Source organism: Hyperoodon ampullatus (assembly GCF_949752795.1).
Source record: "Hyperoodon ampullatus genome assembly, chromosome: 8".
Classification (NCBI taxonomy): domain Eukaryota; kingdom Metazoa; phylum Chordata; class Mammalia; order Artiodactyla; family Ziphiidae; genus Hyperoodon; species Hyperoodon ampullatus.
In genome coordinates, this window is record NC_136921.1 from 4,748,727 (window position 1) to 4,892,500 (window position 143,774).

General features: G+C 48.0%; 3 protein-coding genes across 5 annotated transcripts in view; 2 read left to right on the plus strand and 1 right to left on the minus strand.

The window, feature by feature from the left end:
• Nucleotides 1–9,665: 9,665 nt before the first annotated feature.
• ASB18 (ankyrin repeat and SOCS box containing 18) lies at nt 9,666–74,176 on the plus strand (the record flags this gene model as incomplete). The annotated part of the gene is made up of 6 exons (XM_079710227.1): nt 9,666–9,870; nt 31,791–31,913; nt 35,632–35,899; nt 57,786–58,290; nt 73,130–73,243; nt 73,991–74,176. The coding sequence occupies 6 exons, from the start codon at nt 9,666–9,668 to the stop codon at nt 74,174–74,176; spliced, it is 1,401 nt and encodes a 466-aa protein (XP_079566353.1).
• A 17,849-nt stretch (nt 74,177–92,025) lies between these two features.
• On the plus strand, nt 92,026–94,121 carry GBX2 (gastrulation brain homeobox 2; the record flags this gene model as incomplete). 2 transcript variants are annotated; one of them, XM_079710516.1, is made up of 2 exons in its annotated part: nt 92,026–92,548; nt 93,598–94,121. In XM_079710516.1, the coding sequence occupies 2 exons, from the start codon at nt 92,026–92,028 to the stop codon at nt 94,119–94,121; spliced, it is 1,047 nt and encodes a 348-aa protein (XP_079566642.1). The 2 variants fall into 2 exon arrangements, with proteins under 2 accessions (XP_079566642.1, XP_079566643.1); XM_079710517.1 differs by having other exon boundaries at nt 92,026–92,603; nt 93,598–93,706.
• Nucleotides 94,122–130,383: 36,262 nt separating this feature from the next.
• Nucleotides 130,384–143,774, minus strand: part of AGAP1 (ArfGAP with GTPase domain, ankyrin repeat and PH domain 1) — a gene marked incomplete at both ends in the record, with an annotated part of 558,849 nt that continues 545,458 nt past the window's right edge. For both annotated transcript variants that reach the window (XM_079710781.1, XM_079710780.1), the window contains 2 exons: nt 130,384–130,587; nt 133,073–133,328. In XM_079710781.1, coding sequence (XP_079566907.1) covers nt 130,384–130,587; nt 133,073–133,328 — 460 coding nt within the window. The remainder of the gene's footprint in view (nt 130,588–133,072; nt 133,329–143,774) is intronic.

Sequence of the window (143,774 nt, forward strand, 5' to 3'; positions counted from 1 at the left end):
ATCGGATTGTTTCTCGTTTGAGGCATTAGGAACAATGCTGTTATGAACATTCCTGAACATGACTTTTAGTGGGAATGTGCACACATTTCTGTTGAGCATTTACCTGGGAGGGAGATATCTTTTCTTTTTCTTCTTTTTTTTTTTTTTTTTTTTTTTATGGTACATGGGCCTCTCACTGTTGTGGCCTCTCCCGTTGCGGAGCACAGGCTCCAGATGCGCAGGCTCAGCGGCCATGGCTCACGGGCCCAGCCGCTCTGCGGCATGTGGGATCTTCCCGGACCAGGGCACGAACTCGTGTCCCCTGCATCAGCAGGGGGACTCTCAACCACTGCACCACCAGGGAAGCCCCAGGAGATATTTTTGTAACTAGATGTGTTTGCCTTCAACTTGAGTAAATAATCTCAATTTTCCAAAATGGTTGTACCGGTTTATGCCCTAGTAGGTTTTGGAAATCTGCATTGCCCCAAATCATCAAAATGAAATTGTAGGCATTCTGGTGGCAGTGTAGTTGTATTTTAGTGGGGTTTTAATTTGTATTTTTTTTTTTTTTTTTTTTTTTTTTTGTGGTACGTGGGCCTCTCACTGTTGTGGTCTCTCCCATTGCAGAGCACAGGCTCCGGACGCGCAGGCTCAGTGGCCATGGCTCACGGGCCCAGCTGCTCCGCGGCATGTGGGATCTTCCCGGACCGGGGCACGAACCCGTATCCCCTGCATTGGCAGGCGGACTCTCAACCACTGCGCCACCAGGGAAGCCCTAATTTGTATTTCTTGGTTGGCTAATGAGAATAAGTCCCTTACATTTATGTATTGTTATTTGCATATCCTATTTTGTGAAGTATCCACTCAAGTCTCTTGCCCATTTTTCTACTTGGTAGTCTCCCTTTTTCTAATTGATTGGTAAGAATTCTTTATCTGAAGGTGAATACTTTGTCTGTTTTACATTTTGCAAATATCTTTCCCCATTTTTTCTCAAGAGATGATGTCTGTGAAATATTTTCTAAGTCCTTTCATGACTGAAGCTCTCGTTCTGATTCCCCACACATAAACATTAGATTGGCTGAGAATGGAGTTCTTGGGTTATAGTATATTTCTCCCCCTGCAAAAAACTTTGTGGGCGTTATTCTGTTGCTTTGTGCCACCTTATTATATAAAGAAAAGTGCTATCAATTAGGTAATGTGGCTTTCCTACAGTAAACTTATGAGAGCTGTTCCTTCATCCTTGAAATACCAAAATGTCATCAGAATATGTTCAGGTATGTTTCTATCTTTTCAAAGAATCTCTTGAAGGATATACTTTAAAGACAATTTTTAATTTTTAAGGGTGCTTAAAAGGAGTTTTGATTTGGAGAGAAGACATTCTTCAGCTCAGGAAACTTATCATAGCCCATTTTTATTATGGGCTACCATAATAAAATAGCATAGACAAGTTGGCTTAAAAAAAATTATTTCTCACAGTTTTGGAGGCTGGGAAGGCCAAGATCAAGGTGCTGACAAAGTAGGTTTCATTCTGAGGCTTCTGCTCTTGGCTTGTAGGCGGCCACCACCTCGCCATGTGCTCACATGGCCTTCCCCCTGTGTGCCCAGGGAGAGGAGTCTCTGGTGGTTTTTCTATAAGGACACCAGCTTTATCAGATCAGCCCCCCTCCCCACTTATGACCTCATTTAACCTAAGCCACCTGTTTAAAGGCTCCATCCCCACCAGAGTCACATAGCGGGTGAGGGCTTCAACATATAAATTTAGTGGGGGACACAATTCATTCCACAGAAGAACTTACCTTTATTATTTCCTTGTTTACATGTTATATTCTCTCTGCTCCTTTTTCTCCTAAGATATAAAGAATTTCCTGAATCTGTCCTCAATGTTACTTTTCTTTACGTGCATCTTTTTGTCCCTTTTATAATCTGAGTATGAGAAATTTTCTCTGTCCGGTCTTAAATCACTGATTTGATTTTCCGCAATCTCCAATCACTGTGTCAATTGCATTTTAAAACTTGAAGCAATGGTTCTCATCTCAGAGCAATCTTCCTTGATCTCCTGTCGTTCCTTTTCCATGGACATAATGTTCACCTAGATTCTCAGTGGCAACATAAATCAGAGATCTTCTCAAATTTTCTCTTGTTTCTTGCAGCAACTCTGGTTCATAAAGAGGCATTTGCTCTGATGACTCAAAATAATCCATCCTTCTGTGGTTCTGAATCAGAGTTCGTGTCGGTTTATCCTTGAGTGAGGAAGGAGAGAACGAGAGAGGGAAGAATGAGGTCTATGGCTGTCTTAAAAAGGTAGTTCAGGGCTTCCCTGGTGGTGCAGTGGTTGAGAGTCCGCCTGCCGATGCAGGGGACGCGGGTTCGTGCCCTGGTCCGGGAAGATCCCACATGCCGCGGAGCAGCTAGGCCCGTGAGCCATGGCCGCTGAGCCTGCGCATCCAGAGCCTGTGCTCGGCAACGGGAGAGGCCACAACAGTGAGAGGCCCGCGTACCGCAAAAAAAAAAAAAAAAAAAAAAAAAAAGGTAGTTCAGGTGGTGGATTAATTATGTATTACTTCATAACAAATTACCCCCAAAACCTAATGGCTTAAAGCAACAAGCACTTACAATTGTCCAGTTTCTGTGGATCAGGAATGCAGGCATGGCTCAGGTGGGTGGGTCTAACTCAAAGCCTCTCATGAGGTTGCAGTCATGTCAAGACTCAGCTAGGCTGGCAGTTCCACTGCCAGGCCCCTTCACTGACTGTTGGTAGCCTCAGAATATCCTCTTTCAAGTTCACTCACCTGGGTCCCTCCACGGTGCCGCCTCATCACATGGAAGCTGGCTTCCCCCAGGATGAGCAATTCAAAAGGGAGAGAAAGAGAGCATCCAGAACAGAAGCTGCAGTCTTTTTATAACCTAATCTCCAAAGTGACAATCCATCCCCTCTGCTGTATGATATCCATTAGAAGCAAGTCATCAAGTCCACACTCAAGGGGAGAGGATGACACAGGGTGTGAAGATCAGGGACAGGTCAGTAGGGCCATCTTCGAGGCTGCCCACCACAGTTGGGTAGATCATAGATTGTGTGAGTCTGAGGTCAAACATTTTTAGACCCAGACTAAGAGAAGAGACAGAATTTAACCTTACAGACATGGTACTTTTCTATAACAGGTTTGTGTAGATTTAGAGAGAATTAGCCACAGACATAGCCAGGAGCTTCACCACTGGGCAGAGTGTTTCTTTCCAGGTTTTCATTGGTCTTGTCGTCTTTTAATGTATAAGTCTCTGGAAGGGCTGGTGCGATGCTCCTTTCTGAAACGTGCATGACTGAAACTAGAGGCCATCGGGAGCAGAGTGTGACCTGAGATGCTGATGTTCTGGGAGTACCACGGGGCTCAGGGCTCTTCCCCAATCTGCTGAAGAGGCAAGATCGACCCCACACGCACCACAGGGCTCCTCTCCCACTTACCCACAGTGAACCCCTGGTGAGCTGGTCAGCCCTGACTCAGTCTTGCCTGCCTTACTTCTCCCAGGAATTCCCCAACACTTCTGTCATGGTGCACTCCATCCTTAAGTTCAACCAGACACATAGCTCTCCATTTTTCTCCCTTTCCTATATCTCCAAGATTATCTAAGATGGGAGGAGTTAAAACTTGAAAGCAGATTACAAACTGTGCTTCTGCATCCTTGAAGTTGTCAAGGTCAGACAAGGGGTATACAGTCTGCTTTGCTCTATCAGGTTGATTTTAACTTTTAACTCTCAGAAGGCAAACTTTCCACCTTACAACATTTTGCCTGATGGGTGCTGCACTGTCTCCCCCAGTCAATGGCAGAGATATCCATAATTAGCTGGATTACTCTTAAAAAGTCATGACCCTGGTGGTCTGGGCTCAGCACGGTGTCTTGATTAAGGGAACACCCTCCAGCAACCCCAGATGATTTCAAAGCAGTTGTCTTTCTTTCTTTATCCAATTCCCACATACGTCATAGCTGCTCCCAGGCCTTTTCTCCCAAAGTCCTCCAAATATTCCTGGTCCCTGCCTTAGCCCTTGTACCTTTTTTCTTCCCTCCCATGCCTTTCCCATCTTTTTTCACAAGACTGCTTCTGGAAAAAAGAGCAAAATAGAAAAGAAGGAAGAGGAAGAAACGGATGAAGAGAGTGAAGAATTGGACCCAGTGGGGGTTTGAACGAGAAGCATGGCCACACGGTTCTAATGAGCACAGTTAAACTGCTCGCATTTGCATCTTAGTTCTGCTACTTAGCAGCTGTGTGACCGCCAGGAGATTGCTTCACTAGTCAGTTTCCCCATCTGCCAAATAGTAGTAACGATAGCCCCTGCCTCGCAGGATTGTTGAGAGAAAGAGAGTTTACATGTGCAATATCTTTAAAAGAGGACCTATGTAATAAGTACCCAATATATAGTATATAGTATATATAGTATACAGTATACAGTATGTAGTATACTATATTCTCAGTACATCAAGAGTACCTGGCATATATGAGGGCTCGAAAAGTGTTTATTGGAGGGGAGGAATAAATTAGGAATTTGGGATCAGCAGATGCATTCTACTATATATAAAATAAACAACAGGGACCTACTGTATAGCATAGGGAACTATATGCAATATCTTGTAATAACCTATAATGGAAAAGAATCTGAAAAAGAATAGATATAGATACAGATGCAGATATAGATATGTATAACTGAATCACTGTGCTATACACCTGAAACATTGTAAGTCAACTAGACTTCAATAAAAAAGTAATAAAAATAAATAATTAAATTAAATTCTGCTTCAAAAATGTGTTTATTGAGTGAAACTCATTTGTTTGTTATTTTGTCTTTGATGGTTATACTAATGGAAAATGTCCACATCTCCAGCTGTATAACTTCATCCTTGTGTCATCATAAATCATGCCCCTAACAGGAAGAAAAAAAAAAACAGGCAAGAGTTGTAAAGGGCTTTTATCACATCTAGCTAGTGCCCACATGCCATCATGTTGTTTCGAGCCTTCAAGGACACAAAGGAAATGAAAGTGGCCCCTGTTTTCTGGGTGCATGAATTGCTGCCCATAAAGACCATGTAACAATGCCCCTTCACAAAGCAATTCCCCACAGCCCAGCAGGTTGATGGGTGAACCCTTCCCACCACACATATGTCTTGGTTGAAATTGTCAAGCCTGAAAAGCTATGAGGAACCCCTTAAAAAGGAATTTAGAAAAATCTTCCACCGAGTTGAAAAGCTTCTGACCCCAGGGAGACACATCTGTGTTGCTGAAGCTGGGAACTGGGAGAGCCAGACTGCGGGAACGGGAGAGAGGAGAGAACAGCCAGAGGTGGATGGAAACACCACAGCCAGGAAGGGAGCTCCAGGCCAGCCCCAAGCTGATAGGGTCCACAGCTGGGTTGGATGGTGAGGTTTGAGCCAAGAGCACTTGGGGGCTGACCTACAGGGAACCCGTGTGTTGAAGGAGCAGGTCTCCAGGACCTCAGGATCTAACAGGGGACTTTCAGGCTCCAAGAAGCAGCCAGTCTCAGAAGTGGACCCACTTCACAGCAGAATTATGCCGCAGTCACTTTGAGTTAACCTGGATATGCCCGGTGTTTGTCCCTGACTGAGGTCACAATGGGGTCTGCGTATCTGGGACTGACCATTTCTCCCAGACCATGACCCTCCATTGGCAACGGACTCACTGGTTTTCATCCTAACACGGGGCTGAGACTAAATTAGACCCACACTGTATTCACATATTCATCAGACATTGTTATCTTGCTGCAAAATAGTTCAAGACCAAGAGTATTGACAGAGAAAAAGTTCCAAGGCTGGTGGTCTCTGAAGGCGTGCTACCAGGCTCTGCACAGCTATACCAAACTCATTGGATGCCAACTGCATGATGCAGAAGAATTCTAACTAATGTTTATGCTTTTCTATGAGGATCTGTTACCAGTCCTCATCTAAACACATTTGTAAACATAACTCGATGTAAATCACATATAATATATCACTGAAAATCTGTGAATTATGTTACCCTCTGATGAGCATTTAAACATCCAAGCAGAACAATGAAGCGACCTTTATCTGATTCAGAGAAAGCCAGGATCCCTCTGCTATTGATTGCTTAAATATATTCTGCACCTTCAAGGACAGTCAGTGAAGGAGAAAGTCAAATACAAGATTTCCAAGAAGTTAAGGGGGAAATATTGATACTGTGTCCCTTCCTCCTCAAATGATTGTTCAGCCAGTGGGGGACTGAGGCAGTGTGGGCAGTAGGGGGTCCCATGAACTAATCAAAAAAGGAAAGACAAAGAAATAGAGATCAGAAGATTTCACGTTGAAATAAAGAAATTCGTGTTGCCTTAAATATAATTTGTTAGTTACATTTCAATTCCTAATTTATACATAGCAGGGTTGATAAAGAATTACATTATAACAAAATTAGCCAGAATAATTAGCATAGTATATGTGCTACTGATTAAACACCCAGCAGATAGCTTGGTAATTAAGATCAGTGAGTGCCATATTTTGAGGCTTTGTCATCTTATTATCTGCCTAACAAGTGCTTCATCTTTAGCTCCCTTCTGATTTGAAGTTTGATAGCAATCTCTAATAATTCTCAGTTTATATCTTTAAATTACCTTACCCAAATTCCGATCATTTTCCTGTGGTCACTACCCTCCCTCTCTTTGTATTGACACAAATGTGCTGGTGTCAAATTTCTTTCTAAATGTAAGGCATCTGATGCTACAAAGCATTTGTGCTTGGAAATTCAGGTTCAAAATCTCTTTCAAAACCCATCATTCTTTGGCTGAAAGAAAGAACCAGAGGCCAACCACACGCTCTGCAAGTTAGTCAATCGTCTGAATACAGATCTATAGAGTTCATACCTCCTTTCTAGGCAGAGCCCCATTGCCAGCAGTTCCAAGAATGTCTCCATTAGGGTCCAACAGCAGCCCCTCAAGTGGTCCTGGCTGCTTGCTCACGGATGACCCTAGCCCATGATGCCACTGCTCCATATTCGGGGGGTCTTGGGTCAGCTGCTGTCCTTGCAACACACAGTGAGATTTTGTCATGGAAGGCAAGAGTTCAACTACCAAAGAACAGAAAGCTTGGGGGCTGACTCACATTCTTTTCACAGGCAGAGCTATGTCTGCTGCCATCTTTTTAGACTGAAACCAGAATGTGTCCATGATTTTAAAGGCAGAGTGAACACACCTACATCAACCAGGAATACTTTTAGCTGCAAGTCACAGAAAACACATGAATAGTACTTAAGGAATAAAGACAAGAAGTCTGGCAGTTGGCGGCCTGGAGCTGGGGCAAAGGTTCAGAAATGTCATCAAGGAACCATCCGTCTCATCCCCTCTTTCTGTCCCACTCACCTGAGTATGTTGAGCCTTCATTTCATGTCCATCACCTCATGGCTGTAAGTTGGCTGCCACAGCTCCACACATTATGTCCATGTTCAAGGAAAGAAGAAAGGGAAAGGGAAAAAGTGCCAGCCACTACTTCCCCTTTCAATCAGGAGAGCAAAGAAATTCCAGATGCACCAGAGCAGACCATGCCTGCCCTCACTGGCCAGAACTGGGTTGCAAGGGAGGCTAATTCGTAGAGTAGCTAGCAAGGAGACTAGGGCGGAAGTTACTGACTTAGATAAACATGATTCATCACCAGGGGCCAGGCACATTGTCACAGCAAAGAAAACCCAGGGTCTCTTAGGTAAGAGGAAGGAGAACAAATATTAGGTAGTAACTTCAGGGCTGGCTCCTCAAAAGCAGATGCAGACATGTCGGGAAAAGCATCAGTGTATGGATCAGAAGCTGCAAAATCATGCAGAGGAGCTGAGAGGAGAGGGGTGTATTATTCAGGGTCCTCCAGAGAAACAGAATCAAGAGGATGTGTGTGCATATATATATTCTTAAAATAAAGGTATATATGATTTATTTTAAGAAATCAACTCATGCAGTTGTCACAACCAGCAAGTCCAAAACCTGCAGTGTAGGCCAGCAGGCTGGAGACCCAGGAAGAATTGCAGTTCTAGTTCAAAGGCCGTCTGCTGGCAGTATTCCATCTTGCTTGGGGACATCAGTCTTTGTTCTATGAAGGCCTTCCACTGATTGGATGAGGCCCACCCACATTATGGAGGGTCATCGGCTTTCCTCAAAGTCCACCAAATTAAACATCATCATCTCATTAAAAAAAAAAAAAAAAAAAAAACTTCACAGGAGCATCCAGAATATATTTGACCAAGTATCTGGGCAGTGTGGCCTAGCCAGATTCACACATAAAATTAACCATCACACAGGGAGACAAGACAAAGTAAGAAAGGGAAGAGGTAGCAAGACTGGGACACACGGTGAAGAGGGCTCTATAAAAGCTATGTGATATACATACATATATATGTATAACTGAATCACTTTGCTGTACACCAGAATATAACACAACACTATAAATCAACTATACTTCAATTTAAATTTTATTTTTAATTTTTCAAATTTTAAACTTTAAAAAAATAAAGCTATGTGAGGAAAGAGGAGAGATGTCATTGAAGGACACAAACTTGCAACCATCAGGTAAATAAGTCCTGGAGATCTAATGCACAGTATAGTGTCTACAGACAACAATATTGTATTATGAACATCAAACTTTCTAAGACACGAAGAAAACTTAATTATCCCCACCACAAAAAAAAGAAGTCATAATTCTGCAACATGATAGAGGTGTTAGCTAACAGTACAATGGCAATCATGTTACAATATATAAATGCATCAAATCAACATGATGTACACCTCAAACTTACACAGTGTTATATGTTCAATGTATTTCTATTTTAATATATGCAAAAATTAATGTTTAAGCTAAATGGCATAGCCTGGGCCCCTCAGGTCATTACAGCATACAGGCGCTGCTGGAGCAGCTGTGTTTTGTGCCCAGGTTCAGGTGGGGAGATACAGGACCACTAGAGACAGAGGTTATGGAATAAAAGTCCACTACCCCACAGGAATGCACAGAAACCAACATCAGTGCTTTGCACTTCCACGGGGCATGGAATTGGGTGCTTTAAGCCAAAGTTAGCAGTCTTAAGAAGAACAGAGGCTGCTGCTAATACTTCGGTTACTTTTTGGGTTCACTTATGTGATGCTTTTGTCTTCTCGAGACCAGCCAGTCCGTCCTGAATTTGGAAACCAAAGATTTCCCTGCATTCTCAATTTCAAGGCACGTCTAATTTATAGTCAACCAGACTCTCTTTTTAGATGAAGTGAAGGAGGAATACGTGGTGTAGAATGTTACAGTATGTTCCTTTCAACAGAACAGAGGTTGCAAGCCCAGGCTCCGTAAAAGGATTTTAAAGTTTCAGGACAGAGTCTCACTTTGATAAAAGAAGATGTTCATCAGCAGTATCGACAAGAGATTTTTTTTTAAAAAAACGCTGTCCCCTCGGCTTCTCCCACTCACAAACAGGTCTACTGCCCCCGTCTCTAGAATGATCCTTAAGTGAGGCCTTGGGGAGATTAATTCCCATCTCCCTGTGAGGAAGGGGGTGGGAAGGACAGCTGGCGGGCGGCCGTTCCCAGGGCTGTAAGTGGAGCCACGTTTCTTCTATTTATAGACACGCACACAGCCCTCTCCGCCCAGCTGCTGACTTTGGACTCAGTTAGGAAGAAGAGCAGTTTGGTCAACACACAGACGACATCACAATGTCCATCTCTGATTGCCTTCCCGATTACCCGGTCAACTCGGATTTCGTAAATAGATTGAAGTCAGCCCTGGAAGCCAGGGATGAGGCGAGAATGAGGGATTTGATCTGCACTGAAGTTCGGCACGTGGACGCCCTGATAGAACTGGCCAACGACGACTGGATGAAGGACCCCTCGGCCCAGCTGCCCCCCGGGGTGCTCCTAGGTAACTGCGATGAATCCGCTGCTTCCCCATCGTGTGCACGGGGTCGGGGTGGGGAACATTCGGGGGTGGAAGGGCAAATGGTTGAAAAAGACGAATGATACGTGCCCAGCTGCATGATTCTTATTTATATACATACGCACATGCTACATTTACTGTATATATACATGTACCTAGTATATATCTGTATATGTATACATAGTATATGTCATAGTATATATATATCATAGCATATACATATTTACTGCATTTACTATACAATACATAGTAAATATATATATATACACTATGTAAATATATACACAGTAAATATGTATATATATACTATGATATATAGATCTATACTATGATATATACTATGTGTCTATACACATACACACAGTATGTTACATAGGCAACAATTAAAGTACAATACAAAAAATTTAAAAAGAGAAAAATTAAACCGTGGCACCACCATCCCGACCCAGCACCTCTTTTCATTTCTCCACTTTTCTCCAAGCTAGTCTATTTGCATGTGTAAATTTCCTCTACTTATAACCGTGTGGTAGATAATAAGTTTGCGTTCTGTTCTGTTGAGTTAATACACCTAAAGTACTTTCTACATTGCTACATGTCTTCTTAATTTCAATCACCTATTGAGGTGATTAACGACAAAATACTTAAACCAAATGCTTACAAGAGGGGGCTATGTGTTTACATTTTTACTGCTATCAGTAATGCTATAATTAGTGTCTTTATTAGCATTCATATACTTTTTTCTTATACAGGGCTCTGTCCTTAGGATAAATTCTTAGGAGCTGTATTACTGGGACAAGGATAACAAATTTTCCAAATTGTTTTCTGAAAGGATTTCTATTCCTCCTGTAGTGAGTGTGTGTCACGTCACACCCTGAACATTATGGGTGGTTAATATTCATATTTAAATCTCCAATTTAGTAAGTGCGCCCTGGTCATTCTCCACTTCCTGCTCGCCCATCCTTTTATGTTTGTTTTTTAACATCTTTATTGGAATATAATTGCTTTACAATGGTGTGTTAGTTTCTGCTGTATAACAAAGTGAATCAGTTATGCATATACATATGTCCCCCTATCACCTCCCTCTTGCGTCTCCCTCCCACCCTCCCTAGCCCACCCCTCTAGGTGGTCACAAAGCACAGAGCTGATCTCCCTGTGCTATGCAGCTGCTTCCCACTAACTATCTATTTTACGTTTGGTAGTGTATATATGTCCATGCCACTCTCTCACTTTGTCACAGCTTACCCTTCCCCCCATCGTTTCTTTACTGCTCAGAACCAAGTCTTATCTGTAGGGTTTGGGTTTTCTCTGTAGACCTTTTTACGTGTGGGTCCTTGTCTAGTCAGGTCCTTGGGCAATATCTCCTCATTTCTTTATACCTTTCTGGTCATTTTGTAGGTCTCCTTCACATAACATGTATATAATCCCGTTGTCATATTTGCTGAAAATGATTTCCCTGACCAGAGCTTAACTTTTCATTGCATCGTGCTAATTCTAGTTTGTCAGATGTGCCCTCCACAACATTAGTCTTGACTCCTAAGGAATGTTCAGGGCTCCCCTCCCCCCACTAGACAGACTCCTTCCCAACACATGTGAGTGCATGCACACACGTGTTCCATTGCACACACAAGGCACAAACACACACGTGCACAAACACATGCTCACACATCCAGGAAGGACACCAAAAGGGAATGTGCCTGGGACATTGGTGCTGGCGAGTGGAGCTTTAATGTGATGACGGGACAGTTCAGGGACTGGGACTTCTAAGGGGGTGACCAGCCCTCTAGTCCCCCGTGATGTGGGTGCACGCCCGGCGCTGCCTCTCACTGGTGGTGTAAACAAGCTGCAGAAGGCTTTAGGGAGAAACCAGCTCCTGCTTCTTCTTTTCCTTGGTTTTCCTAATATCTGGGGCCCCCATCAGGGTGACGGCCCAGGAGGCATGAGCCCAGAGAGCACCACACCTCTCTTCAGACCTTAGCCCTGCCTGGATGGGCGGGGGTCCTCACCGAGACAGCACCTGGTACATGCAACAATCCAGGAGCCTGCCTTGGGGTGCAGAGGGGACTTTGAAATCCTAAACTGCGCTTTGGCCAGGAGTGTTGAACTCTACATTTTGCATGTGCACTCCAGACCCACCCTGCCCCCTGCCCCCTGCCCAGTGCCTGCCCATGAGGTGCTCTTACGAACCACGTCATCCTGGCCCATGCTTTCTGACCCCCACTGGGTGTAGCTAACGCAAGGTGCTGCAAGGAGCGGGGAGGGGAGGGTATTTGCTCTGGGGACCCCTTCCTGTCAGATCATCGCTGTGATTTGGCTTCACCATTGGGCTGAAGGCTCAGCTCCTGGGTGGCACCTCCTACCTCCCTCCTTGCCCCTTCAGACACAGGGAGGGGGGCTCCCATGGTGGTCCTGGGGACCCCAGCTGGCTCCCCTAACCCTGCCTGCCTTTGCTACGCCCTGGAGTTGCGCCGTCTGCTTTCTGCTGGGATTCTGACTGGAGCAAGTGCCCACTCATCACAGCCCCTTTTACAAACCCTTCCCAGCAGGTTGGGGATTTGTGTATTTGGAGCCCCTGAGTTAAAATATCATTTCTTGTCCTTTAACAACAGCCCTAATCTGTTCTTTAGATTCATTTATTAAAGAGCATAAGCGTTTTTACAGTAGGACACGTCATCAGTGCTACACATTAATATAAATTACAGGTAACATCTTACTATTTTAAATGAACTACGTGAAAAGCTAATGATGTGATAATATTTTTCTTTCAGTATTAATAACATATTTTTTATTAATCCAAGATAAAAATCTAGTCTTTCCAACAAAAAATAAAATAAAATATCATTTCTTTTCACATTACTAATTGCCCTGCACCATCTTTACTGTCCCCACCACTTTACTAAACACTTGAAACCAGTGAAATCTGTGTTAAGAGTGTCCCGTTCCCTCCCACGAAGAACCTGTATGTTCTAAATCACATCCGTATCTACTTCTCCCTGTCGAACGGCGCAATTCAGAAGGGCAAGAACAGGTCAATGCTGCTGACATCTTGTCAGGACTTGGGCTTGTTCGGGTTGTTTTTGTTTCAGGATGATGGTAACTGAATGATTAAGCCTGTGGCCTTAGGGCACATACTGTTACCAATGATTTTATTGCGGGAGAAGCAGGCTGGGCTTGAAACCGTGGTAGAGATGCAGTGCGCTCACACCTGCATTGGGGGGCCGCCTCTCTGGCTAACGTGAGAGTAGGATTTGAAGGAAACAAGAAAGGTTAGGAAACAAGATCTAGTTAGGAGGTGATTGAAAGCAGTCACCCAAGTGAGAGATGACAGGGTCTAAACCAAGAGAGTGGGGTACACACAGAGATAAAGGCGAGAAATGACAAAGCTGAGAAATGCTGGGAAGGGGTTGGGGGTGAGTGGAGGACGGTGCCACCAATCCAGACAGCAATCAGGGGGCTCTGTGATTGTGACAATGTTTGCGCCTTTGCTGTGAGCCTGGCAGTAACGAGGGGAGAATAGAAACAGGAATAACACACAGGACCGCCTCCCAGGAGTTCAGAGTCCAGCCTGTGTCATCACAGGTAGGCTATCAGGTGCCTCAAGTAGCCTTGGAGTGAGACGCTCCAGAGGGAAGCTTGGACTCCTCTGCCATCAACGAGCTGTGTGACCTCAGGGAAGTCACTTTCCCCTCTCTGAGCCAGTGCCTTTACTTATTAACTAGTTCGTGAGATTCCATTAGTGATTCCCAAGCAGAGGTCCCTGAGCAAAGCTCCACGGGAGAGGTCCCTGGAGAACCACGCTGTCAGAGAATACGCAAGGGCAGGTTAAAGGCTCGCTATGGCTTCACCACCACCAGGGGGTCGGGTGGTTTGCAGATGCGCCTTGGGCAATGCTGGCTCAGATCATTGTTGACGTCCCTTCCATCTCCAGGCTTCTCTGAGGCCATGATCCCAAAGTCTCACTGTCTCAGCCTAAAATGGAGCGAGACCTCCTTTTTCCTGAGTATGGGAGTGAATGGGCTCTTTCTCGGGGGGTAATTGTGAGTCATGGGGGAACAGCCCTGAGAGGAGCAAGAGCTGTTTGCATTCAGACATACACGTGAGGTCTTTCGAATGCGTGCAGAGGGGTCAGAACTTGTAGCAGCCCCTTGAAGGGAAGCCCACATTGGGAATGGATGCTGGAATTTCAGTCCTCCTGAGGAGGAGGGTGAAGATGACAGGATGATGATGACCAAGAAGACCAGGCCGGGCCCGGCGAGGGGCAGGGGCTGCAGGTGCCCACCCTGGCAGGAGGAGGCAGGGCCGAAGGTCAGGCTGGAAAGGCTTTTCGGGGAAAGGGGAGGAAAAGTTGTCCATCCCAAGGACAACGCTTGTTCAAAGAACTCTGAGCATTGTTCACAAGATGACAATTTGCAAAAATAAGAAGAAGAAAAGTAACAATTCTTTCTGCTTGTCAACATAAACATACAAGGACCTTGCTTCTCTCAGCGAGATCCCCGTGCTTGTGTGAGCTTATTACTCCCCCCAAATAGAGCAGAAAAAATAAGTATTATTTATTTCTGTGCAGCCATGTCACATCACAATAAAAGCATAGGGAAAAGAGGTACCAGCCAAGAAAATGGCAGGAATGACTTGCTCTGGAGAGCCCCTCAGGTATACGTGGGTCCCCTTAAGGAGGGCAGAGGGCAAAGGAACTTAAAAGTTCAGCCCCAGCAGACAACGGGTCAAAGTGCAGAATGTACCCTCCCTGCTGGGCCATGAGGCGGAAGAGTGGTCCTCAATCAGGATTCCCCTAAAGACGCAACTCACTTGTGCCTTTGTGAAGCCACCTGCTCTCCTGCAAAGGAGGCCTGGGACTGGGGCACAGCAATCTCTCTCATTCTCTCCCTCTGTGTGTGTGTGTGTATGTGTGTGTGTGTGTGTGTGTGTGTAATGAGGGGAACAGAGCTGAGGCCCCAGCTCATCCACAATCTGCTCCCCCATCTTTCCCACCTACCCACTCCCAACAAGAACCTTCCTGCCAGGAAGGTCATGCCCAAATCCCAGGGCGTGTCAGGACCTCCCCTGCCTCCTCGGTTCACCTAGGCCATGCCCTCCTTCCAGACCCCACACAAGAGGGCCCCCCTGCACACCCGACCCACAGACCCACAACCACTTCCCTCCACAAGAGCACAAAGCCCTCAGTCTCCATCAGTTTCCGAAACACACAGCCTCGCTGGGCTAATTTTTTTGTTTGTTTTTTTGCTTGTTTTTGCGGTACGCGGGCCTCTCACTGTTGTGGACTCTCCCGTTGCGGAGCACAGGCTCTGGACGCACAGGCTCAGTGGCCATGGATCATGGGCCCAGCCGCTCTGCGGCATGTGGGATCTTCCCGGACCGGGGCACGAACCCATGTTCCCCGCATCGGCAGGCGGACTCTCAACCACTGCGCCACCAGGGAAGCCCCCTCGCTGGGCTAATTTTTATACCCATTGAATATTTCATTCTCAAATATGGCCTCGTCGAGATCAAGACCCTTGCCTGGTATCCGGAGCCTGGCTCAGGGTCTTAGCCCTGATAAGGGCTCAAACTCTGGGTGCCCTGGCTGTATGGGTTGGCCAAGCTCTTTTGCTAACATTCCCCCCGGGTGGACACAGACTGCGTTTCCACAGACATGACTGGGATGAGTCTTTCTGAAAAGAAAGATTCGATTCTACTTTCTGCTAAAAGCAAGTCTCTACTGTTGAATATTAGCAAGAGCGGCATTATTCATCCCCTCCTCTTCACAATGCCTGTCAGCCCACTAACCAGTGAGCACCCAGCAAGGGAGAAAGGATGGCGGGGGAAGGGTGGGGGGGTTGGCGAGACCCCGCTTGCCCCCCAAATGCATCAACTGTACAATTTGGTAACTGGCGTAATCAAACTACTTAAGAAACAACTGATTACTAATTGCTATTATTAAGGATGTCAGCATTCCATGATTTGGCTGCTGATATCTTATATACAAGTCAAGATGCTACTTGAATTCTTGATTGAAATAGAAAACCAGAGGCATTGTGGTGTGTTTGGGGTAGTGGTATTTAAGCATCTGGAAGCAAGTTAAAGAAATACTAATTGGGTTTTTATTAAGAGATCTCACCCAGCAGCAAGTATAGGTGGGGAACGAGTGTGGGTGAACGTAGGATGGACATAGATAGACCCAGTGGGTCTGTTGGCAGAATTTAACCGTTCATTCAACCAGCTTGACACTCACTAAGCGTGCTGTGCCGTCCAAGGTGCACCTGTTCCCTTCGTCCCTGTGTGTGGAGGGGAACATCGCCCACGGAAAACCCAACAGCTGAATGTCGGTTAAGTAAGCACAACCCCTGCCTTGGAGCACTCACATTTGAACCAATGACAAGTGTGTGTACATTGATGGTGTAATGGATACAGCAAGAGATTAACGGTGAGGTGACCCTGGCTCTCCCACGGACCGAGTGGTCTTGAATCTTGAACCTGTGTGGTCAGTCCGTCTCTATGAACCCTAATTTCCTCATTTAAAAATATGGGGGCTTCCCAGGTGGCGCAGCGGTTGAGGGTCCGCCTGCCAATGCAGGGGACGCGGGTTCGTGCCCCGGTCCACGAGGATCCCGCGTGCCGCGGAGCAGCTGGGCCCGTGAGCCATGGCTGCTGAGCTTGTGCGTCTGGAGCCTGTGCTCCACAACGGGAGAGGCCACAACAGTGAGAGGCCTGCGTACTGCAAAAAAAAAATAAAATAAAAAAATAAAAATATGGGATCAGTGGGGTCATCTCTCAGCGTGTTTCCAAAAGGGACGAACTAGGGTTGTAAGAACAACGACTTGTGTTTATGGAGATTAACAAAACCCCGTTGCCACAACACCTTCAGGTGTCGTGCACCCTGGCAGAGGCCTGTGTAGACTGGGTCCCAACCTCAAAGGAACGACTGGCTCCAGGCCAGATGGGCAGGGAGGGTATCGCCTGGTGGGAGGCTGGTTTCCGAGCTCGAATCACCAAAGACCAGCCGCCTTGCACAGGGCCAGCCTTGTTCTGATTGTTAGGAGACTAAGTCCACAGACCAGAGCTTGTTAGCACTGGAGCCAACCGCAAGTGGGGGCGAAGATGGAGGAATCACATGCAGTGAGCACTTCTCTTAGGTATGCGTTTCCCAAGGGCTATTGTCTTTCCCACTTTCCCGGCTGAGGAAAATGAGGCTCAGAGAGGGTGAGTTCCACACCTCAGATGCCACAGCCGGAGGAGGTAGAAATCCAGAGCTCTTCCTGGTACTCCTTAATGCCTGTCATTGTCCTATGGCTGCATTTTACAGATGGGGACACCAAGGCTCACATGTGTTCCCTTACTGGGCAACAGCCAGTTAGGAGCAGCACACAAACCGGGTATGTTTTCTGACTTGTAGTCAAGGGTTCTTGACACATACCCACCCAGAGACGTGTGGCAGGAAGAGCCATGAAAAATGTCCCCATTGAGGCTGTGACAACCGTTCGACTTTACATCAGACCCACACACACACACACAGACACACACACACACACAACGTCAATAGCATGGAGTCCATCGCTTCAAATCATTCAAATAAGAGTATTAAGAAAAAACATGGATGAATGAACGGGGCGCTCGGCTGCAGAATAAAAACAAAAGTGGGGAGCAGGCGGTCGGTGATGACAGGGAAGGATGGGGAGGCAAGAGCTCTGCCATCTCGGCTGCAGCCCTGATCAGAGAATGTGGGGGCAGGGAGACCCTGCTCGAAGCAAAATGAAATTAAACCTTTCTAAGTACTTATAAATCAGCACCTAATGACACCATCCCACCACCAGCCGGAGCATTGCTCTTATTACTTTGATTCACAAGCCAGGAAAAGATCCGGAATTATGCACAAATTATTGTCCCATCTTCTTAATTAACGCTGATTGCAAAATTCTTACTAAAGTCCTTGCTAACAGACTCAATTATGCACTGCCTGAATTGATTCACCCAGATCAAGTGGAGTTTATTAGAAATACACTTTCCTACAATAACATCAGATTATCTTTGAATATAGTTAAATTATTTAGGAATAAAATGGCTCCAGCAGCAGCCCTTGTTTTAGCTTCAGAAAAATATCTCCCACCACCTAGAATGAAGATATTCCTTTGCTTCCTGCCAGACACACACCCTAGGCTCTTTTTCCCCAGGAGCAGGTTGAATTGCTGTGGTGAAATGAGATATATGCCTTTGAGCTAATGGTCCAGCTTCAAAGCATATGGACAGGAAGAAAAATCCAACAGGGTCAAGTCTCAGCTCCCCCAGTATGAACCGTCACTGCCTGTGGAACACAGTGAAATTGCAATTAGGCTAAATCAGGATATTTTCAGAATCAAAATTGAGAAACAGGCTAATAAAGACATAATGTATGCTGATGACATACTTCTATTAGCATCACTCCCCAGCACACTGGAGAGTTTCAAAAGAACAAAAAGAAACAAGGATAAGAGGGAAGAGGCTTTTCTACCTTTCCAGGATGACGGTGGTTCCTGCAATGGTGCACTCTGCTGAGGATAAACATTCCAAAGAAATGAATTGGAAATGGCAAATGCACTACCTATAGCCTGGTACCAAATACCAAATTCAACAGCTGGATATTGAACAGGGTCTGGGCTTGTCCTAATCACCACATCCTGGCACATAGTAGGTGTGTAATAAATATTAACAGACCAAATAACATATGGAGGACACAAAATCTCCTGGGTTGGCCCTTGAAAGACGAACATGTTCTTGACAGGCTGGGATGGAAAGGAAGTTATTCCAAACTGAGGGAGCAAAGGGAGCAGACGTGGAGCACACAGTCTGTACTCAGGGAAGTAGGAGCTGGCTGGAAATAGGGTGTGTTAGTCAGGGGAGAGGGAGGAATATCTGGGCAAGCACTTTGAGACTGTATTGTATTGTGTGAGGCCACAAATCCTAGACATAGGCATTTACACTTATATGCAAAGGCAGTGAGAAGCCACTCAGCAATGGAATGAGATCATCTAATTTGGGAAAAAATGAAAAACTCCTACATATGTAGGAAGGATAGAGGTGGAGAGACTGGTGCCGGGAGTCATGGCTAGCTGTACACACCCACTCCCCCTCCTCCTTTACCAATAAAGTCCCTATGACAACACCATGTGCCCAGCTGGAGAAAAAACAACATTTCCCCACCTCCCCTGAAGCCAGGGCTGGCCTTGTTCAAGTCAATAATGGACTGAACAGCAGATCAAAGATGACGGGAGAAAGAGTCAGTGAATTTGAAAACAGATCAATAGAGAGTATCCAGTCTGAAGAACAGAAAGTAAAACGGTTGCAAATAAAATGAACAGGGACTGTGGGACAATATAGAAGGTCTGACACATTCAACCAAAGTCCAAGAAAGAGGAAGGAGCAGAAAAAATATTTAAAGAAATAATTACCAAACATTTCCCAAATTGGATGAAAGATATAAACTTACAGATTCAAGAAGTTTAACAAACCCAAAGCAGGATAGGCGTCACAGGAGACAAATGTGTGCCTGGTATCTGGACGCTCTGTTGGCTGCTGTTCAGTCAAACTTGCCTTGAAAATAAAGAGCATGTTTCATTGCAGTGAACGGGGTGGGGGGAAGGTATGCAGAGAAAAAGACGCAATAACAGTTTCCTATTTGGGGGCGCATGTAACTCTCCTTTTCACAAGCCTGCAGTCATTCCCTACTGCCTACAGCAAAGGTCGGCAAACTATGACCCTAGGGACGGCTACCTGTTTTTATAAATAAAGTTTTACTGGAATGGCCCTGCTCATTCATTTACAGTGTCCATAGCTGCTGTCATGCTACAATGGCAGAGCTGAGTAGTTGCCACAAAGACCATATAACATACAAAACGTAAAATATCTATCTGGCACTTTACAAAAAGGCTTGGCAACCCCTGTCCAACAATGTACAGTTCCAATTTCATAGCAGGTGTCCAAGAGTCCAAAAGATGTGCTGTGAACTAACCCACCCCACCATCTCTCCCACATCCTTCACCCACCCTGTACTCCTGGGACTCTGATCAGTAAAGATGCTACTCATAGCTCAGTGGGGAGTAGGGGTTGCTCTGCAAAGTGTTTGCCATGAAAATTGACAGCAAACATTTAGAAACGTTGACAGAAATTTGACAATTAATATAATACCCATGTGTGTGATTACTGGACTTGTAATTATGCCTTTTTTCCATTTTATTCTTTCTTGTAATTAATTGTATTTTGAAAGAGAATCACTCTGTGACAAATTGGGACCAAAAAAATAACTCCTTGGTCCTTCACCTAACGTGGTTGAGAAACCCTGGTCCGAACCAGGCCTCCATGACACCCCCAAGCCCTCTCTCTCCTCTTGGCCTTGGGGCAGGCCATCTCTGATCTCCTGTCTTCACGTGCCCACCCATCCTTCCAGGTGGCCCAGGAGCCTCGGGGTTCACAGTTGGGTGCCGTTTGCCTTGCAGGGTATTTGCTGGGGATCCACACCTCCGAGGGGGAGGGGAGAAAGAGGGATTGGCTGGTGACCCAGGCCCCGCCATGCCTCAGCCAGACCCAAGGGGAGCTTTGGAGCTGATCCACATATCACGGTTTTCCCACATGGGGTCACAGTGGCAGGACCTGTCTACCGGTACCCATCAGTCACTGGATCTGTCACTTCGAGAAGCGTATTCTGCAGTGAGACGCCTCTCTACCCAGAAGGAGCAGACGGCGGGGGCAACAAGTCCTCCCTAACAGTGGGGTCTGGGCAGCACACCTCTGTGTCCACCAAAGGTCTTGGGCTGCCGTGCACCTTGGCTCTGATCCCTCAGACCTGCTCTCTGCAGCTTGCATCCTCCCCAGATCCCCGCTCTGCCTGCCTGATCGCTGCCTGGTTTCCCGAGCACCCACCTTCCAGACTGCACCCTGGGCCCCACCAACACAGCCCTGAGGCCAGGGACGCCTGCCTGCCTCTTGCTCAGCCCAGAATAATGGGACACTCATCCCCCACCACAGGCCAAGAGGAGGAGACATACACCCTCAGGGGCCAGGAGCCATCTTTTCCTTCAGTCCCCTGTGTGCTTAGCTCAGATGCCCCCTTCGGAGAAAGCCTGTCCTACCCCTACTTCCTGTCACTCTGCTACCTTACCTGATGCGTTCTCACCTTCACACCTGTACCCCTATCGATCAGGGATCTCACGCCACTTGTCAGCTAACAACTGCCTTGTCTGTCTCTCCCACAAAGTGTAACCCTCCTTAAAGGCAAGGATTTCTACTTTGAATCTCCATAGTCCTCTAGTACCTGAAAAATACCCCTTATGTGTACACTCAATACAGAATAATTCCAAATGGTATAGAAATTTACCCTTCCACCTGCAAACTCTGAAAATATCAGTTTCACTAAACACTTCCAAAACTTGATTTTTTAAAAACCTTTCACAATTGGATAGGCAAAAAAGATGTCTTCTTTTAACTTGCATTTCTAATTAGTAAAAATGGATGTTATGTATATGTTTAGTGGTCATTTCTATGGGTTATCATGCCCTTTTCCTATTTTTCTGTTTGAAATTCAAAGTTCTCATTCTTTGCAAACCGAAACATAAGGACAATGAACTTTAAATGCATCAGACATCACTGGGCTCGCTTTGCTCTGTGCAGACTTGCAAAGTAACCAAAGGACTCCACCAGAAGCAACCCCCCTCCTCAACTACAGGACCAGTAAATTTCTCATTTCTAGAAGGGAAGTAAAGGATGATAGGGCATAACTACAGAACCAGTAAACTTCTCATTTCTAGAAGGGAAGTAAAGGGTGATAGGGCCTAACCATCGGACCAAACCAACTTCAGGAGAGAAGCATTTTGCTCCCTGTGTGAGATTCATAAAAAACAATCAGTCTGAACAGGCAATTTGTCTCAAGAGGCAGGAGCTGCAATTTTATCATGTAATTAAATCCCCATGACAGTTGTAAAGAAACTTCGTCACTTTTTCAGGGAAAACTTCAATGAGATGCTTTCCAGCTCCATCACCAGAGTCTATAAGTGTCCTTCCAGGGCTCTTTACTCGTGGTTGTGCCTGCCGAGGTCCGGGCTGCCCCATCTCCCACTCAGCCACAGAGGATGGCAGTGCTCAAGGACACCTTTGCTTATGAGCTCCCGGAAAAGCCCTCCTGGGCCCTGATGAAAGCAGCACTTGACCTTTGGATGAGATGGCATTCGTAATGAGAAGTGACCGTGTTGCTTTGCAGGATCTGCACCAGGCTGGGTAGCGCTGTCAGGAGAATAAGTTAGCGAGGTGTTTTCCCCAAGTATTGTACTCTTCCACATGATAGGAATGAGATTTCTCAATAATGTGAAATGAGTACAGACAATTTAATTCATTATTAATAGATACACTTGATCTGAGGAAGTAAAATGTTTAATGTTTTGTTAAATGAGGTGTGCTGTGCTAACATTGCTATTTGGAGAGAAGGTTAGGATACGTTAATATTTTGGGGTGTTAATGTCTGTGTGACTGACTCTGGTGAATGGGTGGGTGGGTGTGTCCTGGGCTCTTAAAAGCAGAACCTTACATGCCAGTTCAGCTTATTATTTTTAAAAAATGTTTTAATTTTTTTGTGTGAATTGCTTCTTTCACTTATGTAGTATTTTCTTTTTTTTATTGAAGTATAGTTGATTTACGATGTTGTGTTAGTTTCAGGTGTACAGCACAGTGATTCAGTTATACATGTATATATATATTCTTTTTCAGATTCTTTTCCCATATAGGTTATTACAAAATATTGAGTATACATAGTTCCCTGTGCTATACAGTAGGTCCTTAGTGTTCTTCAATTTTGTATATAGTGGTGTGTATATGTTAAGGTTAAATTCCTCATTTATCCCTCACCCCACCTTTCCCCTTTGGTAACCATAAGTTTGAAAAAATGTTGTAATTTTAAAAAGCTACAGGGAGTAGGGATGAAGGAGGAGTGGGCTTTAGAAATTAAATAAGGAGAGTGAGGGTCAAAAAAGGTGTGAAAGTAAATCCACGGTAAGACTTGGGGCCAGTGTCAGGCGGTGGGAACGTTGAATTTAGTCCGTCGGATTTAGTCCATGGCCATTTACAGAAACAATTTGGGTAGGAAGCAGAATATTGATCTGGATAACAGGATGCATTAGTTTGTTTGAGAAAGTAATCAGAATCTCATCATGTCCCCAAGGGGAATGGCTTCCTGCCCTAGTGCGCCCATTTTCTTGGACGCCTGACCCCAGAAGGAAGCTAGACATCTGCCCAATGGCCTAGGAAAGAATCCGCACAGTTGCCCTTTCCCAAAAGCACAAGGAAACTCTACCTCGTGGCCCAAACACATGGGCAGTCACGGCCCTGCATAACCAGTCTGACCCTGTGACAAACACACCAGCCCCACATTTCAGGCCCTGCTGGGTTGTTCCAAAGAACATCACCAGAGCACATCCTCAGACGCTTCTGAGGAAAAGGAAATCATTCAATTCAATGGCAAGATGCAAAGATCCTGATATCCCGTGAAAATAATAATTACCATTTGAACATTGCCATTTGTATATCTCATTATCATTTGAAGGTGGATTTTTTTTTTTTTTGTAAAAATTCCCTCTTGTTAGCTACCAATGCTACAAGACTTGGTATGGAGAACCAGTTTTTGTGTCTCCCATAGGCAAAACCTTATGCTTATAAGTCCCCAAAATATTCTTTACAAAAGTATATTCAGGACTTGAGGACACGGGAAGGGGGAAGGGTAAGCTGGGACGAAGTGAGAGAGTGGCATGGACATATGTACGCTACCAAATGTAAAATAGATAGCTAGTGGGAAGCAGCCGCATAGCACAGGGAGATCAACTCCGTGCTTTGTGACCACCTAGAGGGGTGGGACGGGGGGTGGGTGGGAGGGAGACGCAAGAGGGAGGGGATATGGGGATATATGTATATGTATAACTGATTCACTTTGTTATACAGCAGCAACTAACACACCATTGTAAAGCAATTATACTCCAATAAAGATGTTAAAAAAAAAAAGTATATTCACATCCAGTGGACTACCTAGCAAGCTAGATAGAGAGATTTAGTCTGTTCACTGAATCATCCAGATAAAAGTTGGGTATCCTCTTCTGCTTGCATTTTTGTCTTCTCCGAAGTTCACTCCACATTCTGCAATAAAAGGCCTCAGCAATTAAATTTCTTTATAAATGAGGTTCCTCCATCAAATAGGTACCATCTGAAACTTCATCTGAAACACTAAAAGTATTAAACATATTGATGTGGAGAAAATTTTATTCATCAGAACCCCTCTCTTTCAAGAAGGGCACTGTATTTGTTCAGAAGAATTTCCTTGACCAGCTCCCTGAAGCTGAAGCTGAAACTAGCAAGGTCTGAGAATGTGTGGAGCTGCACTGAAAGGGAGAACAGGGCGGAAGATTTCAGAGTTTGCACCAGAGAGAGGGGAAGCAGAGATGGAGGAGATTCATGGGACAAGCCTGTACAAACTGTGATAGACCCCTTCACATCCTCAGTATACTTACCAAACTCGATAAGTAATATTGTTGGTTGGCTAACTTGAAAGCAAACAAACCAACCAAAAGAAAAAATTAAATGAGCTAACTTTGTGCCACAGGCAGGACAGAACACACACATTCAAGCAGACACAGAAGTGGGGAAACATGAGGAGGCAAAGCAAAGGGGTGTTCAGGGTTCCAGGGAGGACTCGGGGTTACACAAAACCAAGGGTCCCAGTGAGTAAGGGAACTCAAACTGACACAAGTTATTCTATACAGGCATGCTTTGAGGGTTTTAAAATAAAGTCAAATAATTTGCTGCACTTAGGCCACCTAAAGTTAGGTATAAACATCACCACATGCATAGCACAGCTATCTCTGAGCTTAAAAACAAGAAAGAGAAAACTCGGGGCTCCCCTGGTGGCGCAGTGGTTGGGAGTCCACCTGCCAACACAAGGGACACAGGTTCGATCCCTGGTCCGGGAAGATCCCACGTGCCTCAGAGCAACAAAGCCCGTGCACCACAACTACTGAGCCTGCGCTCTAGAGCTCTCGAGCCACAACTACTGAGCCCATGCGCCTAGAGCCCATGCTCTGCAACAAGAGAAGCCACCACAATGAGAAGCCTGTGCACCACAACGAAAAGTAGACCCCTCTCGCTGCAACTAGAGAAAGGCCCGCATGCAGCAACGAAGACCCAGTGCTGCCATAAATAAATAAATAAATAAATAAATTTTTTAAAAAAGAAAGAGAAACCTCTAATGCCAGAAACGAGGGGACCCACGGCAGTGAGTGGCAATTTCAACCAAGTGATTCACGAGGACAACAGGATCCTATGGACCTGGGATGTTGGTTTCACCCACCAATTTGATACCCACTTGTCCACATGTTCACTCAAATCATCAGTAAGCATATTATACAGTATCAGGCTGGAAACAGATTCTGGTCTTCCCTTGTGAGCAATGGTTCTCAACCTTGGCTGTGTGTTAGAAGCACCTGGAAAGTTTCTAACCATCCTGATGCCCACGCTGCCCCCTCCAGCCCATTACATCAGAATCTCTCAGGCTGGGATCCAGGCATCAATGTTTTTAAAGCTCCTCAGTGATTCCACTCTACAGCCACTGCTTTATAGGCACCATGTATATTATTTCTCCAGTTCAAGCTTTTTAGCAATATTTTCCTAAACAAAGACCCATATTTTTCCATCTTCTCTAAAAGGTTTTCAACCTTCGATTACAGGTTGAAATATTCATACCTATGCCTACATCTCCTTGCATATTAATGAGATAACCATCACACAAAAGAAAATTCTTTGAGTCCACCCTCACTTCTTCCTAGTGACCCACAGAGCTCCAAGTGCCCCCACTTCCTTTTCTAAATACTCCCAACCAATCCTTTTCATGATCCATTTAGTCATCTTGCCCAGAACTGACATCAATTTAGACTTGAAGAATCAAGTTCTTTTCCTATTTGAAAATAAAACTAGTCTTCTGGTCCTTCTTCTGTTTTATCTCAGTTTCTCAAAGATTTTGACAATTGCGGAGCAACTTCGTACACAAATTCACCCTTGGAAGAAACTGAGTTTTCATATGAACTGAAGTAGGCAGAGAAGATAAGACTTGAGTTACATCTTGAAGGCTATGCATTGCCTTTTAAACAAGCTGAGAAGGATGAGGATGATAAAAATGAGATACAAATGGCTTGATCCAAGCAAGGTTTTGATGGGCAGAATTGGTGCGCAGCAGGAAAGGAGGAGCCCAACCAAGAGAGCTGGGTGAGGAAACAGTGTTACTCATGTAACTAAAGGACATCGTTCAGATGGTGGGAAGGAAGATAAAGAACTCCTGTGTGTTGGGGTCCTATGGTCACTGCTTTTTTCCGTGTGATCTTTTTTTATTGAGTTATGATTAACACACAATATTACATTAGTTTCAGGTGTATAACATAGTGATTCGGTATCTTTATACATTATGAAATGTTCACCACAATAAGACCAGTTACCATGTGTCACCATAAAAAGTTGTTACAATATTATTGACTATATTCCCTGTGTGTATTATTACATTCCCTTGACGTATTTATCATTTAGCTGGAAGTTTGTACCTCTTAGTCTCCCTTAGCTATTTTACCTGTCCCCTCAACCTCTCTCCCCTTTGGCAACCACCAGCTAATTCTCTGTATCTATGAGGCTGTTTCTGTTTTGTTTTGTTTTGTTTTTGGATTCCACATGTAAGTGAGATATTACAATATGTGTCTTTCTCTGTCTGACTTCTTTCACTTGGCATAATAGCCTCCAGGCCATCCAAGTTGCCACAAATAGCAAGATTTCATTCTTTTTATGGCTGACTAATATTCCATTGTATATACATACCACATCTTCTTTATCCATTCATCTCTGGATGAACACTTAAGTTCCTTCCATATCTTGACTGTTGTAAATAGTGCAGCAACGAACATAGAGGTACATATATCTTTTCTAATTAATGTGGGTTTTTTTCCTTCAGATAAATACCTAGAAGTGGAATTGCTGGATCATATGGTAGTTCTATTTTTAGCTCCATACAGTTTTCCATAGTTGCTGCACCAGTTCACATTCCCACCAACAGTGCATGAGGGTTCCCTTTTCTCCATGTACTCATTAACATTTGTTATTTGTGATCATTTTTGGTGATAGCCATTCTCACAAGTGTGAGGTGGTATCTCATGGTGGTTTTGATTTGAATTTCCCTGATGATTAATGATGTTGAACATCTTTTCATGTGTCTGTTGGCCATCAGTATGTCTTCTTTGGAAAAATACCTGTTCAGGTCCCCTGCCCATATTTTAATTGGATTTTTGTTTTCTTGATATTGAGTTGTATGCATTTTTAATATATTTTGGATGTTAACTTCTTGCCAGACATATCATTGGCAAATATCTTCTTCCATTTAGTAGGTTGCCTTTTTGTTTTGTTGATGGTTTTTTTCACTGTGCAAAAGTTTTGTAGTTTGAATTGGTCCCATTTGTTTGTTTTTGCTTTTGTTACCCTTGCCTTAGGAGACATATCCAAAAAAAATATTGCTAAGACTGATGTCAAAGAGGTTACTGCCTATGTCTTCTTTTAGAAGTTTTATGGCTTCAAGTCATATTTAAGTCTTTAATCAATTTTGAGTTTATTTTTGCATATGGTGTAAGAGAGTGGTCCAGTTTCATTCTTCTCCATGTAGCTGTCCAGTTTTCCCAACATCATATATTGAAGAGATGTTTCTCCATCATATATTCTTGCATCCTTTGTTGTAGATTCATTGACCATATGTGTTTGTTTCTGGGGTCTCTATTCTGTTCCACTGATCTATGTGTCTATTTTTGTGCCAGTACCATACTGTTTTAATTACTATAGTTTTGTAGTATAGTTTCAAGTCTGAGAGTGTGATATCTCCAGCTTTGTTCTCCTTCCTCAAGATTGCTTTGGCAGTTTGAGGTCTTTTGTGGTTCCATACAAACTTTAAGATTATTTTTTCTAGTTCTGTGGAAAATGTCATTGTTATTTTCATGTGGTTTGCATTGAATCTATAGATTGCTTTGGGTAGTAGAACATTTCAATGATATTGATTCTTCTAATCCATGAGCACCAAATGTCTCTCCATTTGTTTGTGTAACCTTCAATTTCTTTCCTCAATGCCTTACAGTTTTCTGAGTACAGGTCTTTTACCTCCTGAGGTAAGTTTATTCTTCCTGATGCAAATGTAAATGGGATTGTTTTCTTCATTTCTCTTTCTGATAGTTCATTATTAGTGAATAGAGATGCAACAGATTTCTATATATTAATTTTGTATCCTGCAACTTTAGTGAATTCTTTTATTAGTTCTAGTATTTTTTTGGAAGAGTCTTTGGGCTTTCCTGTATATAGTATCATGTCATTTGCAAATAGTGACAGTTTTACTTCTTCCTTTCCAGTTTGAATGCCTTTTCTTTCTTTTCCTTGCCTAATTGCTGTGGCCAGAACTCTATGTGTTCCCTGAGAGTAAATGTGTTATATTTTTTGTCTCTGAGTCCCCCAAACCTAATAGCACACCCTAGAACATAATATTACACAAATGATTATTGAATAAATAGGTGAATGAATGGGTTGATTTTCAGCCATTTGTGGGGGTTTTCTTGGTTTTGTTTTTATTTTGCTTGGCTTTTTTTTAATGTAAGAGTCACACATACAGCTCTTCTTGTTCTTTAAAACAACAACTCTGCCATGCTGCCGTGTAGAACTAATCTTCATGTCCTACTCATGAAACCAATTCTGTCTACCATAAGCTATTTTTAAAGCTCTCACAAAGAACCAAGTCTGTTTCTGGACTACTACCCCCTACCCACTGAAATCAAGCTTGAGTATTTAGGGTGCTGTTGACAAATATAACACATGGAAAGCTAAATTTAGCACAGAACACAGGGTGGAATGGCTCTTATCCCTGGACTCACCTCCAGGGTCCCACCCCTTTTAAAAATAGCCCATGACAACATGTATCAGGTACAAAAGAATGCTCCAGTTTAAAGTACAGGCTCCAGTTGGATCCTGGATTATAGTTGCATATGAAAAGTCTTTCAGAAATGTGTCTAATTACAAGCTATCAGTCTGAGAAAATAACAGGGCAGAAAGGCTATGTTTAAAGAAACGAAATACCCAAAGAATTAATATTGGTACTGAAATGAATAGAGCAATGACAAAATATGGAAATGAAGAGGCAAGAGTAGATGACTTTATTCTAGTGGACGTTCCAGAAAGGAAATGGTCTCCGTAGTGTTGCTGTTTGTCATTCTCCGTATGCTCTTGTCTCTTGTGTCTGATAAAGGCTGCATGCTCCTTGCACACGTGGTCTGCATAATCTTTACTACTGCATTTTCCATAGCACTCAGCAGTGTTCTGGGACACCCCCAGCCCTTAGACTGTCTTCACCAACGTGAGCCCTTCAGCCTTTGAGGCACTGTCAACACCACTTATCTGCTTGCACAAAGCATCACAGATGAGCAAAGGCTACACCTCTCCCATCCCCGCACCCTGCAGCTCCCTTCAGTAGAGAAGATGTGGGTTTTACCATTTGGGGGAAGCTCCAGACCTTGGGTCAGCCCGTGTAATACAGTTATGCCTGCAAATCAAGTCTATGATGAGGGTAAAGCATCTTTATTAAATCATAAGTGCATCCAATCTCCCCTCCACTCTTTACTGCAAGCCTTGCTAAGAAAGGTCAAGGGTATTCTGCTGGGTCCCCCATTTGTGGAAAATCTCAATGAAAAGGGCAACCCAGGGGCCAGATTACTCTGAGAGATCCTGCTCAGGATTTAGAGGGACTTAGAGATAGGCACGGGGTGGTCAGGGGTCAGCTTTGGGGAGTGAATGAGAGTGAGAGAGAGGGACATGGGAAAAGAGGGTGCTTTCTAAGTCCAGCTCTGAATAAAGAGGTGCTGCCTCGTGAGCCCTAACCCTTGACATCAGGTCTTTTCTCCTGTTGTCTCTATGCTGTTTGAATGCAACACCACATAGCAATGGATCCCATGATCCCTGGGCTACCCGCTGGCACTGAGAGGATGGTGGCTACTGATATTCACACCTCCCTCCCCCGGAGCCTCTGTGTCTAACTCTCCTGGGCACATGCTCCACTCCCTTTGCTGGTCCAGGCAGTGCCCTCCCAACTCTCCTTCCTCCCTCTAGCCTCTGGTCACATTTTTTATTGTAAGTCACATAGACGTGGCACAGGATCCTGCTGGCCAACTGCACTGGCCCATCCCAGCTTTCTAGCAGGGGAAAAACAAGAATTGGAAAAAATATATGAGAATTGTGTTTTATCTATGTTATAAGAAAAAAGTGAGCTTATTAATTTTTTTAAAAACTTTCCATTGAAGTATAGTTGATTTACAATGATTCAGGTATACAGCAAACTGACTCAGTTTTATATATATATATATATATATATATATATGAATATATATATATTATTTTTCAGATTCTTTTCCATTATAGGTTATTACAAGATATTGAACATAGTTCCCTGTACTATATAGGTCCTTGTTGTTTATCTATTTTATATATAGTCGTGTGTATCTATTAATCCCAAACTCGTAATTTATCCCTCCCTCCCCCGCTTTCCCTTTTGGTAACCATAAGTTTATTTTCTATGTGTGTGAGTCTATTTCTGTTTTGTAAATAAGTTCATCTTTATCATTTTTTTAGATTCTACATATAAGTGATATCATATTTGTCTTTCTCTGTCTGACTTACTTCAGTATGATAATCTCTAGATCCATCTATGTTGCTGCAAATGACATTATTTCATTCTTTTTTATGGCTGAGTGATAGTCCATGAAATATAGATAGGTAGATAGATAGATAGATAGACAGATAGATAGATAGATAGATGACAGCTAGATCACATCTTCTTTATCCATTCATCTGTCGATGGACGTTTAGGTTGTTTCCATGTCTTGGCTATTGTAAATAGTGCTGCTATGAACATAGGGGTGCATGTATCTTTTCGAATTAGAGTTTTCATCTTTTCTGGATATACGCCCAGGAGTGGGATTGCTGGATCATATGGTAACTCTATTTTTAGACTTTATTAATTTTTAGACAATAAAATAAAGCCCTAGACTACAGTGTAGCAAGTAACTAGTAAGTTACTAATAAAGAACTGTTACCATCCATTAAAAAAAAAATTGCGGCATCTCTCATCTTCATCAAGGGATGAGCATTTTTGGGATCATTTCTCAACAACTGGAAGAAACTCACAGGCCACCTGGGGCCCCAGATGATGCCTTTGGGAATCCCTGGTGTGTCCTACTATGGAGCCTCCCACCCGGGGACACCTGTGCAGAGCCTGGTCATTTGCAGTGTCCAGCTGGTCCTCCCTCACACAGCCTCGGGGCTGAAACAGCCCTCAGAACACGCATCCATTCACCACTGGCCACAGCAGCTAAGAAAATGGATGGGATGAAAGCAAGAAGACACACTACAGAGCAGGAAAGAGAAGCCCTGCCTATTTTAGGCTGTCTGCCCTTGTCATGCGGAGAGCTGTTTGGAAGATATACAGATGTGCCTGGCTCTAGAGTTTACATCTATATAATCACAAGGGGGTGGCTGAGCTCTTTGGCATATTAGTGGTCACATGATGCTGGCCATATCAAGTAACCATTATCACATCAGAGCCCACAGGAGTTAAAAATACACCACCACCCGAGCCCCAACTGGATGACAATTGAGTAATAACAATAGAAATAGCTCACACTCCATAAGACCATCTTTCCACTTCCTGGAGAACTTTTCTGAGATCATCGGCATTGCAATGAAGAGACAGCCAGAGCCAGTTAGAGGGAAACTTCAGATCTTTCAGAAGATGGGAAAAGAGCCTCAAGCAAGAGCTGGGTGGCCGGTGCTCGAGTACCATGCTGCCTTGGTCACAGGAGACCTGGACCGTCTTAAGCTCCTCATGGACCAGTTCTTCCAGGATGCCAACGTGGTGTTTGAGATCAAGAAGGATGAGATGGAGTGGCAGGTGAAATCCACGGCCACGTTTGGACCCTCAGGTACCTTTGCTCCTTTAAAGCCCGGTTATTTATTTTTTTAAGGAGCTACTAACACACCTCTGAACGTATAGCTTCAGTGTGTAGACTGCTCACACGGGTGCTGCATTTAACATACTCGAGCAAAAGACATCTAGAAGCCAAACTCTGCGTGCATGATTTTTAAGATGTAGTTTTTGTTTTGTTTTGGTTTGGTTTGGTTTGGTTTTTTGCGGTACGCGGGCCTCTCACTGTTGTGGCCTCTCCCGTTGCGGAGCACAGGCTCCGGACGTGCAGGCTCAGCGGCCATGGCTCACGGGCCCAGCCGCTCTGCGGCATGTGGGATCTTCCCGGACCGGGGCACGAACCCGCATCCCCTGCAACAGCAGGCGGACTCTCAACCACTGCGCCACCAGGGAAGCCCTAAGATGTAGTTTCTAGGTGAGAGATGAGAGAGATCAAATTGGAAAGGCCAAGCTGTTGGTGAGAAGTGCCCTTCCCATGCAGGAGGTGCTTCTTGTCTTTGAAAAGAGCTTTGGTTTGAATGCTGATCTGCCAGAGCCTGGATCTGGCAGCCAGGGAGGCAGGAGATAAAGTATGCCTCTCCTTTGAGTGCGCCCGGAGCGGGCCCCTGGTCAGCAGCACTGGGCAAGTTTCCTCTGTGAATCCGTGAACACCATGGTTCCAGAGGGGAAGCTGGGACACAGCCAGCATCGTGGAGGCAGAGCTCTCGGGAGACGCCCCTCCTGGAACCCAGGGGAGCCTGGGAAGGGGGAGGAGGGGGAGAAACCAGAGGTCCTTAAGTTGTACATGTCTGCATTCTTGTAGCCTGGACACTGTCGCTTTGTGCCGGGCAGGCAAACATACCCCCAGGTAGAGAGAAGCCCTCTCACCCCATCTGGGATGAACAGACTTTCTGACCATCAGGCTGCAGTGTGGCCCCCTTGGCTGGCGCTCTGCATTGGGCACCCTTCCTCCCGTGCATCCCGATGCCACACGTTTACCAAGAGGGTTCATGTGTTGGAATCTGTGAGGATTTCAGACTCTGTGGTCAGTGGGCCAATGGCCAGTGCCCCGTGCCCCTGACTCGTGATCTCTGGCAGGCCAAGAATGAGGAAGGGCGGTTGCCAAAGCACTGACCCAGTCTGTGTACACCTCACACAGGGAGAAGGGAATAAACCCAAACCCTGCCAAAGGGCTAAGCAGCTCAGAGCCACCAGCGAGGCTGTGGGAAAGGCACACGCAGGTCTAGTCTGGGCCAAAACCCCTCCCAGCCAAAGGCATCCCAGAGCCTTTTTGGGTCTCCTCTCCCACACCTGTCCCAGATAGGGCACACATCTTCCTCCAGAGGGCTGTGTGACCATTCAACCAAGAATGCCAACTGCTTGAATGTTCGATTAACGTTTTTTTTAATCACATGCCTCGCAGCCCTGGACACACACACACTCAAATGTTGCATTGATAGATATTAATGTCAGTTCATGGTCTGAATCAAAGCCTCCTTCCTGTTTTCCCCCTCAATCTTTTCACCCCTAAGTTTGCTGTTTTTCTATGGCACATCTGTACGACAGGAGATTAGAGCATTGTGGCAGTGAAGGGACCTGAGATATTATCGAGCAAAAGGGCAGCCCTGGGAGTTAGTGCTGGCCTGAGGCCTCGATGCAGGCTGGGAAGAGAGGATGGACAGTTTTGGACTCTGTGCTCTTTCAGCTCAGCCACCTGAATTCTCCCAGCTGGTCCAGTAGCAGAAATGACCAAACCCGGGCTGAGAACAGTGGCCCCGACACTGCCCTCGCTCATACGAGGACTTCCTGGTGGCCAATTCAGCTCCTCCTGAAGGGAGCCATGGGGAAGGGGATACACAGGTTCATAGTGGCTGGCTCCTGGGTACCACATCCACGATGGAGTGCTGGCCCCATCAAGCTCGCAGTGCCAGGAAAGCATTAGCATGGAAGAGCGGGTGTTTAGAGGGAGGTATCACATGGGGAGAAGCCTGCTTCTGTGTTCTTCCTGGTGGCAGAACCTGGACCAAGGGTGGGATTTACAGGAAGCTGATTGATGATTCAGGTTTACTGAATGAGACAGCTGCCTTAGAACGGGATTCTCTGGAAGGCCTGATAGAAGCTCATCACCATCTCCAGGGACCTGGAGAAGGGGGCTGGCCCTAAGCTATGGCTGAGCTAAATGCCCAGCCAAGGCCCCTTCCCATCAGTCCAGGGGAAGACTTGGGAATCTTGGGTGAGTGAACAGAGCTGCTGATGGTGGGAATTTAGCATGCCCCAGAAAATGGAGTACCCCCTTCCTTGACCCTCAGTAAGTAAACTTCCTATCTCAGGAAAATGAGTAGAATCACCAACCAGGAGCTGCCCCTACAAGAATGTAGGTCACTATTATGGTCAAGGACCATATCCATCATCCCCCTCAAATCAGACCCAGTCTTCACTGGGCAGGGCAGCTCAAACCCATGCAGGCCCATGTCCGCAGGGCCTCCGGCCACCATCACCCACCACCAGGACGACAGGCCCCCTCTTCCCCCACCGAGCGTGCACGACCTCCAGGCTGGGCCTTGGGGACGCGGGGCGGGCTGGAACCGTGCGCTGCATGGAGGTACGTAATTACGAGTGGTCTTTCAAACTGCTCAGCATGGGTCCCGGGAAGGAGGTGGCCTGTGAAAAGGGTCTCCTCCACAGCTCATTACAGCCACAGTATCGATTCTTCCATCATTATCAGAAGGCATCCCTGCCATGTGAAATCCTGTCCCTTGAAGTGTATTCACCAGGGACAGCTTTCCCCCATTTCCAGGAGTGCACATGGCTGCTAACAACCTTCCACAGGCCTTTTGAAAGCCCAAAGTTTTCAGAGAAGTGAAATGTATAGTTCCTGCTCCATTCATCCCTCAAGAAAGAGCAACCCTACACACACACACACACACACACACACACACACACACACACACACACACAAAACCCTAAAGAGCGTAAAGGAACAAACCAGAATTGTGCTCAATGCAGACCACCACATCAAAGGGTGCTTCTGAAACCCGGCCACTTCCAAGACAACTAAACTTTCCGAGTCCTTTTCTCGAGCAACCTTGGTGATGGGGGTCAGTTTGTTTTGTCTGTTGTCTTCTACTCTTAATGATAAAGGGGTAAATTTGGGGCTCGAAAAGAGAGGCCTTGGATTCCAGAAAAATCCACAGCTCACTTTCCTCCCTCAAGCCGCCCCTAATTCAGAGTCTGGAAAACGTGAATTCCTCACGTAAATTCTCCCACTGTCCACCCTGCTTGTTCAGCGTTTAACTCCTCAAATCTTACCCAAGCTACCCTCATATTTGGCAAAACCCTCGTGCTTCTCAATAACCGCCCACCCCAATCTCTCCGCTGTATTTCTTCTCTCCCTGCTTCTCCATCTCTGTCCTTCCATTGTGTCTCTGCCCTGTGTGCTGTTACTCTCTTTCTCCCCTCTTCCTACACTTCTTTCCCTTGCTACCTCTCTGGCCCTCTCTGTCAGGGCCCTTTCACCTCTACCCCCAGGCCTCCCTCCATCCCTCATCTGTGATCCAGTTGCACCTCACTGGGTCTCTCTGTCCCGAACCCTGAGCATCTTTGTGTATCTCCCTACATGCCCACCTGGTACCTACTTCTAAGAGATGGTTTCACCCTATTTCAGTCTTAATGGACGCCGCTCCCCACCAGCGTCCCCCGACTCACCTGACCTCTCCCCACCTCCCCTCCACCCCCAGGCCTCTGGACCTTGGAGTACAAGCGCGAGCTCACCACGCCCCTGTGCATCGCCGCGGCCCGGGGCCACACGGCCTGCGTGCGCCACCTGCTCGGCCGCGGCGCGGACCCCGACGCCAGCCCCGGCGGCCGCGGCGCCCTGCACGAGGCCTGCCTGGGGGGCCACACGGCCTGCGCCCAGCTGCTGCTGCAGCACCGCGCCGACCCCGACCTGCTCAGCGCCGACGGCCTGGCGCCCCTGCACCTCTGCCGCACGGCAGCCTCGCTGGGGTAAGGAGCCGGGGCCCCGGCCACCCAACCGACCCTCGACCCCCGACCCTGCCCCCGAACGCCCTCAACGCCCCGACCCCACTCAGAGCCCGGACAAGGCTGCGTCACCGCTCCAGGCCCCGCCCCCAAGCCCACCCCCCTCAGGCCCCGCCCCCAGACCCACGGCCTCGGCCCAGCCCGCCGCCTGACCCGGACCCGGACCCGGACCCGGACCCGGACCCGGACCCAGACCCAGACCCGGACCCAGACCCGGGAGCTCTCGGCCACGTCCGTCAGAGCCCCTCGGAGGCCGCCGGGCCCCCCGCCCCGGCCTCGGCCCCAGCCCGGGCCCCGCGCCGGTTTAATTAGCGCCTGATTGCGAGCGCGGGGGGGGCAGGCGCCACACGGAGGTAATGAGCCGGTGATCACCGGCCCGCAGACGCCGGCGCTGGAGAATGCTAAAAGGCCACTGGCGGGGTTGGAGGCTGAAAAATTAGGGTTTTTAATGATAATTTTATGCAGAATAATTGTCACAGTGTGACATAAATGGTTAGCTCCTCGGGCGGGGCTTCGGCGTCCCACAAGCCAGCCGAGCTGCGCCCGCATTTTCGGGGCCCACCCCCTCCCAGGTGCCGGGGTTCTGGAAGCTCTGCTGGTGCCGGGTCTAGCCTCGCGGCTGTCCTTGCGGAGGGTCTGTCCCCTCGGGGTCCAGTAGGTCCTGGGAGAGACGGCGGGGGCCCACCGTGTCATTGCATAGGATTTCTGTTCCAGGGGCCCAGCTTGCGTTGTGTCATCTTGACATTTCTTTTAGTCCCTGTCCTTGGGATTAAAATTTCTTGGCCTTCTGTCTCTATGATGACGATTAAATAAAATCACCATGTCAAGCGCAGGCAGGCAGGACTACTGGGCTCTCAGGGACCAAGGCGGAGGGGCACCGCCTACCAATGTCACGTGGAGCAGGGACTCAGAAAGGCACGTGGACCACCAGGAGTCTTGAAGGAAAGTGACTGAAAGCAATATATTTTTCAAAAGCAGCTTTACTGCGTTGTAATTGCATATAGTAAACTGCGCATGCTCAAAGTATACAATCTGATAAATTTGGACACAGGCGTGCACTCATGAAACCACCCCTATAATCAAGAGAGTGAACCCAGCCATCACCAGCAAAAGGTTCCCTTGCCCCATTGTAATCTCTCCCTCGCCCTCCTCCAATTTCCCACTGATCGGCTTTTGGTCACTACAGTTTAGTCTGAATTTACTAGAATTTTATGTGAATGGAATGTAGTCTCTTTTGTCTGGCTTCTTTCATGCAGCAATATTACTTTAAGATTTGCTTTGAAGCATATATTATATTTTTTATTTTCATTTTATATTGGAGCGTAGTCGATTAACTGTGTTGTGTTAGTTTCACGGGTACAGCAAAGTGATTCAGTTCAACATATACACATATCTTTTCTTTTTTCAAATTCTTTTCCCATTTAGGTTATTACAGAATATTGAGCAGAGTTCCCTGTGCTATACAGTAGGTCCTTGTTGGTTATCTATTTTAAATATAACAGTGTGTACATGTCAATCCCAGTACTTTGAGAGCTGTCATACTGTTGTGTGTATCCATAATTCACTCCTCTTCATTGCTGAGTGATATTCCAGGGTAGAGGATAACACAATGTATCTATCCACTCATATGTTGAAAGACACTTGATTGTTTCAGGCTTGGGGCTGTTACAAATAAAGTTGCTGTGAACATTTGTGTACCAGCCTTTTTCTGGGTATATGCTTTCGTTTCTCCTGGATAAATATCTAGGCAGAGCTGTGTCACATGATATGATTAAACGATAATCTTTTAGGAAATGACCTTCCAAATTGGATCTACCATTTTACATTCCCACCAGCAATATATGAATGTTCTAGATGCTTCCCATCCTCACCAATACTTGGTATGGTCACTCTTTAGCTGTAGACATTCTTTAGGTACTTAGGAATATTCCATTGTAGTTATGATTTGCATCTCCCTGATGACGAGTGATGTTGGGCATCTTCTCATGTACTTATTTGCCATCCATTTATCTTCTTTGGTGAAGTGCCTGTTCAAATCTTGTGCCCTTTTAAAATATTGGGTTTTTAAAAGGGCACAAGATATTGTTTTCTTCTTAAATTTTGAGATTTCTTTATATATTCTGGATACAAGTCCCTTGTCAGGCATGTGATTTATAAATATTATCTCTCAGTTTCTGGGTTATATTTTCTTTCCTTAAAAGTGTCTTTTGGAGAACAGAAGTTCTTGCTTTTGGTGGCATCCAGCTGATCATTTTTTTCTTTTAGGGATTGTGTTGGGTTATTTTATCTTTAAAAAAAAAATCTTTGCCCAACCATGGCCACAAACATTTCCTCCTATGTTTTCCTCTAAAATTTTTAAAATAATTTTATATGTTACATTTAAGTCTGTGACCCATTTTGAGTTAATATCTGAATATGGTGTGAGGTATGGATTGAAGCTTTTTTTTCTCTGCATGTGGATATCCAGTTGTTCCAGCACCATTTGTCAAAAAGCCTTTCCTTTCTCCATGGATTTGCCTTTGCACTTTTGTTGAAAATCAACTGACTACATATGTATGGGTTTATTTCTGGCTCTCTTGTCAAGTACACACAAGACAGGGCAAGGCCTGACCGATTCAACTGGTAAAGATCCACAGAGCCACTCCTAGATTCGGACTTTTAACGCTTACATAAACAGTGAAAAGAAGAATAGCCAGAAGTACCAATTCTGCCCGGTCCTTGTCCCACACACCACAAAGGACAACACCCAAACAAAAGGGGCCAGAAAATGGCAATGTGAGTTGCAGGATACCCTGTTACAGAACACCCGAATCTAGACTTCAGGTGAGCGGTTTTACAGTCTGCAGCTCTATTCTGAGGGGGGCAAGACAGGAAGTCCCAAACCTCATCAGAACCCAGGAGGTGATGAGGAACGTCTCAGGACGGCCTCCCAGGGGCCGTAGGGAGGTGAGTGGACGATGGTCTTGTAGCAACTCCTTACAAGACTTTCATTCTGGAGGATCACAAGGCGCTCTGCCAAGACTTAGGTCAGCAGTGGTTCAAACTTTTGTTTGCATGGCCTGTGTGGATACATGCAAGTCGCTGGGGCTCCATGGCAGAGCCGTGGTTCTGTGTCTCTACTCTATTACATTGCTCTGTTGGTCTTTTTTTTTTTTTTTTTTTTTTTTTTTGCGGTATGCGAGCCTCTCACTGCTGTGGCCTCTCCCGTTGCGGAGCACAGGCTCCAGACATGCAGGCTCAGCGGCCATGGCTCACGGGCCCAGCTGCTCCACGGCATGTGGGATCTTCCTGGGCCGGGGCACGAACCCGGGTCCCCTGCATCGGCAGGCAGACTCTCAACCACTGCGCCACCAGGGAAGCCCCTCTGTTGGTCTTTTTTGACACCAGTACCACATTGTATTGAATATTGTAACTCTGTAAGAAATCTTCAAGTCAGGTAGTATAAGTTCTCCGGCATCATTCTCATTTTCGAAGTTGATTTGGCTGTTCTAGCCTCTTCGCATTTCCACATAAATTTTAAAATCAGTTTGTCAATTTCTACAAAAAAAGCTGCTGGGATGACATGATACTATACATAGAGAATCCTAAAGATGCTACCAGAAAACTACTAGAGCTAATCAATGAATTTGGTAAAGTAGCAGGATACAAAATTAATGCACAGAAATCTCTGGCATTCCTATATGCTAATGATGAAAAATCCGAAAGTGAAATCAAGGAAACACTCCCATTTACCATTGCAACAAAAAGAATAAAATATCTAGGAATAAACCTACCTAAGGAGACAAAAGACCTGTATGCAGAAAATTATAAGACACTGGTGAAAGAAATTAAAGATGATACAAATAGATGGAGAGATGTACCATGTTCTTGGATTGGAAGAATCAACATTGTGAAAATGACTCTACTACCCAAAGCAATCTACAGATTCAATGCAATCCCTATCAAACTACCAATGGCATTTTTCACAGAACTAGAACAAAAAATTTCACAATTTGTATGGAAACACAAAAGACCCCGAATAGCCAAAGCAATCTTGATAACGAAAAATGGAGCTGGAGGAATCAGGCTCCCTGACTTCAGACTATACTACAAAGCTACAGTAATCAAGACAGTGTGGTACTGGCACAAAAACAGAAAGATAGATCAATGGAACAGGATAGAAAGCCCAGAGATAAACCCACTCACATATGGTCACCTTATCTTTGATAAAGGAGGCAGGAATGTACAGTGGAGAAAGGACAGTCTCTTCAATAAGTGGTACTGGGAAAACTGGACAGGTACATGTAAAAGTATGAGATTAGATCACTCCCTAACACCATACACAAAGATAAGCTCAAAATGGATTAAAGACCTAAATGTAAGGCCAGACACTATCAAACTCTTAGAGGAAAACATAGGCAGAACACTCTATGACATAAATCACAGCAAGATCCTTTTTGACGCACCTCCTAGAGAAATGGAAATAAAGACAAAAATAAACACATGGGACCTAATGAAACTTCAAAGCTTTTGCACAGCAAAGGAAACCATAAACAAGACCAAAAGACAACCCTCAGAATGGGAGAAAATATTTACAAATGAAGCAACTGACAAAGGATTAATCTCCAAAATTTATAAGCAGCTCATGCAGCTCAATAACAAAAAAACAAACAACCCAATCCAAAAATGAGCAGAAGACCTAAATAGACATTTCTCCACAGAAGATATACAGACTGCCAACAAACACATGAAAGGATGCTCAACATCTTTACTCATTAGAGAAATGCAAATCAAAACTACAGTGAGGTGTCATCTCACACCAGTCAGAATGGCCATCATCAGGAGATCTGGAAACAGTGAATGCTGGGGAGGGTGTGGAAAGAGGGGAACACTCTTGCACTGCTGGTGGGAATGTGAATCGGTGCGGCCACTATGGGGAACGGTATGGAGGTTCCTTAAAAGACTACAAATGGAACTGCCATGTGACCCAGCAATCCCACTACTGGGCATGTACCCTGAGAAAACCATGGTTCAGAAAGAGTCATGTACCAAAATGTTCATAGCAGCCCTATTTATGGTGGCCCAGAGATGGGGACAACCTAGGTGTCCATCATTGGATGAATGGATGGAGAAGATGTGGCACATGTATACGGTGGAGTATTACTCAGCCATAAAAAGAAACGAAATTGAGCTATTTGTAATGAGGTGGATGGACCTAGAGTCTGTCATGCAGAGTGAAGTAAGTCAGAAAGAGAAAGACAAACACTGTAGGCTGACACATATGTGTGGAGTTTGGGAAGGAAAATGTCATGAAGAACATGGGGGTATGATAGGAATGAGGACACAGATCTGCTGGAGGGTGGACTTGGGGATGTGGGGGGGGGAAGGGTGGACTGTGACAAAGCGGGGGAGCGGCATGGACGTATGTGCACTACCGAATGTGGGGTGGATGGCTGGTGGGAGGCAGCCGCGTAGCACAGGGAGATCGGCTTGGTGCTTTGTGGCCGCCTGGAGGGGTGGGATAGGGAGGGCCGGAGGGAGACGCAAAAGGGAGGGGATGTGGGAACGTGTGTATATGTATAACTGATTAAATTTGTTAAATTAAAAAAAAAGCTGCTGGGTTTTGACTGAGGTTAATGTGAATATATAGATCAGTTTGGGGAGACTTGACTTAAAAATATTGAATCTTTCAACCCATGAATCCGAAAAATCTCTCCATTTATTTAGATCTTTAGTTTCTTTCAGCTTTGTTTTATAGTTCTTAGTGTGCAGGGCTTGCACATATTTTGTCAGATATATCCCTAAGTATTTCATATTTTGGATGCTTTTGAAAGTGACATTTTTATTCAAATCTCTGTTGTGGTAGCTACTATATAAATTGATAAGAAGTTATTTTTGTATGTTAATTTGAAACCTGCAACCTTGCTAAGCTTACTAACTGTTCTAGTAGCCTATCATAAATTCCATAAGATTTCTATGTAGACAATCATGTCATCTGCAAATAAACACAGTTTTACTTCTTTTCCAATCTGGATGCCTTGTAGTACTTTTTCTTGCTTTATTGCACTAGATAGAGCCTCCAGTGCAATGTGGAATAGAAGTAATGAGAGCAGACAACTTTCCTTATTTGTAATCTTAGAGGAATTAAATCTTTCACCATTAAGTATGATATTAGATGTAGATGACATTTTTTGGATTGAAAGAGTGCCTTTCTATCCCTACTCTGCTGAGAGTTTCTACTATGAATGGATATTGAATTTTCTAAATGCTTTTTCTGCATATATTGAGTTGATCATATGGTGTATTTTTTAGTCTGTTAATATAATTATTTACACTGACTGATTTTCAAATGTTAAACCAACCTTGCATTCTTCAGACCACAGTTTATAAATTGCTAGGTTTGATTTGCTGAAATTTTTTCAATCTGCATCTATGTTCATGAAAGGTATTGATCTGTAGTTTTTTCTTGTAATGTTTTTGTTTGGTTTTGATATCTGAACAATGCTGGCCTCAAAAATGAGTTGAGAAGTGTCCCCTTCTTGCCTATTTTCTGGAAGAGCTTGTGTAAAATTATTATTTCTTCCTTAAATGTTTGGTAGAATTCATCTGTGAAGATATCTTGGCCTGGAGTTTTCTTTATGAGAAGGTTTTTGGCTATGAATTCAATTTCTTTAATGGCTATAGTGCTATTCAGGATATTTCTCTCTTTTTGCGTGAGCTTTGATAGCTTGTATCTTTCAAGACATTTATCTCTTTCATTTGTTAAATTTATTGTCATAAAGTCGTTCCCTATTATCCATTTAATAGCTGCAGAATCTGTAGAATCACCACTCTCATTCATGATACTGGAATTTGTGACTTTTATTCTTTTTTCCCTGTTCAGTCTTGTTTTGGGTTTTACTGATTTTCATTTTTGTTTTACTGTTTTATTTTTCATTGATTCTTTTTTTTTTTTTTTTTGTGGTACACGGGCCTCTCACTGTGCAGGCTCAGCGGCCATGGCTCATGGGCCCAGCCGCTCCGCGGCATGTGGGATCTTCCCGGACCGGGGCATGAACCCGTGTCCCCTGCATCGGCAGGTGGACTCTCAACCACTGTGCCACAAGGGAAGCCCCTTTCATTGATTCTTGATAGGATCTTTATTGTCCTCCTTTCTTTACTTACATTGAGTTTTATTTGTTCTTGTTCTTCTATTTCTTAAGATGGAAGCTGATGTCTTTGATGATTTTTATTTTCTAATATAGGCAGGCTTTCGGTGTTATACATGTATCCTCTATGTACTACTTTAGCTGAATCCCACAAGTTTTAATATGTTAAAATTTCACTTTCAATCAGTTTTAAATATTTTCTAATTCCCCTTTAAATTTTTTCCTTTTGATTTTTTTCTTTGAAACATAGGCTGTATAAAAACGTGTTATTTAGTTTCCAAATATTTGGGTATTTTCCAGATATCTTTCTATTATTTATTTCTAATTTAATTCCATTATAGTGAGGGAACTTACTTTGTATCACTTTACTCCTTTGAAATTTATTGAGTCTAGTTTTATGATCCAAAATATATTCCATCTTGGTAAAATTTCCATGCACACCAGAAAAGAATGCATATTCTGCAGTTGTTGGGTGGTGTGTTCTATAAATGTCAATTAAGTCAAGTTGCTTAATAATGTTGGGTAAAACTCCTATATCCTTACTGATTTTCTGCCTACTTATAAATAACCTGTAGGTTATTTAAAGAGGAGTGTTGAAATCCTTGACTATAATCATGGATTTGTCTATTTCTCTATGCAGTTCTATCAGTTTTGTTTCAAATATTTTGAAGCTCTATTATTAGTTACATAGATATTTAGCATTGTTATTGCCTCTTGAAGAACTGACATCATTATTAAAAGATATTCTTTATCTCTGGTAATATTCTTTGCTCTAAAGTCTCCTTTGTCTGATATTAAAATATCCAGTCTGACATTAATATAGATTTCCTTTGATTAGTGTTAGTATAGTATACCCTCTTCCATCTTCATTAGTTATCTGTTGCTGTGTAACAAATTACCACAAACTTAGAGACTTACTAAAACACCCATTTATTGTCTCATGGTTTCTGTGGGTAGAGCTGGGGTGTGGTTTCACTGGGTCCTCTACTGCAGAGTCTCTCATATGACTGCAATCAAGGTGTCAACAAGGGCTAGGGTCTCACCTGAAGGGTCACCTGGGGAAGAATCTGCTACAAAATTCATAGAGTTATAGGCAGAATTCAGTTCTTTGGGACTGTTGGACTGAAGGTCTCAGTTCCTTGCTGACTATTGATTGAAGGCCATGCTCAGTTTGTGTCCTTATTTTTAAAGTGGATTTCTTGTAGGCAGGTTATAATTGAGTCTTTTTAAATCCAATCTGGTAGTATTTGCCTTTTAGTTGGGTGTCTAGATCATTTACATTTAATGAGATTTTTATATGATTATGTTCAAATCCAACATCCTGTTATTTCTTTCTATTCATCTCATCCATTCTTTGTTCCCTTTTCTTCTTTTTCTACTTTCTTCTATACTGAGTATTTTTCATGATTCAACTTAATCTCCCTTTTTGACTTATTATATATAACTTTTGGTTCTGTTATCTTAGTAGTTGCTTTAGGGTTTATAGTATACATCTTTACCACAGTCTGCCCTCAAGTTGTATTATACTACTTCATGTATAATATAAAAACCATATGACACTATACTTCCATTTCTCTCCTCCTGACTTTTGCACTATTGGTATCATAGATTTCACTTCTGTATATAAATCCCACAATGCATTGTTATTATTTTTGTTCAAAGTGAATTATCTTTTAAATATATTGAAATAATAAGAAAAAAAGTTTTTATGTTTACCCATGTAGTTCCTATTTCCAGTTCCCTTCATTCCTTTGTATAGACTGAAGATTCCATCTGGGATCATCTTCCTTCTGCTTGGAGAACTTTCTTTAATATTTCTTATAGTGAAGGTCTGCTGGGGATGAATCCTTTTGGAGTTTGTATGTTTGAAAAAGTCTTTATTTCATCTGAGTGTTTGAAAGGTACTTTTGTTGGGTAGAGAATTCTAGGTTGACAGGATCTTTTTTTCCTTCAGTGTTTTACACTCATGGCTCCACTGTCATCTAACTTGAATTTTTATTTCTTTTTTTAATAAATTTATTTATTTATTTTTATTTTTGGCTGTGTTGGGTCTTCATTTCTGTGCGAGGGCTTTCTCCAGTTGCAGCGAGTGGGGGCCACTCTTCATCACGGTGCGCGGGCCTCTCACTGTCACGGCCTCTCCCATTGTGGAGCGCAGGCTCCAGACACGCAGGCTCAGTAGTTGTGGCTCACGGGCTTAGTTGCTCCGCGGCATGTGGGATCTTCCCAGACCAGGGCTCGAACCCATGTCCCCTGCATTAGCAGGCAGATTCTTAGGAAGCCCTAATTTGAATTTTTAATCTTTAAATCTTCTATCTATCTGATCTTTGTTCTTTTGTATATAGTGTCCTTTTTTTCTGGCTTTAATATTTTCTCCATATCACTGGTTTTAAGCAATTTGATCATGATGTGCTTTGATGTAGTTTTCTTCATGTTTCTTGTCCTTGAGATTTACTGACTTCTTGGATCTGTGGGTTTATACTTTCCATCAAATTTGGAAAATTGTAGGCAATTATCCCTTCACATATTTTCTATATGATCCCCTCCTCTGCCTCAGGGACTCCAATTGCATATATGTTACACCACTTGAAGTTGTCCCACAGTTCACTAGTGCTCTGTTTTGTTTTGTTTTTTTGCATTTTTTTCTTATGTAATTGAGTTACCTTTTGTTCTGAAATCCCTGATCTGCCATTAATCCCATCCAGTCTATTTTTCATCTCAGACATTATAATTTTCAACTTTAGAAGCCCAATCTTAGGTCTTTTTAAAATATCTTTCATGTCTTAACATGTTCAATCTTTCCTCTAGCTTCTCAGATATATGGAATACAGTTCTAATAACTATTTTAATGTTTCTATCAATTCTATCATCTGGGTATGAAGAACATTTTCTTTATTTTAACTTTGTTCATTTTGTAAATTTCAGATTCACATAAGGCATAGTTGTGAGAGATAAGATATGTAGATATAAGATTCAAAGTAGAAATGCTTATGAATATATTTCTCAATGATTTTTTAAAGCTGTAAATAGATAGCTATTCTGCATGGATACTAAATAAAGATTAACTTCTACCTCATTTTAACTTACAATTTCTATCCTTGAGTCATTTGGTAGATGATTTGCTGGTGTACAAAGTTGCCATCTGGTGACAAAATTATAGAAACCCCATCTATTTTTGAAAAGCACAGCTCTAAGTTCATCCAATAATGATTCCTTCCCTACAAGCATTCAATCGCAAGTTGTTCAACTCTACAAGGTGCTGGGGCTGCGCTGTGTTATACACAGTCTATCCCCACAAGATGCTTTTGGTTTCAAAGGAGAGGAAGGTAATTTACAGCAGTGTGCTAGACACTGAGCCAAGAATATGCAGAATCCACTATGTGCACGGAAGTTGAGAGTGTGGGCTGGTAAATTTCTACTGGAAATTTTCTAGGAGAGAAAGAGGCACCAGCTCTATTAAAGGACATAAGCCAATCAAATCAAAGCAAATGTCTTTCTATATACTAAGAAAATGGGCAAAATTATTATTGAGTGCACTCAGTTTTCATCATATTTTTATACCCTACAATTTTATATGTTACAAGTACATATTTTGCTACATCTGAGGTCTGGGTTGAATCCCAATTCCAACACTTACTAGCTGTGCAAGCTTGGGTAAGTTATTTCATTTTTCTGTGTCTCACTGTAATATTTGAGCCTACTATGTAGGGTGGTTATTATGAGAATTAAATAAGCTAATGTAGAGCTTCCCTGGTGGCACAGTGGTTGAGCATCCACCTGCCAATGCAGGGGACACGGGTTCGTGCCCCGGTCCGGGAAGATCCCACATGCTGTGGAGCGGCTGGGCCCGTGAGCCATGGCCGCTGAGCCTGTGCGTCCGGAGCCTGTGCTCTGCTACGGGAGAGGCCACAACCGTGAGAGGCCCGTGTACCACACACACACACAAAAAAAATTAGCTAATGTAGGAAAAATGTTTAGAAGAGCACCTTGCATATAGTTAAGAATTATGTAGGTGCTGACTGCAATTCCTGAGGCCGCTTGTGTAATCATTGTGTCTATCTTACGAGAATTGAAAAAACATTTCACTATTTTTAATTAATATGGGGTTTGTGGTTTCTTTTATCTCCATATTTGTTGGTCATCTATCATTTATTCCCAGTAATATCTCTAGTCAAGAACATACTCCCAATTATAACATATTCCTCTGGAAAATATAACCCATTTGATGATATTGCATGTCTAGGAACACACCATGCTTCCCACCTGCCCAAGAAGGCATGTCTATATTTACTTTTCTCTTGTTCAAAATTAAGTTCTCTAAATGCAGTATGGTATCCTGGATTGGATCCTGGAACAGAACATGAACATTAGTGGGAAAAGTGGTGAAAGTCAAACAAAGTCAGTTAATAGTTTTGGACTGATGTTAATTTCTTAATGTGGGCAAAGGTACCATAATAATAAAAGATGTGAACTTTAGAGGGAGCTGGATGAAGAGCATTTGGGAACTCTCTGCACTATCTTTGCAACTCTTCTGTAAATCTAAAATAATTTTAAAATAGAAGGAGTTTTAAAAACCAAGTTTTCTTCATACCTTGGGCTCCAATCTTCCACCTTACAGTATTAGAAAAATATTGTTCTTTACTAAATGAGAATGTATCACCTACTCAGAACACAAAATATTGTGAAACCTGACAACAGCCCTTAAGACAAACCAACAAGCTTACATTTGGAGCTGAGGCATATGCAGACCATTCAAGCTACTCGGCTTATACATTGTGTGATAAAAACTAATTTCCTGGCTTCAGCTGGTTTTTCAGAAATCATTCATATCTAGCACATTGTTTAATAAAGAAAGACCTTTAAAATGTCTTTGTATTAAGATGGGGCTTTTACAATCTCTTTTCTTTTGTCTTTCTCTTCCTCTTTGTTCTTTTTCTTCTCATTTTCTCTTCTGTCTCCTTACGTCTCTCTACATGCCTCTTTCTCCCTGGTGATTTCATCTGACAGTCTTGACTTATTTAAATCCAGGTTATTAGGGAAAAGTTTAAGATAAGCGATGAACACACCAGAAGTTCAGGCAGAACTATGCAACAGCTGACTTAGAATATCAATGATTTGATGGAAGATGCTGGCGGGTCCCCTTGAACACCTCTACAATAACATAGCCAACTACCTTGAAGGATAAAAGTTAACAGATGTCAGAGAGGGCCTGAGGTTTAGACTACGGCTTTTCAGCTCTGAAGAGTCCCCCTAAAGTTAGACTCCGAGGAGGTCTGGCTTCAAGTAGTATAAACATTATCACTTTGACAGGAAAGAGCTACTTTCTCCAGAATCTTTTTATACATAGTAGATTTTAGGTCATCCTTAATTTTTTTACCTTACAGTAGAGAGGGGGTCGTTGACCTACATACAGAGCCACTTCATTTTCTTACTCTTGATGACAATGGTCTCCACACCTAGGGACCCAGTTCTGCTGCATCCCCTTTTAGTCAGCAATTCTCCATGGGTGCAGGACTTTAAAACCTTTGAGTCTCTGAGTTCCTGGGATTTAAAAAAAAATTATCTGTGCTTCCTTCCAACCAGCAAGCTTCAGAATTCAGAATTCAACACACAAAAAGGGATATCGGAGCTTTAATCTAGGAGCCTTTTGAAGAGATTTTCCCAAAAAGAAAAGTTCCAGTAAAGTTACTCTCTTCACGTTAGTAGCCTGCATGCCAGCCTCGCCCTATTTATTATCAGATTCCTCTCCTTGACCTTTTTAAAATTCTGAGATAATTAAAATGAGAAAAGAATTAATAGAGTCCTGATTTTTTTTCTCATCTAAAGCTGTCTTGATTTAAACAAAAGTGAGGAGGATTTGCTTCCTTCACAAACATATTAGTTAAAAAGCATGCAAGTTTACTTCTTGGTCCCAGTTGTGTCAATTCAACTAAATAAAAATTCATTCGTAAGCCAGAATTGGACTTGTGGAAGCAGCTAATTATCTTGGGAGGAAAAAATTATTGAAGAAAATCATTGGACAATTCTTTTCTAACTCAGACCTGGCAGGTTGAAATCTGGGCAGAGAGAAATGAAGTATGACTCTTCCTGAGGAAAGAAAGGCACTCTCTGGTCAAGATTTGAACAGGGACAACTATTCTGAGTCCTCGCCCCAACCCCAAAAGCCTTTGCCTAATAACAGGAGGTTTGCTTGCATGAGGTTCCAGCTCATGAGCATAGATGTATATTCCACTAAACGGTCCACTCTCCACATCCCAGATGAGTGACTGATTGTTGTTCAAGTGGAGGGGAGAAAACATGGTCCGGTTCAACAGGACTTTGAGGCATCTCAAGGAATATTAAAGAACAAGGTGTCAGTTAGGGGCTACTCCCACTGGATGATTTGATATTTGTAGAAGAACTTCACTTTTTCTTTTTTTTTTTTCCTTTTCTGCCATGCGGCACGTGGGATCTTAGTTCCCTGACCAGGGATCGAACTCACGTCCCTGCAGTGGAAGCATGGAGTCTTCACCACTGGACCACCAGGGAAGTCCAGAACTTCACATTCTGAGCGCTTGCAAGTGTCTTACGTGCTATGATCCTCCCCGCAGGCCTGCAAGGCATGGTTATCCCCAGTTCACAGGTTAGAAACCTGAGGCTCACCAAGAGCTCATGTTTTGCCGTTAAAGTGGCACCCAGTGTAAACGGTCAGAGCCAGGCTGGAAAGCCAAGTGCCGTAAGAGAGACGGATGTTGAAAGATAGCTTCTCCCTTGATAACCTAATTTTTTCAAAAACTGCCAATAGTCAGAAAATAGCTCTGCTCATCTCTAATCATGACCTTTCAAACATGTTCTACCGTAGGTTTATCCTCCTTCCTTGCCACTTCTGGCATCTCAGGCAGATTCCTGGTCAGTTTTCTGGTCACTTGCCAAGTTCTATTTGAATACAGATAACTCGCTGTCAGGAATTAAAAGAGGTAATCCAGGCCAAATCAAACCTTCACCCTCTGGGCAAATTCCTTGATCAGACACCTCAGGAAAGATATACAAATGGCCAATAAGCAAATGGAAAGATGCTCAACATCATTCATCATCAGGGAAATGCCAATTAAAACCATGAGGAAATATGCTTTACGTTACACCCGTTAGGGTGGCTAAAGTCAAAAAGACTGACAACACCAAACATTGGCAGGAATGTGGAGCAACTGAAATGTCATACACTGTTGTTAGGAGTGTATAATGATGTAATCACCTTGGAAAACTGTTTGGCAGTTTCTTTTAACGTTGAATATACACCTACCAGCAATTCCACTTCTAGATATTTATCCAAAAGAAATGAGAACATATGTCCACAAGAAGACTTACATTAAAATGTTCATAGCAGCTTTATTCATAATAGCCAAAAAATGGAAATACCCAAATGCCCATCAGTATCAAAAGGAGAATGAATTTTTTCATTATGGTAAGTCCATACAATTAAATATGACTCAGAAATAAACCAGAATGAGTTACTCATGCATGCAACAATGTGGATGAGCGTCAAAGACATTCTGTTGAGCTAAAGAAGCCAGACACAAAACAGTAGAAAATTCTAGAAAAGACAAAACATGGTGAGAGAACTCAGAACCATGGTTGCCTGTGGGGGTGATGACTGGCTGGTAGCAAACACAAAGGAAATTCTTGGAGAGATGAAAATATGCTACGTCTTGACTGGGATGTTGGTTACAAACATGTATTCCTTTGCCGATTTCTGCAGCTATACTTCTCAGACCTGTGCATTTCTCTGTAAATTTACCTGACTTAAAAAATACATAAATACATGCATATAAAACTGTTCTCTCATACAAGTCCCAGCTCCCCCCAACCTTACCCTCATCCCTGCCTAAAAAGAGAGTCTTTATTTTTAATTTATTTATTTAATTTATTTTATTTATTTATTTTATTTAATTTATTTTTGGCTGTGTTGGGTCTTTGTTTCTGTGCGAGGGCTTTCTCTAGTTGTGGAGAGCGGGGGCCACTCTTCATCATGGTACGCGGGCCTCTCACTGTCGCGGCCTTCTCTTGTTTCGGAGCACAGGCTCCAGACGTGCAGGCTCAGTAGCTGTGGTGCACAGGCTTAGTTGCTCCGTGGCATGTGGAATCTTCCAAGACCAGGGCTCGAACCTGTGTCCCCTGCATTGGCAGGCAGATTCTCAACCACTGCGCCACCAGGGAAGCCTGAGAGTAGGGTCTTTTATTTCACTTTTCCTCCTCTTTCTCTTCCCCTCACTCTGATACCTCTGGGTCTCCCTCTTCATCCAGTGTGCTGGGGCCAGGGGAGGAGAAAAAGGTGGCCCGTTTCTTGTTGAGAAGGGGACACTAGTGAAGCTTCCAGAAAGTCAGATACTCCTTCAAGGGCAAGTGAAGCAAACAGTGGAGCTATAACTTCTCTAAGTTTGCTCCCTAAATCAGTCCTCAGTCCCCCAAAAGGCAGAATTTCACTCCCTGTCCGGGGAGAATTTGCCGAAAATATCATCAGCAGCCACAACCATTCAACACTTCCGAAGCAAATTAAACGGCAGCTCTTGCTCCAAGGGAAAACGTAAGGATGGAAATGGCCAGCAAGTTTCTCTCTCCATCTCCCCACTACCCTTAAGGATTTGTCCATTCACATCAGCCGTTTCAATTGTAAACATTTATGCTTGATCGTCTCACAGCTTAGCATCCCGGGAGAAAGGGACGGAGAAGAAAATATAGAGCAGAAAGGGGCGGGTGGCAGGTCCCCAAAGGAGAGGCTCAGCAGAAGGTCCAGGGAAACCACGTGGAGCCGCTCCTCCATCAAAGTCAGGGCAGCAGCTTCCCCACCCTTCATTTGGAGCCAGCTGGGGAGTCAATCCACAGAGGGAGCCCCCTTTCAATGGAAAGCACGGCTGTGTTTTCCTCCCAGGTCTCTCCCCTCTGTCCCCTGCCTCCCCCCATTCCTGCCTTGCCCAGCATCCAGCCGATCTGCCTGCCCCCACCAGCGGACCCAGGCTTCGGGCTCCAGCCACCCTGCCCCGGGGACACGTCTCCAGCCCATCTGCCTCTGCGTCAACCCCGAGGAGGAAGAGCAGCATATAAATGATGATTCAACAAGACTGGTTCATGACACCCATTACTTTCGCCGAGCACACTGCCTAGCGTGAAGCCCCTCCGTCTGTCAGAAGGGATTCGGGCAGCAACCACGGGAAGAGGACTGTGAAGCGCAGTCGGGATTGTCCAAGGACTCTGGCGACTTCCAGCCATTGAAACCATTGCTCAGGAGACAGATGCTGAACACACCTGACGAAGGGCTTAGAAGCAATGTCTGTTTCCCCTCGAAAAAATTTAAGTAATCTTTGTGAATTTCACCTTACCTTGAAGAGTTCTTTGTCATCGTTGTCTTTCAGTACGAGATCATTAGGTCGCTGACTCATTCTCTTAGCCAGCAGTAGCTGGGGTTCACATCCCAAGCAGCATGTTCTGGCTGTGGCATCACCGGCACATCCCAGGTCCCCACCCTTGAGATCACTGCAGAACCCTCAAACACCACCTCTTCACTGAAAACCAGGGAGAATGAAATCTGTGGCGCAGAGTTGCCCACAGGACTGGACGCGCAGCAGGTTCCTGTTGTTTGTTGTTGTATAGCACGAGGTCCACGGGCCAGGCGACCTCCTTGGCCTTCTGCGGCCTTCAGTGTTCTATCAGCGAGTCTGTCCAGGAATCCTGTGGAGTGCTCAGAGAAGAGACCCTCCCCCTCGCCTTGACAGGCTGCTGGCGTACAGAGCATGGAGGAAATTCTCTACTTATTGAATGAGCCGATGAATGAAAAGTTTAGAGAGAACTATGGGAAATGCCTAGTACCATGCCTGGCTCATAGAAGGTGCTTAACAAATAGTACCAACGGGAAGAGCAGCCAGGCGGGTAGGGGGACTGAGAAGTAAGCCAGACTCGGCAGCCAGGGTCTCTGATCTGCCACCTCTGAGCTGGATGGCCCTATGCAAATCACTGGTCTTCTTCTAAGCCTCAATTTCCCCCCCTGCAAACTCCACCTACAACACAGATGTGTTGCAAGGACTAAAGATAACATTCTGCTAAAAATAAACAAAAAGACCATGTGCTGGGGAATGCACTGACCTCCCAGCTCAGAACCAGAGGCTGTGAAATACCACTTTTGAGGGCTTTCTGCAACTAGACGGATGGTGAGGAGGGAAGCCGGAGAAGGGAAGCCTGGAGCGGGCTCTGTCTCATGGGGTGCAGGGCAGCTTGGCAGGTGGTGTGAAAGGGTAAGAAAGAGGTGAGCAGTGAGGAAGCCCGGGCGGAGGCACCCGGCACCTTTCTGCACCTGCGAGGCGAGGGGGAAAGCCAGCGCTTCGGGAAGATGCTGAAGGTGGCTGGGAGCGGCGTGCCGGACGTAGGTTCAGAGTCCCACTTCCCTCTTTAGAAATAAGTTAAAATGACATTCATTCAACAGCCCTTGATGGGTTCATCTCTATTAACTCCTGCCTTTTGGCTCAAGCTACTTTTTCTGTGTGCTGTCAACCTTGGGCCCCATAACAGCTTGTCACCTCGATCATTATCAAAGACGGGGATGAGGGATCGTGGTGGGGTGGGGAGTGTTTGCCCAAGTTGCTTCATATCTGAGGGTGTTCAGACAACACCGCATCTCCTTAATCTCGTAAGACAGAGACAAGTCATTCTGACATCGTCAGATGGGAACTTACCCTTGGTTCCCAACAGCGACTGTCCTACACTGGCTCCAGGCCTTCCTTCTTGTGTCTATCAGGATAGCAGGAAACCTGCTCGCAAAATCTCCCCTGGGAGGAAAGGGCTTGGCCAAAGCTGGGTTTCCCACACAGTCCTGCAAAGGCTTGGGTGGTACTTTCCCCGCTGGGCCATCTCTTCCTTGACTGGAGACACTGACCCATACGAGGTCAGATCTTGCAGGTCCCCAAGACTTATCACTGCTCTGCTTAGCACTGAGGACCTTCCACCCACCCCCGCCCGCTCCTCTTGACTCACCTTCTCGGAGGCACTGCCATACGTGTTTTCCCAGATCGTTGCTTACGCCTGGACAGATCAATGGAAAATTTGAGAGCATTCTGGAAACCTGGAAAGCTGAGCTGACATTCTCAGAATCCAAGAGCTGCTCCTGTGGCAGTGGGGGATGGTTTTGTTATTAATAAGTAACCTCTGTTGTTGTCCCTCCGTCAAATTGCGACTCTGATCCATTTGGGAAAATGGATTTGAAAATACAGGCAGGCAAAAAGGAAATAAAAGCACCATCACCCCATCATCCAGAGGTAAACACGCTGGCTTGTGTATTTCTAGGCTTTCTTCATATGCATATACATACCTGCTCTTTTTTTTTTTAATGGGAGTGTTCCATGCTGTTTTGTAACCCGATCTTTTCACAGGACCACTGCAAATAGTTTTCCATGTCATTAAACAGGTTCCCACAACTTCATTTTTAATGACTGCCCAGTGTGTGCCAGCAGCTATGTGCCCCAGTCAATTTGTTGTGTTGTTGTTTTCTCATGCCTGTGGTCTGCAACTTACATCATTATCTGCTCTAAGGAAGTGCCAAGGTTTAGCCCATTAGAAGCTCTCCATTAAAAATGAAAAGGGCATCTGCAGCCCTCCAGAGGGTGGGCCAGTGTCATTCTTCTGAAAGGTATCTTTGTTGCAAAGAGCAACCTGGCCATCAGCCTGTTAGGCTGTGGACGTGGAAAAGAGACCCACTTATATTTCCCAGTGGGCTTCTTCAGAGAGGTTGGGCTGCTTTAAAAAAAAAAAAAAAAGAGCAGAAGAAAATGTTTTGTAATTGTCGGTGAGTGCACACAGGCTCAGTGGCAAAATGAGACGGAACCCTTGATTTCTAACCTCCTGCTGCACTGTTCAAAATTCCTCCCAGAGAGGCAAGGAGGAAGCAGATCTGAAGCACTCTGATTGTCAAATTTGCATCCTCTCTTAGCTGGTTATTGTCCCAAAGGACATTTCACATCAAATTGTACTTGTTTGTAAAGATCTTTCACCCAAGACAGGCCACTTCCCAAGACACTGCTGATATGGAGGCTAGAGAAATACGGAGAGAGGATTTAAAATATTGAGAGTCCCTGGGTAGAAATGTAAACAGATTTAAGGGCAGCAGCTTCTGGCCTGGAAACCCCCAAAGGATCCCGTTCAGAGCCCCAGTCAGGCAAAGCACAGGACAAACAGCAGCCACACGAAGGAAAAGTGGAGGCTGTTCATTAACGAAATGCATTTGTTCTACACGCTCCTAGGGAATACCAACAGTGGGCTAGCCCTGCCCTCGGCGCGGAGAAGCAGAGATAAATAAACCCCCATTTCTACACACCCAAGGCGCCAACCGTCTAAGAGAGGAATCAAACGTGCCAGTGAACATTTGAAACACAGTGTGATAAAGGCTGTGCCCAGACACTTAGGCACGAGGAACATGACAACACAGAAGTGGGACCCAGAGGAAGAGGAAGGAAAGATAGGATGCGTCCTAAGAACCACACCTGGTCAGGTAGGATCGAAGCACGGGATGCCGCATCAGGAAATGAAACTGCTGAGGCCCACAGAAGCTGGATCACGCGGTGTCCTGTGTCCCGGGGAAAGGAGCCTGGGCTTTCTTCAGCCGCCAGGAGGAGCCTTTGGGTTTTCAGCGGGCACAGGGCTTATGATTCACACTGGAAAGGCTCTTTCTGGGTAGTATGGAGCTTGTTAGACGGGCACAGGGAACAAATTAAGAGACTGTCCTTAGCTTCAGGCAAAAAAGGATTCGGGGCCTCAACAAAGGACAGGGACAACGGGATGGAGGGAGGAGGCAGTTCAAGTGATTATTCAAGAGATGGAATCGGCAGGGCTGAGTGGCCCACTGAAGAGGCGGTGGGGGACAGGGTGAAAGCGAAGAGCAAGTAACGCACAGAGCAAGACCCCCAAGGAAGCAGAAGAGGACTACACCTGGGACAAGAGGGTCAAGAGGGGTTCCTTTCCTCAGACCTATGGAAGTAGGACAGGACAGTCATGTAGACGCAGATTCTAACAGGTACGGGGGCCGACTCAGTGGCACAAGGCGGGAAGGATGGCAGCTCCTGGGAGAACGTGCACGCTGAGTGAAGTAGGGGTAGATTGCTGAGAAGGAGGAGAATAGAAATAGGATCTCTTGGGGACAGCGGTCAACAGTTGGAACAGCCAGTAAAGGGCAAGGAAGGAGAAGCTGGTGCTCAGCCCTGGGAAGTATAAGCCAAAGGGCCCTGAGGACCAGCTGAGCCCAGAGGCCAATCTCCATGAATGGTGTTCCCTCCAGCAGCACTCTGCAGCCAAGGGGGGAAGAGCGGGTGGGTGATGATTGGATTCCCAACTGAAAATGCGGCCAACGGACGCATGGGATGGCCACGTCCCCTCAACTCAAGGGAACTGAGGACGCCGAGAAGAGAGAGTGGAGGGCTGCCCAGGGAAGGAAGTGAAGCCAGGAAGGGCTGAGAAAGCCAGGGGCCGATGACCCAAGTCTCAACAGAGGAGCGATGAGGAGAGTACCAACAGGAGGGCTAGCTAGACGGACCAGAGCCTCACGCTGTGAAGTCAGCATGGTGGCGCGTCAGACTCCAAACGTGGAGTAAACACACTGATGGCAACGTCCAGGAGGTGACCCGGGAGTGGGGGGTTGAAGTGGGGCTGGTGTTCTGGCGGTGCCCATGAAGGACAAGGGCCAGCAGAATGGAGGAGGGTGGTGGGAGGGTCTATGAGACGGTCCTACTTTCAGGCTGGTCCAGGCTGAGTTCCCCACCAGTGTCTGAGGCCCCATTTCCAGCATGGGCCTGACCAGTCAGCAACGGCCACCTGGGCTTGGATTGAGGTGCCTGGAGTTCTCCCAGGTGGGGAAGAGGCTCTGAGGAAACTGCTCTCCTGGGAGAGGACAGTCTTGGGATCCACCTGATGGACCTGGAAGCAGCAGGAGACACCCACCTCTGGGGGAGACCACAGTGTCCCAAGGGAGCCTACAAACCCCAGGACACCACTGTGGGATTTAGCAACAGCCAAAATCCACAGTCTGTTCAAGGAGAGCTTGGCTGAAACCAAGATAGTCCCACAGTTAGGCATGGTTCTGGGTTTCACCCATGCATCCAGTCCTGTCTGAGGACACCCCAGTGCCATTCTGTGTCAGTGTCTTGAGGAATGATGGATAGATTCCATCCCAGGGAGTAAGGCAAGCCTTGCCTCACACCGTTGCCAAAGCGCAGGTACCTGCCGGCTGATAAAGAGCCCGACGGCCTAAGGGGCCCTCCTTAGAACCCTGACTCCCAGACCCTTCAACTGCCACCTGTGACAAAGAGCCCAGGAAATTCGTGTTTCCAGCACCGTCACCTGAACCACATTACCTTCCAGAGTAGCACCAAGTAGTTACAAATTACAAGGTAAATGTTAACGCTGCTCGTGGGTTCTTAGGAAAAGTTCCTAGCTGTTGCCACCATTTAGTAACCTGTACCCCCAGGTTTGCCTTAATCTCTTTTTTTGTTTTGTTTTGTTTTTCCAGCTCAGTTTGAACTCCTATAGCCTGGGCACGGGAGATCTGGATTCCTGTCCTGGCTGTTTTAGGAGCCAACACCCCCGGTGGGGAGGGAGGGCGTCCGAAGCCCCGGAACCCGCAGGCAGGGCGTGCCGGGCTGGGGGAAACAGGGCGCCGGTGCCGGGGCGTCCTCCGGGCCCAGCCCGGGTGACTGACCTTGGCCTCCCCGCAGGTGCGCACAAGCGCTGCTGGAGCACGGTGCCTCGGTGCAGCGCGCGGGCGGCGCGGGCCTGGACACGCCCCTGCACGTGGCGGCTCAGCACTGCTTGGACGAGCACGCGCGCCTCTACCTGGGCCGCGGGGCGCGCGTGGACGCGAGGAACGCCCACGGCGAGACGGCCCTGAGCGCGGCGTGCGGCGCTGCGCGGCGGCCCGACGAGCACGCGCGCTGCCTGCGCCTGTGCGCGCTGCTGCTGCGGTGCGGCGCGGCGGCGGACGCGCGCGACGAGGACGAGCGCAGCCCGCTGCACAAGGCCTGCGGCCACGCGCACCACGGCCTGGCGCGCCTCCTGCTGCGGCACGGCGCCGACGCGGGCGCGCTGGACTACGGGGGTGCGTCGCCGCTGGCCCGAGTGCTGCACACGGCCGCCTGCGCCCCCGAGGCCGCGCCGCAGCGCACGCTGCAGGCGTTGCTCAACCACGGCTCCCCCACCGTGTGGCCCGACGCCTTCCCCAAGGTAAGAGGGGGTCGGGGACAGGCCACGAGGACTTTGCAGCGCAGGGACCCGGCCTGCCGCCGGGGGGCATGCAGCGCTTCTCAGGCTTTCAGGGGCCCGGAACCCCCCTGGAGACTGGTCCAGATGCAGATTCTGATCCCGCAGGAGGGGTGGCAGAGTCTGCATTTCTAGCAAGACTAGAGATGAGGGTGAGGTCTTGGAACCACACGTTGAGGAGCCAGGGCTGGGCAGCCCTTTCTAGAGTCACGAGAAAATGAAAAGGTTGGGGGGTCAACAAGCATACTCGAGTGAGACCTTGCAGAGTTGTCACCTGGGGACGCCAGGCACTTGTTTCTATGATGCCGTCATGGCTCAAAATATTTTGGCAGATTATCTTTTGGTTTAATTGGTGAACAATGAAATCAGTCTCTTGTCGCATCTGGTATTTGGCTTGAAATGAAATACCCAATGTGACCATCCACCTTATTAATAGGATTAGTGATAGCACTTCACAGATTTCTCTCACTCAGTCCTCACCACACGCCTGTGAAATACACCAGGCTCCTGACATTCCCTTACCTGGATTTCAATCAGGTGAAGTGCCCTGTTCAGGGTCAAGGCTGTGTTGGGACCTCAACCCCACTTTGCAGACTTGGCTCTGAGCTGCTTGTCGCCTTTCCACGTATCAGATCTGCACTGAAATGATAAAGATGAAGAATAAACATTTCTTATCAGAGAAAATAAAGACAGAAAATATTTCCAAAAGGAAAGTTTCCCAAAATACTAGTTAAAATAAGCGATTGTCCTCCCCCGAAAGATTTCATTGAAGGGAGGGCATTCTATTCGATGTAAAATTGGCTGTGCTTAATTTAAAAATTATCCCAGATTCACCAGTCATATGCCAGAGACGTGTTTGGCCTGATAAGCTTTACACAAATAGCCTAAAAGCTGTTATCCTAAAAGGACAACAGCTAGATGGTCTAGATGGTCTGAAATAGTGAGATTCACACATTTCTTTCAAATGCTAACTTTGCATCCCAGATGCGTACAGAATAAAACTCTTGTCTCTCAAAACACAGGTGAGAAATGGAAAATCCACCCAGACAATTCCCTGGGTGTTTCCTTACTTGACAAACTTTATGACAAGTTTCTTATGCCAAGTCTGGCACCATCTTCGAGTCATCCTCTTGAGGCATTCTACTAATGCAGTGATTTCCATACCATGCGTGGACTCTTGAAAGGGAAGAAACGCCAGCCTTTTTGTATTCTATAACACTTCCCTTTTATATTCATGATTTACATTTAGACGTTCCCCAATATTAGCAGGCTTAGTTCATCTACTGATAAAATGGAAACCTACCACCCCTCCAATTCACACTGTGTGTGCCTTAAACCAAGATGCACCCTTCAACCCTTATGGTGTGAAACTGCATAAAGAATGAACAAGAAACAACAAAACAACAAAGAAAGAAACAAGACTTTACATGACGCCCAACAGTGAAAAACACCTGGGACAAATTCTTTTAAAGAAAAAAAAAAGTCAGTATATTTCAGTGGTGACCAGTAATAATCCTTTGTTAGCCTCGAAGACATTCGATTTTTAGAGATCTCTGTCCAGGTTTCAATGTCCGAGGTGCAGCCCCACAGGCATCATCCCGGGGGACAGGACTTCTAGCACCTGAACTCTGTCTCCAAGGCTGTGGAATCACCCCACCTTGACCTAGAGATGCAGGGCAAAGCCCAGTGCCTCCCCTTTGGGCCTCCAGGGGCCCCGTCCTGGGATATCCTCACGACATCCTTTGTCAGCCACACAGGAATGGAGCAGGTCAGTGGGGTGCGGGGTGGCTGTGGATTTGGGTCTTGGGACAGTTAGTTACAACGGGGACCAAGAGGCCACGAGAGGTGCTTGGCTTCTGGAGATGATGATCAATCTCCCAGCAGTTCCACACCATTGCGGAAAGAACCGGAGTTTCTCTGAGAAATCTTAATACTTTGAGGCTTTCACAGAGCACAGTGCAGGGGACCTTCAGTCAAAGTTTGTTGAATGAGAGAAGGGGATTCCAGCAACCCCCGGGCACGGCGCTGCAGTTAAAATCTTTGGAAACAGGCCTCCAACGTCTTTGCGCTGAGGCCCGCCCACACCTCGGGGCGGGGGACGGTGCGGAGGAGGTCCGCAGCCCCCTGCCCCCCCGCGCCCCCGGCTAGGAGCAGGTTGCGGGCAAGAGCGCGTTTACTACCAACCTGGACATCCTCCAAGCCAACGTACAAGTGCCTGTGAAGCTCTGGCCTCGCCCCAGGACAACCAGGGTGAACACTCTGGAAATGTGGCGTCAGCATCCAGGCCCCCTGCATGTGCTCCACCGGGAAAGGGGTCTAATCAGCACGCGGGACATCAAAGGGCAGACCCGACTCGCTCAGCAGCCCCCGTGGAGCGCGCAGCAAACACGCTGAAACGAGCCACAAAGATGCTCTGCAGGCAAGACTCAGCGCCATGGCGAGGCGTACACAGAGGCACCGGGGAATGTCACAGAGCACGCCGGCCGTGGGCAGCAGCCGTGCTTTAAATAGATGTAAAGAGACACCCACGGAGCTCAGAATTACTGAGGCAAAAGGTTTCGCAGCGAGCTTATGACATAAATCACAGTTCCCCGGTGCCCAGACAAAGGCACCAGCGCCGCAGCAGGCGGACTCAGAAGCATCCGTCGGATCCGCGCGCACTGCGCTGCCGCGAACATCAAAGCGGTGTCACGGCTGGGAAAGCAAGCATGTGGACAATGCCAGGCCTTTCTACCCGGCTGACCGCTGCTTAACACCAGAGTCAGGTGGGGACGCGAGGGCAGGTGCAGGTGCGGTGTCAGGATGCAGCCAGGTTTGAATTCTGGAAGTTGCCGGGACGCAGGGGGCCCGGCCTAGAGGAGAGCGGGCAGGAGGGCAGAGAAACGCACACACGAGGGTGGATCCAGACTAGCTGCCGCAAGTTGACTTTGTGGGTTGGATGCTTGGTCTGGGGTAAAGGCCTTTGCTCACGTTCCTCTCTCCTTCTGCCCGTCACCTGGGCAGTCATAAATAATTCACGCTTAGATTTGCCCAGGAGTTGGGGAAGTGCCAGGCCAACACCGGTGATGAAAGCTCTCCCCCACAGGCATCCCTTAAGCACTTATTCATTCAACAAACATTTCTAGGGAGCGGCTGTGCTCCCGTGCTGGTGGTACAGTGTTGAACCGGAGCATGGGTATTTCCTGCCCTCATGGAGCTGCCAGTCACGTGGGTGAGATGGCCTTGACTCAGATAACCACACACACCACTGTGAAATTGCTGTGATGTGAAAAGCTGCAAAGCCAAGGCCCTCCAGACCTTGAAGGTACCAAACGAGGGGCTAGACCTGGCTGAGCAGGGAGTCCGAGGCTCCCTCGAGGGCTTATAGAGTGATTCTGGATCTGAAGGCTGGAGACTTAGCTGTGTGAAGAGGGGAGGGGAAATCATTCCAGGCAGAAGGAACAGCAGGTGCAAAGGTCTTGGGGCAGGGCTTCCCTGGTGGCGCAGTGGTTGAGAGTCCGCCTGCCGATGCAGGAGACACGGGTTCGTGCCCCGGTCCGGGAAGATCCCGCATGCCGCGGAGCGGCTGGGCCCATGAGCCATGGCCGTTGAGCCTGCACATCCGGAGCCTGTGCTCCACAATGGGAGAGGCCACAGCAGTGAGCGGCCCGCGTACCGCAAAAAAAAAAAAAAAAAAAGTCTTGGGGCAGAAGGAACTCTGCAATATGTGCGGGGGGCTGGCGGGGGGAATGACACAGTAGCTGGAGGGGAAACAGCAAGAGCCGGGACCCTAGGCAGGGCCCTCGTTAAGGGTTTGCGCCTTTGTCTTAAGAACAATAGGAATCTATTACATCATCTTAAGCAGGACAGGTGACATAATCCAGTGAGAATTGGAGGGTGATTTCTCTGCTCAGGGGTAGAGAACATGCTCTCTTGGGGGCTGCTGGGAAACCCCCGGCTGTCGTGCGGTCCAGGTGAGGGATGCAGGTAGCTGGAGCAAGGGGAAATGGGAGGTGGAGGGCGAGAATGACAGATTCTAGAAACATCTGCAAACCTCTGGTCTTGCCTCTCCTTCTGGGCATTGACCACGCTGCACATATGGACCTGAAGTTTTTGTTTTCTTTTTACCGAATTACAGAATTAGGTAACGTGACTTCACACTCCAATTTCCTAGGGTTTTCCGTGGGGGGAGCCTGGGGTAGCAGTAGTCAAAACCCAGGGCTCCCTTCCCTGCCTTTACACAGCAGTGCCTGCACGCTGCCCCCATGGGAGGGGGGAGGTGAGCTATCAGCAGTAGCGCGCCTCCGTTTTCCTTGCTTTTGTTTTATTTCTTCATCTACATAGAAAGCAGTGTGCCCGTGTGATTTTTCCCCTTAATTTTCTTTCTGCCGCCTCATTAGCTGAAGAGAGTGTGCGCGGACCCTAATGCCATCAGTGTGTCAGAGTAACGTGGCAGCCGCTTCTCCACAGACAGCAAGGAGGCAGCGGAGATTTTTAAACTGTGTTGGCGTAAAAATAATGAAGGCAGCCAGCTGCCTGGCAAACATGAGGGGGGCACAGCACGGAGGGGTTGGGAAGGGCCCGGGAGCTCCAGAGAGGTGGAACAGAGGAGAGACAGGCAATGAATTCCCAGAGACAGGCAATAAGACTTTGTCACAGTCCATGACCCAGGGAGGAGGGGCCTGCGGAAGGGGGAGCTCTTACTGAGGGAGGGCAGCTGTTCCTGGGGGCTGGGGCTTGAGGGGAGGGATGGGGATGTCCAGGTAGCATGCAGTCACTGGGAACCACTGAATATTTTGCAGAGAAGTGAGAGGGCCAGTGGGAGGGTAGCTGGAGGGTCCAGGTTGGCCTGAGGAAAGTCTGAAGATGCAGGAATTGCCTAGGATACCATGTAAAGACAGACAGACTAGATCTGGAGAAATCCAGTGTGAACTGCTCTTTTCAATGGCATGGTTTCCTCCCAACACAGAAAAGGGGCCGACGGAATTCACTGTGCTCCCGGAAATGGCATGTTAGTGGTGGCTGGTGTAAGCCAGAAATACCAGCATGTCAAGAGCACACGATGGGGTGCGAGGCTGGGCTGGGAAGAGGCACGCCTGCCTGGCTCTCCCTCTGCAGCTCAGCCTACCGTGTTCATTCTCTCCTTCTCTAAAGCCCACTTAAGCCGGAGCTTGTGACAGTAATGGATTAGGGAAAAAACAAAACTGGGGTAGGGAGGGGACCAGAGATGATAAGAGTAATATGATTACCCATTTAAATGGGCAGCTGCTCCTGTCTTCATGTTAAAATATCTGTGAAGGCATAGACAGGAGGAAGGAAGGATGGAAGGAAGAGGGGGAGGAAGCAAATCCACGGCACCAACAGGAAGAGCTCATGTCTGAGTCAGGAAGGGCTGATGCGGCTCTGCTGCACGGCCCTAAGTTTTCAGGCAATCAGGCAGACATTACAGACAAATAGTTCAAGTCCACCAGGCAGTAGGGGATGCTTGTGGAGGTGCAGTGCATCATGGGAGATGCAGTAAAGTGCAGAGGTGGAAACTGAGGAACCTGAGTTCCATAGCAACCTGCTAGTTTGCTGGGGGGAGGGTGGGAGGAAGAGGCCTCCTGGTGGAGTACAGGTCACCAGGCTGGGCATCGCCCTCGCCAGCCTTCCTCCACTTTGCCCCTCCACCATCTCCCAAGTGAACAGAGAACGGGACCGTGGACTTCCCCTGCATGTTGACAGCCCTCGTGTCTGGATCTCACCTTAATCAGAGATGAATACAGAAAAAAATTAATGGATTCATTGTGGGGAAGGGCAGAAGAGAAAAATGAGATAGCATCCTGAGAGGAGAGACGAAATCCGTACCTCTCATCAAAAGATCCAGAAGAAAATCTGAAAAATTGTGCGCCCTGTGTGCCATCCTTTATGGAATGCAAGAAGGTCTAGTCTTTAAATGCACAAAACCAGACAGGTTAAACTGAGGAGTCAGTAGAATGGCATGAAAAGGAAGATGGAGATAAATTTATACCAAGAAAGCAAGAGCACAGTGGTGGGTCAGATTACACATTAAAGGAAGTAAAAGGCAGAACTGATTCATTAAAAAAATCAAATCAATGATGTAAGTGAGAGTGCTGTGCTGTTTGCATGTGCGCCCCCGCATCCAGTCCCTGCTGTCTCTGTGTTCTGCTCTGCATCCTGATAGGGTACAGAGCCCCTTCAAGCTAACACAGAGCCCCATATCAGCTGGCTTCTGACTGGGTTCAGCCAAGGGAGGCACCATGGGAAATTGGAGGGGGAGGGGGGAAAGCCAAGGTATTTCTCCCCCTCTTCCTCCACCTTAGGTAGCTTCTACAGCAGCACGTGCATCTCCATGGCTCCAATACCCCCAGGCGGCTCCTTCTCATAGTCACAGCCCCACCAGGCAGCCCCTGCCTGACTTGGTTCCAGCCTCCCTTGTATCTCTCACAACAAGAAGCACAGGCTTCAGGATTGGTGGTTTCTGAGTCTCAGTGACATCATCAAAGAACCCGATGTCTTTTAAGTCAGCCTTGCCCTCAAAAATGGTCCTTCTCTTGGTCCCTAAATGGCTTCCAGCAACTGGGCCAACCAGCCTCCTATTCAGATCCAGCTGTTTTCTCTAGAAGCCCTGAGGAAGTCTTTCTTTGTGTTTTATTGGCCCCAATTGGCTTAAACCTGCCCTTCCCCAAACCATTAAATGCCACAGAGCAACTAAGCCCATGCGCCACAACTACTGAGCCTGTGCTGTAGAGCCCCCAAGCCACAACTACTAAGCCTGTGTGCCACACGACTGAAGCCCGCGTGCCTAGAGCCCATGCTCCCAACAAGAGAAGCAAGCCACCACAATGAGAAGCCTGCACACTGCAACGAAGAGTAGCCCCCACTTGCGGCAACTAGAGAAAGCCCACGCGCAGCAACGAAGACCCAACGCAGCCAAAAATAAAAATAAATAAAATAAAATAAATTTATTTAAAAAAAAGAACTTCTTAAGTGCAAAACAAAAAACAAAGCCAAGAAACTAAAAAACAAATTGATGGTCGTAAAGGACAAAGAGCAGAGAGACAATTCACAGATAAGTGATATTCTTGAAGAACATACAACAATGGATCCAAAATAATAAAGACATAATAGAAGAGAACTTAGCTGCCCTAAAAAATCTTAACATAGAGAAGTTGAATGGATATTCTCTGCAAATCAGTGATGGGAGACACATACCTATATACATTCTAAAAAAAATGTTCTAAAAAGGCTTGCAAAGTATCCAAGCAGAAAACAGGTTATTCATAAGGGAATAAAAATCAGGCTGGACTCAGATTTCTCTGCTGCAGTGTTATTGTAAGACAATGAAATATCATCTACAGATTTTTAAAGAAAAAGTTTGGATGCTAGAATTCTATTTTCAGCCAAGATAGCTTTCATTTTGATGGCAAAAGAAAGACACTTTTAGATATCAAGGGCTCATAAGACATGCCTTCCTAAATGCATTTTTTTAAAAGAAAAAAATATTTCCATTTACTGCATTATTTATTCAACAAATATTTATTGAGCACCAGCCATTTGCCAACAACATACTAGATGCTTAGGATACCTAATGAGTGAATAAATCAGGGGAAAAAAGTATTGCTTCCCTCATGGAGCTTACATTCTAATGGGGAAGACAGACATTAAACCACAACCATAATAAATGGGCCAATAAAATGATAAGGGCTAGGGGAGAAGAAGCAAGACGGGAGACAGTGCGTTTTAAAGAGGGTAGTTAGGATGGGTGGTTTTTGAGTAGACTTGAGAGAGGTGAGGGAATTAGCTAAGCAGATGTCTAGGCAAAGAGCAGCCCAGCAGACAAGCCAAGAGTCTGTGGCCCCAAGGCTGGAGTGAGCCTGATCCACGTGGGGAACAATAAAGGAAGCAGTGTGGCTGAAGGTGGAGAGAACCAGTGGGACAGTAGCAGGAGATGAGATGGGAGAGGTGGGGGAGGGGCACACCCTGGGGGGGGTCTCATAGGACATTGCAGTGACTTTGGCCATTGGAGTGGTTTGAGAAGAGGAGGGGTATGGCCTGACTAACATTTTATGAGGCTCCTTGTGGTCTCCATGTTGAGAACATACTTTAGGAGGAGCAGAATAGAAGTGGGGAGATGACTTAGGAGGTTGTGACCATAATCCACCTGAGGGATAACGGTGGCATGGACAAGGGAGGTGGTCTGGTTCTGGATATATTTTGAAGGTGGAGCCAACAGGATTTCTTGACAGATTGGCTGTGGGATATGAGAGAAGAGGGGTCAAAGATGACTCCAAGGCTTTTAGCCTGAGAGACTGAAGGGTGAGAAAAGTGCCATCAACTGATATGGGGAAGCTTATGGGAAAGTAAGTCCCGGGCTGCGGGGGGGGAGACTTGGGATTTATGTTTCCAATACGTTAGGTGTGAGATGGAGCCAGCCACAAGGAGATATCAAGTAAGCAGTTGGATATTCAAGCCTGGAGTTTGGGAGGGAGGTTTCACGGACCTGGAGATATGCTTTTGAGGGCCAGTGGCATATGGATGGTATTTAAAGCCAGGAAGCTGAATGAGATCACAGGGAGGGAGAGTAAATAGAGAAGAGGAATGAGGACTAAATCCAAGGCCATTCCAGCAGGGAGAAGATGCAGAGATGAGAAAGTAGCAGAGGAAACTGAGAAGGAGCAGCAGTGAGGGAAGTGAAGGAGTATACGTGTGGCTTCCTGGAAGCCAAGAGAAGAACATATCAAGTGGAGGACGTGATCGGCTGTGTCAGAAGTGCTGACACACAGCACGAGGCGACGCAGAGCCGGGACCACCGGATGCAGCCTGCTCATGGGCACCCTTGGCAAGGGCGGATTGGGTGGAGTAGTGGAGACAAAAGGCCGGATGGGATGGGAGTACCCAGCTGACCAAGAGGTGGTGGGAAAGACTGTCTCAGGAATGGGAAACTCAATCTGCAGATTGTCTCAGGTCGACCTCTTAAATATCTCTCAAAATCTTTCTTCTCTTTCCATCCTGGCTGCCACCAGCTGAGGTTAGGCCACCACCATCTCTCCGCTAGATTGCAAAAGTATCCTCGTAACTGGGCTGTCTGCCTCCAATATGGCCCCATGAAACTCTTCTCAACACTGTAGCCATGGTGACATTTCTAAAATTAAAACCTGACCCTGTCACTCCTCCACTCATCATCCTTCAAGGCCTCTTGGGTGCCCTCAAAATAAGTCTAGCCTCCCTATCATGGCAGACAATGGTCTTCTAGATCTGACCCTGCTTTCCTCTCCAGTCCCAGTTCTCACTACTCCCCGTGTCAAACTCCATGCCACAGCCAATATTTTTTGTTCCTTTTCACCTCCCACGTTTGGTAAATGTTTTCTCCACCTAGAACATTTTGGTCCTCAGAACTCTCCACACCTTTTGTAACTCCTACTCCATGTCTTAGCTTGAATGTCACTTCCTCCAGAAATCTTTCCTTGACCAACTCACCACCCCATGCAAATCTAGGTCTGAGTTACTTGTCATTTCTAGCACCTGGTGATTCTCTCACCATAGTACTATGGCACCTATACATTTATTTTTATTACTACTACTACTACTACTACTACTACTTCTACTACTATTATATGAGACTGTATCATTTGGGACTGTAAAATTCTGTGAAGCCAAGGCTTGCCTTTGTTATCACACAAACATAACACAATCTTTAATCTTTATATCTGAAAATATCTGTGGAATGAATGGCTTAAACAATCCAGTTAAAATAGAGACAACTTAAATAATTGTCAGGCAGGTGGTAAAACTAAATGCAACTACCAAAAATTATTTCCCAAGGAGATAGATAGCATAAAATAAGATCTTGTACTAATTATAATCTGGAACACAAACTTCAGATGTTACTAAGGAGGGAGAAGAATTGGTTAAGAGAGGTGAGAGAAGGGATAATGGTAGATCTAGAGCACAAAAGATACTATTTTGATGTTTAGAGAAATATAGGTTAATATTTTTTTATTCTGAAGGTAACCACTAGTAAAATTTTAAATAAGATATAGACTCCAAAATATAAAAGATAGGGACTCCCCTGGTGGCACAGTGGTTAAGAATCCACCTGCCAGTGCAGGGGACATGGGTTCGATCCCCGGTCTGGGAAGATCCCCCATGCTGCGGAACAACTAAGCCCGTGCACCACAACTACTGAGCCTGCACTCTAGAGCCCATGAGCCACAACTACTGAAGCCCGAGTGCCTAGAGCCTGTACTCTGCAACAAGAGAAGCCACTGCAATGAGAAGCCCACGCAAGGCAACAAAGACCCAATGCAGCCCCCCAAAAAAATCTTTTTTAAATATATAGAAGATAAATACAAAGAAAATACAAACCTGTATAACAGAAGTCAGACAACAAAGGAAACAAGAAGCATAAAAAATCGTAAAGAATAAAATGATAGAAGTAAAACCAGATAGATTATCTATAACAATAAATACACATTTCTTAAGTTACCCTATTACCAGTAGAGACTCTCAAACACTTTAAAACAATGTGAAACAAAAGGTTAGAATTAAAGAGTGGGCAGAGGTAATTCTAGCAAAAACAAACTGAAAATAAAATGAGGGACTGACATCAATATGCAATGTAGGAGAGTCCCACGGAAATACACAAAATGAGAAGAAAAGATTCGCTTGACATTGATGAAGGATACAGTCCATAGTGAAGAGATAACCATTAAGAACCTTACATGCCCAAAAGAGATTATGTTAAAATGGAGAAAGTAACTGAAAAATAATAATTCTAGATGATTTTAAATTCATATCTCAGTCTTTCCCATAGATAAAGTAGGGAAAAAAAGTGTAGAAGCTTCACATCATAAATGTGACATATACATGTTGAACTTTGAACCGTCAAACAGAATACAACTTCTAGTGCTTCAAAATCAGACATTATTTAAAGCCGGAATACAATACTCCAGAAAATTAATAGGAAAAGTTAATTTTTAAAAATAATTTATGGAGTTCCTTGGTGGCTTAGTGGTTAGGATTCCAGGCTTTCACTGCCATGACCCGAGTTCAATCCTTGGTTGGGAAACTGAGATCCCGCAAGCTGCAAGGTGCAGTGTGGCCAAAAACATTTCTTAATTAACTTTTTGAAAATTTCATCGCACACTCCCAAATGAATACTGCGTCAATAGTTATTTAATTGCAGACTGTTTAAGAAAGAAAGACAGTGACAACATTGTGCGTCAAAACTTATGGCTCTGACCACACCTCTGTTCAAAGGAAGATCCATAGCACTTGAAAAATTGCTTTATTGTGACTCAAGGGAAAACATATTGTCAAGTTAACTGAGCAGTCAATCCAAGGAGCTGAAAAGAGAAATGGAGAAAGGGATTAATAACAATAAAGGTAAAAAGTAATGGATTGGAATATTTTTAAAGAGAACTGATCAATGTAATCCGATAGCTGGTTTCCTGAGGAAAAAAAATTAAAATAGACAAAATTCCAGCAAGACTAAACATGAAAAAAAATTGCAAATACAATCATAGTGAATCTCAAATGAGACAGGGTGCTTATTCCTATATACAGTGGAGATACGCCCCCATCCAAATTTGTTCTCCACCTGCATGGACACATCTGCAAGGCTCCTGGCCCTTGCTTCCTGGGTTTCACCAGTGCAGTGTCCCAGAAGTGGGGGAGGAAGGAGAGTGAGGTCAGAGGATGTATCCACTTGGCGCCCTCTCAGCTTCAGGCTGGTTGTGTGTCCCCAGCCAAAGATCACCCACCCCATTCTCTCACCCTGCAGACCCAGGAGTGGAAATAGCTCTGCTGCCAGCTCTATATCAATGCACTGTTCCCTGTGGTTCCCCTGGCTAAATAAGCCCTGTATCAATAAACCCTCCTGGAATAATCCTGTATCAAGTATGCCATCTATTTCCTGTTAGAACCCTGACTGATACATATGAAATGCTAAACTTCTTTTCTTTTTCCAGGAAAATATAGGTGAACAAAATTGAGCCAAGAAGAAATCAAAACAAAATATGCCAGTAACCATGAAAGAAATTGAAAATATTAAATTATCACCTACAACTAAAGGCTAGGCTTAAAAGCTTCAAATGAAAGGTCCGTCATGCTTTCTTATTTCCAATAATTATCTACTTTTCAAAATTTACCAGAGTATTAAAAAGATAGTTTTCTCAGATGGTTTTACTAAGTTAACATAAAGTGATATTAAAACCTGACAGTAATAGCTCAAAAAGCTGAAACTGTAAACCAGATTTAGTTATCAAGAGAGCTGCAAAAATCTTAGCAAATTGAATCTGCCATTCTATTTGGAAGAATAGCCAAATAGAGTCTGTTTTATGAAGGCAAAAATGGGTTAATATTGGAAAACCTTTTTGTATCAACTTGGTTAGAAAAAGGCAAAAAAAAAAAAATTAAATCCTAAAATTTGTAGTAACCTAGGAATACAAAGATATTTCCTTAACTTAGAGTATTTATGTGAAACTAATACCCAAGATTATGATGAAATGTTAGAGACAATCCTATTAAAATTAGGACTAAGATGATGATGCCTGCTATCAGTGTTGCTATTTAACATTGAATTTTAACACTCTAGCCAATGTAATAGGACAAGAAAAATAAGAAATATTAATATTGAGGAGGAGAAAATGCCATTATTTGCAAAAATGATTCCCTACCTGAAAAATAACCTTAATAAATAAAGTGTACTTATAAATCAATAGAAAAAATGAACACACTGTAGAAAAAATGAGCAAAAGACATAATTTAGCAATTCACAAAAGAAGAAAGGCAAATGGTCAGCCCAAAGTAAACATTCCATATTGTACCTATCAGATTTAAATAATTAATGAGATGGTCTGGGTAGGAAGAAAGAGGCACTCTCATACTCAGTTCTTTAAAAAGTGTAACAACTTACTTATAATTTGACAGTATGTTTTAAAAGCCTTAAAACATACACACCCTTCGACCCTGCAGTTCTACTTCCAGCAGTGCAGTATAAGCAATCTAAATAACTATGGCTGGGGGCAGAAAGAGATAGAATTGTGTTCACAGATGTTCATTGTTTATAATATCAAAAAATACTGAGGCAACTTATAGTAGTTAATTCATTGAATTCATTATGATATGTTCATACAATATTTTATGGCCACTAAAAATGATGTTTAAATGCTCATTTATAATTTTTGAATTGTTCACAATCTATTTTGATAAAGAATAAATTTTCAAAATAATGTGCAAAGCACTAGCTCATTTTTGTTATATGTATTAATTCCTTGTCTAAATGCATATAACCTTAGTATATACAAAACGTTGACAGTGGTTATCTCTGAACAAAGAAATGTGAAATTTTTAAATTTTGCTTTCCTGTGTCTTAAAGGGATGTTCGATCTGAAAGAAGCTAGGTAAGCTGTAAAGGGAGCAACCATATTGGGTGTGTTCAAGGAGCACTGGTGAGCATGATGCAGGCCAGGCTTGCCATTGGCTCTGACTGTTGTCTACTGTAGATATTTGGCGCCTGACCTTAGAAAAATTGCTTAACCTCAGTTTTCTCAACCAAGAAATAAAAAGAACAATTCTACAACACTTGGTAAATCCTAAACCTCACAAACAGAGAATAATGAAGTTGCCCTGCCCCTCCCCAAAATCAAATCTGAATTTGATCAAGCTTCTGAATCCAACTACTAATTTACAGAAAGCAGAGAAAGAGCGGCATCCCACAGGGATACAATCAGCAAAATCCCAACAGTGAGAAACTCTACAGGACAAATAACCTAGTTTCTTCAACAAATATATCAACATGAAACAAAAAAGAGAGACCTGAAAATATATCATATCAACCAATGTAAAGCTGTTGGTCTTATTTGAAATCTTATTCAAACAAACAAATGACTGTTTTTGATATAATGGCATTTAAGAGAAATTTGTGAATTTAAACATTGACTATATATTAGATGATACTAGGAAACTATTGTTAATTTCTCAGCTGTTACAGTGACACTGTGTTTGCATTTCTTCTAAACTTCCTTTAAGAGACACACAAATATTTACGGATGAAATGATGATACACTGAATTTGCTTTAAAATAACATTAGGGAGGGGATCTGGAGGTATGGATAGGGCAGGATTGGCCATGAACTGATGTGGGTACATGAGGGTTTACCCTACTATTCAGTCTACTTTGTGTACTTTCAAACTTCTTCATAACAACAACAACAAAGTTTATTTTTTAAAAAGCAAGTACTGTTTCCATCTTTATAGTGAAGCTGATGGACTTGAACTGTAGACTTTGCAAATTAGAAAATAAACATTCTTTGCCAGTGGGGACTCTGAAAATAAAACGGAAAGGCCAAGTGGAGAAGAAATGCAACAGCAAAGCAATTCTTCTCCCCCAGTTTCCCAACACATTAGAAAATCGAAGTAAGAAACTGGGAACACCATCCTTGGGCCAAATTCCCTCCCAGCAGAGCTTATTTCCTTTTCTCTGAGCGGCTCTCCAGAGCCAAAGGAGCCTGCCCAGCCATCAGCATATTCCTCCTGGGAACTTGAATGCATACCGCTTGGCCCAGACTTTTCATGATGATAAGACAGCCCCTTACAGAGCGCTGCCCTGTGCTTACCTGTGCACTAATACCTGGGGCCCTACAATGACCCTATTGTACTGTTACTGGGATTGCTATTGTTCCCTGGGAGGACAGGGAGGTCACACAGCCAGGAAGTGGCAGCAGTGGGATCCAAGCACACCCTCCTGTCTCCCCACCCTTTCCCACCTGGACCCAAAACCCATCCCACCCAAACTGTGCCTCCCACCATTTCCAACCAGGTGCTGAAGACCTGCGCGCCAGCCCCCGCTGTCCTCGAGGTTCTTTTCAACTCCTACCCTCAGCTCCGCGTGTCAGAGTCCTGGAAGGAGGTGATCCCTGAAGAAGTGTTTCAGGTGAGGAAGCTGCTCCTTCTTCCCCCGTTAGTACAAGACTGTTGTCTGTTTCTGTTAACCCACGTGTGGAGTTTTGTGCTAATACCCAGGTAAGTAGAAAACATCTGGAGAAGGGAAGAGAAAGGCAAATTGGGGGCCTATCTGAGCATGTCTGTTTTTCTTCTGGAGGCTCAGTAATCACACAGCCTGTGGTTCTGATTGGGGTCCTGTGGGCTGCAAGGAACAGAAAACCGACCCACACGGGCTTAAGAAGCTCAGGGCTCCAGTAACCACTGTCCAGAGGAGGGTGGGCTGTGGAGGTCCCAGCTCCTTTTTTTCTTTCTCTGACAGCTTAAGATATGACCGAGGCAGCTGCTGGCACTGCATCCACACAACAAAGTCCACAGGTGACTGTCAATTAAGAAAGAGAGAACTTTTTTTTCTAGAAGCCTCTAGAAAATATCCCCTCCTGTTTCATTGACTTGAGTCCTGTGCAGATGACTGAACAACAAAGTGTGCTCTACAAAGGGGGTGGGCAGAGGCGAATTCTAGGAGGTTACCCATAGTATCTGAAATCACCCAAAGCAGACTTCCCTCTGACTGGGCAGGAGCTGCACTTTAGAAAAGTATCCGGACCCTCTCGGGGAGGGTTGTCCCGCATCAGTAGCCATGAGAGGATCACCTGTGCCGTCAGGGCTCTTCTGTTTGGGAGAGAGATGTGTGTCGGTTCCATGTGCCCAGACTGACGCTCCCCCGCCTTCCTTTCAGATGCACCAGCCTTTCTACCAGTCCCTCTTTGCCTTGGCCTGCACCCCACGCTGTCTGCAGCATCTCTGCCGCTGTGCCATTCGGAAACTGTTCGGCAGAAAGTGCTTTTACCTCGTGCCCCAGTTGCCCTTGCCGAAGTCCCTGCAAAATTACCTTCTTCTGGAGCCAGAGGGGGTTTTGCACTGAAACCCAGAGATTTGGACCAAGACACTTGTGCTCTTCTGTGGAGGCTCCAGGGTTAGGAGGGGCCCTGGATGGGACTTGGCACCCACCCTGTGCACAGATCCCACCCAGCTTCAGGTTCACCTGGGCATGGAGTTGGCAATAAAGGCCCTTTCTGCCTCTCAGCATTGCTTGTAAGGACTGAAACTGTGAATATCATAGTACTTGTATCAGAAAGTACCTTTCAACGGAGGTTGAACTAAAAGGTACACATATTTTTCCAAGGTCTGTCTCCTGCCCACAATGCGTTGGCAGCACTCGAGCTGCACCCCGCCCCCCCAGCCTTCAGACCCTCTGCCTCAAGGGGAACATCCCACCCTTCCTAGTGCTCAGCCCCTTGGAAAGACTCTGTCCCCCAAACGTGACAGACGTACACGCTGAGAGAGGACACTTGCTTCCGTAACGAGAGCCCCCGCCCAGGAGCCCACTGGTGCTTCCCAGCTCATCACAGTCCAGAACCCCTAGAAGGACATCAGAGGGGTGGTGAGCCAGACATTCTGACCCTATGTGAGTCTTCTGTGCGACAGCCTTATCAAACGCCCGCGGATCCAGCTGCGGGGAACAGTCCAGGAAGCCCGATGCCAGGGACAGACACAGGTTCATGGAGGCTGCCATCAGCTCAGCCCAGGCATCCAGAATAGGAGATGCGTTCTTAAAGGTCTAGGGCTGTATTAACTGTGTCTTTTATTTTCTATATGCTGGCGCTTCGGCATCTGGGGCCTTTCGGACCCTGGAGGGACTGCCCCTCCCAGGGTTGGCCAACTCCTAGAGATTGTAAACAACATGCCCCCAGGCACCCTTTTCAAGTACAACTCAGAGTTCACTCCCTACTACCTCCCTGGAGCTCCAGCCACTGCCCCTCCAGAGCCAGTGACAGACAACCAAGGCCAGCCCCTCTGCCCTGGAGCCCCCTGCAGTCATTCAGACTAGCCAGCGCTACGCCTGTGTGTCCTGCCTCGCCTGTCCTTTCCATGGAAACCACCATAAAGGCTCTTGCCCATGTCCCCTCCCCCGACTTCCCAGTCAACCCTGGTGCTTCCCCGTGTGGTGTGACCCTTCTCTTGGGAATGGTGACTAATAAACTATCTCTTCATTGATAACTGTCTCCCAATCTGTTGGCCTTACTAGACCTCGCATTTTCTATCAAAAACCATCTTTTAAAACAAGGACTCCTTATTTTCATCCTCTGAGGGTAAGCAGTGGCTCCACTTTTTCCAGTTTGAGCCAGTGCAAGGTGCAGCTGGGACGAACCTCAGGAGGGCGGGCACGCCATCCCACTGTTTGCAGTGTGGAAGGGGGGTTCCACACCCCAGTAGATAACTGCCGTCTAAGGTGGGATGTTGTGTCTGTGAGTGAAGCCCACTGTGGAGGTGAAAAGAAAGAGGGTGGGCGTCACGAAAGGAGTAGACCGGCTGAGCCTTGGATGGTCAGATTTCAACACAGCGGGTCAGGCCGAGGGGGGGATAGGACAGCATTCCCCTTCAGCTGACCCACCCACATCCTGCCCTTTGAGACCTGCATCTCACCCAAACGACTCTGTAAACATGGTTCAAGACCCCACACACCCTCACCCCAGGCAGATGGCTCTCCCGGAGCCCCTCCCACGTAGACATTCTGGAGCTGACCCTGGATCAAAAGGAAAACTTGAACAAAGGCAGGGGTGCAGGACAGTGCACACACCGTGGAGGAACAGTGATTCATCCGCCTGGAGGGGAGGGTCCCTATGCTTTGGCCACTGGAAGGAGGCCAGTCGGGAGGGTCTTGGCTTCCAGATCAAGGATTCTGAACTTCATTGCACAGGCCGTGGGGAGCCACAGAGCAGGTGAGCAGAGGTGACCCCAGTGAGACTCTAGGAAGTTCCTTCGTCCTGGAAAGGGATGCAGCACACCAGAGGGCAGGTGGGAACCCATGGTGACACCCCAGAGGTGGGGCTTCAGATCCAGGCTGCTGCACTGAGCAAGGAGAACAGTTACAGTTATCTAACCAATCGGCTGCAGTTTGCTCAGCTGGGAAGTGAAAGCGTGCGTACCTCTCTCACCGGGCTGGGACTCAGTGAGATAATTCGTGAGGGCAGCAGACTTCTCCAGTCTGAAGGGGTCTTGTTGAAATGCAGATTCTGACACTGGCGTCTGGGGCGGGGCCCCAGATTCTGTGGGTCGGCCAACTTTAACGTTGCTGACAAGCTTGGGTGACGCCCCTGCCCCTGGTTGGTCCTCCTGAGAGCAGAGTGCACAGCCCTAGGCCCAAAGGCGGCCCAGAGAAGGAAAGCAATACATGGTTCCTTCTCTTATTATGATTGTTTGATTATTAGGAGAAGAAAATAGCCTAATATTGGGATAAAGACAGCAAAAATGGAAAAGCAAAGCAACGTTATTTATGAGAAAAATGAGAAAGGCGGAAACAGTAAGAAATACAACCCCAGGGCTTCCCTGGTGGCGCAGTGGTTGAGAGTCCGCCTGCCGATGCGGGGGACGCGGGTTTGTGCCCCGGTCCGGGAAGATCCCACATGCCGCGGAGCGGCTGGGCCCGTGAGCCCAGCGTCCGGAGCCTGTGCTCCACAACGGGGAAGGCCGCAGCAGTGAGAGGCCCGTGTACCGCAAAAAAATAAAAAAATAAAAATAAAATAAAATAAAATATAAATAAATAAATAAAAGAAATACAACCCCAGCAGCTACTAGGGAGCCCTGTCCTCACGGGATTTTGCAAATGAGAATCTGAGTGAGCCTGCTGCCTGACACAGCCTGTTCTTCAGCCTCCCCTCTCCATCCCCCTCCTCCTTAGAAAACAGGTTGTATTTCTGAATGCACTAAATTTTAAATCTGTTTTGGAGTCCCGGAACAAAGTAGAATTCTTTTAAAACACATTGACTTTAAATTTCTAAAAATCTGACGAGTAATGACCAATTATTACATTTTCAAAAACATGTTTTTCCCCGAATTACAGCTTAAAAACAACAACATGATTCTCAGAGTGAGCCCCAGACATCTCCCCATAGCTGCCGAAATTCCACCACTGTGGAATTCTTATTCATTATTTCACCACCCCCACAAGAATTTTCTTTTAAAAATCAGATGCTCCCAGGTAGAGCTAAGCCATGAAGTTCCTTGGGGATAAACCATTCACTCATCCATTCAGTCATTTGTTCATTCCTTTAACCGTCCCTGCCTGAGCCTGCTGGGGGTGGAGCCCAGGGCTTAGGGCTCAGGACCCACCACCAACAAGACAGTTTCCTAGTGGAGCTCACAGCCAAGCCAAGAAGGCCAACTTGTCAGCAAGGCTGTTGGAGAGACTTGGGCACATCAGGGGAGGTGTGGAGAGAAAGGGCCACTTTCTCCACTTTCTCTCTGGCTTCACGTCTGCATCAAATGAGGGCCCCTGTTCCCAAGGCAGGTGGCAGTGTGGGCACTTTGCAGCTTCCCTCACCAACACACTCCTCAGGCAGTCATGTGACATCCCCGATGAGCACCCACTCCGCCCTCCCCCGCCGGCCAATACCATATGCAGTGGGTCCAGTACCTCCAGTATAGTAGCGCTCTTGGTCAACATGGACCCACGTGCAACAGAAACAGAGCAATGAACAGGGCCTCTAAAGATGTCAGGAAGTCCTTTACCCTGCCCCCAACTTAGGTACGTGAATGCTGCACAGAAAAATAGAAAATAAACTGGCACTAGAAATTAGTTCTGAATCAGCCGGATTCTAGTGGCTCCAGATGTGCTGAAAACGATTCCTGATGTATGATCATGAGTGCATGGGACAAAAATGGCAAGTGTGGTCGTTTGGGGGTTATATTAACCATCAAATGGGATGGAATTCATTCCTAGTTTTTCAGAATTTAATTACTGCTAGCGATTTGCTTTGTTAAGCAAAAAATAAAATAACTGAAAAAATTTGTAGTATTGATGACTGTCTAGCTCTGCCCTATGGGTCATGTGGCAGGAAGTTCTAAAATGAAAGGGACTTGCATAATTCCACAGAGATAAGAAAGAGGAGGAGGGGAGGAGAAGGACAAGACTAAGAGAAGGAGAGAGGAAGGAGGGAGCGCAGTAAGTTAGCTGAGAAAAACATCCAAAACCACATTCGGCTTTGCAGCTAGAGTTACCCTGTCTGTCTTCTTTTCCAGCGAACAAAACATACCCTGGTATTTCTTTTATTAAAGGGTAAAAGTGTTTTCCATTCTTAAACAGTTCATATTAAACATCATTATTTTTCTCTCTGAGTATATTACATAAACTCAATTCCATAAGACCTAAACTTTTTAAATTTTAAATTTAGTGTTGAATGATGCATTCACATGGTTCAAAATTCAGAAGGTAATAAAAGAGTAGATGATGTTTCTACTAAAAAGGAAAAAGATAGCAGAGGAATATTTTCCCTCAAACTTTGAGTATCTTTGACTATACAACTGTCATCTGACCACAGAGAATTCAAAAATACACACATGAGGTTCTCTGCCAACAATGGTCCTGAGAAGTTTCACCCCTTTCCATCCCGACCATACCCTGGACAGGATGAGATGTCCACAGCACAGCTAGATGGCCAGACACAACCCACAGCCCACAGGCAGGCAGGGCACGGACATGGCACGGTGTGATGTGTCATGTTTAAAATTCTGAAAGCAGCATTGGGCTTCTCTTCTTAGTGTACTTAAAATCCATTTAATTTTAAGTTACATGACAATCACCCATTCCGCATGTTTTGAAGAAAATCAAAACCACTGACTCTTTAGGAAGCATTTGCTAATCCCAGTAACTGTATATAATCACCACGGTTTCAGTCTCCGAAATAACCCTTACGTTTTCATGTTGATGGGGCAGGCTGTTGAACTTTTGCAAAGAACACTTAACCCTCTACAAAAACGGTATAAAATACAGGCTTGGAGAATGAGCAGGTCTGCTCCAGTGACGGGTCCTGACGCGGACATCTGAGAGAGAGCTTAATCACTGCAGTTGCGGATGTTATTAGCTTGCCAAGTGCTTTCCATCTTTTAAGGGCTGCCCAAGGACCAAGTGATAAACCAGGAATATTGCACCTTTTATTCCATTATTTCAAGAATAGATTATTCCTTAGTCAAATTTTCTATGTGCACTTGGGAGTCCCAAAGTTTCAACTAGGATCAAGGTCGCGTCTTATTTTTCGCTTTCAGTCGGCTTTTCAAACTTTAGGGTTTGTCTTGAAATTGTCAGTACCGTTCTGATTTAAAACAACAATTAAATTGCTAAAAAATAAGCCTGAGTGAGGTCAATTCCTAGAGCCCAGCGGGAGGATTCCAGCGTTGAAACTTATTTTCATGGAGTCCTGCAGGTGGCGCCATAAGCAAACGGTCTTACCCGGCCCACCAACCGGCTCTCCCCAGAATCAGAAGACAACAAGATTTTAGCTCACATGCTAAAGGGGAGGAGAGTATAGGAAAACTATAGAATCGTGACATATCATATAGAATTATGTTGCTATAATTTTAAAAATCCGTAATTAAAACATTGATTATGGGTTTGCCTACTTCCTTTGTATTAAGTATGCGCGTTTTATAGGCAATGTGTTTATAAATAAATATAATTTTAAGTTGACTCTTTTACGATGCCATAATGACAGCCCAATCCTCATTTATGTGTTCAACGTGTTCTTTAACAAAATTATACATTCGCCATTGCAATGTAACTAGCTGGGTTTTCAGCCTTCATCTAATCTTCCAGAATGGTATTTCTGCAGTCCTAACACTCTGCTTAATCACTCCAATAAAAAGAGTAGATTTCTTTGTAATGCAATTTGTAAGCAATAAACATGATTGAGAATGCAGTGTTTGCTGTCGACTATGCTTAATGCAGGGTTTTAATTCGGTGTGTAATTATTCGTTTGGTAGGCACTTTTCCCATTCACGTATCTTTTCCCTGCTCTGAAAAAAGTTGGTAAGTTGGGAAAACATTGGGGAAACAGGATTTTCTAGTACTTTGTGCAAGCCGGAGTTTGATGCAGATGTCATGGAAAAAGAACATTTTTTTATCTGCTAAAAACAGGAGGTCGCATTAACTCCTAGTACAGACACATAAAAATGTGATTATGGGTTCTAAACAGAACGCAGTGGGCCCCTAGTTACCAATGAGATTTCTAGGAAGTGATGCATAAATTCTTCAAAAATGACACATTTCTCACGTTTCATTCCAATTAAATTACTGAGGCAGCTAACAGCGAGGAGCACAAAGTACGGGGGTAAAATGAGGGTTTTCTTCTTGTAACTGTATCTCTGCGAAAGTATATTTTTATGAGAAGCGGTTAATATTACGCTATTATTTTTCAACTGCGCCGGAAGGGATATCTTGAGGCTTTCTTGTCGAGAGCTCTCCCGGAAGAGTCTGCTCCTTTGTTTCCTGGGTTTACTAATAAGAAGGGAGAATTGCTCCGCAGGCTACGGCCCCAACCCGGGTCTCTGGAGTGAAAGAGCCCAGCCTGAAAGGGCTTCCGGGTGTCAGTCCGCAGGGTCTCAGGGTCGGGCCCAGTAGCTGCCCACAGGCCTACGGCCGCGTGACTCAAATACGCCCGGAGCTCCACTTACAAACTGCGGCGCGGAGCCGGGGGTAAGGGATTGGGGGTCCGCACCCACCCGCGATCCGCTAACACGCGGGGCGGGTCCTCCAGCGCCCGGCCCAGGTCTCCGGATCCTGAGTGCCCCGCGGCCGCTCGGGGGAGGTTCTCCGGGTGGGCCGGGAGGGGGATCTAATGGCGGGGGGAAGACCTGCTAGGCCGTCACCCCCCTCCGGGCGAGCCTGGGGGCGTGAGGGTCCAGCCCAGCTCCCAGGGCGGCGGGGCTCAGGGCTGCTCCTCCGCAAAGGAGGCCAGAGGAGCGCAAGGCCGCCCGGGGGGAGGCGGGAGGGGGCGTCGGAAGACAAAAGGATGTGAAGCTTTAAATTCAAAAAAGATGTTTTTGAAAGCCTCGTCCTGGGGTTTGAAAGGCGCACCGAGGACAGCAGCAGAGCGATCCCAATCACAAATGCGATTTGAAGTCCTAATGAACTTGATTGCGTGAACATTTATAATCCCCCACGGCCCTAAATGAAATCAGATATAATCAGAAGATACAGGGAAGGGAGTGTTTACAGCCGACTCCGGGCGGCTGCGGGACGGGGAGATGCGGCCCCGGTATTGATGTCGAAAATGATGGATAACGCGGGAATGGCAAATATACTATTTGTCTAATGGCTCGGCAATTAAATTCCCCTGTAAATGACCCATGCCTCATTTCATCCTAATCTATGGAATTTTGATTGAATTCGTCAGCTCTAATTGAAAAATACTGCACTTTAATGTCTGCATTGCAGTTTCAGGACGAGAGTGGTTTTAATGAGACAGTGCCCCCCTGACCCGGGAATATTTGAGACTTTTACTCGGAATTTAAAGCCAGAAGATTGCTCAACTGAGCACTGCGATATCCGCCCCTGTATCCACGTTCATCTATCTCCAGATGCGATTTAATACACGCACTTGGGGATAAATGCGCCCCCCGACCCTCGCGCCCACGTGACAACCAAGGGGCGCCCCCTCCCGGAGATAAGAGTGGAGGGGGCTCGGGGCGGTGCAGTGGCGGGCCAGGGGAGGGGGCCTGTCCCCTTCCTCGCCCCGGTGCCCCGCCCCCGCCCCCGCCCCGCCGGCTCCAGGCCCTATCGCTGACCACTGCCTGCGACTTCCCGGGCCAAACTCAGGCATCCCCGCCCCCCAGGAGGCGGCCCAGCTGCCTGCGACCCCTGCACGGGAAGATGGGGCCGACTTCCGACGCGCTTTATATGCAAACGACGAGGCGAAGACATCCCTAAGAAATTAGCTACTTGCCGAAGCATATTTACTAGATTGAAATGAATTAAAAAGAGAGACATTTTAAGTCGTGCCAACGAGATAATTGGGCCACATTAAAACTGGAGATGTTTGCCCCTTTCCATAAAAAAAAGCAAGCCGGGGGTGCGGTAAAAATCGCCCCCCACACCTGAAACGAGATCAGGCCGGGCTGCTCAGAGAACGGAAGTCTGGGAGTGCGAGGGAATAGTCCCGGCGGGGACCTTGACGCGGCGACCCTCCAGCCCGGCTCCCCGGCTCCGAGGGGCCGATCCCGACAGAGGCCCGCAGGGGGCGCCGTCGAGCCAGGGTCCTGCAGCGAGAGAGCGGAGTGCTGCCGAGCGGAGAGGGCGGGTCAGCCCCTGGTCCTTGGCTGGCAGCTCGCGTCCCGCCTCCCAGCTTCGTCCACCCGCAGTGTCCCCACGGAGTTCGAAACTCCAGCGCTGGGATCGGGATGGGGGCCCTGGGGAGATGGAGTCTGGGGGGAAGCAAGACGCCAAAGTGTTCAGGTTGCCCACCCCCTCCCCAAAGAGGAATGTATTTGAGCTTTGTTCGTTTAGCACATGAACACAGTTTACGGATATTTTATTTAAAGTAAAATAATCTGAAGTGACAGAGAAGTCATCTCCCTGGGCAGGCAGTGCCTAGCGTCCTTCTAATGCTAAACTTGGTGATGAGGGCCGACTGCAGAGGGACGCTCCGGGGCCGGCGACTGTCGGCGCCTCGGCCTCCGTTTGTGCAAAGAGAATGAAGCTGTGCCGACGCGGGGGTGGTGCTTCGGGACCTCTCTCCTCCCGGGGGAGGCCTCGTGTGTCGTTAAATACTGTACCGCATCCTGATCCATTGGTGGCCTGTGCTTTGTTTTCAGTGCTCAAGAGTCTTGAGATCAGAGGCTGCCTCAAATTGATACTCTCGCTCTGAGCGCACAGGCTTGCCGCCCTGGCTGCCCCGCGTCCACCCAGCACCTGCAGCGCTCCGGGGCTGGCGGGCTTGCTTGCAATTTAGAGACCCTCTCGAGCATTCGCTCCGGGCCAGGCGCCCCGCCACCGCGTGCTACGCGATCTAGTTCAGACCACCCGTGACATAAGCAATCTGTTAATTATCTGCGTTTTAGGGATACAGTCGGGCCGCTGGTGAGACCGAGCCGGCATTCCCGCCCATTACGCGGATGGAAAAACTGAGGCCGGGGTGAGCTCAGCGGTGCACCCAGGCCCCTCAGGCCCAGGTGTCAGAGGGTTTCTTAATCCTTTCCACTTCTAGGCCCTGTTCAGGAGGAATCAAAGAACTAGGAGAACTTTACATGGATTTTAAAGAGAGACAAGGTGGGTTTTCTATGATCACGTCCAAAATCTGATCGTATATCTTAAGGCCTTGCGCAATCATGCAAGTCTGATTTTTACCCCCTCATTTGTGACAAAGCCTTCTCTTGTAGCCTAGACGTTTAAAATAAGAAATTGGGACTTTTTCTTGTGCAGTTGTAGACATGAAAAAGGTAGACTCCCCGGCCCTTCTAATTCCGCGGAAGGGGAGCCCGCTTCCGTCCCCTTGGAACCTCAGAGCCGAAACAGGCCCTAAAGCCGATGCCATTATCCACATGACCCATAGGCGGCACTCTAGATCGCCGAGCGCTCCACACACCCAAGGTGCTTTCCACGCTAATAGTTTTGAAATTTCAAAGTCTTAAATAAAACTGTTTCCTGCCATTCTCTCATTAATTTATTAATATATAACACTGTTTGACTTCTGTTTACAGATATTAAATAACCTTGTTAGATTATTAAAGTTAAAATGTCAATGTGAAATTTGTTTCCACAATAAATTATCCATTTCTTTACATTTTAAAGTATAAGTTTCCAAATAACTTACAATATACGGAACGAACTGAATTTTAAGGGTTTTGGGGGTAAGAATGACGTTGAACTTTAAGAAGTGTCTCGTCTTCCTGGGTTTTCTTGTTTCGTTTTGTTTGCAGTTTAAGTGGGTCTGAGAGAAACTTGAGGACAGAGGGAAAATTATAACAACCAAGAGATGAGGTAGCCTCATATGCTCAGCTGAGGGGCAGACGGCCTGAAGGAGCCCACTCACTGAGCCTTCACCTCTGCCCTGCTATGGAGTCTGTGACTATCCTCAAGGGCTGCTCTGCTGTGGCCTGGTCAGAGCAGGCAAGGGACACCCAAGGGAGCCTTCAGAAGCAGCCTTGGAGCCCCTCTGCTGGGGTCAGTGGCAATGTCCCCTGCAGGTAGAAATCACCTCAGTACGGCTCTCCTCAGTACATGGGTGTGAAGGAGCTACGAGAATAACCTCCCCTCCCAGGGGCGTCATCGTGTAGAATAAATACTACGTAGCGAGATATGAGCAGCCTTTCTTTAATGCTCTCTGCTCATCGTCCAGAAACAAAACAAAACACTCTTTCAACAAACCCACACACACAAGGGGCAACATGGTCCGTGCAAAATATTTTCATTTCCTACAAAACCCAGAAATGTCCCCTAGGGAGGTGTGGGGACAGCATTCTAAAGTTTTCTGGGTTTTTCCCACTGTGTCTCAAAGAACTGCACTCCTCATTCCCTCATTTTCCTGTCTGGTTATGTATGCTCAAGCAGGTTGGTCCCTAAATGAAAACACATGGGGAGGGGCAGTATTAAGGTCTGCTCTCTATCCTGGTTCTTGGTTCCTTCTTTCTCTAAAGTTCGGGGACTTCAGGCTGCACCCACAAGGGAGATACAATTGTTGGTAGCAAACTTACGCAAATTGAGCCTTCTGTATATTTTCAGATGATAAATGGAGGAAATTCAAAGAAATTCTTTTGCTTCGGAGGCCTAGGAGATCAGCATTTCCAATTATTTCTGCAATCACCACCAAGGAGGGGTTGTATATTGGGGGACATGAGGCGGCAGGTTTTAGAGGTTTGTTTAAAGACCTAAAAACAAGGATTCCCTCCTCCTGGTTCGATTCCAACCTTCTCAGGCAGTGACAGGAGCAATGAGGACGGTGGGTGTGTACGATCGAACCAGGGAACAGTGTGGATTGTCCCAGCTTGGCAAACACAGACGCCCAGAAAGCTGGCTCACCCCCTTGTGGCCCATGACTTACACCCACCCTCAGGTCAGTGAGGAAAGGAGCCTGGGGAGGTGAGGGCTCAAAGAGTCTGAGTGTCGAGGAAGGGGGAATTGAATCCTGTGGCCAGCCTCTACTGACTGTCCTTTTCATGGGCTCTGGTTCTTGGTGGCTTTCAAGCCCCTCAAACAAGAGTCAAAGATCTACACTGGAATTTTCCTCCAATGTGGAATGGGTCCACCCCAGTGGGTTGGGGGTAAGCACTCTTCTCTTCCATGCTCCGGTAAGTTGGGGGCCCTATTATAAGTAAAGTGTTCCTAGTTCCCTTTTCAAGTGGCTTCTACATCTACAGTTAGTTCCATTTAATGGTTGATTATAATAGAATGGCTCTCTCCTCACCTCCATCAGCCCACACCGTCTCCTGTCCTCCCATGGGACACATCTGTCATTTAAGTCAATCCTCCCCCGAGAGTCAGAGCTGTCCTCTGGGAAAACCTCGTGGAGCTGGGTTGGTCGGTTACAGACATACCTACCCTTGAGGTTCCCAGATGAGCTTATTGAGAAGCGAACTTTTTACAATGACCTTTCCCCCAGAAATCCACGGGAGGGATTCGTTAGGAGGAACAGAGGCCACCCTAATTCTCCTTCCACATTTAGCCAACATCTCTCCCCTCTGTTTACACCCAGTGGCCTGCCCTGTCCGGTGACATCCTTTCTGGGTCACAGTTTCTTAATCGGAGGGGCCAGTAACCAGAGGAAATCCAGGCTCTGCTTTGCAAGCATCTCTGGAGAAAGGAGAAACGCAGTTCCGCCTGGGAGCACCTCTGCTTTTTATTCGGTCCCTGCAGAAGTTGAAGTCGGAGCAGCGCCCTTGATTGCGGTGGCAGTTGATCCGAACACACTCTTGCTCCCTCAAGTGTGGTTTCCAAAGGGTTAAATGGATGAACTCTAGGTAAACCTCGTCCTCTTTAACAGACAACACCCCGGCAGGGGGTCGGGGCCAACGAGGGGTGGCTGCTCGGCCGTGGTTTGCGAGGGCCCAGGAGTCCCCAGGGGCTCCAGTCTGAGTCCCTTGGCGGGCTCTCCGGGCCACGCGGTCTCCTCCCGAGAGCTGGAAGCGGGGAGGGCGCACTGCTGAGCCCCGGCCATCGGTCGCTTCCTACTTCCGCATCCACTGGACGCCGGCTGTGTCCGGCCCAGGACCGTCACGGTGTGTCCGGCGCCTTCCGGATAAGGCGGGCGGGATGGGACGGGAGGGGGGCAGTAGCTGACCCGGGCGTTCCAGGAGGGTTGCCAGTACGGCGGTTCCCAAGGCCCCCGGCTCAGGCTGGCGCACCCCCTCACCCCTCGGTGCCCTCTGCCCGCCTCCCGGGCCGCCGTTTACGCGGCCCCGGGATTAGCATCTCTGTGAAGTCCCGCAAACAATGCCCGCTGTGCGGGGAGATGAAAGTCGGGCGCCGGGTAGCGGGGCGCGTTTGAAGTCCCCGAAAGGTGGGGCCGCGGGAATCCGAGGGGGCAGATGCGTAGAGATAAAGGCAGGTGAGAAGTGCCGCGCGGCCCGCGCCTCCCTCCCCGGCGCTCCCGGGCCTGGGGTTAGTGAACTCGCGCGGCCTCCCAGACGCGCGGCCCGAGCCAGCCCCACGGGAAGGATGCGGGCGCTACTCCCCCGGCAGCCAGGCCCTCGCCCGAGGCCCCGCAACTACAGCCCTCGGGCCGGCTCCCGGCCTGGCCTCCGCCCGATGCTTCTTCCCCCCAGCTTGGGAGCTCCGGGGTGGACGGGCTCAGTCCCCGCTGAGGATCCGCTTTGCAGGGTCTGGGTGCTCCCGGGGCGATGCGTGGTGAGCGCGGGCGCGGGGCTTCCAGGACGAAGGTGTCAGGCGATCCAGTACCCCCAGTGGTCACGAACTCCCCACTCCAAGCTCCGGGGCTATTCTGAAAAGGAACTAGGACCCCTGCCTGCGCCCTTGGACGCCTGGACCCCGGCTCTGGAGCCGAGGCCCGCGTGGGGTGCGGAGGAACCTCGAGCTGCACGCGCTCGCAGCTGGCGTCTGGGTGCGCCGTCGGCGCGTCCGCGCCCGCAGTCTCGCGGCTCCCGGGAGGTGTAGGACCTCCCCGCCCTGGTCCCCAGATCCCACCAGGGCTCGGCTCGAGGGCCACGCGGCCGTGGCTCCGCCCGTTCCTCCGCGCTGGGGTGGGGAGGGCAGCGCAGGTGTGAGGGTCACGTTTCCCCGACTGCAGTCCTGAGGGGAACAATTTCCAACTCCTCCAAGGAAATGCAAAAAAAAAAAAAAAATCTCTTCACGCTTCTGGTTTGCGGTTTTGTTTCTGCTATTTTGAGGGTGGGGGACAAAAAGCAAAACTTTCTACAGAAGAATGTCGCAGCACACACGGTGCTGCAAAGTGTTTCTTCTTCAGGGCGCTTTAGAAAACCCCCCTGGTCCTGCTTTCTGCACGGCCAAGGAGCAGAATAATGAAACCAAAGACTTTTATTTTATAAACCACTTGATCTTTGCTTGGGAAACTCTATTAATTGAATGGGTTTGCCTTTTTTGCCAGTCCCCTTTATCATTATTTATGGGCTTTAAATTGTTTAAAGTTCCCTTGACGTTCAATTTACAAGTTTGGGGACTTTTTTTGTTCTGCCTTTTGTCCTGGAGAAAGACATCGTGTTGGAAGTGCTTTGAAAAGCCAAACATGAGAGGTTGGCAATGAAAGGGAAGCGGGCGAGATCCCTTTTAATTCCGTTCTGTTGGTGAATGGCTCTTTTACATAATTGCAGGAGCTATTTCAAAGCCAGCCAAGGGCTGCCTTCACTTAGAACCACATGGAGTCTATTTTGGGCTTTCAGATTTAAAAAAAAAAAAAAAAAATGGCTGAATAAAATAGTTTAAAAAGACGAGGCTTCAATGCTTTCTGCTACTTGCAAATTGGTGTGTCTGATGGGGAATTTTACACAAGCACCCCTTTGTAAGTGCATCTTGGGCTTGGGAGGGACTGCTCTGGGTTAGCTGGGTGTGAATCCCAATTGCCCTTCCATAAATAAAACCCATCCCAAGCTATTTCCCAACTATTGCCAGGAGCAAGAGCTGAGGCAATGACCTAATGATCAGGCCACTCAAAGTCCCTATAAATAAAAACAACATGGTTGCCCGAGAAACCGGCCTGTAGCCTGGGACTGGGCGGCGGGCCGGAACACCCGGCCTGCTAAGCCCGCGTGTTTCTCCGCACCCACGGAGACCTGGGGCTCCCACGCTACCTTCTCTCCACGACCACCCGGGACCTCGAGCCTGGCGGCATCGTGGAAGCGCGCGGTTCGCGGTGCATCCTTCTCCGGGCTGGACTCGACAGGGCAACACAAGTTTGCTGCATGAATATTCATTTACTTGTGCATTGAGCATTTTACACTCAGCCTCCATACACCTGTGTGCAAAAGCTGACTCGGACAGCCCCGAAGCGTGGCGACAACTTAATTACCATCACATTTACTGACGTCTGATGTTTTAAGTGGCCTAATACGGTCATGACACCAGCTTGTCACCGGCCGAGGAAAGTGTCCAGGGGCTGGGCCAACTTCATCCCGACTGGAGTTTCCCCGGGAAAAAAAAAAGTTCGCAGAAGTTAACTGGAGTTGGAGAACGCAAGATCTCCCTTCGGGTGCATCCTTCGCTCTTCCTCCTCGGAGGGAGGGGACAGGGGACACCTAAGGCAAAGTTGCAAGGGTCTGTGCCGGCTGGTTTTCCCGCGCAGCCTGGGCCGAGCTGAGACACCGAGAGCTCTACAGTTGGAGGGAGTTCCGAGCTAGGCAGGTCGGAATCCGAAGGATGGATAAGCGGTGTACCTGTCTCTCGCTGCCCAGAAATCTCTCCGAGGAGCAGTGGAAAAACTCTAAAGGCTTTTATTATCCACGGTCCCCTCGCTCTGAATGCTTTGTAGGTAGCTCAGGTGCCCGAATGAATCTTGTTAATCACGGCGAAACACAAGGATCCTTTTATGAGGCGAACAGTCGTTTTCTAAGCAGTTAAGCATTAGATGAGAAAATATGACTGCACTGCACTTGAGAAAAAGCACACTAGTAAATAAAATTCATATTGATGAGAATTCTCTTAACCCCTTAACTAATAAAAGGAGATTCGTACTATAACCCCTGTAGTCAATACTTTCCACGGCAGTTTATGGGTGCAAGTAATATGCCATCAAATTATTTCAAGTGTACCTATAATTCAGTGGACCTCAATCTCCTTGCTGAACTTTAAATGTGGAATTATCACCGAAATCATCAAAGGAACCTCTGTCCCTTGGAGGGTAATCAGGGGACGGAAGTCCCTAGAACAACATTTTTATGCCAAAATAGCAAAGTGGATGGCAAATCTGCTTAGGTAAAATGAGTAACAGCTTACACAGACATGCCACTGTCAAGCAGCGAAGGGACCCGGCTGTATCAACGTAAATCAAGCAGTCGAGCGTTTTTTTTTTTCTTTAGTATTCAAAAAACAAGGTAACCCTGCCCAAGACGGTGTGACTGTAACTATCTCATAATGAGAGGGAGTATTTATTACACTCATAAAGAAACCAGACTTTTGCCCTGGGCTTCGATTTTTTTTTTTTCTTTTCCTTTTCTTCTTGTGCTTCTTTTGCAGGAGTGGAGAAAGAGGGGTAGCGCTTACGGAGCCCACAGACGTCTCCTTCCCCGTGGATCCCAACGGGAATTTATTTCCCCTCACGCCGCCTAAGCCACCTCGGGGTCTGGGCGTGAAGGGAGTGGAGGCAATACAGGCAGCGTCCTAATGAATTCCTTTCAAACCGCCTGCGGCCGGAGCCACCTATTACTGCGGCCTGGAGTGGGGAAACGCGCTGGAGACGTCTTTGTCCTGGTGGGGGGGCGGGGGGAGGAGGCGAGGAGAGGGAGGGCGGCTGGCGGCGGAGACAGCGAGTTTTCTCAGCCCTCCGGGGCGCCGAGGATGCACCCTCCCTTCGCTCCTCCGGGGCCCGTTGGGTGGGCAGGGGGTCCCCGGCCAGACTCCCGGCTGAGGAGGTGGTCCAGGATTAAGACGTCCCCCAGGGGGCCTTCGGGTTAAAGCCAGAGAAAGAAGAAGAGCGAGAAAGAAGAGCTTCAAAGAATCAGGTCGATAAATTCATAAAGATCGATTTATCTTTATCTCCCAATTAAATGTGCTTGTAAGTGATCCATAGCACACGTCCAACACGGGCCAACTCCCCAGCCACTAGCTCCTTGGCGTGAGCTGATTTTTAATGACCGGCGTAACAGTGCTTTTCTCTCCTTTCCTCCCGAGTCCGGTGCTTGTCGGCCGTTCCGAGCGAACGTCTAGACCCGGGAAGTTGGAGCCGAGGCCCTGGAGGCGCGTGGAAGCCCCGCGCGCGCTGGCGCGCTTTGCACGGTCTGCCCTTGCCACGAAAGGATTCCATTTTAAAAGGGAATACAAGAGCTGAAAGTTTTGTTTTTATCATGGTGAAGGGGATAAGAACATTCCTAACACTCACCCCATCCCCGCCAATTCCCTTACTCCCAAATTCTGGGTTTTTACCATTGTCGAGACAGGGGAAACATCTTGAGGGAATCGGCTCCATCCTGCAGTAGGCAAAGGGGAACCGCGCACCCTCGAGTCCTCGCGCTGGAAACCTGGCGGCGGCGCCGGGGTGAGCGCTCCCTCCGTTCCCAACGTGCTTAATTAGCGCCTATTTACAAAACGCAGCTTTTATTTGCGCAAACATCATAAAGCTTTCATCAGGATAATCTCACGTTATACAAACTGGAGACACAGCAACTCCCCCCTCCCTCCCCGAGGATGGAGCAGATAAAGGACTGGCTTTATTATCATAATTATCGTGGCTGTTATTTTGGTGCGCAGGCAAAGTGTGTAAATAGGTGCGATGATTAAGAATGTCATGAAAAATGAGAAGGGATCGCTCACTGGAGGGCCCAGCTCGGGATGGGGACATCAGCAGCCTCCCCGCGGCGCCGGGAACGCGGGGGCGCCTCGAGCAACCCGGCGGGTTCTCTGCGGCGGGGAGGGGCTGCTAGCTCCCGGCCGGCGCCCTAGGGGCGGATCTGGAGGGGCAGGACCTTGCCCCCAACTCCGGGAACCTCTCCCGGACCCCGGGAGGAGCAGCAGCCCCCGGCAGGTTTGTTCCAAAGCATATACCAAAGAAATAAAACGCCCGCGGTTTAGACGCGGCCGTCGCTAGCCCCGAAAGCCGCCCTTGGAGGCGGCCTCGTTGAGGCTGCCGAGCCCCGAGTTTCGAGCCTAGGAGGTGCCAATGGCCCCTTTCAAGTTTTTGCGGCGCGGGCCAGGGGCACAAGCTCCGGCTCTCCGGGCCGCGCGCTGCGCTCGCGGCGTCCACAGCCTGCTCTCGGCCAGCCCTGGTGGAGGGGGCGGAGCCCACTTTCGCCCCGCCCACTCCTGGCGCAGCCAATAAGCGGCGGCTCCCGGCCCCACGTGAGGGGAGCCCGGCCCGGCAGCAGGCAAAATGTGAATGAGAAAGAGGAGCGCGATTTAAAGGTGCTGGCGGCGCCCGCCGAAGACAAGTGCGCCAGCTTCGCGCGCTCCCCTGCGGCCCGCAGGAGGCGACCGACAGCCAGACAGACAGACGGACGCGCAGACGGCTGCGAGCCCGGGCCGAGGGCCGCGGAAGCGACGCGCGCGGGCTCCGACGGGCAAACGGCGGGCGGTAGCTCCGGAGAGCCCGCGGGGCCCGGGCGCCCGCGCCGCTCCGGGGCGCACGGCCTCACCCGCCCACCGCCCGCACCCGCTCCCGCCAGGCATGCAGCGGGCCCAGGACTGAGGGGGTATCTGCTCTCCGGGTCCCGCTCGGCCCCTGCCCGGTGCACCAAGCTGTGCTCCCGGCGCCTGGCGGGCTTCCCGGTGGCGGCGCGGCGCGGGGACTTTTCGCCTTTCGCGGGCCTCTCCCGAGCGCGTCTATGAGCGCAGCGTTCCCGCCGTCGCTGATGATGATGCAGCGCCCGCTGGGGAGTAGTACCGCCTTCAGCATAGACTCGCTGATCGGCAGCCCGCCGCAGCCCAGCCCCGGCCATTTCGTCTACACTGGCTACCCTATGTTCATGCCCTACCGGCCGGTGGTGCTGCCGCCGCCGCCGCCGCCGCCGCCCGCGCTGCCCCAGGCCGCGCTGCAGCCGGCGCTGCCGCCCGCGCACCCTCACCACCAGATCCCCAGCCTGCCCACCAGCTTCTGCTCCAGCTTGGCGCAGGGCATGGCGCTCACCTCCACGCTCATGGCCACGCTGCCCGGCGGCTTCTCCGCGTCTCCCCAGCACCAGGAGGCGGCGGCTGCCCGGAAGTTCGCGCCGCAGCCGCTGCCTGGCGGTGGCAACTTCGACAAGGCGGAGGCGCTGCAAGCCGACGCGGAGGATGGCAAAGGCTTCTTGGCCAAGGAGGGCTCGCTGCTTGCCTTCTCCGCGGCCGAGGCTGTGCAGGCGTCGCTCGGTGAGTCGGCGGCGCGCGCGACCCGGGCGGAAGGGCGCGGGGGCGCGCCAGCTCCGTGTTCCCGCGGGGACCGAGGGGGTGAGGCCGAGCCCCCGCTCGCCCCCCGCCCCGGATCCCCCGGCCTGAGGAGCCGGAGGATGCAGAGGAGCTGCGCGGCGGGGCCTCCGGAGGGCATTTAGAGCCACGCAACAAGCGCGGGGGCGGGGGGGCGGGGTGCGCATTCAGGGCCCCAGGCCAGCTGCTGCTCTAAGCGGCGAATTTATCTGCTGGCGAGTTTGGCCGAGTCTTGCACTCCCCCATCTCCGGCGCTGTGACTTGGGATCCCGGGTAGGTTTCAGCCTTTAGGGGAGGGGGGTTGGGCTGCGCGTCTTTGCAGGGAGGGTGCCGAAGGGCGTCCAGACCTATTAAACCCTTTTACCGGGCTTGCTGCTTGCCTGGGAGAATCGGATTCCTAGGAGGCTGTGCGTCCGCATGTGTGTGCTGGGGTGTCCGGTGGGAACTTCTTCTAAGGCTACAAAACTTCCCTTTGACCAACATCATCTGTCTCAGAAACCGACATGGTCTGGGGTCTGCACCTCCCTGTGCACTCACTCTGGCTGCGATGAAATTGAAGTTCACAGAATTTTGGCGGCGGCGGCGGCGGTGGCGGTGGGGAGGGAGGTGGGTGGGCAGGATGAATCGTGAACTCCCCCTCAGTCCTCACCCAGCCCCCACCCCGGGGACAAAGAGGACGCTCTCTTGGGCCTCAGGCCTCCTGTTACTTCTGCCTTAAGCTGCGGGAGGCTGGGAGGTTGCAGAGGAGGCCTGGTGGCCCCTTGAGTGATGGTTCTGGGCAAAGGGCCGTCGCCTGTACTGTCTCCTCCTCTCCCTTGAGCTTTCTCACGCCCCCCCCCCCCCTTCTCTACCCCTCAAAGGCCAGGAAATCACAATGTGTTAATGTCACAGAAAGACAATCCGCCAAGGGGGGAAAATGCCCGAGTGACGGTGGGAAAGGGAAAGGAAGGCCAGTGTGCGAAATGTAATAAAACGCCGTTTGGTTTTGCTTTCAGTCGGGGCTGTCAGAGGGCAAGGGAAAGACGAGTCAAAGGTGGAAGACGACCCGAAGGGCAAGGAGGAGAGTTTCTCGCTGGAGAGCGATCTGGACTACAGCTCGGATGACAATCTGACTGGCCAGGCGGCTCACAAGGAGGAAGACCCCGGCCACGCGTTGGAGGAGACCCCGCCGAGCGGCGGCGGCGCGGGCAGCACCACGTCCACGGGCAAGAACCGGCGGCGGCGGACTGCCTTCACCAGCGAGCAGCTCCTCGAGCTAGAGAAGGAGTTCCACTGCAAAAAGTACCTCTCGCTGACCGAGCGCTCACAGATCGCTCACGCCCTCAAACTCAGCGAGGTGCAGGTGAAAATCTGGTTCCAGAACCGCCGGGCCAAGTGGAAACGGGTGAAAGCCGGCAATGCCAATTCCAAGACAGGGGAGCCCTCCAGGAACCCCAAGATCGTTGTCCCCATCCCCGTCCACGTCAGCAGGTTCGCCATTAGAAGTCAGCATCAGCAGCTGGAGCAGGCCCGCCCCTGAGGGCCCAGGGAGGGCTAGGGCCTGGACCACCGTGGAGAAGCCACAGTGCCCGAGGGAACCCATAGTGGACTCCACCGTGTTTGAGGCAAAACTCAAAGTCACCCCCCAACTTTGGACATCCCAAGCAAATTGAGAGTATATTCATGAAACAGGCTTGAAAGACTGCTTTTGAAGGGGCTACAGCTACACCTGAAGACACACTAAATATTTATTATACTATCCTACTTTGTACATTAGATGTCTATATAGACTGGATCTCAGCTGCTGTATTTTGAAAGTTATAGGACCCAACTACCCAGTAATGTCCTCCAGCCACATTCCAGAAGAGAACAAAACCTCTGCTGTAACCTGCCACGCATAGCAGCCACTTTTCCATACTTTTCCAAAGGTAAACATCACATGCAGGAACAAACACTGGGGTCTCCATTTATTTTTGTTTCTATTCTGGCTTTTTTAGTTGACTGAAATGCAGACATTTTGGGGCAGCCTGGAAATTTGCTTTGCTTTGATTTTGCCTGGCTTTCTTTCCTGGGGTTGCATATCCTATGAGCCATGTCTGAAGCACGTCTCCGTTGTGTTTAATTTATTTCAATGTAGCTTATTTTCGTATAAGTTATGACATTAAAACAATCTCAGTCTTGTGAATAATAAAAAGGAGAGAGAGAGGGAAAAGACCAATTCTTGGGTCTCATAAGTTTGTCCAGATTTGACTGTTTAGAGGGAACCGCCTGCCGGCGTGTGGCCAGGCAGCTGGTCTGAGACCAGTACTGGATGAACACCCCGTGTCCAGGGCCTCCTCAAGCCGGCCGGACATGAGCCGCACAGCACCTCACCAGGTTTGAAATAGGCCAGCAAGAGCTCCAACTGGGTTATCAATTTGAGCAAACCTAATTTTCACCTTAGAAATCTAACATCTTCCCCTCTGCTCAGCCTAACCAGTACCTAGGAGGCTGGCAAACTTTGGCCAGAGAAGGTGGGCGCCGGAAGAGGGAAAGTGAGTGTGGGTATGGGTGGCTTTGCACAAACTCCTGATTCTCTAAATCGACGACAGCCGGGGAGGGAACGCGTTTCCTTACAAACATCCCGGACCCGAAAATAAGCGGTGCTCGCTCGCGGGGCAGGGCCGAGCACTCATAAATCAGCCTCCGGGCGTGATCTTCCGACGGGAGCAGAAACCCAACCAGCGGAGCTGGGCTTCCCGGCAGCGCTCAGCTCGGAGGCGGAGGCGGGCTGTGAACGCCCGCGGGCCGGGCACCTCCCTCTCCGGGCGGGGTCGGAGCGGGGCGGGACCGACCACCGCCCCACCCCGAGGAACGCCGGCCAGTTGGGGGGCCGGTCCGCGGGGCTGGGGGTGAGAGCTGGGCACCTCCCCCTCCTCGGGGTGGGGGGGGCGCGGCCAGCAGGGCGCGGGAGGGGCGTGTCCGGATTCCCAATCCCGCACCCCGACCACTGCGGACCGCGTCCCCCGAGCCCGGCCAGTTCCGCGCGCTGCTCCTTTCCCGACACGAAGCGCCCGGCCGGACGCGAGCGGCCAGGCCTTCCGGAGATTGCCGCGGACAGGCCGCGGGTGACCCAGGGGCGCGGTGCCAGAGCCCTCGCGGCCACCAAACCAGCAGCCCGAAGAGCGAAGAGAAGCCGGCGGCTTCGCCAGCCTCAGCCTTCAGAATGGAGGCCGGGGAACGGATTGCGAAGCAGCCGCGCGCCTCACTCACCGCGGTTCTCGGTCCAAGAAGGCGAAATCCATCGCCGTGGGTCAATACTAATATTGACTTAATTTATACGGCTTAAGACCCGTCACCTCTGCGCGGAGGAGGGGCATTGGGGACCGAGGTTTCAGCCCGAACTTCAGGCGCAAAGTGAGGGCCGGGCGCGACCGAGACACCGATTTCCGCCGCGTTCCCAAGATTTCCAGGGACAGAAGATGGCCCGGGCTTGGGTTTTGAGCACAGTGATACTGAGTGGCCGTTCCTCCGAGGGCCTCGGTCCGCTCTGCGGGGAGCGGAGAGCTGTGGAGGCTCCTTGCTGCCCCCCACCCAGCGCCCTGGGGCCTGAGGTGGGAGGTGCGCCCGGGCCGCTCCCTGCCCGGCGCACGGTCCCCAAGGCCCCGCCGCTCCGGCCGATGCCGCCGGTAGCCCGCCAGTGATCGCGCCCGGGTCGCCTGTTGGCGTCATCCGCTCGCGGCAGGTCCGCACTGGCCACTGGCCGCCGCCGCCGCAGCAATGGAGGCCCGTGGAGACGCCGTCCCCGCCCCCCATACCCGGGCCTGTCCATCCCCAGGCCGGATATGTGCCCCTGGCAGAACCGCGGCCGGTGGCGCAGAGTCCGGGCCTGAGGATCTGGGGGGCTGCGGCCTCCGCGGCGGGGACGCCCCCACCTGGCGCTCCGGGTCTGGGGAAGGAACCCCGGGTGTTGAGAGCAGGGCACTCCCCGCAGATCCTGGCGTGCCCCCCATCCCATGTACCCTTGCACCATAACAGGTGTAACCCCTACCCACCTTCCCCAAAAGCCCATGGTAGGGATGGGAGACACAGAGTGGAGGGGCCCAAAGCCTTGGCTTCAAAAACCTTGGGGGGAAAGTGAAGCTCCCTAGCAAGGAGGGGGGTGCCTTCAGGGAGCCTCATGGTGGGGCTCAAGCTCCCAGGCCCACCCCAGCTGCGCTGGTCCTTGGCCTTTGGATGCAGGAGGAGTACAGGGCCTGGGGCTACCCTAGCCTGGTGGACACGGCGGCGCCGGCTACCGCTGGGCCCCCCTGCCCTCTCTGGGCTCCTTCTCCCTCCTCCCCAACCTCCGAACACCGGGCGGCCCTGAGAGCCCAGCGCGGAGGCCCAGGCCCGAGAGACAGGCCGAGGGGAGGAAGATAAACAAGCGGCGCTTGATGGCCTCTGTCATCATGGCCGTCATCATGGCTTTCATTTGGCTGCCTAATGAGTCACATCACAGGCAGAGAGAAAAATTGTCAATCGCCCGGGCCCTAATGAATTTTTTTGCAAATTGTAATCAAGCCAGGCCGTCTCAGCTGGCTGATTAATGAGACCCACGAGGCTCGGCCAGCACCTCAGCTTTTTATTCCATCCCGTCCTCTCTGCACTAAATTAACAGCAACTTGTCTGAGCTTCAAATTAACTCCCAATGATTAATTCTGATGGGGAGGCCTGAAGAATAGCTTGTTCTAATAGGCTCTGGCCTGAGATGCTGTTGGAAATTAATACACTTCCCCTTTGGCTGCCGGCTTTAATCCAAGGTTGGGTTTTGACATCACTATATTTGTTGTTACAATAAATCCCACTTACATCTGCAGATCAAATAATTACGCTTGGGAGCGCTGCGGACCTGCACCCACCCCCTCCCTGCGCTAGGGCTCTTGGAGCCTGTCTGCACCCTGCATCCACCAACCAGGGTAGGGATCCTGGGGGCCGGGGGTGGGGGGCGCGGAGGAATAGTCACCCAGCCCCAGCCCTAGCCCCTAGCCTCGGGGAGCTGGGTGCCCCTGGCCTTTGCAGAACTGAGGGTACTTTGAAAACCTGCAGCCACGTCTCCACGTTCTGGGGGCAGGGCCTTCTTAGATTGGTCTTGGGCCTTAACCTCCTGCCCCTGCTCCCCGCTGGGGCTGGGAGAACCCCTCGGAGCACCAGGGCTTGGACTTTCCCACCCCAGCCCCGTGCTGGAATTTTTGAGACTCGGCACATGCTTCTGCACCCAGTTTTTGCCGCCCAGTCCTCATCCCCAGGGTGGTATTTCGCAGGGACTTTTCAGCTAAAGGGGGTGGGGTGAGGGGGAGGTGGGGTGGCCTTCTAGGCCTCTCAAGACCGGGTTTGCCTGGCGGAACCATCCCGATTCTACGGCTGTCTGCGCGCCGGCCAGTCCGCACTAGGTGTGTAGCTGGCCGGAGCACCTGCATTCCACCCTTTCTCTCAGGGTCAGTGCCCGCTCAGTCTTGCGTCTGTTTGTTCGAGCTTAATTGGCTTAATCATTTCAGCTGTGTCTGGCAAGCCTAGAACAGGGCCTCCGGGCCGCTCCCTCCGGCCCCGGGCCTGTCCCAAGCAGAGCGGCGCTCCGTCCCCCTTGGCAGAGGGTTCTGCTGGGTGCACAGGAAGCTGGGAGGGACACTCTGGCGGCCTCAGGATCTGACCCACCGCCTGATTCTCGCCTCGGGGCCTTCTCAGCTCCCTGTGGCGGTCCCGAGTAGGGGTCTCTAGTGGTTGGAGCGCCGCGCATTCCGTGGCCTTGGCCGCAGAGTCGGTTGTCTTCTCTTGTCACCTGCAGGAGGCTTGGGCGACCACACGGCCTAGTGGCGTGCCCGTGCTCAGCCTCCCTGGCGAGGACGCTTTTGTGTATGTGCCCCTATTTCCGTCCCGGGAGACCCCAGGCCTCTGCCCAGGCATGCACAGCAGGAACAGGTGGTCCGCTTGGACCCTCTGATGTGCCAGGGCTTCCCACACAACCAGGGCCCAGCGGGGCCTCTTTCTGCCAAAGCTGGGTGCCGGGCTCTGAGGTCTAGAGGGGAGCCGAGGTCTGGGGTCTACCGGAAAGGAGTTGCCGGGCAAAGGGAGGCAGCATTAATCTTCATTTCGGCCCCTTATGGTGTAAACAGGAGAAATACGATCTTGGTAACCGAACATGAATGCAAATCACACCGTCAGAGTAATAAAGCACCTGAAACCCCGACACACAAAAGCAACACCATATGTATGAAGACAACCTGCATAAATTATAAATTACATCATAAAAATTGATTGCCGATTTGAACAGTTCAGAAGTGAGAGACCTAAGCTGACTTCCACCATCTCTGGCTTTGGGGAAAGGTCTGGGAGCACATTCCCTTCGATGGGCATCGGACCAGGGTAACTGGGCCCAGGGTCTCCTGCCAGCACTCTGGACCGATCTGCTTGCATCGGAGGTGGGGCGCGCACCGCCGGCTCTGCCCTGGGAGGAGAGGACAGGCCCGAAACTCTGGAAGCCCTACGAAGTTCCGTGCAGGTGGGGCGGGAGGCGCCACAGGCACCGGGGCTGCTGCGCGACAAGGCCGGGTCTGGATTCCAAAAACCGCCCCACCAGACCGAGGAATGCCGCCCCTCGACCCCAACCCTTCCAGCCGGCGCTCAGATGTCTAGCTCTGAGCCAAGGTTCCCTGCGAGGGTGTCCCTCCGCGCGGAGTCGGCTGTGTGATGAGCAAGGGTGTGAGTGTGGGCGGGTGTGTGAGCGCGCGGAGAGTGCTAGCATGTGTGTAGTTGTGCGATTCCCCTCTCACGTCTAAGCCCGCTTTGCCGAGTTTCTCGGAATTCCTGGATCGCGGAGAGCCAAGACTCCGACCCCGCTGGAGGAGCCGAGACCCCGCTGGAGAAGCCGAGACCCCGCTGGAGGAGCCGAGACCCCGCTGGAGGAGCCGTTCGGGGGCGCGCACTGCACCTTCCCCCGCGGGAAGCCGGGCCTGCGCCTCGGAGCTTTACCTCCACTCCTGTCCCACCGCGTGGAGGCCCCCGGGTCTGGTCTCCGGCCTCCACCCCCCACCCTCTAGCGCACTCCGTCCCCTTTGACCTCTGAGCTCTCCGCACACACCCCTAACCTTTCTGATCTCTGGGATGACATCCTCCCCCGACCCCACCCCGGCCTTGGGGCTCTGCCGGGTCTGGACTCTGGGCTGCTCCCCTCCCCGCCCCGAGGTCCACCCCGCCTCCTCCTCTAGGAGCTCCCCCAGCACACACAGCTGGGGGTCCGGATCTACCGCCTCCTGCCGAGCAGACCCGGCCCGGAGCCGGGGCCACACACCGGACCAGGGAGAGGAAAATGAGGCCGGCGCAGCTCCGGCCAAAGCGCGGGGAGACCCTAGTTCTGCCCGAACCGTCGGCGTCCCCTAGGCCTCGAGGGAGAGAGGAAGGAGGTCGCGATCGGACACCGCGGTTCCGAGGAGGCAGGGAGGCCGTTGGCCCGCGTGCGGCTCCCGGCCCCGCGCGACCTTGCCGGGGACAGGCTCCCGGGCCCGGAGTCCCAAGCTGGGGGCCCATTCAAAGGCGCGCCCGCGGCCGGAGAGCTGCCTAGGGCCCGGGTAGAAGCCCGGGGCAGAGCCCGGCCTGGGGGACAGACGTCACGCTGGGCGCTCCACCCCCAGCCTTCATCTCTTTATTTCCCGCCACTGCATCCCGCGCCTTTGTCATGCCTGTCCCGCTCTGGTGTGGCCGCGCGTCCTCTTAAAGGGCTCGGCCCCCCAGCTCGGGCTCCTCGGCCTCCCGAATGACAAAAGCTGAAATGAGATTACACCGACCAGATCCCATTAAGTCGGCCCCCCGGCCCGCGCTCGGGCCGACTCAGATCCCTCAGCCCACCCGTCCCCGCTCTCCGCGCCCCCAGCCCGACTTCCGCAGACGCACCTGGCTCGGCGGCGGGGACCCTGCAGCAAGCTGAGCGCCTTGGGGGTTTGCAAGTGGCCGCCTGACCCCAGGGAGGGAGCGCGGCCCGGGCTCTGAATGACAAAAGCCCAGCCCGGCCACAGCACGGAAGGAAACCGAGAGGGGCTGCCCCCAGCCCAGCTTGGACTGGGCCTCCCTGGAGGCAGAGGCGGGGTGCAGCCCAGGCTGTCAGAACCCAGGCCGGGTTGTTCTGTATGGAAGTTTCTAGGGTGCCTCGCCCATAGGGCCAGCCAGGTAGCTGGGGCCTAAGGTGCACGTAGGAACAGGAAAGACACCACCACCCTGTACCCAGTGCTTTACCTGCCCACCCATCTCACAGTTACTGGGAACACAGGGGGAGGCTCCCTGTCTGCAGGTATAGCAGCCAGACTGAGGGAAGTGGCTCCAGTCAGGGTGTCGCTTGCAGTGGGTCCTGGATCACTCCAAAATCTGATCGCTCCATCCAAAAGCTTTGGGTGCTGAGGCCAAGGCCATTGGCACACACAGCAGCCCCCTGAGTCGGGGGCCAGGACTCAGGTATTGGCCTTTTGGGGCAAGGCTGGTGGTGGGGAAGGGCTGGTGAGTCAGAGCTTCGAGCACCCTTGTTGCTGCATATGGGATGGTAGGATGGGGCTGGAGATGCCTGGCCCTGTTTGAAGTTTCCCTTTTTCTTCAAATAAAGAGTCTGTCATCTTTAGATGAAATTGGGTAGATCTTCCAGAGACGGGGCGCAGAGCAGTGCAAAGAACACTGGAGGGACATCACATCCGAATAGGAGCTCCCCTTAGCTAACCTTGACCAAACCACTTCCCCCATCTAAACCATTCTTCCTTCACATGATGACCTGGCACAAGTTTCCAAACTCCAAGACGTCTTGGTTTCTGGGGAGGTTTATGATGAAACACAGATGAAGTGCATGGTAACATCAGGGCCACAGCAGCAGCCCGTTTAGGGCCTCGGTGCACAGTTTCGAATGCAGACCACCCGGGTTCCCACGCTTGGGGGTTTAACTCTCCAACCAAAGCTGATGTGGGCAAAGGGCACTGGGCAGAGCAGGGGCACACAGGGAGCCAGGATTAGCCAATGTTTCCATTTGTATCCGAACAGAGGCAGGTTCCCCAGCTGAAGGCTGGACAGAAACAAGGGCTGCATGGACACTTCTGCCTCTGCAGGTCGTCCTCTGGGTTGGGGTCTGCTGTGTGACCTCAAGCTCCTCGGTGACAGCCCTTCCACCTGCCCAACCCAGGTTTGTCCTGACACAGCTGAGGCCATTGTTCAACCCTGTCCTTTGTGGAGATGGCCTGGAGTCCGCAGCACCCTCTTCGCTCACTTGGTAAACAGGCTTCAAGTCCTGCACCGGCACCTTCTGTCTTCAAGGGGCCCAAAGTCTGTGGGGAGGAGACAGCTGAATGGGCTGGGGACCACTGCAGCAGGAGACACCTCTTCAACCCATGAAGACTGTCGCAACTCGATTTTTCTCCGTGACACCAAATGACTTCAGTGACCCACATGTGCTGTCTGATCGGATCTGCTGTGACGTCTTAGCCCTGGAGTCAGGGGTCCCTGAGGCTGGCCTGGGGTGGAGGCAGGACTCCAGCTCTAACTTGTTCTTCTGCAGAAAACCTTACAGAGGAGGTCTCAATGAATGTGTAAATTACAGATAACGACGTGAAGTCTCTTTTCAGAAGGGCCTGAATCATTCCTCATATTCGCAGAGTTCCTTCTTGGTACGGACACCCATCTCCCTCCAGAGGAGCCTGGTGGGATTATTTAGAAAACTGGCAAGTGCACGAGCACTGTGAAAACTAAAATAAGCATTTTAAATGCATTGTTGTCGCTGTGCTTAGGCAAAGAATCTCTGAGTTGGGTGAAATCTCGTCAGACTCGTCATTTGGTTTTCCAGTAACTTGGGGCACAGTGCCACCCACATGCAGAATGACCACAGACCTTCATGCGATCATTCAGAATATTTGTGTTACCAAAGCAATTATTTAACATACATGTATGTGATGATTACTTTGGGGCTTTAAACTATTGATCATTGAAAAACGTTTATCAGTAGTTTTGAAGTGCATTTCCATTTTCCATGACTACGGCTGGAATTTTTCCCCACAATAGTTTTCCTATTTCAGGATTTTGAAAGCTATAAATTGCCAGAAAAGAATGATAATTGCCCATCTTTAAATGAGAAATTGTTAATTTGGGATTTACAAAGGACTTTCCTTCATGAATAAGTGAAGACAAATTTGTCTTCCTGCCTCATCTCTGGAGGCTGCCGTCTCCTTACAGCGCCACCTATAGGCAGGGCGTCTCTACTTGGTGTTTTTGGCATCGCTGGCAGGACAATTCTTTGGTATGGGGCTGTCCCGTGAATGTCAGAGATATGACCCAGTTAAATGACAGCCAAAAGTGCCCTCAAGGAGAATGCAGCTGTCTCCAGCTGAGAACACTTCTGCTAGGCATGGGGACCCGATGGGCACCTGGGTGCAATGCACATCTTTGGGCACTCGGTGCCAAAGGGGAAGACAGCTTCTTCCAGTGTGGGGAGACCAGTGTGCCCTGAAGCTCATGGCAAGACCCTCATCCCCAGCCAGTTTGGGCAAGAAAGGCGCACAGGGCAGAGGCTCCCGCGGTGAGGCTACCGGATGAACAGGCATTTATCAGGGTCTCTCCCCACACCCCAGTGACCACAGTGGGGCTGCTCCGGGCACCCAGGGCCACCAGTCAACACAGCAGTGTTTGCATGACCAACTGCCTACAGCTCAGCGCCCTGAGGGCTCATCTGGCTCCTCTGTTAAGATGCTCCCTGGGCTCTAGGGTTCCTGCTCCCCTCTAAGCCTCGTCCTGCTTCTGAAGCTGTGGGAGCGATCCTGCCCATTCGAGCTCAGTAGTCACAGCCAACCACAGCTGGCGCAGCTGCATGGGATCTCAGCACCCCGGGCACCCTGGCTGAGAGCTGACAATGAACACGGGCAGTTCCACCCCGTGGGAGTTCTCCCTTCCCAGGGCACTTCCCTTCTGCAGAGGTTGCCCAGCACTTACGTGGTTCAACATCCCATCCCTTGGGCTCAGGACCGAAATGGCCTCCAGTATGTCTCAGGGGCACGAAGGCCTTCACGGGGGTCCACACTGGCAGCCTGGAGCTCTTGAGGGGGCTCTGCTGACCTCACTCTCCACCTGGGCCTTTCGAATGCTTTCTCAAAATGAATGAATGAGAACAATAAATAATAATAATAATAGTTCTTCCCCCCTTACTACCCAGCCCCAGCCACTGGACTGCCGAAGAAATCGAGGGGTTTATAGACGAATTTGGAGATATTTAGCCAAGTCCCTGATGAGATCAGAGGCCACAATTTTCAAGTAATTCAGTCCATTAAGTCTGTAGCCTGCCAGCATTCCAGAGCTTCCACTGTTTCAGCTGGAGGAATTCGATGATACTTTCAGGAAATGTTCTCAGTGACATTACTTCTTGGCAAGTCCACCTTGGTCTTGAAATAATGATTTAGTAATATGAGCTCATATCCCCTCCAGCCCCTCGAGCCCCTCCAGCCCAGACTAGGAGAGTTCCTGCTCCCCCCTTCTTTCTCTCCTCTTCTCCCTCTAGCTCTGCTCAGACATGTCAGAGGGGACTGGAGTCCATGGGAGACCAGCGCGTGGCAGGGGGAGAGGACAGGGGTGGTAAGGATGTCCATGCTCCCCGAATTAACTGCTAACATCAAGGCAATCTCAATCAGAATTCCAGAAGAATCGTCTGAAATTTGACCAAACGATGCTAGAGTACATCTGGAAGATGGATGAACAGATGGATGTAGCTGGGGAATTTTTGTTTTGTAATTTTATTCATTTATTTATTGAAGTATAATGGATTTACAATATTGTGTTAGTTTCAGATGTACAGCAAAGTGATTTAGTTATATATATATTTTCAGATCCTTTTCCTTTCTAGGTTATTACCAGATATTGAAGAGAGTTCCCTGTCCTATACGGTAGGTCCTTGTTGTTTATTTGTTTTTATAGAGAGGAAGGTGTATCTGCTAATCCCACACTCCAATTTATCCCCCTCTTCCCCTTTGGTAACCATAAGTTTGTTTTCTATGTCTGTGAGTCTGTTTCTGTTTTGTAAATAAATTCATTTGTCTTACTTTTTAGGTTCCACATGTAAATGATATCATATATTTGTCTTTCTCTGTCCGACTTACTTCACTCAGTATGATAGTCTCTAGGTCTATCCATGTTACTGCAAATGGCATTATTTCATTCCTTTTCTATGGCTGAGTAACATTCCATTACAGACACACACACACACCACATCTTCTTTACCCATTTATGTCGATGGACATTTAGGTTGCTTTCATGTCTTGGCTATTGTAAATAGTGCTGAATTGAACACTGGAGTGCATGTATCTTTTCAAATTAGAGTTTTCATCTTTTCCAGATATATGTCCAGGAGTGGGATTGCTGGATCACATGGTAACTCTACTTTTAGTTTTATAAGGAACATCCATACTGATAGCCATTCTGACCGGAGTGAGGTGATACCTCGTTGTAGTCTTCTTTTTTTTTAAAGAGTTTCCACTTTATTTATTTACTTATTTATTTATTTTCGGCTGCACTGGGTCTTCGTTGCTATGAGCGGGCTTTCTCTAGTTGCGTCGAGCGGGGTCTACTCTTGTTGCCGTGCGTGGGCTTCTCATTGTGGTGACTTCTCTTGCTGTGGAGCACAGGCTCTAGGTGTGCGGGCTTCAGTAGTTGTGGCACACGGGCTCCGTAGTTGTGGCTTATGGGCTTAGTTGCTCCACGGCATGTGGGATCTTCCCGGACCAGGGTTCGAACCTGTGTCCCCTGCATTGGCAGGTGTATTCTTAACCACTGCGCCCCCAGGGAAATCCCCTCATTGTAGACTTGATTTGCATTTCTCTAATAATTAGCGAAGTTGAGCATCTTTTCCTGTGCCTCTTGGTACACGTGTGTCATCTTTGGAGAAATGTCTGTTTAGGTCTTCTGTAGCTGGGGAATTTTTAAAGAGAAGTGTAATGATGAGGGGCACTTCTTTGATAAGAACGCACATCTAATGTCCGTGGGTGATGGGCCCTCTTCTGAGCCCTATAGTCATTAATTAGTTGAATCCTCACAACAACCCTAAGAGCTAGGTATTGCATTTTACCATACGAAACTGTTGGTATTTGCTAGCATTTTTTTACCTACAAAGTGGCAATTTTGTATTATTGCCATCCACATTTTGCAGATGAGAAAACCAGGGCACAGAGAGGTTAAGTACTGTCCCAAGGTCACACAGCTAGCAACTGGTAGGTCCAGGATTTATACCCAGACAGGCTGTCTGCAGGAATATTGCTCATAAAATGATATGATGTGACTGATAGATTACTCAGAATTAGACTCTAGAATATATGAAAATATAATCTATGATAAAGAAAGCTCCACAAATTTGTGGAAAAGGTAGAATAGTTGCATACATGGTATTTGGAAAAACTGGCTAATTAGGGGAAGAGACAACAGATCTTCACCTGCCACCTTTACCGCAGATCAATTACAGATGGATTAAAGAGTTCAATGCATAAAAGGAAACCTCTAAAACCTAGAAAAGAGGATTAGCTGAATAATTATCTGCCGAGTGGAGAGGACACAAGGAAAGAATAGCAAAGCTGTCTACATAAAAAAATCTGGAGCTCTTGTTCATTAAAAAGATCATAAAACAATTAAAAATACAAGGAACAACAGGGAAAAACACTTGTCAGAAACATGACAAGATGGATTAATACATTTCCATATAAAGAACTAGAATAAAAGGGAAAGGAAACTGAGAAAGAGCATAGATGGACAATTCATGGAAAGTGAAAAGCAAACTCATTGATTCCACAAACATTTATGGGGCACTTATTACTTGCCAGACACTGTTCTGGTCTTGAGAAGGAGCTTGCCTTCTATGTGGTGAGACGGGCATGAAATAAACCAATAATGCCAGGTGTTGTGAAGACAGGTAAGTGATAAGAAGGAGAATAAGCAGAGTAAGTAGACAGGGAGTGGGAGGTGCTGTTTTAGATGGAGGGTTGGGGACAAACTTGCTGATAAAGTGAGAGCTGGGTAGCTCCCTGAAAGAAGTAAAGGGGCAAGAAATGCACAGGTCTGGGGGCAGAGCATCCCAGGCAGAGGGACACCAATGAGACTAATGTTACCGGAGCAAACTGGCAAGGGGGAGAGTGATGGGATGATGGGGCCACAGAGGTAACCACGCACTTGACCATGGAAAGCTTTGGAGGCTCTGGGAAGAACTTGGATTTTATTTTAACTGATACAGGAAGCCACAGAAAGTGTCAGAGTACAGGAGTGCATACTTTTTTCTTTAATTGCTAATAAACATATAAAACTGTTCAAAGAGACACAAATTAAAACCAAAATGAAGTACCAAGGTAATTCTTCAAATTAGCAAAGTTTATAATATAAAAATAATATAAGAATTTATAATATTAAAAAATTTGTAAAACCGGACAGTGATACGGTTCAGGGAGGTGGACACTCATCCATGGCTTGAGGAAGAACACCCATTCAGTAAATAGTGATTGAAAAGGCACCATGATTCCAAAATGAAAAGACAACCTACAGAATGGGAGAAAATATTTGCAAACAATGTAACCAACAAGGGGTTAATTTCCAAAAACAGCTCATATAGCTGAATATAAAAAAAAAAACCAAACTGAATGAAAAAAAAATGCAGAAGATCGAAAAAGACATGTCTCCAAAGAAGACATACAGACAGCCAACAGGCACATGAAAAAATGCTCAACATCACTAATTATTGGAGAAATGCAAATCAAAACTACAATGAGGTATCACCTCACTCTGGTCAGAATGGCCATCATCAAAAAGTCTACAAATAATAAATGCTAGAGAGGGTGTGGAGAAAAGGGTACCCTCCTACACTTTTGGTAGGAATGTAAATTGGTGGAGCCACTAAGGAAAACAGTATGGAAGTTTCTTAAAAAACTAAAAATAGAATTGCCATATGATCCAGGCATCCCACTCCTTGGCATATATTTGGAGAAAACTAATTCAAAAAGATACATGCGGGGACTTCCCTGGTGGTCCAGTGGGTAAGCCTCTGTGCTCACAATGCAGGGGCCCTGGGTTTGATTCCTGATCAGGGAGCTAGATCCCACATGCATGCCTCAACTAAGAGTTTGAATGCCACAACTAAGACCTGGCGCAGGCAAAATAAATAAATAAGTAAATACTAAAAAAAAAGGTACATGCACCCCAGTGTTCATAGCGGCATTATTTACAATAGCCAAGACATGGAAACAACCTAAATGTCCATCAACAGATGAATGGTAAAGAAGATGTTTTATGTATATATACACTCACACACACACACATGCACACACACACAATGGAATACTACTCAGCTATTAAAAAGAATGAAATAATGCCATTTGCAGCAACATGGATGGACCTAGAGATTATCTTACTAAGTGAAATAAGCCAGACAAAGACAAATATCATATGATCACTTATATGTGGAATCTAAAATATAATACAAATGAACTTATCTACGAATCAGAAATTGACCCACAGACATAGAAAACAAACTTATGGTTACCAAAGGTGAAAGCAGGGGGTGGGATAAATTAGGAGGTTGGGATGAACAGATACACACTGCTATATATAAAATAGATAAACATCAAGGACCTACTGTACGGCACAGGGAACTATACTCCATATTTTGTAATGAACTATAATGGAAAAGAGTGGGGAAAAGAATAGATATATATGTATATGTATAACTGAATCACTGTGCTGTACACCTGAAACTAAGACAACATTGTAAATGAACTCTACTTCAATTAATAACAAAAGAAAAGAAAACCACAAGCCAGATGGTCTTTGAGGGGCTGCAGAGGAGTAGCAAACAAGAGAAACAAGGGATCCATGCTCAGGAAGGAGGGCAAAATGTTCTCTCAGCCTATTTTAAATGTGTTAAACAATAAGCAATAACCATCATTATAGAAAACAAATAGGAAAACCATTACTACTACTTTTATTCAGCATTGTAACTAGTGGTCCTAACCAAAGCAGTGAAATGAGAAGAACAAAGAAAAGCCATAAGGATGAGAGGGGGGAAACTAAAATCAAATTTATGAGAGACACATTTAAAAAAAACAAACTATAAGGTACTCAGGACAAATTATAACATTTTCTTGAGAGACATTAAAGAACATCAGAATAAACAGAGAGAGTAACCACAGCTATGGATGAAAAGAGTCAATGTCATAAATAGGTCAGTTACTCCCAAATTGGGTTAGAAGATTCAGTGTATATAGAAAACAAACTTATGGTTATCAAAGGGGAAGGGGGTTGGGGAGGGATAGATTAGGAGTTTGGGATTCGCAGATACAAACTACTATATATAAAGTAGATAATCAACAAGGTCCTACAGTATAGCACAGGGAGTTATATTCAATATCTTGCTGTAAACCGTAATGGAAAAGAATATGAAAAATATATACACATAAAGACTATATATATATATATATATGTTTGAATCACTTTGCTGTAAACCATAAACTAACATAACATTGTAAATCAACTGTACTTCAATTAAAAAAAAAGAAGTTTCAATGTGATTCTAATAAAAAACCAGGAGGGCTTTTGAAGAGCTTGAGTTAAGAATGATGATGGGGCTTCCCTGGTGGTGCAGTGGTTGAGAATCTGCCTGCCAGTGCAGGGGACACGGGTGCGAGCCCTGGTCTGGGAAGATCCCACATGCCGCAGAGCAGCTGGGCCCGTGAGCCACAACTACTGAGCCTGCGTGTCTGGAGCCTGTGCTCCGCAACAACAGAGGCCACGATAGTGAGAGGCCTGCACACCGCGATGAAGAGTGGCCCCCATTTGCCACAACTAGAGAAAGTCCACGCACAGAAACGAAGACCCAACACAGCCATAAACAAACAAACAAACAAACAAACAAATAAATAAATAAAAGAATAATGATGACGTACATGAAGAAGGAGATATGGTGAGAGGACATATCCTACAAGATATCAAGCCTTTTAAGGTTCCGGTTATTAGGGAAGTATAGTGTTGCCACGGGAATAGATAAATTGAACAGTGAAACAATTGAAAGCCTAGTACATATACCCCATGCATATATGGAAACTTGATTTATCACAGAGCTTTCAGTAAATAGTGCTGAAGCAATTAATGATCTCCAGAAAAAAAAGAAACTGTATGCTTCTCTCACATTACACACACACACACACAAGTTAATTATAAATAGATTAAAGATGTTGATGTAAAAGACAAAAATTTTAAATTCTTAGAAGCAAACATTCGAGTATTCTTTCTAAGGGAAAGGATTTCTTCAACAAGTTGCAAAATGCACTGTTCATCAAATGAGAGCATTTTTAAAAAGCCACAAACTAGAAGAAAATCTTTGCAAGGAATTTGTATAAGGAACAATAAAAAAACTGTTATGAGTGAAAAAGAAACGGATTAATCAGTAAAAAAATAATGAAAAAATATGAACAGGCATTTTGTAGATGAGCAACTTGATTAACAAGTAAATTTAGGAGTAGATTCTCAGGCTCACTGGTAATCAGAGGAATTTAATTAAGGCCTAAATGAAATACTATTCTACATCCATCAAATTGGCAAAAACTTAAAAATCTGACAATACCAAGTGGTAGCAAAGTTGTAGAGTACCTTAAACTCTCATACATAGTTGGGGGGAATGTAAATTTCTACAACAATGTTGGAAAACAATTTGCCTGTTACACTGTGAAGTCAAACACATGCATAGCCACATGGCAATGTTACTTTTAGGTATTGAAAAAGGGAATGACTAATGATCATCTAATAAACCTTTTGCAAGTCAGGTAGTTTCCAATTCATTGTTTCCAACGACATGGAACAGAAACCAATCCAGTTACCAGCTGGTACATCATTAAAAATTATGTTTAACAATTAAAGAAATAAGGTCATGGGAAGTTAAAATAAATTTTTAAAATTCATGTTACAGGGCTTCCCTGGTGGCGCAGTGGTTGAGAGTCCGCCTTCCCATGCAGGGGACACGGGTTCGTGCCCCGGTCCGGGAAGATCCCACATGCCGCGGAGTGGCTGGGCCCGTGAGCCATGGCTGCTGAGCCTGCGTGTCCGGAGCCTGTGCTCCGCGATGAGAGAGGCCACAACAGTGAGAGGCCCACGTACCACAAAAAAAAAAAAAATTCATGTTATATACATATTTGCATTGCAGAGAAGTATAACAGGGTGATCAATAAATGACCTTTAAGGATACAAGTCAGGATAAAGTTTTCAGGAAGGAAAAGAATGAAAGCACAATTTCAAGAAAAAAAAAGGAAAAATGTAAGATTTCTGAGTGTTGAAGAGCTTGTTCATGTAGCTTTAAATAGGATGATGATGGATAATAAATTGCCATGGTGCTTGGATTCCACTGGACACATTTTTTAAGAGTGCTGAAGAGCTAGCAATAAGAGCTAGCTAGCTATAAGAACAAACTGTGAAGTGAGGCAAATAGTAATCTATTTATTGGCCATTAACTGTCAGAGTAGGCTTCTTCCAGCTTTATATCTTTGACAAAATTCCTTATTTCTTCCATGTTTCTTATACAATAGGAGTGATGTTAAGTATAGTGCATTTGGAATACAATGAAGTAACATTTTGTCTCAAAAAAATTAAAAGATACTTTTTTTTTTTTTTTTTTTTTTTTTGCGGTACGCGGGCCTCTCACTGTTGCGGCCTCTCCCGTTGTGGAGCACAGGCTCCGGGTGCGCAGGCTCAGCGGTCATGGCTCACAGGACCAGCCACTCCGCGGCATGTGGGATCTTCCCCGACCGGGGCACGAACCCGCGTCCCCTGCCTCAGCAGGCGGACTCTCAACCACTGCACCACCAGGGAAGCCCGATACTTTATTTTTGTGTTAATATTTATAATGTGCCCAAATTATACCATTTTCAAAAACTTATGATAAAAAATTGAGATTTCAACTTTAAAATATGCAAGAGGATGCACAGTTTTTCAAATTCTGTTAGAAAGTGCATGAGGGGAAAGTTGGAAGTTCAGAGAAACTCTTGAACACATGTGCTGGAAAAATGTACAAAAATATTCTTGGCCGCCTGGTTGGTGATGGTGAAAACTGGAAACTCAAATCAAGAGGAGAATGAATAAATACATTGTGGTCTATTCACATTCTGGAGCGGTACAAATGCAGGAACTTTGGTGACATACAACCTGGACAAATCTCCAGTTTTATAAAGCTCAGAAACAAAACTAATGTGGTATGTACCTAAACTATTTTTTGAAAAGCAAGGGAAAAATTGGCACAAAATTCAACATAATGGTTACCTCTGGGTGTAGAAACATCCAGGGAGCAGAATTACCCAGGGGGCATTGATGATTTTCTAGTTCTTAAAATGAGATAGTGAGTTGCTTTATTATTCACTTTTATAGCTTACATATATGCCATTCTACTGTCACATCTTAACCAATTAACCAATTAAAAATTTTCAATTTTTGTTTTGAAAATTTTCAAACATATGGAAAACAGCATCCAATATCCAGTTCATATTTGGATTTCCTCAATTGTTCATATTTGGTAGCTTTTTAAAAGACTAACATCCAGTCAAGAGTCATAAATTGCATTTGATTTTTATTAATTTTAGTCTCTCTTATTCTAGAATAATTCATTCTCTTTTTATGACATTGACTTTTTGAAGGCTTCAGGCGAACACTCTTATAGACTGTCCTCCTGTCTAGTTTCGTCAGAGTATTTTTTCCTATCCTCTTAATTCCTCTTGGTGATTAACCTGCTGGGGGTTGGGGGTACTTCTAAGAAAAGAAAAACAGTGCATTTTATTATATAATGGTGTCACTTTTTTTTTTTTTTTTTTTTGTGGTACGTGGGCCTCTCACTATTGTGGCCTCTCCCGTTGTGGAGCAACAGGCTCTGGATGCACAGGCTCAGCATCCATGGCTCACGGAGCTACCTGCTCTGCGGCATGTGGGATCTTCCCCGACCAGGGCACAAACCCATATCCCTTGCATCAGCAGACGGACTCTCAACCACTGTGCCACCAGGGAAGCCCGGTGTCATATTTTTATGTAGTCAAATCTGTCCATTTTTTTAAAATTTGGGTTTTTTATCTTAATGAGGCAACCTTTTTCTAGCCCAAGATTATTAAACTATTCCATATTTTTCTAGTAGTTTTGTTTTTACATTTTGCTTAATTTAATTTAATTTAATTTTATTTTATTTTATTTGGCTGCATTGTGTCTTAGTTGCGGCATGCAGGCTCTTGATTGCAGCACAGGCTTCTCTCTACTTGTGGCAGCACGTAGGCTTCTCTCCAGTTTTGGAGTGAGGGTTTTTCTCTTTTGTTGTGGCACATTGGCTCAGTAGTTGTGGCACAGAGGCTTAGTTGCCCTGCGGCATGTGGGATCTTAGTTCCCCAACCAGGGATTGAACCCACGTCCCCTGCATTGGAAGGTGGATTCTTTACAACTGGACCACCAGGGAAGTCCCTACATTTTGCTTTAATCTATTTGGAATTTATTTTTGCATACGGTGGGGTAAGAGTCAAAGTATACTTGCCCCTGTTGTCTCCCCTGTTTATTAAATAGACTTTTCCCATTGATGTGAAGTGCTACTTTTATCATATTCTAAATTCCCATACATCTATGATCCATTTTCTAGAACTTAGCTATAACTCTGATCTATTTATTACTTTCTGCTCCAACACTGTATCACTTTAATTTCTGTAGTTATTTTGATATCTTTTATGGTAAGTTCTTCCTCATTGTGCTTCATTTTCAATTTTTTCTTAGCCAGTGTGTCACATTTTCTTTTCCAGAAGAATTTCAGAATCATCTCTCCAAGTTACTTTGAAAAATTCATTTGGAATTTAGATGGCAAATGCACTAAATTTATAGGATAAAGGGGTAACATCTTTATAATATTGAGTCTTATCATGTAGGATCATGACCTGCTTCTCTTGTTATTCAGATCTCTGCCGTCCTTTGGTAAAGATTTAGAATTTTCTTCATATAGGCTTCATGTATACCTTACATAGGTTTATTCTTAGTTATTTAAAAATATTAGTTGCTATTATAAATGGGAACCTCTTTTTCTTTTTACATGAAAAATTGCTAGTTTGTTAATGGTGATGGTATTAGAATGCAATTGACTTTTTATGTGGGTTTTGCCTCTCCTTTTCAATACTTATACACCCTTTTTTTTCTTGTCTTATTGCACTGGCTCCACCCTCCACTCCAATATAATAATGAATAGTAGTGGCGATGATGTGCATATTCCATTTCTCCCTGATTTTAATGGAAATGCTTCCCTTTGTTTTTTTCTCTATCTCTGTGTCAGGTTCCAATTTAGCCTGTGTGCCTGTGCACACCCCCAAAAGCAGAGCTTAGATTACTCACTTTGGGCTGTAGTCGATCACATTTCAAGGGTGCTCAGGCCTTGGGTCAAACTCCAGCTTTGCCTTTTCACACAGTTGTATGGCCTCTGGCAGGTTCCCAACCTCTCTGGGACCCATTCTGCTCTTCTGTAAGAGGGAGACACTGATGTCTCTCTCTAGCAGGACAATTACAAAGCTCTCAGTGAGGGGAACGCTTATCCCATGCCAGCACCCACTCCCCTTCATGGCTGCGCTCCCCTGGGGCAAGCACTGCACTTGAGATCATGGCAGCAAGCTCCTTGGGCCCTGTGGAGGGAGGCCTACTTGGAAAAGAAACATTTACAAAAAATAATCATAATGCGGGTTTCAATGCTGTCAGACAGGCCAGGTTTTTCTGGCTCCACTTTTCCTTGATGACCAGCTCCTCTTTCTCGCCCCTCAGGTTCAGAAGTGTCCTGGGCAAACACATTGGCAGCTGAATCCACCATCATTGTTCATGATAAAAAATGTGACTAAATATATCATTAAAGTTGGTAACACAAGAAGGTATGTTTCCCCTGGTGTGTCCCTAAGAATAGCAGTAACAAAGGGCGCATCACATGAAAATTAACTTGTTAAATTCAGTCTCCTTACTCAACCTCTTCTGGAAGCCTTCACTCTGCCCATGGGAGGCCTAGGCTCCAAAGTGGTGCAGGATCCCTTATTCAGCATTTTCCATGCATATGTGACCACAGAGCAGACACTTTCTTTCAGGTGTGCAGTAAATGCTTAGCAGTCAGGGGGAAAAAAAACCTCTGCTGTATAGTGTTTGCCAATTTCCTTGGTGTAAACATTCCAACCATGGCCAGTTTCAAGCTACCTATGGGATGTCACTGAGTACGGAGCTGGGAAGCGAGGCTCCCAGTCAGCTCTCCGGAGCTGGGAAAAGCTGCTTCCAGCTCATCACTGCTCAGGGAGTGGAAATCCAACAGGCTCTCTGATCCTTAAAGGGGGGGAATGGTGATGCACTTCCCTATGCCCAACAGGGGTCCCAGTTTTTTGTGTTCCCTTCCAGAAATTGTTTCTATGTGTGCATCAGTATATATAAATGGATAAAACAGTATGGAATCATATGTAGAATCACATTATTCTGTACCTTGTATTTTTTCACTTAATGTATCATGGCCAGTTTTCCATAATCAGAACATATGAAAGGGCATGGATCTTGTCATCAGCTGCTCCACAGTCTCTTTAACCAGCTCCCCACTGCTGGACATTCCAGGGGTTTGCAGGCCTCTCCTGGAATGATGTTGTTCTCTGCAAGCACACATTTCCTAAGCCTCCCTCAAAGGACCTTGGGCAGCCTGGCCCAGCCCTGCCTTCTCTTCCATTGCAGACACCTGCTGAGTGGCTGAGAACTAACCCTCTTTTGGTATTAATGGCTAATAATAAACTAATCAGTGCCCTTCCTTGAGCACTGGGTACCTTCCCTCTTGCCCAGAGCTACAGACTTGCAAACGCATTCATCAAAGACAACCACCTGGTGCAATTGAGATGGAGGAAGACGTGGACACTCTTGGCATCTTGGAGCAGGAAGGGATCTCAGGGGCTGCCAACAGCTTTGTGGACTCCATCCCCACCTCTGGATTCCGCGTCCTTGGTGGAGCAGCCTGTCCTGAATCAGAGTGGCCAGCACAACTGTTTGCCAGACTCATGAGTCCATCAGAACCTGTTCCAGGCTGGCCTCGACGGAGGCCTTTGAGCAGGGGACCAGGCACAGGAGGGCGGGCATCCCCAGTGCCCCCTCTGTAGGGGCAGACAGTGCTTCTCGGTGCTTTTTGTTTGGACTGAACTGGAAGGGTGGCTGGAGTGGTGGGGAGAGGCCCCAACCTCAGGGCTGAACTAGTATGCCTCTGTCACCAGGGGGCCCAGGTCTGACATCTGCATTCCTGCATGGCTGTCCCTGTCAACTCTGGAAGACCAGGGTAGACGTGTGGTCTAGACAGGCCCAGGTTTTCTGAGGGTGCCAGCCAAGGCCACGTGCCAGGAGCCAGTTCCATGGGGCTCAGAAGGGAATAAGTCTGACAGCCAAGGAGACCCCCCCGGCCCCTTAGGATGCCAAGGACCAATGCCCGGGGCTGCTGGGCAGAGTGGGAGATTAGGGGGGAGGGCACGGCGGCTGCTTTCAGCAGAGCTGGGGGTTCAGTGAGGAGGACTTCACGTGCATGCATAGCTGTCATGCAGGGGAGAAAAGTCAGGGGGACGGGTGATGGGGGTGGGGGTAGGTGGGAGCAAGGAAAGGTCTAGGGTTTTCCTTCTTGGCATGCCATGACGCTTCTGTGTTTCACTGAATGAATGAGGGACAGATGGGCCGTGTTCTGCTCCGGACCTGGGCTCTGGGATGTGACTTGCTCAGAGCCTGGTGGTGCCAGATAAGCTGCCTGAGTCTGGGGGAAGGACATCTCTGTAAACACACACATACACACATGGGACATTTGGTTTGGGGGTCACATGCTACGTGTCTATGCACTGATCTGCAACTTGACTTTTTATCAACAGTATATCATGGACACCTTCTCCCATCAGTACCTACAGGTCTACTCTATTCTTTTTAATGGCTACTATTATTCTATTATATGGATATTCCATAATTTATGCATCATATGTTAAAAAGGACTTCCATCCTATTGTTTAATACATGGAATTGGTACGATTAGCTAGCCATTTGGAAGAAATAAAATTTTCACAAATGCAAGATGGATGAAAGGTTTAAATAAAGTACTGTAAAATAATAGAAGTGTACTAGAAGAGAAATTGAGTTTTGTGTAATTTGGGTGAGGAAGGACTTTCTAAGCATCACACGATGGGCAAGAATCATAAAAGTAAAGACTATTTGAGGACATAAATCTTAAAATTCTGTACATTAAAAAAAATCATAAAATTAGAAAGGAAATGAAACAATGAGAAAAATTTTTATATGTGTTATATAAAGGGTTAATATCCTCTAAGTTTACACATCATTAAGAAAAATGTAAATGCTCAGAAAGAAAAGTGAGCAAAGTATATTCAAGGGTAACAGCAACAAAATACAAATTGTTATTAAGCAAAAAATTTCAACCCCAATAGTGTTAAAATGCAGATAGACTAAGAGATCCTATTTTTTTGCCTTTCGCATTGGAAAAGAAAATGTTAGCACCATATCGGTAAAGTGCTGGGGACCAGGCAGCCACATTCCTGAGTGAGTGTTTAAATCATATGAGCCAATTTTTTTTTTTGACATGAAAAGTTGTTCATGCTCATTTAAGTTTAAAGAAGTAAGTTATCATGACAATTAAGGGCGCCGAGTGATTATTGATTGGATCTTGGATGAGAGGAAAATCAGCTATAGACATTATTGGGACAATTGAGGAGATCTGAATATGGGCTGCATATTATATCATATCAATGGAATTATCTTGGGAGTGATAATTGTCTTGTAGTTACGACAGAGAAAGTCCTTGTGCTTATTTATTTAAGGGTGAAAAATCACGATGTTGGTAATTTACTTTCAAATGGTTCAGCATCGTGTGTGTGTACATTATCATCTTTCTATTACCTGTCTATTTATCTATTGTCTATCTAGCAACTATCTATCATCTATCATCTTTCTAATCTCTATATCTATCATCTATCTGATATCTATTATCTATCTATCTACCTAACCTATTATCTATCTACCATCTATATAGAAATCACCAATGTGTTAAAATGTTAACAGTTGGTGAATACAAATGAGGTATCTCTGATGTTCAATGAAATATTTCTTCAACTTTTCTGTAGGCTTGAAAAATTTCAAAACAAACATCTGCAGGGAAGAGCAGCTGCAAAATAGTTTGAAGAATGTTATTTTTTAAAAGAAAAGTACATCTGTATTTTTTAGAAGGCTGAAAGGACACGCATTCAAATGCTAAGAGTGCCCATCTCTGAGGTGTTGGTAGTTGTTTATTTCACTTTCTTTCCTTATTTTAAAAACAGTTATAGTAGTAATAAATGTTCAGATGAATCAGAAAATTCGAATAAGCAGAGAACAAGTTAAAATCATGAATAATCTGAGAGCAAACTCCTGTTAAGATTTGCTGCATCATCTTCTGGAGCGTTTCTATACATATATACATATATGTAATTCTATGTATTTTTTCCCAGCCAAAATAGAACTCATGGTATACACACTGATAACTGCTTTTTGCAAACTCTTACTCTGTGTTATAAACATCTTCTCATCTCCTGCAAACTGTTTATTGCTTGCATATGGATTAGAGGGGATTTTAATATTTGTATGGTGTTGCTTAATTTGATGTTCCAAATTTTCTGTGATATTAATGATGGTGATGATTTTTAATACTTACTATGCACTCATTAAGCACTGTTCTAAGAAATGTATTAACTTATTTAGCCTTCACAACCCTCCAATGTGAGTATTACCATTACACCCATTATACAGATGAGCACTCAGACTGTAATAGGGAAGAACTTTTGTATCTATTACAAGGTTGTTTTTTTTTTTTTTTTCGGCCACGCCGCACAGCTAGCAGGATCTTAGCTCCCCAACCACAGGTCGAACCTGGGCCCCAGCAGTGAAAGTGCCGAGTCCTAACCACTGGACCACCAGGGAATTCCCTCTAGTACAAGTTCATCACTACAGGGATGTTGCCTAGAAGCTTGAATGATATATAATGGCCCATCTCTGGGAACCCTGCCTCCCAGGTAATGAGCATTAAGCTAAAATGCCTTTGTTTAGCTCACAGGAAACATCCTGACCAGGCCCACCTGTGAATGACTGCAGGAAGGAGGAAATGAACACATCCCCTCCAGAGTCTGCCTGGAACCAGGAGATGTTTGGCTTTACTCCCTTCCCTTTAGTGTAAAAGAAGCCTGAATTCTAACTCAGGAAAGATGGTTCTTTGGGACACGAGTCCACCGTCTTCTCGGTCTGCCGGCTTTCCGAATAAAGTCTCTATTTCTTGCCCCAGCAACTCATCTCTCGATTTATTGGCCTGTCGTGTGGCGAGCAGTAAGAGCTTGGACTTGGTAACAAGAGGATCTAGGAAGCCCAGGCTGTCTAGGTGTACAGCCCACATCTTAATCCAATAATACACTGCTTTGGCAAGGAGCATGACAGTTTGTTGCTAAAAGGCAATATTTCATTTTCATAACAAACAGCTCAGGCACTGGGAGAAGCTGCAGCCAAGCTCTCTGAGAACTTGGCATCCAGGCCAACACCTTCTGTTCAAGGAAGTCATTTCCCTGAGTGTGGTTTGGCAAAGCCAAGATGAATGGGATGGAGCAACAGTGACCAAATTGCGGTGCATTTCGAAAGTCCACACAACCAGGGCACAGGTCCTGGGCTACTCTGTCCTCCCAGCCTCTCCCCAGCCTGCCTGGTGCAGAGTCACCTGGACAGATGGCACAGGAGTGGGCAGCCACTGGGGTGCCTGATCTGTTGAGTATTTAGCAAGAGAGGACCCTGTACACAAATGATCACTGGATCCTCAGCCAGGAGCAGTGCAGTGCCAAGTTCTCATCATTCCTGTTCGTGTGTGTGTGTGTGTGTGTGCACGTGTGCTGTGTGGTGCATGTGTAGTATGTGTATTGTGTGTGTGTTGTGTGATTGTGTGTGTTGCATGTCATGTATATGTGTGTGGTGTGTGTATGTGTAGTGTGTGGTGTGTGTGTGTGGTGTGTTATGTATATGTGTGTGTGGTGTGTGTCATGCATATGTGTGTGGTGTGTGTATGTGTGGGTCGTGTACCCTCCACAGTGCAGTAAACCAGGTTCTTTCTCTCCAGCTTGGAGCGCAGACAGACCTTGAGGCTGGAGCAAAGCTTGGTCAACACCACATGCAAATAAATCAGTGCTAATTGCCTGCAGTGTCTTTGGGTGTCAGGTGCGGTTATCGGACTGCGTTTATGGGCCAATTAGGCTCCTTGCGGGACTCGATGGTGATAAATCGTGGCTTAGCGTCTCCGGGAATGTGCTAGGGCCGGCGGGGCGGTGGCACCCCATGCGGGCTTCTGGTTGTCCCTGCACGAGCGCGCTGGGACCCACGGGGGGGCGCCCAGAAAGCCCCGCACATCAATGACCAACCCTGGCCCGGGACCACGGGCCAGGCTGAGGCTCCACCGAAGTGCCTGGGGACCTCTGGGGGGACCCGAACGCCTGGCGAAAGGGGCGAGGTGCTGAACGCCCAGCTGCGGGCCTCCCTCCGGACCCTTCCCCCTTCAGCCCGCTCAGAGTGACGACGAGGCTTGGTTTGCCGAAAAGCAGAACCCCCCAAAGAAAATGGTGCAGAGGAGAGGGATGAACTGGGAGTATGGGAGTAACAGAACGCACACTACCATATATAAAATAGATAAACAACACGGTCCTACGGTACAGCATGGCAACGGTATTCAATATCTTGTAATAAACTATAATAGAGAAGAATTATCAAAAAGAATATATGTATACTTTGCTGTACACCTAAAACTAACACAATATTGTAAATCAACTATACTTCAATAAAAACCCTTAGACTTTGTGTTTGTTCCCCATATTTTGTTATCATAAAAACTGTAGCCATGAACATCTTTTACACAAATATCAAAGTGCTCACATTACTCCTTGGCCAGATTCCTAGACATTGAATTTATTCATGTAATTAACACATTTATGGAGCCCCCCACTGTGACGAAGGCTTGTCTAGGCCCTGGATTCCTGGGCCAGAGGGAAGATTTTCAGTGTCTTTGAACACAATTCCGTATCGCTGTGCAGAAATGCTGTTTTACTTCGTTTCCACCAACAGTGTGTTAGGGACAGTCCCACTGTAGCCTGGCCAGCACTGCATACGACCACTTAAAAAATCTTGGCTGTAAAATCTAGGCACTCAGTCTCACTTTAGATACCTCACTGAGGCCACAGAACTTTCCGTGGCCTGGAAAGGTGAGTGATTCAGTTCCCCACCCTGGAGGCCGAGAAGCTGTGATCTCCCAGGAGGGAGATGGATGCTCTGAGGCTGAGTCAAGAGCGCTGGAGGGAAGGTGGGAGCGGTCAGGACGGGGTAGACCGGGAGAGGCCAGGAGCCGCTGAGTAGCGGTGAGGCCGGGCCAACCCGCCGACCGGGCAGCTCTCTGGGGAGTCTGGGTGTTGACCGAAAGGTGTGTTTGGATGTTGGGGAAACTTACGGGCGGAGGGGCAGAGACCGAGGGCCGCCCACTCAACACCTGCCCCCCGCTCTTCCTTACCACCAGACCCCGCCCCACTGCGCCCCCCTTGCAGCCCTGAATGACGCCACCTGGTCTGGCCAGCCGTGTGGCAGTGGTCACGAGCGGGGCTTCGAGGACAAAAGGGCCGTCTCGGCGGCCCTGACCTTCTCCCCACCTGGAAGGCAGACGCTGGATGTGGAACAGCCCTCTGCGGGGGCCAGGAGGTGATGGTTGACCAGGTGGCCGGGAGGAGGCTAGGTCCAGATGGCCTTCTGGAATTGTCCATGCAGCCCTGGTCTGCCTACCTCTAGGTGTCATCCCTTAGTTAAAAGAACTGTTTTGTAAATCTCTTACCAAATAGATAACTAATATGCATGTGAATGCAACTGATTCCTCCAAAAAGCAAATTTCTTGGTCCTTTTTTGGCTTATTTACTAGAAGACAGGTCACCTTTTTTTTTTTTTTTTTTTTTGCGGTACGCAGGCCTCTCACTGCTGTGACCTCTCCCATTGCGGAGCACAGGCACCGGATGCGCAGGCTCAGCGGCCATGGCTCACGGGCCCAGCCGCTCCACGGCATGTGGGATCTTCCCGGACCAGGGCACGAACCCACGTCCCCTGCATCGGCAGGCGGACTCTCAACCACTGCGCCACCAGGGAAGCCCATAGCAAAGATTTTTTTTTTTTTTTGACAGGTCACCTTTGTCATGGTTTGAATTTGGCCTGCTGGGGGTCATGTGACTGTGTGGCTGGGTGGCACGCTCCCTTCTGTGTTGCACAATTCACCAGACACTCTGTGGTACTGTAGGCTCCCCACGCCAGGGGAAATCTCAACAGAAACTGTAAATACTAGCATGTCCTGTGATCACGCGGCTCTATCTTTACTGACATAGAAGACTGGGGGGTTGGAAAGCCATCCGTCTGTCTGTAGAAAGAAGAGTCTGGAAGGTGCTCCAATGACTAACTGTGGTGACGTCCGGGTGGTGGCATTTTGGGTGAGTCTTACCTTCTTTATACTTTTCTGAATTGGGGGATAAAGACAGAATGTTATTTTGCATGAGAACATTTTAATAATATTAGTAATAACACCGTCCTGGAATGGGTTTATTTTCTAGCCACTGCTGAGTCCTCATCACATATCTGGGGCACTGTGAGTCCAGTGCAAAGATACATCTGAAGCATCTGATGTATCAGAACTTCCGGGCCCAGGTGATCCCTGGCTGGAGGAACGAGGGCCTCTTGGAATTTCTTGTAAATAGGTAAGAAGAGCTGCTCCTTGTTTTTTCCCTCTTGCCATGACTGTAGCACCTTGGGCCAGTGTGCTCATGCACGGGGCTGCCCGGGCCTAGCAGAATCCCTTCCGTAAGCACTGACCTGGGAATAGAAACCCAATTAATCATGACAAAAAATGCCTTCCCCTCCCCCCCCAAAAAAACCCAAGAAAAACCTCCACGGAAGCGGTGTAGACATATTTCCATTTCTTTATTAGAAAGAGGCCTCTACACTATAGCCACCTCTCTCCATTACTTTACACATTTTTCTTTTTCTTTGTCCCCTTAGAATACTGTACAGCTGACACAAAAAAATCCCAAGGCAGGAAAATACAAACTGGCATATTTAATCAAAACAAGATCATATGAAATAACAAGCCAAGTGAAATGTCTGTCAATGGTTTTAATTACAGTACAAACAATATAAATAAAGCATCATTGAGTCATTGTGAAACAAACTTGCTGAATGAGGTAATATAAAAACAACCAAAAAAAAAAAAAAAAAACCAAACCCCACCTCTGGATAAACCCCAGGCTACTCTTCCATCTTCTATACATGGCTATTTACAGAACAGAGAAATGTGCTAAAATGTGCCGAGGAGCGGCCTTCCCTATGCCCTCCTAGAAATGCCTCTCAGTCATCACCTTTGACCTGCTCAGGCTTCCCTTTCAGAAACACACCCAGTGGCAAGATGAGAACCCAGTTCCAAGTCAGGGACAGGAAGCCACACCCTCGGACCCACGTGGCAATGCCTGTGGCTGGTGCGGCCGAATTCTAGCCCTTCTCTGGGCCGCCAGCCCGGTCCTTCCGGGGCCCGGCAGAGCGCCTCTGATCAAGTGCACACGGCATCCCCAGCACACGGGCACTCGAGCCAGGGCAGGGGCAGCAGCCCCCAGAATTTGATATATTTTAGACACAAAAACTCAGTCAGAGGAGAGAAACCGTGCTGCTTTTGAAGGTTTGGAGAAGGCGTTATTTCTAAGACCAAGATGCGTGAACAGCCACAGAGCAGTTTCTAAGGGTACCTACCCGCTGCCTATCCACCACAGAACAGCTCTGACCCGCACTCAAGTCCACCAGTGCACTCGTAACAGTTCTGGTGAGAAAACTGCCGGGACCCAGTGGGTGGGACTGGGGGGCTGAGAGGTGCGTGATGGGCTCACATGAGCAGTAAGAGCTAACTCCCTGGCTTGTCCCCAGCTCACGGCACCCTGGGTCCAGCCTCTGTCCTCCCAAGCGGGATGTACCTCTTCCCCAGGTGGCTCAGTCAGGTGCAGAGCTGAGTGCAGTGTCCCCAGCTGGGCTGCTCACCCAGGTCTTTGCACGACGTCAGGCACTCTGGGTTTCTAACACAGGCATCGTTACAGGGGTGGGGAGACCTGGGACGTCCTTCACCCAGCCCGACACACCTTTAATTTCCACGAGCCAGTTCTGAGTATGAGCTTCTAGGGGATGGGCAGAGTCTCCTTATTACAAGAGTATTTGAAGCAGCTCAGGCATTAGCTTCCGGGCCGGTGTGGATGCCGTCCAGCACTAGGGAGACGGGGGCATAATCTGATTTAGGAGCGACTGTTCCCGACCTTGGGTGTGTTAAGGGGGTCTGCTCCATTCCAAAGCCTCTCCAGCCCTCTCACATCTTGTTTGGTTCCTTTCTTTCATCTGCATCTCAAAAGCTGAAGGTCATGGACCGCTCACCGGCACTGAAATCTGGATGAGTCCTAATTGCACTCGGACAGGCGAGAACCTCTCTTACGCCTTGATCACGACCCTCGGGGGTCCTTCTCTACAGATGCCACAGCCAGGCCCAACACAAGACAAGCCTCAAGCCCACCTCTCACTCATGCAGCCACCTTGCCTCTCCTTGCGCACAGCCAGCAGCTGCTGGGAGCCGGGTGTCCCGCGGTGGCTGGAAGCCAGTGATCCTGTCCTTTTAATGGGGCAGGCTCATGCTCGTACACCTGCAGCCTTTAGAGCCACCTTGGGTCTCTGCTGGCCACGCCTGCCCCAACCCTGCCCTCTCCCCGGCACCGAAGGCCTTTTTCTGGATGGCTTGAGGGCCTCAGATAAGGACACTTTTACCAAAAAGGTGCAAACCCCCAAACCAAATGCTGTCAACAAAAACAACCCCTCATAAGTGAAATGCCTTAAGAAGAGGTTTTCAAGTTCATAGTCACTGCACCCTTGCTTTGGGGAGGGTGCTTGCTACACTGGTGAAACAGGAATACTTCTAAAATCTGGGCTTTAAAATAAAAAATCACAGATTAAAAACAGACTTTTTCGTTTTACAGAATCCCCTGCTGATGAAATGTCCTCTAATTTCAACTCAGACCCGAACTGAAAAAGCCAACTGGAAAAAAGTGTCAATCTATGTTTAAAAAGCAGCAGACATCCAAAATGAGACAGGGAATTTATTCATATTTTGTAAAAAAATCTATTTTAGGACAGCATTTCTTTTCTAAGGGGGAGAAAATCTGTGGTTTGGGGATGATCACGTCTTAGGTGGTTGAACGTCCAACGTGGAGGTGCTGACCCTGTGTGGCAACATTTCTGTCTCAGATGTCACAGCACCTTGGGTTCCAGTGACTACTTCCTGGCAGTGATGGAACTGAAAGTCTGAGCAGTGTTTCATCTACCCCAAGTGATTAGCCCAGCCGGCTTCTCTTGTCTGTATAACTGGAAGGAATCTGATGTCTTGACTGAAAGGCAAGCTGATTTAGAAACTTGAATGAAAAAGGACCTGTCAGCATAGGGCACAGAGCAGGGCAGGAGCAGACCCTGCCTCAGCAGGCCAGGTGTGAATCCGGGCCCCTGCCCACACCTGGGGGCCCCGGCCTGGCCAGGGTGGAGCCCACCCCAAAGACCCACTGACCACAGGGCTTCCTGAGGACAGCCACTTGGGGAATCCAAAAAAGAAACACGTCTAAACCATGGCTAAAAGAGAAAAATGCAAGTCTCGACGCCAAAGGCCCTTATTTAGCTTTTTGGTGAAGGATGGGGGTGAAAATCACTCCAAGACACGACTTCACAGCGTGTGAAACCCACGTGTAAAGAGGCAGTTAGAAATAAATTATATTTCCTGGGAAGGAAAGATGTGTATCTTCAGCACGTTTCTATCTGAGTTCCTTCCTGACGGCTTTTCAGTTTGTTGGCTGGAAGGACATAAATACGGTCCAGGGGAGCTCCAGAGAAGTCGCGATGACCTTGCGGGGCACGTGACAGAGAGGATGTGAGGGCGTGGAAGCAGCCCGTCCACAGGTGACGGATTTGCTTTCCAATTATCTGTGCCTTCTGAGCAGTTTTTGAGACCTGACCCTACTTTACTCACTGAGGACCTACATTGTGGCAAGGCTTCCGAGCCCCCCCGGTGGGAATGTGGATTGCCCCCCCCCTGCTTCCAGAACATTCTAAATGCAAAGAGAAAGGACTGGTGGGGTTGGAGCCACCGGGGCCCACGTCACCCGTGAGCACAGCTCAGGCCAGGGATTGGGCAGGAGCCAATGGCCACTCCCGAGGGGGAAGCTGGTACCACCAAGGGCAGGCCCAGGACAAGGTCACTGACCAGCCACAGCAGCTCAGTGAGGGACAGAGAGAGAAAGAGAGAGAGAGAGAGAGAGAGAGAGAAGGAGGCCCTGGAGCCTCAAGCCACATCCTGCCAGCCCAGGGTGCCTGCAAGGAGCTCTGGTTTTAAAGAGGAAGCAGGATAAGGACACTGAACGGGCCCCAAACACGAGTCTGCCCAGTGGCCTCTCAGTGCCGGAGGAGGCGTCTGAAGGACACAGGCCTTGGGATCGACAACACAGCAGAGGGTGGTGCGGGAGAGAGAAGGGTGGTCTCGGCCAGAAGCAGCGGGAGTGAAGGGCCTGAGGGGGACACTCACCCTTCCGTCCTCTAGAAAATCAAACTCAGACTCAGGCTGGAGGGCGCATGGCGGTGAGTGACGGGGAGGGGGCAGTGCGGGCTCATCCCTGGGGGAGGGGCTGCCCGGGAGCAGGGGTCCTCGGAGAGCCTCACTCCCACGGACGACAACGACGACGACGACGACGACGGGCTTAGCAGAGACAGAGGAGGGTCAGAACCTCGACGGGAGGGGCCGGCAAGCTGGCCGCCACCGACCCCCCAGGGCACTGGCTCGGGGCAGGTTTCCTGACTGGTGCTCTTGGCCCCGTCCTATCCACGTTCTGCTCTCCTGAGCATCCCATCCCTGGCTGGGCATCGGACTGGCATTTATCACACTGGTCCAAACGTCACCACACCCTGCAAGGCCACAGGGTTTCACAGCTGAGGAAGGACCCTGGGCAGCTGGATGGGACGGCAAGGCCAGGTGAACCCAGGTCTGCTCGGCCCCAGGGCTGCCCATCTCGTTGGACTATTGTTCCCTAATGAAGTAGTGACAGCTCCTTTGCAAATGTGGGGAATGAGCCTGAATGTGTTCAGGTGGCACCAAAGTGGGAGGCCCGGAGCTGATGCTGGAGGCCGAGGCTGGGTCCAAGCGGACCGCATCAGGCGGCACAAACCTCAGAGGAGGGGGCATAAGTGCACGGCCCTGCGCCGGTGCTACAAGGGCCATAGCCTGGGCTTGTGGCCCTGCAGGAAAGGTGCTGCTTTAAGGATTCCAGGCCAGAGTAATTCAGGAAGAGCTGCTCTCTCCTGCACCCGACAGCCCAGCGGTCAGCAAGCACCCGCTGCCCTCACCTGCTTTCTGGGATGATTCCACATAGGGTGGGCTTCCCGGGGGACAGGAAACTGTACCTGCTTATGGGACCAAAGACTCATGGCAGTAACGTCACTCACTCACCCTCGACTGCTCATCTCCTGGGAAGACCGGAGACGGAAGGAACCTGGGACCCTGGCTTGGTGAACCATCTGTATGTCCACCCCAGTACTCGAGGTCCACCCATGCACCGTCAGAATCAAGGCTCCTTTCTCCACAGGGTTCTCTTGGCCACAAGAGAAATCCAGAGAGGTCTGCAATACACCCAGCTCACCTGTGCAGGCGCCCTCATGAGTGGCCGCCTTATCACATGGCTTCCCCAGCCAGTGGGTTTCTCGTCAAGAAAAAATTTGAATTCTGAATAGAAAAGGTTACGTGGATTCTGCAGTGGTGGCTTCCTGTGTCACTGTCATGTCCCTGAACTTACATGGAAATAAACTATGAAAACCAGACCCCCTTCCTCAACTGGTTATTTCTAACACTGGCCCCGGGTCCTTGCTTCTCTGGCCTTGGTGTTAGTAAGGCTTTAAGATGGGAATGAGAGCATTGTCAGCAAAGAAAGGACTTCTAGTTTGACACTGACATACAAACAGACGAGCCGCCGGTCACCTTTATTTTAAAAGAAAACCCTTAAAACCCACTACCGCCTTTTCTCTGTTGCCAAAACTCAGGGCTCGAGAAAGCAGGCTGCCCCCTGCAGCAGATCAATATCGCTAAAAATAGCAGAAGAGGGGTCGGGTTTTCTAAGGAGGAATCAATGAAGTCCCAGCGCCGGAGGGAGGGAAGGGAAGAAACCAGTCTAGCATTCAGGTCGTGAAAGGCTAAGTGAAAAAAGAAGTCATCTGGGAAAATATTATATTATAAACACGTATAATAATCTGTACACACCCATATACATCCCAAAGAGAAGCCTTACAAGGAACTCCGTTTCTTTTCAAAAGAAGGCTTCACTGTGATAAAGCATTCCTACAGTGGGAATTAACTACAATGAAATAATTTAAGAATTTCGTTTATACTCTATCTGCGTTCACTACATAATGTCTATGCTAACGGGGAGGCCAATGCGCGTGGCTGGATTAGAACAGTAATGCGTTCTTCAAAAACAGGAAGGACTTCCTTTTTTCCTCTATTCACATTTTAAGTAACCACACAGCGATGAAACAGAATTAAAAATCGGGTGGAGGGATTATGGACCTGTTGTCAAGGTTCCCAGGCTGGAGGCTTCCGCACCTGTTATCCTGGGAAACCGCCGAGTTCCACTGAGCTGCGTCAAGGTTAGAAATGCCCATGAAACACCGACCCAGGTAGAAACTGCGTAAAGCTTTATTTTTTCCCCACCTACTTTAATTTTTTTAAAAAAAGTGAAAGAAGAGGAAAAACTCTTACAAAATAGAAGGTTTAATATATGAGAGCAAGGAACTTCCCCGGAGGCGGCAGGGTGAACGCGGCCCTATGTTTCTGTGCTACATCAGTCCCATGCCGTCCTTCAAGGTGACGCCCTCTCCCCTGTCACACTGCCAAAGGGCTCAAGGCACAGTTGCCCCCTCTCCTTTTTCACCTAAGGTGTCACGATCTGGTTTACTATGCTTGGCCACCACGTGGAAGGTGGCCGAAGTCTGAAGCAGCCAGAAACCATGACGACGGCAAATCGGGTGATGTACTAAAATGACGGGCCTGGCCGCCAGGCCAAAAAAAAAAAAAAGTCTCAGGGCGTTTCATGAGTCAGTCTGTGCTCCCAAGTTGGCAGCGGCGGTCAGGATGGACCTCTGCAAAGTGCCTGGGTCTGGGATTTGGAAAGTCAACCCCTGCGTTGCCACAGCCTGTTCCTCTGGGTGGGCAAAAGTAGGGTCAGAAGGAATCACATGCCTCTTTCCCCCTCTAATATGCTTTTATCCCCCCCTTTCTTGATTTTAATAAGCAAATTGTACCACCATCTTATTCTGATATGCTCCTTTTTAGAAGCTGTATATCACATTAATGGAAGTGTTTACTGCTGGGAATATTTCCCGTGTACAATGATCTGTAACCCTCTTATCTCAACTAGTTGCATATTATTAGTTCACATCCAGTTCAATTTATAAATTAACAGAGGTGCCATTTGTCTGTACAGAAATCAATGCATATTTATGAACTTCTTTTATTCAAATAGATTTTCAACACATCTCATCTAAAGACAGAATACAGAAGCCTGTGTGACTTGGGCAACGTGGCCCCAGAGCGACTGAGACCCAAGACACCCACCTCGGCAAAAGGACACAGACTATCTCTCAGGTTTGGGCAAAAATAGCCTTTTACGCATTTACTTAGTTCACTAAATGTGCTCAAAATGCTGTTGTTAGCTGAATTCGTGATTTCCTTTTGAACTTCCAAGTCACTCTTATTTATTTTTTCCATTTTGTTTTTGCGCCAAGGAGACTGCAGTCAAATAATACTCGGCAACTGATTTCCTCTCTTTGGACTGAAAAATTAAACAGATACTAAATTATGACAGTGAATTTAGAAAGGAGGGCTCCAAGGGCTTGAAAGAACATGTCTGGGATAATATGATGCTTCTAAGAGTATTGCAATCACATCGTGGCAATCATCAGAGCGTGCTGTGTAACTACCTCCTTGGCTAATATGCTTTCTTCTCGGTGATGACTAATCATGTTCTATTAAACAGCGGTAATGCTGGAAGAACTCAACTATACGAGTGTAATGAAGCCAGTATTCTCCCTGGACAGATTAGCTACAACTGATTTGACACATACCATCATAGGGGCTTCAAACCTGACAAACTCTGCTTGCTTCTGATTTATGCCGTCAAGCTCCTCGGAGAAGAGATGAAACCCAAGTGTTCCGTCTGGTGGAGGTGAAATGTACTGACGTGCTGACCCGTGAGTTAAGGGGAGTTGCCCCTTCTCCTGGCTAAGCGCCTCCCCTCCCCCACGTCCCGTCCCTTGTGCCACGCTCTGTCTCCCGGCCACGGAGGGACCAGGGTCCGGCGCCGTGTGCTACCATCAACAAACCCAGGCCCGCCGGTCGCTCCTGTGTGTTGATCAGGGGAGTTTATGCAAAGGAATCAATGCTGCAGCCTCCGGGCCTCCTCTTCGCCCCTTGAAGACCATCCAGGTTTTGTGATTTCGCTTGGCGTGAGGGGGTGGGGGGGTGGAGGCGTGGGGGGTTGTCTGGGGACCACCAGGAGGAGTGAGGGGACGCGACGGGACTCACGTGGCGTGATCCCTGAGGGCGCGTGGGAGGCTGCGGGCACCGCCGGTCCTCAGATGATGGTGGGCACCCTCCCGCCGCTGTTGTTCCGGTTATTGTTCTTCCTGGACAGGTTGGGGGTGGCCATGAGCACGAAGCGCTCGTCGGGGCAGCCGTACTGCAGCAGGACGTCGGTGCACTCCTGGCTGGAGGCCTGCCGCGCGTAGGCCAGCGCCGTGTTCCCGTGCGCGTCGCGGGCCATCACGTCCACCCCGTACTGCGGAGGCAACAGAACCGCGTTAGGGTCACGGGAGGGAGGAGACAGGGCGCCTTGTTCAACCCTGCAGGCAGCTGGGGCAGATGCGGACCCCGGGACGCGCTACCAGGAACCCGCGGGGGAGACCAGCGTCCCGTGTCCCTGCCCCCGCCCCCCCTACCCCCGCCAGGTGTATTCTTTTCAGAAAAGAATGTGCTTTTTGCATCGAAAAGCCCCTCCCCTGTGCAACAGAAACGGACCAAGGATACCTCTAGTTTTGCTATTTCTATTTTGACTTTCCAATTATAAACACAAAAAACGATCACTCTTTCGATCCCAGAGGCGATTCATTTTCATTGTAGGAAATACATAGGTAATATATAAGAGCACAAGAAGAAAAAATATAATCTCGCTATTCAGAGATAATCTTGGTTAATCTTTTAGCGGATTTCCTTCTAATGATTTTTCTTTGAATCTAAACGCATATATGAATAACTGAGATAAAACTTGCACAAATAATGTGTATCTTTTTTTTTTTTACTGAACTTGGTGCTCTGATAATTTTCTCAGATCATTAACAGTTATTCAAAAGCATGACATATAACAGCCATATAATATTCCTCCGTATGAACATAACTCAGTTACTCTGTCCTCGGTAGCTACACATTGTTTTATTTTTTTTAAATTATTTTTTAAAATTTATTTATTTATTTATTTAGGCTGTGCCGGGTCTTTGTTGTGGCATGCAGGATCTTTTTTTTGGTTGTGGCATGAATGTGGGGATCGAATCCTGACCAGGGATTGAACTCAGGTCCCCTGCATTGGGAACGCGGAGTCTCACCCACTGGACCACCAGGAAGTCCCTACACTAGTGTTTTAAAGTTGTCATTGGTCTAAATAGTGCTGTGATGTACATCCTCATATTGAATCTTTCTCAGGATCTCTGATTGTCAGAGTGATGACTAGAAGGGGTAATATGAGATTAAATTACACAAATATTTTTAAGCTTCTGGATCTTGAGAAAGGGTGGACTGATGTCCACTTCTTCCACCACCATGGATGGGAGTCTCATCTCTCATCTTCAGGAAGCATTAGCATTAAAGGAACTCTTGGCCAATTTGAGGGGGAAAGATGGCATGCAATTTGTTAATGGAACTAACTGTGTTCCCCCAAACTTTATATGTTGAAGTCCCAACATAGGAACTGTATTTGGAGGTAGGGCCTCTAAAGAGGTAACTAAGGTTAACTGAGGTCATATGGGTGGGGCCCTAATCGAATACGACCTGTGTCCTTATAAGAAGAGAAAAAGACAGCAGAGATGCATGTGCACACAGAGGAAAGGCCCTGTGAGGACACAGAGAGAAGTCGCCAAGCCGAGAGAGGCCTCAGGGAAAAAAGACCCTGTCCTCACCTTGACCTTGGACTTGGACTTCTGGCCTCCAGAACTGTGAGAAAATAAATTTCTGTTGTTTAACCCCCCGAGTCTGTAGTGTTTTGTCAGGGCAGCCCCAGCAGACTCATATGCAACTGCTAACATGAAGCTGAACACTGAGTGATTCTGATATCTGTGTATCTAATTCTCCCATCACACCCATCCCAAGAGTCAGGTAAAAATATGTAGAAACTGGCATCATTCTCAGCTGTGCTGGACAGACCCATCGCCTGCCCCTGGGGTTGGGAACAGAAGAGCCCCCAGCAGGTGAGCCACCTCTGGACAGTGTCCCCCTACTGGTGAGCACACACCTCCCCTCCCTACCCAGGACCCTCTCAATGGGCAGCTTTCTGCCACCCTTCGAATGGGGACCTGCTGTGGCCGAGGACCCCAAAGGCATGCAGGCAGCAGCCAGGCAGGGGGTGTGGGCTTCTCAGAAGCAGCTCCTGGTGGCACAGTCATTTTCTCCCTTTCTTCTCCCCATTCAAGCTGCATGGCAAATGCTTCAATAGAGATTAAAAAGATAACTTTCCCCAGTGGAAATTAATCGGAAGAGTCCAGAAGAAGCCCTTTGACAAACTCCGACCACATCAAAGCTCAAAGTCTAGGGTCCAGCATTTTTGTGTTATGTGAACGAAAAATCCAAAGGTGAGGCAACGGGAAAACCACATAAACCGTTCAGTTTATATCCTCTCTCTCCACCCCTTCCCCACAAAACGATGATGGGAGTCTTTTGTAACAGCAACAAGAGGAACATCACCAACTATGCTTGACCCAAGGCAGGGGTCATCCCAAAGATGAACTTGGCAGAAACGCTAGCAAATGCTGTGCAAAGTGGACCACTGTGCCCGCGTAAGGAGACTTCATTCCTCCCTTTTAAACTGGTGCTCTGTGTGTGCCCTCACACAGGTGGGCTGAAAGGGAGCCCCCCACCCCAAATCCTAAATTCCCTATTACTAATGCTTCCCACTTCCAGGCGGGCAAAAATAGCCTTCTCCCAGAATGATGCCCACGGAGCAGCGCTAAGTGCCTGCCGCGACTCGGCTCCCCGCCGAGGGCACATGGGCGACCTACCCAGATGAGGAGCTGGGCCAGGACCACATTGCCCTTCCGGCAGGCCAGGTGCAGTGCCGTGCGGCCGTCCCCCTCCCCGCAGGTCTCGTTCACTTCGTCCCGGGAGCCATGCGCCAGCAGCAAGATGACCATCCGCAGGTCCTCGTCGGCGGTGGCCCGCAGCAGGTGCTGGCCCAGGGACAGCTCCGTGCACGTCAGCGGGGCCAGGAAGAGCTTCTGCTCATACTTGGCCCGGATCCACCTCTCCTTCTCTTCCCTGCAAGAGTCACCAGACAGGGAGGTCACGATCGCGAGGGAGAACCAAGGCTGCAGCCCTTTGCCCAGCCACCACCGTGTGTGTGGTGTGTGGTCCGGAGGTGTCCAGGAGGCGGTGACAAGTTTCTTCACCCGGCACCAGGAAGCCCCCCTCCGGGGAAAGGCTTCCCTACAGTGTACAAAGTGGGTCCCCACCAGGAGCACCACCTGGGCACTTGTTAGAGATGCAGGTTCTCAGGCCCCGTCCCAGCCCCCACAATCAGAACCCCTGGGATGTGTTTTAACCAGCCTTGCAGGGGATTCTGACGCCCTAAGGTGTGAGAACCAGGGATCGGCCTTGAGCTCTCATGTGATTTCTTTTGCTTTTTGTGGCCCCAGAAGAATCACCCTGCTGCCCGGGGGCCCGCCCAACGCAGGATGGATGCCACAGGCCCGATCCACTTTAAGCAGCCACAGTCAGAGCCAGGATTACAGACCACTTGGCTGGAGTCCAGGGGGCAGGGTGGCCGGCGGGCTCTGCCACCTGGGGGCACCTCGAGGGCTTAGTTCTCAACCTCATCGGCCGGGGAGGGGGTGTGTGTGAGCTCGGGGGTCTTATACACACTCCTGTAGAAGAAAATGTTGCTACAGACCACATATGAAAAGGCAGCGAATCCAATGGGGAAAAGAGATGTAAGCGAAGCTCGTGACCCTGCTCGGCTTTGTTAGCTCTTGGGATACCTGGGGGAGCCTCGGTGAGGGCATCAACAACTCCTTTAAGACAAAGAGCAGGGGCTTCCCTGGTGGCGCAGTGGTTGAGAATCTGCCTGCCAATGCAGGGGACACGGGTTCGAGCCCTGGTCTGGGAAGATCCCACAGGCCGCGGAGCAACTAGGCCCGTGAGCCACAACTACTGAGCCTGCGCGTCTGGAGCCTGTGCTCCGCAACAAGAGAGGCTGCGACAGTGAGAGCCCTGCGCACCGTGATGAAGAGTGGCCCCCGCTTGCCACAACTAGAGAAAGCCCTCGCACAGAAATGAAGACCCAACACAGCCAAAAATTTAAAAAATAAATAAATTAAAAAAAAAAAGGCTCAACATTAAAAAAAAAAAAAAAAAAGGAGAGGAAACTTTATTAAAAAAAAAAAAAAAAAAAGACAAAGAGCAGCCAGGTGGGTTTTCGAGGGGAAGTGGGCTGGGGACCAGCCTAGGAGGCCAGGCAGGTGGCCCCCTGAGGCCAGAGCTGAGTTAGGGTGCAGAGGGCAGGAGGACATGGGGAGGGAAGGTGTGAGTCATGACGAGCATGGCAGCTGGTGCCCCTCCCCCAAGAGCGTAAGCCCAGGGGGGTGGGAGTGATAACAGGCCCCCTCTCTGGGGCCCAGAGAGGACAGGATGTTGCCTGAGACATCTGGAAGGAGGGCTGGGGAAGGGAGGAGGGGGCAGGATGGGAAGAGGAGCTGAAGAAAGAGAGAAGAAACCAACAGCAAGGGGTGTTTATATTGACCGGAAGGAGAAGACCCCGGGCCGTCTACTCGTGCACTTGGGCCGCTAATGGTGGACTGGGGTGTTGCCTCTTCTAATAAAGGTGAAAACCACTGAAAACAACTCAGTAATCCTCAAGACTGCAGCACTGCTAGGGGGGAAAAAAGTGGGGGGAAATGCAGAAGACAGAAGTGAGATTTCACAAGTAGCTCTTGAAATGAGAGAGTCTGGGAACAGAATGGGGCCGGGGCCGGGAGGCGGGTAGGGGGAGTGGGGTGGGGGACCTTAGGCTGGACAGATGCTTTTTTTTTTTTTTTTTTGATGTGGACAATTTTTTTTAAGTCTTCATTGAATTTGTTACAATATTGCTTCTGTTTTATGGCCGCGAGGCATGTGGGATCCTAGCTCCGTGACCAGGGATTGAACCTGCACCCCCTGCAGTGGAAGGCTAAGTCTTAACCACTGGACCGCCAGGGAAGTCCCCGGACGGATGCTCTTTGATGAGGCTGATGAAAGAAGAAACAGAAGCCCTAGAGATAAGAAGTGACTGTAATTACCCACAGAGACATACATATACACTGATCCACAATTGCCCTCTCCTAAAACTCAGCATTTTCTCCGGGGGAGTCAGGAGGGTACATAGCTACAAACCACACAGAGGAATCACCTGGGGCCTCCGCTAGACTGGAGAACGAAAACTCGTTACCCGTGACATTTTTCCTTTCCAAGTACAGAATAAAGGCCCTGTTTACACCTTTTACCCGTGTTTACATTGCTCCTAGTGATGTAGTGTCGGGTTAGCCCTAATCTGTTTCTAAATACTTAGGCAAACATTTTCTTCCAGGAGTAAATCTGGATTAGTTTTGCTTCACTTCCTGGTCCATACGAGGGACCCTCGAGTGACCCCCCGACCCTTTTCATTAGGCGATTTCCAGGACGAACACGTGGCTGCAGCTGAGAACTCACAGCAGCACCCGCAGCTCGGAGGCCGGCTGCACACCATCCCTTACTTGGGCCAAAATACAAGCACAAAAGCGCGGGCAACACCTTGGAAATACCGGAAGAGGTGAAAGACAAGAAAACCCCAGGCCGGGCTGTGCTTTTCGTGTTATTTAAAAACCTTATTTAAAATGTATTAAACATATGTTGATGCATTTCATAAATCGCCGAAGAGCAAAACGTGAATTAAATGAAAAGGGACAGTAGTGGGGGAGATACAGCCAGATTTTCAAGTTCCAATCTGCTAATTCTCATTTCTTGGTAGGCATTAAAATCAGACCTCTTTTACTCTGCTCAGGTTGATTTTAATACTCATTGCCAAGTAATTCAGGGATAAACCAGAGGATGGAACGTGGTAGCTATAGTCCTAACTGCAATTATTCCATTTTCTTTTTAATATTCGAAGACCCCAGCCAAAGAACGAGGTCAGACCCCCCGAGCTTCTAGCTCCTCTGCCGTGGTCCTCTGCTGTGGTCTCTTGGGGAATGCCCCACCCCAAGCTCACCTGAATTCACTGAACTCGACACGTGTCTGAACGATGAGTGCATTTAAGCTGTTCTTTGCTTTTAAAAATCAGTGTCGTTCACAATACATAATAAAGGCAGGTCCAGGCTTTGTGGGGCTGAAAACACATACCATTTGGGGAGCCTTCTGTAAGAGGAAGGCTCTGAGATTACGTATGTGAAATGAGCAACAGGGAGGAGGGCCTGGGGCTTGGGCTTCCTTAGCTTGGACCGGGGTGATGATTATTTGTAAGGGTTTCAGAACCTCCAACAACTCAAATACAGAAAACAGGCTTGATACTGGGAACCGTCCCCAAGCGATGCTGCAAGGAGACAAAAGCAGTGAAAGCCTCTAGGCAGCCTTCTCGCTGGGGTCCACCTTTCCCAGCCCCACGTCCACATGGCCCCTCACCTCCACCAAGGGCGCCCCCAGATCTGTTCAATGCATGGTTTTTATTATCTGACAGGACCACGGCTCTTCACCAAAACTTCTTGTGTTATTTAAAAATAAGCATTCGATGCCGGCTTCTGGGTCCTGGAGGACGGTGATGTTTCAGTGTTTTTTTTTGTTTTTTTCAGACACCAGGAGGCCGGAGAGCAAAGGAAGGCAGACCACTGGGCCTCGAGTCTGTGTCCGGCGTGCTGATTCTCCACAGCTGAAATCCAACTGGAAGGAACAGGGGATTCAGGAACGTTTCCGTTTTGTGGAAGCTAATTCAGCAGCCCCCATGCGTGCATCAGCACTTAATATTAGTTACAGCCTATGTCCTGTGGTCATTGTCCACGCTAACAAACTCGTTGGAAAGCTTAATTCTGCATGCTTCCTGCAGTGGCCAGAGGGAGGGAAAAGAGAATCCACACTGAGCTCAAAGGCTGCGGTTTTCGGCCTTGGAGAGGCTGGCGTTTATGTGCTTGCTTTGTTCTTCTTTGTGGTGCAGACTTTTGCAACTTCAGTCACTTCCTGGGCCCTCGTTTCCTCACCTGGAAAACGGGCACAGTGACGTCTACGGCAGGCAACGTGGTTTTGGAATTTGAAGTCACGTGTCCGGATGATGTGCTGGCTGTACACAGTGGTCACCTGACAAAGGGCAGCCGTGGGTGTCGTGATGCTTGAAGAGAATAACACCTCTCAAGATTCGCACTGCTATTGCGCACACAAGCGCTCCCCATGGGGGTGTCGCGGGTGATGAGGTGGTGTTGGGGGCAGGGGGGTGGGGCCTGACATTCCTGCTGGGTGGGCGAGGCGACCCTGGCCAGAGGCCTTGACAAACCCATGGGTGTCCTGTGGGGCTCCCCCTCCAGGGTGCAGAAGGACCTGAGACACTGGGGTGAGGACCGCTCAGCAAATTCAGACGACCCCATAGCTGTCAGGACCTCTGGGGCCAAGTCTGGTTGGATGGACCTCTGCCCATGGTCTTGAGGCATCTAAAGCCTTCCTGGATGTTATGGACTGAACTGTGTCCCCCCCAGATTCATGTGCTGAAGCCCTACCGCACCCAGTGTGTCTGTATTTGAAGACAGAGCATTTAGGAAGTAATCGAGCTTGACTGAGGTCACGGTCCTGCTCCGTATAAGAAGGGGAAGAGACAGCTGGGGGCTCTTTCTCCTCGTGCACAGAGGAGAGGACACAGCCGGTAGGTGGGTCTGCGGGCCAGGAAGAGGCCTCAACAGAAACCAACCCTGCCGACACCCTGACCTTGGACTTTCAGCCTCCGGAGCCGTGAGAAAATAAACTTCTATTATTTAACCCCTCCTCCTCCTCTACCCCCGTCTATGGTATTTTGTTATGGCAGCTGGTCTGACTGGACAGCCACATGGCCCATTGTTTCCACTTGGCTTCTGTGCCGACAGTTACCATGTGAAAGATGGACACTCTGACAATGATTCCTCTTCTGCGAGAATATTCTGTCTAAAACCATTCGCCCCAAGAAACCATGATGCAAAGCACAGATACCCTAATGGTGACTCTGACGTCCCAATCTTGCTTCTGGGATTCCCGGCTTGTCTCGGCCCAGCCTTTCTTTTTCCCCGAGGAAGGCCAGTTCAAGAGCAGTGTAGCTGGCAGTAGATCACCTCACCTCATTCCAGTCCCCTGGAGGCCCGCTTCTCACAGCCTCCGTTAGCTAATGAGCTAAAAAATGAATTATTGGCACGGCTGGCCATCAGCAGAAAGGAGGAGGCCCCGCTCCTCATTTGAGCCCTGTGGTGACACACCTTTAAATAAATCAGCTGCACGGGACCAGGGAAAATGAGAGAACGGGCCACTAATCAGAAGAAAGACACCAACCCAATCCCCCCAAAGAGAAAGACAAGATACAATGGAAGGCACAATAGTAAATATTTTCTCTCCTTCTCGCCTAAGATGAAACCCTTTCTAGGTAGCCTTCCATGCCCTCCGGGCCCAGGAAACTGCCTGATGTGTGAGCCTGGGGCCCAGGTCTCAGAAGCCGTGAGTCCAGGGTCCTGTGGGGTCTGCTGGGCTCAGCTGGTCTGCTAGGCCTGCAGCCTGACAGATGAGGCTTTGCCACACTTGACCTTGAGGGGTGTTGACTCGGCCAAGGCTCCACCAAAGGTGATCCCTGGGGCACACCTCACCTGCAACCCACAGATTTAGTGTCTGCCAAATGGAATCAACTGCCAGCACCAGTAAATACTGCGAGGCCCCACTGAGGAGGTGCCGTCTCCAAGCTGCAGGAGCGTTTACTGTGATGGTGCTGCTGGTGACGGTGACGATGGTGACAACAGTGACCGGCTTTGTTGACGATTCCTGACCCCGGAACGCCCGCCGTGTTCTTACGAGTGACCTACATGTCGAATGCTGAACACCATGCATGTGTGACAGCAGAACTGTGGCCATATTTGGGGAAATCATGACATAAAGGAAAGGCTTCAGGAGAAGAGATGGGTCATTTTTGTGGCAAGCTTCAGAAGACGGGGAAAAGGATGGAGTCTGGAATTGACGGACACGGCTTTTCCTTTTTTGAATTAGGATGGCCGGATGCCAAGACCTGAGGAATCCCACACCATCCAGGCCGATGGGGCTGTGGACGGACGCAGCCCCAGCTGGGGACTTGGGATCAGGTTCCCAGACGGCGCTGGGCTTCAAGACTGGCCTGTGGACCGGCTACAGCTCCTCTCTGGAGAAGGATGGATGTTGAGCTCTCCCAGCCCGTGGGGACCAGACGGAGAGGGCAGGAGGGCTTTCTAGTCCACGCGTGCCTGAATGTGAGTGAGGCTGACTCTGGTCCCCTCCCGTCCACTGTGGTGCCAGCAACTCCCGGGGCCTCTTAATATAAACCAGGTGATGCTCACACGTCAAGGACGGCTAACTCAGACCATGACAGCATCAAGGTTAGTGTCGAGAAGAGAAGATGAGGGGTCAGAAATGAGCATTTACATTTGCAGAAGAAAACGTGGGAGTTCAGGGTTGTGGGGAAGCAGAGCTTTATTCCAATCTCTGTGGCCACGACCCACATGTGGGCTGGACTGGGTTCCATCATGAGTCCCGGGGGCCAGTCCTGGGGCGAGGGCCGCTGTGCCAGGTGCTGGAAGACCACTGTGGTGCTCAGCTCTGGGGAAACACAGGGGTCAGTGGCGAGCCAGGTGAGGTCTGCAGGCATCCAGGAGCTAAGGATGCCACTGGGGCAAGACCAGCCACGTGATAGCGCTGTACCTGATTACAGTGGGGACAAAGACAGCAACCCGTTGTGAGGGTTTATCTGCCCTCAAGTAACTAAAGGGTGTCCCGGGAAGGGTTGGGCATCCTTAGCACTTCAGCCTGCCTGATACGGGGACCAGTGCCTTCTTAGCCCAGTGAGCAGAAAAGCTGCAGCGGGATGCCTTGGCCATGTGAATCGACTAGGATGTTGTCCTCAACAATGTCTTGCTGTTTTTTTGGGGGGGTGTTTTTCTTTCTTTCTTTTTTTAAAAATTTTTATTGGAGTCTAGCTGATTTACAATGTTGTGTTAGTTTCAGGTATACAGCACAGTGAATCCATTATGCATATACCCATATCCACTCTTTTTTCAATTCTTATCCCATATAGGTCACTACAGAGTACTGAGTGGAGTTCCCTGTGCTGTACAGCAGGTCCTTATTAGTGATCTGTTTTATATATAGTACTGTGTATATGTTCATCTTTGTTTGCAGTTTTATAGTAAACTTTAAGCCTCTCTCATCCTTCCTTGACCTTTATTTACCATTCAGCATGAGCCAGGCAATGGGCATGCAGTGATCAACCATGGACAGGTCACTGTTAAAATAGCTGGACTCTGTTACACACACTAGGAAAAGCCCCAGGAGCATCAGAGCTAATGTTTATTAAGTACTTCTGATGTGTTAGCCGCTGGGCTGAGTAATTATCTGGTTTCGTTCTGACAACACCTGGTGGGGTACGTCCTGCCATCATTCCCCCACATCTTAGAAGGTGAAGACGGGCTTGCTGGGTCCCCGACCTGTGACGGCCAAGTGGCTGTCCCCAGTGGTCACCGCCTGAGCTCTTCCTCCAGGCTCTGCCACCTCCCAAATAAGGAAACTTGATGCCATCTGGAAGGGCATTGCCTGGGTTGTGGGATTCCAGCTGAGTCCCCAGCACTCCGCCCGCCTGTTCTCTTCAATCACCTCACCACGTGGTGATGGGGCAAGTGTGAGTCGCTTTGGAGAATCTAGAGCTGTACCACCCCGGGGGCAGCGTGAGCCACGCACAGGTGTTTAAGTTAATCCAGATAAAACAACAAGTCCCGCTCCTCTAGGTAAAGTACTCAGTGGCGCCAGGGCTGGCGGCTGCTGTCTCGGGCAGTGCAGATGATCTAGTGTGTCTCTATGACTGGATCTAGAACTTCTCCATCCTGGCAGAAGATAGTGCGCATCTAGACGACCTGTCTAGACCAGCACTAGGGAGGGTTTTTCTCTCCCATTGTTTTTCTTACCAAAATTATTTGGGAATAACCATAAATGCAGAATGAAGAGAAAGGAAATCACCCATGTGTGTGTGGGAGACGGAATGGAACGGAAGCCAATACAGATGCCAGCACTCAGGACAGCAGCCTCTCTAGGCAGCCGGGTCCCGGGGGGCACCTGTCACCGCTGGTGGCCATGACGTCACTGGAGCACCGCAAATGCGTGCTGTCAGTGAGGGGCTAAGGGCAGGGCGGGTCTCAAAGACCCTTCAGGAAAGCTGAGGCTGAGTTAGAGCCGCACACGACCCGGGCCACCCCCCTTAGAGAAACGCCGTCCTGCTGTGGTCGGTGGCCCCTCCTCTGTCCACTGGAGGGCTGCAAGGATGCAGCCACACTCAGCTGCCACCAGCTCTGTTTGGGGTCTGGCAGGGAGGGCCCAGCAGGCGGCCAAGGGTAGCAAGGTTAATGCGCTGGATTCCCAGCAAAGACCATTTTAGCAAATAACCACAGAGCTTCTGATTGGCTTCCAGCACCATTTTGTGGTCCCCAGGAGCAGACACGGGAGCCGTGGCCAGACGTTCCCTGGGTCCTCAAGGGGCCCATCATGGAGGCAGGATGGACAATGTTTTGGGGTGACGTGTGGAGTGGTCAGCCTTCCCATCTCCACAGACGAGGCTTTCTCTGGCTCAGACCCTGGGCAGGCATGGCCTTTCCCAAAAGCCCCCTCAGTGTCAAGTCAAATGTGTCCATTTTGATGGGAGATCCTCCTCCCAAATGTTAGAAGGCCAAGAACTTTCGGGGTGCTTATCACCCTGCTCCTTCCAGAAACATCTTTATTCTTTCCCCCTCACGGGGTGGGAAAGGATTTTTCCATAGTGACTTTATTTATTTATTTGGCCGCCCCGCGCAGCATGTGGGATCTTACTTCCCTGACCAGGGATCGAACCCGTGCCCCCTTCACTGGAAGCATGGAGCCTTAACCACTGGACCACCAGGGAAGTCTCTCGACAGTGATTTGAAAGGAGATTTTGTAGCAAAGTGTACCGGAGTGGAGGAATGTCCTTTGGGGTGAGGAGGAGAAACTGGAGGAGACCTGCACGGCTTTAAATGGTGACCCAAGAGGCCAGGAAGAGGAAAGAAAGCACTAGCTAGCAGCAAGGAATTTCCCAAGTGTCTTTCGGCCTCAAGCAAAACAGGAACTGGAAGGGGAGGCATGGTAGAGGGGGCTGGAACAATATGTTAGGAAAACAGAGGGGCTTCCTCTCTCTGCAGGGGAAGACCCCGGCCCACTGCGAGCCCCGGCACGCATGCTTTCTCCCCCGGCCGCGTTGCCAAGGGGGCCGGCCTCGGGATGGGGGAGGGCAGCCAACAAAGACTGATGGCCATTTATTCCTTAATTACCAAAAGCTTTTAAGAAACTGGCCACTGTAAATCCCACATGCAGAGAGCAGAAGGCAATGGACAAGGATTTATGCTCACGGGGCAAAGACAAAATAAATATCCTGCCTGACTTCGGATCAATATTATGAGTGTTTTTGCCAACCTGCAGGGTGCTTTATGAGCTCGGAGGAACAGAAGAGGATCATTATTAATTAAATAAAGTCAACTGCATTAGGCTTATTACTTCGGAGAGTCACAGTTAAGTGTGCCAGGCAGCAGGGGTTGGGGGCGGGTGGGCAGATTTCAGCGCCGGCAGCCCAGGAGTGAGAGTCTGTGCTCAGGTGTAGGTCCCGCGCGAGCAGGCTCAGCCCGGCGCCGTCCCAGAAGGTGAGGGTAAGGGCTCTAGTCTCCCCCCCACACCTTAGTCCAAGGTCCAGGTGGAGGCCTGGGGCCCTCGTGGCTTTGCTGTCATGAGCACCGGGCATCTCCCAGCACCTGCCTGTTTGGAACCTGAGCGGGCTGAGTGGGAATATATCCCAGGATACAAGCAGTGACGCAAATGCAACATCATCCCTCTAAAGGTTTGAGGCACCCTAGGAGGATTTTGCTTCGTAACCTCAAAGCAGGAATAAAGGAGATGTCAGGCTGGGTCAGCGGCTCGCGCCGGCCTGGAAGTGAGGAGGCATTAGATGAATTAATGCACAAAACCTGGCTCAAGTTCCACAACCTGTTAGGTGTCTGCGATGTGCTGGTGCTCGCAGGGAAAAAGAGACCTGGGCCTTTCGGGGAGCGTGGCTGCACTCATCCTCTCCGCGACCTCGGTTTCCCCTCTGGAGAGGCTAGCTCTGAAGTTCAAGGCCCCCAGGAGCATCCGCTTGGGAGGTAAATGATGGATGGAAGGTGCTCGCTGGCCCCCCTGGGACTGGGTGAGCCCCGCACAGTCAGGCCAGAAATCCCCCCCGCTTACCGGGTCTGTGCAACGGAATGCCTCCGCTGAGCTTTCCGTTTGGACAAAGAAATCTGTGTATCACGCAGCACCCAGGGCAGCCACCCACTCATAGCTTTCAACCACCTTGTTTGGGACCAGCTCAACCTCGGGCCACTCCCAGATGAGGCAGAGATGCAGCCGAGGGGCCTCTCCAGTGGATGCTGTCCTGCTGCCACCAGCACCGTGACCCACAGAGGTGGAATCACTGCCCCGGCAAGC